The sequence below is a fragment of the Coptis chinensis genome, chromosome 2 (assembly GCF_015680905.1).
Source record: "Coptis chinensis isolate HL-2020 chromosome 2, ASM1568090v1, whole genome shotgun sequence".
Classification (NCBI taxonomy): domain Eukaryota; kingdom Viridiplantae; phylum Streptophyta; class Magnoliopsida; order Ranunculales; family Ranunculaceae; genus Coptis; species Coptis chinensis.
The window spans coordinates 113,617,749-113,756,835 of record NC_141457.1 but is presented as its reverse complement, the minus strand read 5'-3'; the positions used below and the strand labels follow the sequence as shown (position 1 = coordinate 113,756,835).

At 35.8% G+C, this 139,087-nt stretch overlaps 16 protein-coding genes, 2 long non-coding RNA genes and 1 pseudogene across 37 annotated transcripts in view; 17 read left to right on the top strand and 2 right to left on the bottom strand.

Moving 5' to 3' along the window:
• LOC147520945 (serine carboxypeptidase-like 18) overlaps window positions 1-896 on the top strand; it is a 3,643-nt gene extending 2,747 nt beyond the window's left edge. For 2 of the 3 annotated variants that reach the window (XM_086592467.1, XM_086592466.1), the window contains 3 exons: window positions 150-343; window positions 439-484; window positions 605-896. In XM_086592467.1, the coding sequence (XP_086448593.1) occupies window positions 150-343; window positions 439-484; window positions 605-688 (324 nt within the window). In that variant the 3' untranslated portion in view covers window positions 689-896. Of the gene's footprint in view, window positions 1-27; window positions 344-438; window positions 485-604 lie in introns of all 3 variants that reach the window. The other variant, XM_086592465.1, reaches the window with a different exon arrangement.
• A 4,874-nt stretch (window positions 897-5,770) lies between these two features.
• On the top strand, window positions 5,771-9,037 carry LOC147520944 (serine carboxypeptidase-like 2). The gene is made up of 14 exons (XM_086594354.1): window positions 5,771-5,955; window positions 6,085-6,230; window positions 6,436-6,512; window positions 6,593-6,715; window positions 6,815-6,917; window positions 7,240-7,283; window positions 7,387-7,488; window positions 7,608-7,694; window positions 7,772-7,921; window positions 8,097-8,168; window positions 8,248-8,369; window positions 8,455-8,568; window positions 8,644-8,689; window positions 8,806-9,037. The coding sequence occupies exons 1-14, from the start codon at window positions 5,771-5,773 to the stop codon at window positions 8,887-8,889; spliced, it is 1,455 nt and encodes a 484-aa protein (XP_086450480.1). The 3' UTR covers window positions 8,890-9,037.
• A 4,228-nt stretch (window positions 9,038-13,265) lies between these two features.
• LOC147520943 (serine carboxypeptidase-like 18) lies at window positions 13,266-17,333 on the top strand. The gene is made up of 14 exons (XM_086592451.1): window positions 13,266-13,454; window positions 13,599-13,744; window positions 14,171-14,247; window positions 14,371-14,493; window positions 15,016-15,118; window positions 15,215-15,252; window positions 15,453-15,554; window positions 15,658-15,744; window positions 15,882-16,067; window positions 16,175-16,246; window positions 16,326-16,447; window positions 16,615-16,728; window positions 16,814-16,864; window positions 16,975-17,333. The coding sequence occupies exons 1-14, from the start codon at window positions 13,324-13,326 to the stop codon at window positions 17,060-17,062; spliced, it is 1,440 nt and encodes a 479-aa protein (XP_086448577.1). The 5' UTR covers window positions 13,266-13,323; the 3' UTR covers window positions 17,063-17,333.
• Window positions 17,334-18,131: 798 nt separating this feature from the next.
• LOC147520942 (uncharacterized) lies at window positions 18,132-18,995 on the top strand. Its single transcript, XM_086594353.1, has one exon. The coding sequence runs from the start codon at window positions 18,132-18,134 to the stop codon at window positions 18,993-18,995; it is 864 nt and encodes a 287-aa protein (XP_086450479.1).
• A 9,906-nt stretch (window positions 18,996-28,901) lies between these two features.
• LOC147520941 (uncharacterized) lies at window positions 28,902-31,849 on the top strand. Of its 5 annotated transcripts, none has more exons than XM_086592453.1 (5): window positions 28,902-29,261; window positions 29,921-30,008; window positions 30,080-30,149; window positions 30,251-30,523; window positions 30,619-31,849. In XM_086592453.1, exons 1-5 carry the CDS (start codon window positions 29,164-29,166, stop codon window positions 30,756-30,758), a joined length of 669 nt encoding a protein of 222 aa, XP_086448579.1. In that variant the 5' UTR covers window positions 28,902-29,163; the 3' UTR covers window positions 30,759-31,849. The 5 variants fall into 5 exon arrangements, with proteins under 5 accessions (XP_086448579.1, XP_086448580.1, XP_086448578.1 ...); XM_086592454.1 differs by having other exon boundaries at window positions 28,905-29,261; window positions 30,239-30,508; XM_086592452.1 differs by having other exon boundaries at window positions 28,905-29,261; window positions 30,239-30,523.
• A 1,294-nt stretch (window positions 31,850-33,143) lies between these two features.
• On the top strand, window positions 33,144-84,602 carry LOC147520934 (serine carboxypeptidase-like 7). 5 transcript variants are annotated; one of them, XM_086592446.1, is made up of 18 exons: window positions 33,144-33,532; window positions 33,677-33,822; window positions 34,059-34,135; window positions 34,259-34,381; window positions 34,911-35,013; window positions 35,110-35,147; window positions 35,347-35,448; window positions 35,552-35,638; window positions 35,751-35,933; window positions 36,041-36,112; window positions 36,192-36,313; window positions 36,481-36,594; window positions 36,682-36,730; window positions 36,821-37,883; window positions 83,195-83,300; window positions 83,372-83,441; window positions 83,709-83,966; window positions 84,077-84,602. In XM_086592446.1, exons 1-14 carry the CDS (start codon window positions 33,390-33,392, stop codon window positions 36,902-36,904), a joined length of 1,443 nt encoding a protein of 480 aa, XP_086448572.1. In that variant the 5' UTR covers window positions 33,144-33,389; the 3' UTR covers window positions 36,905-37,883; window positions 83,195-83,300; window positions 83,372-83,441; window positions 83,709-83,966; window positions 84,077-84,602. The 5 variants fall into 5 exon arrangements, with proteins under 5 accessions (XP_086448572.1, XP_086448569.1, XP_086448573.1 ...); XM_086592443.1 differs by having other exon boundaries at window positions 83,697-83,966; XM_086592447.1 differs by having other exon boundaries at window positions 83,353-83,441.
• On the bottom strand, window positions 36,995-39,324 carry LOC147520940 (uncharacterized). Its single transcript, XR_015212922.1, has 2 exons — window positions 38,723-39,324; window positions 36,995-38,548 (listed from the first exon to the last, which is right to left on the bottom strand). It is a non-coding gene; the product is annotated as an uncharacterized LOC147520940 (long non-coding RNA).
• Window positions 42,513-54,435, top strand: LOC147520939 (serine carboxypeptidase-like 18). Its single transcript, XM_086594352.1, has 14 exons — window positions 42,513-42,577; window positions 45,426-45,690; window positions 45,729-45,884; window positions 46,008-46,130; window positions 52,189-52,291; window positions 52,388-52,425; window positions 52,625-52,726; window positions 52,830-52,916; window positions 53,029-53,211; window positions 53,319-53,390; window positions 53,470-53,591; window positions 53,759-53,872; window positions 53,964-54,009; window positions 54,100-54,435. The coding sequence occupies exons 1-14, from the start codon at window positions 42,513-42,515 to the stop codon at window positions 54,181-54,183; spliced, it is 1,560 nt and encodes a 519-aa protein (XP_086450478.1). The 3' UTR covers window positions 54,184-54,435.
• LOC147520938 (uncharacterized) lies at window positions 54,736-62,842 on the top strand. The gene is made up of 5 exons (XM_086592457.1): window positions 54,736-55,144; window positions 61,662-61,847; window positions 61,919-61,988; window positions 62,078-62,362; window positions 62,458-62,842. Exons 2-5 carry the CDS (start codon window positions 61,773-61,775, stop codon window positions 62,595-62,597), a joined length of 570 nt encoding a protein of 189 aa, XP_086448583.1. The 5' UTR covers window positions 54,736-55,144; window positions 61,662-61,772; the 3' UTR covers window positions 62,598-62,842.
• Window positions 63,587-67,468, top strand: LOC147520937 (serine carboxypeptidase-like 7). The gene is made up of 14 exons (XM_086592449.1): window positions 63,587-63,870; window positions 64,033-64,178; window positions 64,424-64,500; window positions 64,625-64,747; window positions 65,142-65,244; window positions 65,359-65,396; window positions 65,597-65,698; window positions 65,792-65,878; window positions 65,983-66,165; window positions 66,277-66,348; window positions 66,428-66,549; window positions 66,837-66,950; window positions 67,036-67,081; window positions 67,158-67,468. Exons 1-14 carry the CDS (start codon window positions 63,728-63,730, stop codon window positions 67,239-67,241), a joined length of 1,440 nt encoding a protein of 479 aa, XP_086448575.1. The 5' UTR covers window positions 63,587-63,727; the 3' UTR covers window positions 67,242-67,468.
• Window positions 74,562-75,533, top strand: LOC147520936 (uncharacterized). Its single transcript, XR_015214469.1, has 3 exons — window positions 74,562-74,615; window positions 74,973-75,046; window positions 75,468-75,533. It is a non-coding gene; the product is annotated as an uncharacterized LOC147520936 (long non-coding RNA).
• Window positions 83,226-83,986, top strand: LOC147520935 (uncharacterized). The gene is made up of 3 exons (XM_086594351.1): window positions 83,226-83,300; window positions 83,372-83,441; window positions 83,709-83,986. Exons 1-3 carry the CDS (start codon window positions 83,226-83,228, stop codon window positions 83,984-83,986), a joined length of 423 nt encoding a protein of 140 aa, XP_086450477.1.
• Window positions 84,603-84,706: 104 nt separating the features above from the next.
• Window positions 84,707-88,565, top strand: LOC147520933 (serine carboxypeptidase-like 7; annotated as a pseudogene). Its single transcript, XR_015212921.1, has 14 exons — window positions 84,707-84,982; window positions 85,146-85,291; window positions 85,579-85,655; window positions 85,780-85,902; window positions 86,296-86,398; window positions 86,513-86,550; window positions 86,729-86,830; window positions 86,934-87,006; window positions 87,112-87,294; window positions 87,406-87,477; window positions 87,558-87,679; window positions 87,931-88,044; window positions 88,130-88,175; window positions 88,255-88,565. The product of XR_015212921.1 is annotated as a serine carboxypeptidase-like 7 (transcript).
• A 3,102-nt stretch (window positions 88,566-91,667) lies between these two features.
• On the top strand, window positions 91,668-94,320 carry LOC147520932 (uncharacterized). Its single transcript, XM_086594350.1, has 5 exons — window positions 91,668-92,306; window positions 92,378-92,447; window positions 92,537-92,806; window positions 92,917-93,058; window positions 94,185-94,320. The coding sequence occupies exons 1-5, from the start codon at window positions 92,232-92,234 to the stop codon at window positions 94,318-94,320; spliced, it is 693 nt and encodes a 230-aa protein (XP_086450476.1). The 5' UTR covers window positions 91,668-92,231.
• A 938-nt stretch (window positions 94,321-95,258) lies between these two features.
• LOC147520931 (serine carboxypeptidase-like 7) lies at window positions 95,259-99,218 on the top strand. The gene is made up of 14 exons (XM_086592450.1): window positions 95,259-95,603; window positions 95,767-95,912; window positions 96,200-96,276; window positions 96,401-96,523; window positions 96,916-97,018; window positions 97,133-97,170; window positions 97,371-97,472; window positions 97,573-97,659; window positions 97,764-97,946; window positions 98,058-98,129; window positions 98,210-98,331; window positions 98,583-98,696; window positions 98,782-98,827; window positions 98,907-99,218. The coding sequence occupies exons 1-14, from the start codon at window positions 95,461-95,463 to the stop codon at window positions 98,988-98,990; spliced, it is 1,440 nt and encodes a 479-aa protein (XP_086448576.1). The 5' UTR covers window positions 95,259-95,460; the 3' UTR covers window positions 98,991-99,218.
• Window positions 99,219-103,904: 4,686 nt separating this feature from the next.
• LOC147520930 (uncharacterized) lies at window positions 103,905-106,780 on the top strand. 6 transcript variants are annotated; one of them, XM_086592462.1, is made up of 6 exons: window positions 103,905-104,200; window positions 104,776-104,886; window positions 105,561-105,666; window positions 105,738-105,807; window positions 105,897-106,182; window positions 106,278-106,780. In XM_086592462.1, exons 3-5 carry the CDS (start codon window positions 105,592-105,594, stop codon window positions 106,076-106,078), a joined length of 327 nt encoding a protein of 108 aa, XP_086448588.1. In that variant the 5' UTR covers window positions 103,905-104,200; window positions 104,776-104,886; window positions 105,561-105,591; the 3' UTR covers window positions 106,079-106,182; window positions 106,278-106,780. The 6 variants fall into 6 exon arrangements, 5 of the variants coding, with proteins under 5 accessions (XP_086448588.1, XP_086448586.1, XP_086448587.1 ...); XM_086592460.1 differs by lacking the exon at window positions 104,776-104,886 and having other exon boundaries at window positions 103,906-104,200; XM_086592461.1 differs by lacking the exon at window positions 103,905-104,200 and having other exon boundaries at window positions 104,207-104,886.
• A 1,875-nt stretch (window positions 106,781-108,655) lies between these two features.
• On the top strand, window positions 108,656-112,543 carry LOC147520929 (serine carboxypeptidase-like 7). 2 transcript variants are annotated; one of them, XM_086592441.1, is made up of 14 exons: window positions 108,656-108,945; window positions 109,109-109,254; window positions 109,542-109,618; window positions 109,743-109,865; window positions 110,259-110,361; window positions 110,476-110,513; window positions 110,714-110,815; window positions 110,918-111,004; window positions 111,109-111,291; window positions 111,403-111,474; window positions 111,555-111,676; window positions 111,928-112,041; window positions 112,127-112,172; window positions 112,252-112,543. In XM_086592441.1, exons 1-14 carry the CDS (start codon window positions 108,803-108,805, stop codon window positions 112,333-112,335), a joined length of 1,440 nt encoding a protein of 479 aa, XP_086448567.1. In that variant the 5' UTR covers window positions 108,656-108,802; the 3' UTR covers window positions 112,336-112,543. The 2 variants fall into 2 exon arrangements, with proteins under 2 accessions (XP_086448567.1, XP_086448568.1); XM_086592442.1 differs by lacking the exon at window positions 109,743-109,865 and having other exon boundaries at window positions 108,657-108,945.
• Window positions 112,544-114,594: 2,051 nt separating this feature from the next.
• On the bottom strand, window positions 114,595-132,904 carry ECA3 (endoplasmic reticulum-type calcium-transporting ATPase 3). Of its 3 annotated transcripts, XM_086592438.1 has the most exons (34): window positions 132,490-132,902; window positions 132,358-132,408; window positions 132,240-132,273; window positions 132,032-132,049; window positions 131,145-131,281; window positions 130,300-130,374; window positions 129,874-129,919; window positions 129,587-129,646; window positions 129,390-129,470; window positions 128,906-128,991; window positions 128,258-128,359; window positions 127,597-127,650; window positions 127,258-127,359; window positions 126,619-126,677; window positions 125,925-126,069; window positions 125,493-125,600; window positions 125,036-125,188; window positions 124,829-124,933; window positions 123,994-124,190; window positions 123,435-123,546; window positions 123,247-123,345; window positions 123,006-123,151; window positions 122,765-122,822; window positions 122,217-122,309; window positions 122,081-122,131; window positions 121,864-121,995; window positions 121,357-121,458; window positions 120,290-120,344; window positions 119,513-119,598; window positions 118,173-118,321; window positions 117,686-117,791; window positions 117,514-117,567; window positions 116,598-116,646; window positions 114,595-115,014 (listed from the first exon to the last, which is right to left on the bottom strand). In XM_086592438.1, the coding sequence occupies exons 1-34, from the start codon at window positions 132,520-132,522 to the stop codon at window positions 114,947-114,949; spliced, it is 3,006 nt and encodes a 1,001-aa protein (XP_086448564.1). In that variant the 5' UTR covers window positions 132,523-132,902; the 3' UTR covers window positions 114,595-114,946. The 3 variants fall into 3 exon arrangements, with proteins under 3 accessions (XP_086448564.1, XP_086448566.1, XP_086448565.1); XM_086592439.1 differs by lacking the exons at window positions 114,595-115,014; window positions 116,598-116,646 and adding an exon at window positions 116,653-117,242 and having other exon boundaries at window positions 132,490-132,904; XM_086592440.1 differs by lacking the exons at window positions 132,032-132,049; window positions 132,240-132,273; window positions 132,358-132,408; window positions 132,490-132,902 and having other exon boundaries at window positions 131,107-131,244.
• Window positions 132,905-136,380: 3,476 nt separating this feature from the next.
• Window positions 136,381-138,183, top strand: LOC147520927 (magnesium transporter MRS2-3-like). Its single transcript, XM_086594993.1, is given in 4 exon segments — window positions 136,381-136,998; window positions 137,000-137,117; window positions 137,646-137,771; window positions 138,147-138,183. Coding segments are annotated over 4 exon segments (711 nt in total). The 5' UTR covers window positions 136,381-136,561; the 3' UTR covers window positions 138,177-138,183.
• Window positions 138,184-139,087: the final 904 nt, after the last annotated feature.

The following is a 139,087-nucleotide window of genomic DNA, read 5'->3' as shown; positions in this document are numbered from 1 at the left end:
AAGATGAATGTCTATTGTGATGATCAGGGAAGAGTAAAAGAATGGATCCGATGCAATTATCGTGGTGTACAATACATTAAAAATGTGGAAACTAGTACGAGTTATCATTTCAATATCAGTAAAAGAGGTTATCGCTCTTTGATATACAGGTGAGCCTACTCACTCTGCTTAAACGTTGTCTTGTCCGTGCAACAATGCTGCATTTAACTCAGATTTTGTGTTTGGATAGTGGTGATCATGACATGCTTGTCCCCCACTTGAGCACACAAGCATGGATAAAATCTCTCAACTATTCCATCAGCGATGAGTGGCGACCGTGGTTTGTCAATGGCCAAGTTGGAGGGTAGGCGCATATACTATTATTGTCAACTATAATTCACAACTATTTGTAGCTTCAGGCGAGTTTTGAAGGTTTCATTCATGTTATTACTCTTGTAGGTACACAAGAACATACACAAATAACATGACATTTGCAACTGTAAAGGCAAGACTGTTCTCCCTACTTCATTTCCTTTTCAAATCATATACACAAAGTCACAGACCATCAATATTTCGTCAGACAAAAGAAAGAGAGTAGTCTGATACAATCAATTTGCCTTTGCAGGGGGGAGGCCATACAGCTCCGGAATACCAGCCGAAGGAATGTTTTGCAATGTTTAAAAGATGGGTGTCAGATGAACCTCTATAGGAATAATATTATGCCAAGTGATTTATACATTGATGTAAAAGAAATTTCAAAAGACAATGTAATACAATTTTAGCCCGGCCTGTCGTTGAAACACAGTTGGTTTTACAGAGTGGTCTACACTTTACTCAAACAATTTTAGTGTCGTGGAAACATGTTCGATCGGTGCTTTTACAAAGTAGTTTTATGTATAATTTTTAGTTTTATCGAAGAAGGTAAGGGCATCACCAATGAGGCCTGGATACGGGCCTCTATCTCCAAATTTAACGGACTTTAGCAAAAAACTGTTTCCAATGCAGCCTCTAAATGGACCTCCAATTTAACCATCCTGGATATTTGTCTTCACCAGATGTTTATAAAGTAACAAAACGATGACTTTGTAACTTCATTTTTTGATTTTTTCTTGTTTTACATGTTATTCATCTTCTCCGTTGGAACACCCCTGATATAGAGTTTTAGCTCCTCCTTATTGCCCTCCAAAACGCTGACGTGGCCCTTCAAAATGCTGACGTGGCCCTGGGTTTTAAAGGCCTGCATTGGTGATGCCCTAACAACGAGAATTTGTAATCTTTTCGCGTTCAGTACTTTTATGACGTGGTCATGCAAGAAACCAAGTAATCAACAAAAATCACTCGTATCTAGATTCTAGACTTGTGAATTTTTGTTTTGAGGAGTTTCTCTCTTATTCCCATTCTATATTTAATTAGAACATTAATCCACCCCGTGTAGCTTAAGCACCACCTTAAAATTTACTCGGGTAGGTATTGACACCGCGTAATGGTATGAGGATATTTACACCAACTCACCGAGTAGCATGGGATATAAGCGCCGCGTAAGATTTATTTTTACTCGGGTTATCGGGTAAGATATCCAAACCTGCGTAGCTTGAAAAATAAGCACCGTGTTAATCAAGTGAGCGGAGCGAACATTCTGGGCCAAGGGGGCTATGCGGACAAAAAATCATTTGGTTGATTTCTATCTGTCCTCATTTCTCGTCTCTCATCTTCGTCCATCTCCCTCTCCTGGGTCGAGGAGGGCTATGCGGACAAAAAGTCATTTGGTTGATTTCTGTCTGTCCTCATTTCTCGTCTCTCATCTTCGTCCCTCTCTCTCTCTCCACTCACGCCCCCACTGCCATATAGCAGTATACTAGTAGACTTAGCTTAGAAGAAACACAAAGTCCAAGCCCGGGGGAGGTCTATAAATAAAGTCCATAGCAAAGCCCAGTCCATTGTCTCCTCGAATCAAATCGCTTTGGTGTCTCGTGCCCCTCAGTTTTACTACTGCAGCTGTTTGGTTTGCAATCCGCGAAGGTTTGCCTCATTTCCTATTTCTAAACTCAATTACAAACCCTAACGATGTAAGCTTGTTCTGCCTTTTATTTTATTTTATTTTATACTAGGTATTACCCGTGCCTACGACACGGTTTGTTATGAGGTGTTTATTATGTTGTTTGTGATATTAATCTTGGTACACCTAAATATTTTCAAATGTGTAGGCTATGTGGGAATTTGTAGACATTTTATTTTGAAGTTGTACTATACGTTGTTGTATGTGTGGCCTATGTTCAAAACTTGCATGTTCAATATTTACACTCTAGGTATTATCGAAGGCACGAAGTGCTATTAAAGTTATTTCTGAAACAGTATTTAAATTGATCGAAAAAAATAAAAAAAATAAAATAGTGGTAAAATTAGGATAAGTCAAATCTTTTTATTCTAGCGATTGGTTCTAAGCCCATGTCTCTCAACTTCTCAAGTCGATAGCTAGCAATACTAATATGTATCTACGGAAACCCTAACAACATAATAAAAGTACACTATACATTTTTGTCCACACACAATAAGTTACCAACTATATCAATAATTAAACTAAACAATTGTCAAACATTAACATGTTTCTTCTTGATGTGGTGAGAATCAAGTATTCTGGTCTACAAAAAAAATCAAATATGTGAATTAAAATGAGAACTTCCAAGAGTGCGTGAGATGTCACCAGCAATGCGAAATTACATGGCTTTGATAAAATTAAGTATATATAATTCTTAATTATGCTCTCACTTATTATACTACTTGCTTAAGTTCATAGATTGCCTCAATTACAATGCACGTTGGGCCATCAAAAGTGAAGTTTCGCTAAAACAATGATATTATATACATGATTGCAAAACCCACACATCAAAACCTAAAAGAAAAAACACACACAACTCAGCCAGGGTTTTGAAATAAGTCAAATAGCTTTAAGGTTGTTCCGAATGGTATACTGAAATTTGGCGTGTGGCGGTTTTTTTTTTTTTTTTTTTTTTTTTTTTTATAATATATTCTCTTCGAATAAAAGAAAATGTTTTTTTTTTTTTTTTTTTTTTTTTTTTTTTTTTTTTTTTGTATTATATACTCTTGGAATAAAAAAAAATTTTTTTTTTTTTTTTTTTTTTTTTTTTTTTTTTTTTTTTTTTTTTTTTTTGTAGTATATACTCTTGGAATAAAAGAAAATGTTTGGGGTTTTTTTTTTTTTTTTTTTTATTTTTTATTTTTTTTTTAAATTTTTTGTAGTATATGTTCTTGAATGTTGTTGTTGTTATTGTTTATTGTTGTTGTTGTTGTTGTTGTTTATATATATATATATATATATTTGGTTTTATTTGGTTTTTTAATTTATTTATTTATTTGGTTTTTTTTTGTATAGTATATACTCTTCGAATAAAATAATTTTTTTTCCACAACATATAAAAGAAATATAATTTCTACATTGAAAGATAATCCTATGTGAATAACTTAACCAAATAAAGAAGACAAAATACTTAAATAAAACTTACAGTAAAATTTGTTTCCAAACTTCCAATTCAACGGGAATCGAAGGAAAGTCACCATCTCTTATTCGATCTCCGTTTAACTCAGTACTAGAAAATCAATTACTTTGGATATGATGTCCATTCCTCACACACCACAGATTGCAATATCCTCGTCCAAACATTGTCATTTGCCCTCTCAAAATCACAACAAATCTATACACGTGGCACCTTTGATAGAATTCCCTTGAGTTATAGTTACTTAGCTTCAAGAGTCTTTTTTGTTGTCTTCAGTGGTGGTGTTATAAGAAAAGCTGATGTACAACAATTTCAGAGATGTTGACATTGCCGTCTTGATTAATTATGATACTTCAAAAAGTAGGGTGATCTGAGAGAGGTTAGGCAATGATACTCGCAATTAGAAACAAACTGACACCCAATGCAAAGTTTAGCCTGATGTCTAATCCCAAGGATCCCGCCTAAGCCTAATACCCACCTGCGGCATTTGCAACGTAACATGGTAAAATTATCCGCAACTTAAATCAAACTTTTTGAAAAAACAAATATTGAGTACAAATGTTCCGATCCAACGTCTAGAAATGCTTCATTAAAACAAACGTTATGACTATGTAAATGAATCATCTGTGTTGGAAAGAATAGACTGACAAAGTAGAGACCAATTACAGATACGGGGTACAGATTATGTGCCTGTGTCGTGTCCAATACAGATACGGGATCACGTATTCGATAAAGAAAATGATAATATGATTTTATTATTGTAATTAGAATGATTACATCAATATCTTAAATGAGTTTATATAGATAGCCAATAAACCTAATAAGGAAACTAGAATAACAAGATCATTATCAAATCAACTTATGATCTCCACTATTCTAGAATGTCCTAATCTACCATTCTAGAATAAAATTATATTCTTATATCTTCCATTTATCCAATATCCGACACAATTTTTTTTTTAAGAATATGGTTTGTCCATGTAACTTAGTTTTAAACTTAGTTTTCTTACATATACATTGGGAATGTAACGATTTGTCTCATTTTACCACGTCCACTTAGTTACCCCACGAAATTCGTAGCCAAACGTTTCGAAAAATGCCTCGACGTTAGGATTTGGTAGATCAATTACTTATAGTCAGAATTTTTAGACAGCTGCTTAAGCAAAGTGGGATCATATCATGACACAACCGTCATCCATACTCGAGCTAGGCTCCTTTCTTTCATACTCTTTCTCGGGCCACGCCTATGAGTATCCCAACTCCCAAGGAATAACTTCTTTGTTGTTGCTGTTATAACAGAATCAATATAGGTTTCAATTTCTAGGACAAATTAAGGGTTATTATTATTATTATTATTATTATTATTATTATTATTGAAGAAAAGAAATCTGATAAAACCATCTGCATTTTGTAGGGGGAGGTCATACTAGCTGCTCCGGAATACCGCCCAAAGGAATGTTTGGCTACGTTTAAGAGGTGGTTGTCATATGAACCCCTCTAAAGATGCCAAGTGATCGATGTACATCTTTACATCATTTTTTTCAATAAATCACGTAATTTTATTTTTATTTCTTTCATAGAATTGGGAGGGGGGTTTGCCCTCGCGGCTCACCTCATCTTAAAAAGTTTTTTGTGCGAGTGAATTTTATATGACGGTAATAATGGATACTCAATTTTTATTTTTATCTTTCGTTTGGAAGTTCTCACATCGGCAAAGAAGTTAGAAATGAGCTAGAAGAATAGCACTCACAGGTAATTTTGTACAGGATTTTCATGTGCTCATTTTCTGAATATGAAGAGGACTCGATGGGATTTAATATAGGTAATAGGTGGCACGCCACTCCCAAGTACACCTAACAATAGCACAAAGCCACAAACTACAAAGTACTTTGATGGAACCTACAGTATTCAGCTGTTTTAAAAGCAGAGCCTGTGATATCAGTGTCTATAATTTGTCGATATCAGTTGTGCATTTGTGCTTACGAGTTATCAGCGGATTTATCTTTTTAAGAGTTTAGACTTAAGTGTACTCTTGGACTTGGCTCTAGCACCCCATGCATAGGGAGAGAGTGTTGGCTGACCTCGTGCTTCTACTCAACAAGACAACAAAGATTCTGGGCCTTACAGTACCATGGGCTATGCCCTACAACAAGTAACTTAAAAAGTTTACAAGGGCATTTTCGGAGAACTGAAAGTATGCACCAGATAAATTTCGATAATTTGGACAATTCAGAAATAAATCATTAAAAGTTACTCGTTTTAGTTGTTCGTTATCGAAAATGGCTGCAGTGGTTGAACCCCTTCCTTCGAAAAATTGGCCTCTGCTGTTTTATGTTCGGTTCGTTTTAGTACTATTGCTTTGGTCAGCAACAGTAAAATTGGCCTACGCTGTCTCATGTGATGTCTTCACCGTGAGATACCTTCCTGGATTCGAAGGTCCACTTCCTTTCCATCTCGAGACTGGGTTTGTGAAACTCTCTCTCTATTATATTCATATTTACTTTTTTTTTGTACAAATGTTTCGCTAAATAAAAAAGCATATTTTTCATGTCTAAATTAAACTAAATGTGTGTTTGTCTATGAATGTGTGTAGGTACGTAGGTGTGGGTGAGAAGGACGATTTGCAGCTTTTCTATTATTTTGTTCACTCGGAAAGGAACCCAACAGAAGACCCTCTTGTCCTCTGGCTTAGTGGAGGACCTCGGTGCTCGTCTCTCAGTGGATTAGCCTATGAAATAGGTCAATTCCATATTTTTCGTTTCCTTCTACCGTTACTTCTTAGTTTGTTTTGTACTTTTCTGCTGCATTTCTTGCATGGCAAATAAGTGCATGCACAGCATGAGCGATACCTGTCTAGTTTCTAGCTTGTCACGCCTTCATGTCTTGTTAGTGGACTATAGAGATCGTTCAGTTTTGACATGTGTTGGGTCCATGGATATTTTAGGCCCAATATACTTCAGAGCCGCGGAGGGTAACGGTAACAGACCCACTTTGGCGTTGAATCCATACTCATGGACTAAGGTTTGAGTACTAGCTTACTGGACCCATTGCCTGCTAGATGCACTGTTAATCTGTTATGACAGCAGTGATGAAATGCGCAGGCTGCCAACATAATTTTCCTGGATGCACCCGTTGGCACTGGATTTTCATATTCAAAGACTGGGAAAGGTTTAAATATGTCAGATACAAAATCAGCGGGAGATACATATCAGTTTTTGATGAAGGTAAAGAAATTAGATATCCACTTGTAAGTTGTAACGTCCCCCAAAAATGTCGTCAAACGCAGTTCATTTTCGGGACCTCATTATATTTGCTATTTCCAGTGGTTGATGGATCATCCAGAATTCCTTTCCAATCCACTCTACATATGTGGTGATTCATATTCCGGAATCATCATTCCAATTATTGTTCAAGAAGTACTCAACGGTACGGACCACTGACCATATTTATATGTTGGAATGCCATTTGCATGCAGGTGTAACTCTCCTGGAAATGGCCTAATGCAAATAGTTGATTTGTGTCATTTGGTTGCACTTTCGAGTGCATTCCTAATACACCAAAAATCAACTCTAATGGTTATTTTAATAAAAAATATCTACAGAGTAGATGAAAAAGAGCATGGTGATAGATTAATGAATTTTGAAGATTAGTGGAAATTCTTGATTTTGTTCATTCGTTCTGTCTAAGAGAAAGATGCCATTAATTTTGTTTTCGTGTCAATCATTAAACATCAATCGTGGCATGGCAGGTATTGCAGCGCCAGCTAGCAAAGAGCACCTATTCAACTTCAAGGTATCATCCCTATAAAACCAATTCTTTTAAATTTTCACACGGTTATTCTGTTTAAATCATAATAAAATTCGGTTCGTGCAGTAACACTTTGTTGTGTATGTAGGGTTATTTGATTGGCAATCCTCTCACAGATAGACATTTGGAGACTAATGCACAGGTCTCATTTGCTCATGGAATGGGGCTCATATCTGATGAACTACATGAGGTGTTGATGAGCAAAACTTACTAGCAACTGTTTCTTACAACAATATCGTATACCTTTGATGACAATGATGAAATTCGGCTAATTTTCTGCATCCATACACCTCCATTCTTTTCGTGCAGTCACTTAAACGTACTTGTAAAGGGGAGTACGTCAATGTTGATTCAACCAATATAGAGTGTTTGAAAGATTGTGGGGCATTCTCTAAGGTATATATAATGAAACTTACCAGGCTTCATTTTTCTGTGTGCATTATATATAAGCAACATAAACTCCTCATCTGCAGTGCATTTCAGGTGTGAATAAAGAGCAAATTTTGGAGCCTTTGTGTTATACTGTGACACCTAAACAAGAAATTTCCACCCACAGCAGACGATCACTTATGAGCATCAGAGGATTCTTGTCATCGGAATCTCTTCGTCCAACTACTTGTAGGGTAAGTTTTACATGCATATAATAGTATTGTGTTTCCTATCGGAGAACAAAGACCAAAGAAAGAATAATATAGAAAAATAAAAGCAATTATATCACATGCACCTATTTGGTTGTTAGCATGTGTTCTTAACAACATTAACAAATATAATTAATAATATCGTCCATTGCTTTGCCAGATTTACAATTATATGCTCTCCGAATATTGGGCGAATGATGATGAGGTTAGAAATGCTCTCAAAATCAGAAAGGTATGAAATTTATCTATAAGACAACTGTCAGAGCAAGAACGAGAAGAACTGAAATTGACAATGCTGTGATGATTATTAGGGCACTGTAGAAGAATGGATTAGGTGCAACCAATACCGCTTACCTTACGAATCTGATGTAAAAACTAGTATCGATTATCATCTAAGTATCAACACTAGAGGTTACCGGTCTCTAATATACAGGTGGTTCAATTTATATACTGATTCTCCTTTCAGTATGTTGTATTTTGAGTGATGTATTTATTTATGGATGTGTATGTTCATACAGTGGTGATCACGATATGATGGTCTCACATGTCTCAACTGAAGCATGGATACGGTTGATCAATTCGTCTATTATTGATGATTGGCACCCATGGTTCGTCCATGGCCAAATTGCAGGGTTGGTCACAATCTCGACTAATTTGTAGGCATGGTCATCCATGTTGGCACTAATCTGTAACTCATTTCTATGTAGGTACACAAGGACCTTTTCCAATGGGATGACATATGCTACTGTGAAGGCAATGATTAACCTAGCTACCTCTTTTTGTTGCTATCTTCATTTTTTTTTCACACACATATAGAAGGATGATTGGATGAAGAATGGTAACAAGTATTATAATGTGTGTTTGTGCAGGGAGGGGGGCACACAGCTCCAGAGTACAAGCCTAAGGAATGTTTTGCAATGTTTCAGAGGTGGATATCAAATATTGCTCTGTAATAGATTTTCTTATTGTTCTATTCAGTTATATAAGAAATACGTCGAAAGTGAATGCAACGAATGTGCCAGTTCAACACAACCATGTAACCAACTGATACTGAGTTACTGACTGTGTTTCGTACAGAGGCTAAGTTATAAAGATGTTTGTCGATTATTTTGGGAGCTATTATTATGTATGTATTGGTACATGGTTGCACTTCCAAATATAGTGTCAAAAGATGATGCCACCAGCCGCACAAGGATCGGAATCAGAACTGTGCTCTAATCCGAACCAGACATTTCTCATAGTGCTGCAAATTTCTTGAGGTATAGCCTATTAGATGGAATAGACAAATATAATCACCATAAAACAATTTAGTAGTGAGTGCGACAACTGACCAACCAAAGTTAGATAATACGCGACTTGAGGTGGAAAATTAGTGAGAAAATTTTATATAATAATCCCTCCGTGGATGGAAGTATAGTATCTCTGAAACTAATGGGTGAACCTTTTGTGCCGAGGTATTTGCATCCATTTTGTCATCATATATGTTTTGTTTTACTACTAGTGCTTCGTGCAGCAACGACAGCAGTTTCATCTGGTTACACCGTGAGATCACTTCCTGGAGTAGAAGGACCTCTCCCTTTCCATCTAGGGACTGGGTTTGTACACAAACCTCGCCCTATGATTTTTGTATGGAAGATGTTTCATGTACATACTATTAAATATGTTCACGTAGGTACGTTGGTGTGGATGAGAGGGACGATAAACAGAGCTAGCTAAATAGTTTAGTTCACCCAACAGCGTATTCTTTTCTCACATTTTTCTCATAATTTTTTTTTTTTTTTTTTTTGGTAAAGATAGTCTTCTCATAATTTAATAACACCTCCCTATATCCAACTTATTCACAAATACCTAAAATATGTGTGCGTGTTGGGGTTGGGTGAAACGGATGGTAACTTTTGCATAGTATATATAGTATTTATTTCCGACATCGTTGATAGGGCTGGGAATGGTACGGGATCAACCCGAATCCGACCCATATCCGAATTCATTTTTATCCGAATAGAACATATTCGAATCTAAATTAATAACCGAATATCCGAAGGCCGAACTATTTTAACAAGATTCATAATTTGATGCCTAAAAATAATTTATATCTTACATTTATATATGAAAATCATTAAAATAGTGTATTTTTTGTGTGTTTTTAGTGGATATAGATATCTGAAATCCGACCCGAATCCGGATGGATCCGGATATGGTAAAGAGTTTTGAATGAGAATCCGACCCAAACCCGCTCCATTTCCTGCCCTAATCATTGAAGATGATGTTGATAGCATTTGAGACTGCCATATTCAACCGAGAAAATAGTCCAGAGGATCAATTTCGGGCCAAACCAACTCTAGAGGACACCATTTTTTTTAGAACGAATTTGTAGAGAGACTTGTCCACAAATATCAACTTTTCATTGGTCTAATCAACTTTTGGGCAGAAAAACAAATTTTTTGGGCAGCTAAATAGTTTTTTCGAGCAGCAAAACCACCAATCAGCTCTTGATGTTTTGTGAATAGCAAACATTTGCTTGTCCACAAATTTGTTATGATTTTTTTTGAGAATTGCTAGCGTCCTGACCCTTTCTTGGGGTAGGACCATTCTACCTCTTAAGAAACAAAAAAAAGTGACCAAACAATTGTAAAACAGGTTATTTCTAATTTTTATCTTCCCCACTTGCAATTTCTCTTTTTTCTTTTTATATTTCTTCTTCTCCACCATCTATTTTCTCTCTAAACATCACCACCTACCTCCTCAATTGGAACTACCAACATTGGTAAATTGATATAAATTAAAGGAGCTAGAACTAAAAAATTTCGAATTGTTTCTTCCATCATGAACATTTTGAGTAGAATTATGTGGTAAATACCTAAAATCTTTAGCTCTTCTTAATATTCCAACATTCCATGCAAAAATTCGGGTTTTTTTTCTTGTTTGGGACATGATTTTTAGTTCACTTTTGTGTTCTATTGTTTCTCTTTTGAGGCCTTTATGAGCATTCATAATTAGGAATAAAATGTAGTGGGTTCTCTTTATAACCTCAATGGTTAATTAATGGTGATAGATGACAAGAATGGTTCAAATGTGTTTTTATAGAATACGAATGGTGGTTGGAGAGGGTGACAATGGCACAAACATCAACTTTTGATGGGTGAAGAAGAAAAGAAGAAGAAATAAATTAGAAAAGGAAAAAGTTTGTGGTGAACTAAGAAAAAGTTTTTGAGTCAACTCACTATAATTTGTATTGGTCCGATTTTTGTGAATAAAAATAGAACCACTAGAGTAGGTAAATGGGTCACTTTTTTTTTTGTTTCTTAAGAGGTAGAATGGTATATAAATATATATATATATAATTATCATTTTTTTTTAGTATATATATATATATACTAAAAAAAAAATCATAACAAATTTGTCCTTGAGGCTAACTTATTAACACGGAGGGGTAAAACATGTATTTTAAAAAAAGGTCGGGCTAACTTATTTTGTCCTTGAGGGTTACTAAAATTAAAATAGTGAGTTTGTGGGTTACTTAATATTGGACTTTGTCATTCGAAGTTAAAACAAATCATACCCCTTTGTGTTATATTTATAAAGCAGATAAATTTGGTGATTGTTCATATCTAAATAGGTGAATATACCTCATACACTATATTGATGTATGAACAATGATTGTTCATACTTCAGTAGATATTCTTACTAATCATACATTATGTTGAGGTATGAATAGTGATTGTTCATACTCCAAATAAATATAAACAATAATTGTTCATAGTTCATATGTTGAAGTAATAACAGTGATTGTTCATATCTCAAATAGGTATAAACAATAATTACTCATACAAATATTGATTATTCATATCTCATGTTAAAGTATGAACAATGATTGTTCATGCCCCAAATAGGTATAAACAATGATTGTTCATACTCCAATATGTGTTTTTACTGATCATACATTATGTTGAGATATGAACACTGATTGTTTATACTATATACACCTGGGTTATTTCGGTTGGGCTTGGCCGTTTATTATTTTGCATCAGAGGTATACTTGACTTTTCATCTACCCAAGCCGTTTTTTATTTGTGTCAAGGGTACACTTGACATTTTATCTACTCGGTTCTTGTGAGTGATTAAAAAAAAAGGTAGTGTTGAGAGTTACTTTTTCGACCTTTTTGTCCTTGAGAGTAGCATCTCTAAGATATGGCCAGAGTTTTTGGTTTTCTGTTTCTATTGTTGAGAGTTTTTTTTTTCTCTAAAAGTGTAAATTGATGGCTTTTTGAACTAAAGGTGGCGAATGATTTTTCTTCTTTTGTTACAAATTGCTTATATGTACCTGAGGCATCTAAATTTCTTAAGTAGAGAGGAAATAGTAAACTTTTTTTTTGTTTTTTCTCCATAAAAACTGAAATTTGACGTCTGTCTCAAATTTCATACTGAATTTTAAAAAACAATTTTGACCTATTTTATTTTTCCAAACTAAAAAAGCCAACTAACAAAAAAAACTACAAACTACTACATCAAGTTACAAAAATTTCAGTGGTTTAATTATAAAATAACTAAAATTCATATTCCAATTAAAAGTGAGATGAATGCACGGAGAGACCAAAACAATTTGTAAAATATTAACTTCAAATATCATAAAAAAATGTATGTTGATTACAACTAATTTATCATTGATATATTTTAACAATTTTAAATGCATCAAATGATAATTTTAAATAACATGTTTAAACTTTGTTTGATGTAATTTAAATTGTGAAAGACAAAATGACAATATATTTTCAAATATATCCAATTGTATTATTTCAAAATTGCGAGATATCTTGGGCAATATTTTGGTCTTTGGCATGGATCACTCAATTATGAACAGCGTTTTTTTGATTATTTATTTTACAGTTCTAGCTAGTAAATGAAATTGTCTCCAAAAAGGATAAATAAGAATTGGTTTTAAAAAACAGTTAATGACAATGGGTGTGTGACGTGTTGTTAAAATCTGGGTATTAGTTCAAAAAATAATATCCACTTCATTAATCCATGATAAATTTGTTACTATAAAGAAATTTCTAGATCCCAATTTCTAAATTTTTTTTCGTCCATCGTTTTTGTTACGTTGATGACGGTCCACCAAACAGTAAAACACCATATGGTGACGTGGTTTATTGTGACTTGGGAGCATTCTCAACTGTACTTTGATGATTTGATGATAGGAACACTATCTCAATCAATTTACAGACATCTCATTCATGAACCACGTGTTTGAATTAATGGAACGGGATGACAGTATCATTGTGGGACCACTGCCACTGCTATTCTCATCAAATTTGCTTTATACCAACAATAACATATATAACTAGGAAAGAAGCCCATCCTATTTTCTTACAACAGTCCTTTGAACCGCAATGCATTTTATTCTTCTACTTGTGTTGCTTCTACTGGATTGCTCTTCTTTTGGAGTGGTAGCACTCTCCCGCTCAAAAGTAAGGGCTCTACCAGGTTATCCAGGTCTCCTCCCGTTCCAACTTGAAACCGGGTGAGTTCCTAATTACTTACTATCTCATCTTTATGTCTTGTGCAAACAACATGATTACATAGCAAAAAATACTAAAGCAAGTGAAACACATGTTTAAATTATATGTGCACATTTTTAATTGGTGAGGTTATGTTCCAAATTCAGATACGTTAATGTAGATGAGTCAGATGGTGTGGAACTATTCTATTACTTTATCGAGTCAGAAAGGAACCCCAAAGAGGACCCTCTTATGCTTTGGCTCACAGGAGGCCCTGGTTGCTCTGCTTTCAGTGGACTTGTTTTGGAAATAGGTAATTAATCCATGTGTTTTAATTTGTTTTTTCAGTTATCTCATTCTATCAATTGTAGTCCTAAACAACAAAGTTGAACACTCCTTTTGTTGGACGTGATATGACTTTGCATAAAGGCTCTTATCATGGACTCAACTTGAATCTCGGAGGTGATTAGGCTCTTTGAAAAAGGACCAGAACCGAAGAGTAAAAAAGAAACAAGGCAGTGGAGATTAGACATAGAGTAATCGGGAGAAGGGGGATTTCTCTTCAACAGATTTCAATCTCACCGCCTTGTGTTTCTAATGACAATTTAACACCCTATCGATAATTTAAGTGACAAAGCAAACACCCTATTGATTTTAGAATACTTAATAAGGAGCATTGGCAGATGTGCTTGTAAAAGAGGTGGATACTACAGTTCCATAATCCTTTGGTTCCATATAGGTCCATTAAATATCAAGAATGACTACAGTGGGAGAGGCTTGCCTACATTTGTGTTAAATCCATACTCTTGGACGAAGGTATGATTGTATGAAGCATTTTAAGTCATTTCTGTTTGTGCTAATATGGTTCTTGTCAAGCCATCTTCGAGGGTGATCACTTTTAAAGGTTCTGCTATTGATGTGGTAACAATGAACTTCCAGGTTTGCAGCATTATCTTTCTAGATGCACCTGTTGGTAGTGGATTCTCGTACTCGAGTAGTTTGCTGGGATGGAACAGCAGTGACACAAAATCATCTAGACAAACTTATATCTTCTTAAGAAAGGTGGGGAAGCCCTTCAGATACACTTAGCTCATGAAAGCCACATAAATATATTCGTCGCTTTAGAGTCTGTGAAAGTGGACATAAAAAGAAAGAGATATAGAAGATATACTGAATAGTGAATTCGTTTGAAGTGGTATGTGTTGGCTCTAGCTATAGGTTGCTCTGCATTATTGACGTTGAAGTCAAAAGGAGATTCACGGATTCCTAAAATGCTAAGTGGCTCATGTCATGTTATAGTACTTGATGCCAAAAGTCCGAAAAACAAATGCAAATCACACGGTTCACATCAGCAGCAGTATGCTCACATCTCTAGATGACTAGAGCCTTATGAGCAGTTTTAAGTTTTCACAGGACATACCAAATGCCCCCTTCCTTAGTATGAGATAAATTGTTTACCGCACCTGCCTCATTGACACAATATTTTTAGTCCATCATGCAAGACATCAATGATCTATCACAACATCCTGTCCAAGTGTTTTTTATCTATGGATTTTTCAACTAATTGGAATGATCTTTGGCTAGTGGTTGATTGATCACCCAGAATTCAACAACAATCCACTTTATATTGGCGGTGATTCATATTGTGGCATTACTATTCCAATCATTACCAAGGATATAGCAGATGGTGAGTTTTTGTTACTTTGGGTCATCCTACAAATTTAATTTTTCTTTCCCAGCCTCCCAGGTTTGTTTTAACATGTGGTTAATGGTTGTGTGGCAGGTATTGAAGCTCAGCACAAACCACTCATCAATCTGAAGGTACATACTTTGAAGTGAATTCTAATGCATGTTGTTGTGTAATCTTAAGAGTTTACTCTGTGTCTTCGCGTTGTGTTGTTTATTCTTCTTTCTCTCATTCAAAGAAGTCAAGTCAATGGTCACTTTGCATAAGAAGCGGTGTATAAAACATGTTATTTTCAGTTTAAACTTGAACATATTGGTCAATGGTAATGCCCCAGGGATATCTATTAGGGAACCCAATGACAGATGTGCATTTCGATGATAATTCAAAGATTCCGTTCGCCCATAGGATGGCACTTATAACAGACGAACTCTATGAGGTAATTCTATTCATCACAATACCTTCCAATTTTTTGAATTCTGTCCTTGTATAACTTGCTCTTCTTGAGGTGCAAGCGATATTTACTTTTATCACCATTGCAGGTGACGAAAAGGAGTTGCAAAGGAGAGTATGTAAATGTGGATCCTAGGAACGTCGAATGTGTTAAGAATCTTGGAGCTGCCTTGGAGGTGGGAGTGCGAGGATTTTTCTCTCTTCCTTGGGCTTCTAAGTTTTAAGTCCTCTTGGAACTGTCAAAGACATGTAAAATCAAAATTTCTTTTTTATTTTCGTTAAACTAAATCAAAATTTCTTTTGCATTTAATAGTGGGATAAAAGGGTGAACGACGGCCATATTTTGGAGCCCAATTGCAGTCTTACGGAGCCCAACTGCATTTCAGATCCTAACAACTGCACTCTATTGTTACCTAATAAGCTAAACAGGATACAAGGAGATCGTAGATCTCTTGGAAAGAAATTTCCAGCTTTGCTTTTCCCTGAGTCTGAGTGCAGGGTAAGTTTTGTCCCGTTCACTAAGCTTGCATGTAAGTATGTTAGTGCATACTCTTCACATGCTAAGAAATTTTCAGAAATACCTAATCATTCACCTTCACCATGTAGGCTTTTACGTATGTGTCCCTCGTGTACTGGGCTAATGACGATAGTGTTCGCAATGCTCTCCACATCAAGAAGGTATGATTATTTCATAGCTATTGAAAGAGCGAGGTGAGATATAATTTACATCAGTTCGGAATTCTGTAATGACATTCAGGGATCAATAAACACATGGGTAAGGTGCAAATTTGAGAAGTTACCTTTGGAAAGAGACGTTCAAAGCAGTTTAATTTATCATCAGAATCTCAGCACTAGAGGCTATCGTGCTTTGATATACAGGTGTATATCTCTCACCTTCCCTTTATATGCTAAAGGTTTAAGGGTCAGCAAGTTTATTCTAGTTTCGTTCTGTTGAGTTGTCAACTAAAGAAAATCCATTGTCAATTGGTTACATTTCCAATCTTTTGTTGAATTGCTACAAATACTAATTTTACTTTTCCTTGCAGTGGGGACCATGACAAGGCTAAAAATCACTTGGGTACCCTAGCCTGGATAAAATCCCTCAACTATTCTATCATAGATGACTGGCGACCGTGGTTTGTCAGTGGTCAAGTCGCAGGGTAAACTTTTTTAGTTACAAGTTTCAACCACCTTAGTCTTCTGTACAAAATCTGATAACTAAGCAGGATATTCTTTTCCCAGCAGGTATACGATGACATATTCTAACCGCATGACCTGTTTTGCAACTGTTATTGGGTAAGAATGTCTAAACTATCCTAATTTTTTGGGTTTTAATTCTGTTAGTGTTTTTAAGTCTAGTAATGATATGATACATTATCAATATTCTGTATTTCACCCTTCTCCAGGATGGGGACACACGGCTCTAGAACAGAATACAAGCCAGAGGAATGCCTTGCCATGTTATCTAGGTGGTTATCTTACAATCCTCTGTAGTTGAGAGTTGAGATTGAGACATTTTAAAACAACTTGTTGCGACCGCACTATTATTGATGGCATCGTGACGTCCCCATGCTCACTTCGACTATGCGGGGAAAACTCTTTTATTTTTGTGAACTCCTTTTTATTTGGTATTTTTTTTATTGGCCTATGAATTCTTGGTTGTCTCTTATTTGAATTTGGAAACCAAATAAGCAACTTGTAGAAGCAAGATTACAAAATAATCCACAACTACTTTGGATTTTTGGTAGTAAGTGTAGTTTTCATCTGCGGTTTCTTTTCCAAGTTTGCAGTTTCTAACTTGTTGCAGCCTGATCACATCAGCATTTATGTATGATACGTTGATACGTATCTAGTTCTAGTGTAAATTCTGTATAAAGAGACGTGAACCTTTGAAGTTGTGAACCATGAGAACTTTAATTGAGCAAACGAGCTTATCCGAAAAAAGAATTGACAGGCTCGAATTGGGTACAATCTACTATCTACTATCTATATACTAAAGTAGAGACCTCTAATAGAGGATTTTCTCTCTCCTATGTGGCACTCTAATATGAGAGTTAGTTTTTTTTTCTCTCCTATGTGTCACTATAATATTAAAAATAGTCTTTTCTAATACCCTACAATCCCACGTACATGGAATCTTTTGGAGAGTTTGAGTTTATTTCTAATTTTATATTTGGAGAGTTTGAGTGTATTTCTAATTCTTATATATTTGATCAAATAAAAATTAAAAAATAGGTGATTTGTAAAAAGTAATTTCCTATTATGAATCAAACACTTTTAGTGTTCCAATTCTTTTATATTTTATCAAATAAAAAAAACTACTCAAAAAAATATGGGATTTGTAGAAATTAATTCTCTATTACAAGGTGGGTTAGGTATTGTTGACCCGAGAACATGGAACTTTGCTTCTTACTGTGGATTGATTTATAGGATTACTGCAAAGGACCAATCTATTTGGGTGGAGTGGACATGGAGGCAGCAGATTAAGGACAAATTCTTCTAGACAATGAAAGTGCCAAGTGACTGCTCTTGGGTGTGGAGGGGTATCTTGCAACACAGAAAAATGGCTAGGAAGTATATCAAGTATGTTATAGCGAATGGAGAGGATACCTGGTTCTGGCATGATCCGTGGCTAACAGAGGTACCTTTGTGGCTTCAACCTTCTGTTAGAAACCTCTTTGACTTTCCAATAGATACAAAGGTTAGTCATGTTATATCTGAGGGGAGGTGGAATGATAGAATCAGGAACATAGAGGATGAGGATTTGAGAAAGAAGATTCTACAAGTCCAAATCAATAACTTTGTTGAAAGGGATAGAGTTGTTTGGACCCCCTCAGTCACAGGAGACTATACATCCAAGTCTGCGTACATGGCTATGAGAAAGATTAGGGAGGAGGTTAAATGGTACAAGATTGTTTGGGGGAAGTTGGTGGTTCCTAAACACTCTTTTACTATGTGGCAATTATTTGTGGGTTCACTACCAACTCAGGATAGATTAATAAGGAAGAAGGTGTTGAGCCATTCGAGTTGTTGCATGTGTGACTGCTCAGCTGAATATTCGAAACACCTCTATTTTGATTGCCCGTTTTCTAAGGAGGTGTGGAGTAAGGTTAAGAAAGTAATAGGAATGGGTGGATGTGTTAAGGACTCGACCACTGAATGGTATGATATCTTCCGGAAATGCAGGATGAACACCACAAAGAGCGAAGTGTGGAGAACCTTTGTGGCAGCTACAATACATGAGATCTGGGCAGAAAGAGGAAGGCGGAGAATGAAGCAGATGAAGTATACAACTCAGGAACTTTGTAACAAGATTGTTAATGATATGCATTTGTATCTTGAGGAGGAGGTTAGTAGAGGTCAAGACTCTATTGAATTGAGAGTGCTAATGTCAAGGTTGAACATTGAAGTGAGATTCGAAGTCTAAGCATGCTACATGGATCAAATGGCTCAATCCATGAGAAGACGTGATTATGTTGAACAACGATGGAGCAAAAGAGGTGAGTACAATGGCTTTGGGGGTGTTGAGGGGATTGGCAAGGTAATGTAGAAATGGCGTTTCGGTTCATCCCGCAGTAAATCGATGATTCAAGAACTGCGAGCTATATAGTGGAAGGTTTGAAGGCGACCATTGATAGAGGGTACAAGAAAATCGTGTGTTCGACTCACTCAGGCGATCAACATTTTGAATGGGAGGGAGAGAGCACCATGGTACTGTGACAATATTGTTGCGTCCTTTGCAGTGTTTAGAAACCGATTTGAGGAGCTAGATGTAAACCATATTTGTAGGGAAGGTAATCAGGTGGTGGACTACCTTTCTAAATTGTGTAAGACTTGGGATGAAAGTATCTCTTTCTTTCTGCCACCATTAGATAGCAGAGCTACAGCTATGGTAGAGATGGATAGGGTGGGAACCTTGTACTTGAGAAGGTAATCAATACAGGTTGAGGTCTGCTAAAACCTCTAACTTCTTCAAAAAAAAAAATTCTCTATTACAAATCATACAATTTCAGTGTCTATGATAAAACACTGACTTATTTCGAATATATCCTTAACACGGCCTCAAAACATAGTTAAAAACACTTATACAAAAAATAACATCACAAAATATATAATAGAAAATGAAAAAATAAATAAAATAACGGGAAAGCAATAATGACAAATATTTTAAAAAATATATAATACTGAATGAAACTATAGTTTAAAAAAACAATTAATGGGGAACTGAAAACTAGATGCAAATATATCGAACTAACCTCAAATAATATTTAACGAGAAATCGGAAACTGGATGCAAATGCAAACATTAAACTAATCTTAAAAAGTAATTAATAGAAAATGGGAATATGGATACAATTGCATTAAACTAACCTCAAAGAATAATTAACGGAAAATCAAAACTTTGATGCAAATACATCAAACTAACATAAAAAATAATTGTCGGAAAATCGGAAAATGCAAATGCATTGAGCTAACCCTCAAAGATTAAATTAACGGGAAATCGAAAACTGGATGCAATTGCATTGAATTAACCTCAAAGAAAAATTAATTATAAATTGGAAACATGATGCAAATGCATGAAACTAATCTTAAAGAATAATTAACGGGAAATCGGAAAATGGATGCAATTGCACTGAACTAATCTAAAAAAAAAAAAAAAAAAAAAAAAAAAAATGGATGCAAATGCATTGAACTAACCTCAAAAAATAATTAACGGAAAATCGGAAACTGGATGCAAATTCATTGAACTAACCTCAAATAATAATTAACGGGAAATCGGAAACTATATGCAAATGCAACTTTATCAAATAATAAACGAGAAATCGGAAACTAGATGCAAATGCATTAAAATAATCTCACAGAATAATTAACGAAAAATCAGAAACTGGATGCAAATGCATCAAACTGACCTCAAAGAACAATTAACAAGAAATTGGAAATTGGATGCAAATGTATTGAACTAATCGAAAAGAATAATAAACAATAAATCAGAAACTTGATGCAACTGCATTGAACTGATCTCAAAAAATAAATAACCGGAATTGGAAATTGAATGCAACTGCATTGAACTAACCTCAAAATATAAATAATGGAAAATCAGAAACAGGATGCAAATGCATTGAACTAACCTTAAAATATAGTTGGGTTATATGTTGTGGGAATATCTCGATAAGTATAGTTTTGCATTTAAAATAGTGTTTATCTTATCTTTTTTCGTATGATTGGGAACTCCTTGATATTCAAGTAGCTTCAATATATATGAACTTTACCTTATTAAGCTATCTCACAAAACTTCAATCAAACTTCTATTATTAAACAACAAAATAAAGGTGAAAGGGTTTTATCAAAAGTGAGTTTTTTTTTTTTTAATGGAGAGTGGAGTTTTCACGTTATAAGAAATTTGGTTGAGTGATCAATATAATATTAATATATAATAGTTCTGCATATTTGTAAATATATTTTAGAATAATTAATATAACAACACCCGTTCGTAGATAATCTTTAAAGATTTAACATAGTGAGTAATGCATAATTTAAAGAATAATTAATGGAAAATCGGGAACTTGATAATCTTCGATGATCCCACATAGTAATCAAGCATAATTTACTTTTTATGTCATGTTTGCAATGACACTACAGATGGATCAGTAGAAGTTGGTATTACACACCACATTGGATATATAATTAAAAGGAAATCGGAAATTGGATTCAAATACATAACGAACCTCAAAGAATAATTAACGAAAAATTGGAAACTTTATGCAATTGCAATAAACTAAACTCAAAAAGTAATTAACTAGAAATCGAAAACTGGATGCAATTGCATTAAACTAACGTCAGATAATAACTAACGGGAAATTAGAAATTGGATGCAAATATTTGAAAAATATTTAACGGGAAATCGGAAACGGTATGCAAATACATTAAACAAATCTCAAATAATAATTAATAGGAAACCGAAAACTGGATGCAAATGCATTGAACTAAACTCAAAAATTAATTAACAGAAAATAAAAAAACTGAATGCAACTGCATTGAACCAACCTTATAGAATAATTTGTGGGAAATCGGGAACTAAATGCAAATGCATTGAAATAATCTCAAAGAATAATTAACGGGAAATCAGAAACCGGATATAATTGCATCGAACTAACCTTAAAGCATAAATAATCAGAAACTAAATGCAGATGTATTGAACTAACTTTAAAGAGTTATTAACGGAAAATCGGAAACTTGATCCAAATGCAATGAACTAATCTCAAAGACTAATTAACGAAACATTGAAAAATGGATGAAACTGCAATAAACTAACCTAAATGAATAATTAACGAGAAATTATAAATTTGATGTAACTGCACTGAACTAACCTCAAAAAATAATTAACGAGGAATCAAAAACTTGATGCAAATGCATTTAACTAACATCAAAGAACAATTAACATAAAATCGGAAATTGGATGCAAATTCATTGAACTAACCTCAAATAATAATTAACGGAAAACCAAAAACTGGATGCAACTGCATTAAACTAAAATCATAGATTAACTAATGGGAAATCAGAAATTAGATGCAAATGCATTGAAATAACCTAAAAAAATAGTTAGCTGGAATCGAATGCATTCAGATCGACCTCAAAGCATAAATGTCCGCTTTTTTAGCCTTCTCACATGAGTAATTATGAGTAATTAGGAACCCAAAACGAAAGTGAGTTTATTAAAACAGACTCTTACATGTATGCAAACTGTATAGAAATTGTAAACTATCGAACTAACCTAGAAAAATAATTAATGGGAAATCAGAAACTGGATGCAGATGTATTGAACTAACCTCAAAGAGTAATTAACGGGAGATTGGAATCTGGATGTAAATACAATGAACTAATTTCAAATACTAATTAATGAAACATCGAAAATTGGATGCAACTGTACTGAATTAACATTAATGAATAACTAACGGGAAATCATAAAGTGGATGCAATTGCACTGAACTAACCTCAAATAATAATTAACGGGTAATCAGAAACTTGATGCAACTGCATTGAACTAACCTCAAAGAATAATTAATTAGAATTTGGAAATTGGATGCAACGTACTACATTAAACTAACCTCAAAGAATAATTAATGAAAAATCAGAAACGTGATGCAAATGCATTGAACTAATAACCCTAAAACATATTTGTATTATATGTAGGGGGAATAAATGTCTCGACAAATATAGTTTTGCATTTTAAGTAGTGTTTATCATAATTCTTTTATTGTGATTGGGAATGTCTTGCTATTCAAGTAGTTTCAATATTATCTTCGCCACATTGGGCATTCTCACAAAACTTCAATCAAACTTATATTGTTAAACCTAACAATAAAAAGAAGTCGATGAGTTTTATCAAGGTTTGATGCTTTCTTTTTATAGAGAGTGGTGCAAGAAATTTAAATGAGTAATTAATATATTTTTTATATCTCATAGCTATGCATAGTTACTAATATTTTTTAGAATAATTTAGTATAACGACACCCGTTCGTAGGACGCGTTCATGTGATAAATCTTTTCAAGTGGGAGTAGTGTATTCTTTGAGGATATGGAAACAATCAATCTATTTTAGTGATTTGTACACATTAGTACGTAAGCTGAGCGGTGATGATTTACCGCTAAATCACCATAAATCTAATAAAACTATTATACAAGCTAGATCAAATTTAAAATAATTTCATTTGAAAATTACGGATTAATATCCTAAACCACAAAGTGAAGAGGCTATTTCAATTTGATCCCTTAGTTTCCAAGTACTTATGCACCATAATCGCTGCTCATTAACGTATTTCGGTTTATTTTCAATAAAAATATATTCTAATTAAAAAATTAAATCTAAGAAAACTATTATACAAGCTAGATCGAGTTTAAGATAATTTTATTTGAAAATTACGGATTAATATCATAAACCACAAAGTGAAGAGGCTATTTCAATTTGATCCCTTAGTTTCCAAGTACTTATGCACCATAATCGCTGCTTATTAACGTATTTCAGTTTATTTTCAATAAAAATATATTCTGATTCGAAAATTTGCCGCTAAATAACCATAAATCTAAGAAAACTATTATACAAGCTAGATCGAGTTTAAGATAATTCTATTTGAAAATTATGGATTAATATCTTAAACCACAAAGTGAAAATGCTATCTCAATTTGATCCCTTAGTTTTCAAATATTTATACACCATAATCGCTGCTTATTAACGTATTTCGGTTTATTTTCAATAAAAATATATTCTGATTCGAAAATTTGTGTGAGACATTTTGTAAAAGCCTTTCAAAGACACAAAATATTTAATAGATCTCGGGCGTATGCCCGGTCCAAAATCTAGTCTATATACTAAAGCGAGAGACCTTTAAAGGAGGATTTTTCTCTCTATGTGTGGCACTCTAATATGAGAGTTATCTTTTCTCTATCCTATGTGGCACTTTAGTATGAAAGATAATATTTTCTAATAGCCTTTATAATCCCATTACATTGAACCTCTTTAGAGCGGTTTGAGTGTATTTCTAATTCTTGTATTTAGAAAGTTTGAGTGTATTTCCAATTCTTATATATTTGATCAAATAAAAAAAATTGCTAAAAAAATAGGTGATGTGTAGAAAGTAATTTCCTATTACGAATCAAACACTTTTAGTGTTCCAATTATTATATATTTGATCAAATAAAAAAATTGTAAAAAAATAGGTGATTTATAAAAACTAATTCCCTATTACAAATCATACAATTTTAGTGTCTATGATAAAACACCTAACTTATTTCAAATATATCCTTAACATGGCTTCAAAACATAGTTAAAAACAATTATACAAAAAATAACATCACAAAATATATAATAGAAAATGAAAAAAAATAACGGCAAAACAATAATGACAAATATTTTTAAAATATATATAATATTGATTGAAACTAATGTAAAAAAACAATTAATGGGGGGAAAAAACTGGATGCAAATGCATCGAACTAACCTCAACGTAACTAATATTTAACGGGAAATCGGAAACTGGATGCAAATACAAGCATTAAACTAATCTTAAAAAGTAAATAATAGAAAATCAGAATATGGATAGAACCGCATTAAATTAACCTCAAAGAATAATTAATGGAAAATTAAAATTTGGATGCAAATATATCAAACTAATATAAAAAAATAATTGTCGGAAAATCGGAAATTGGATGCAAATGCATTGAGCTAACCCTCAAAGATTAAATTAACAGAGAATCAGAAACTAGATGCAGCTGCATTGAACTAACTTAAAAAAAAAAAAAAAAAAAAAAAAAAAAAAATTATAAATTGGAAACATAATGCAAATGCATGGAACTAATCTTAAAAAATAATTAACGGGAAATCAAAAACCGGATGCAACTGCACTGAACTAATCTAAAAAAATAAACTGGATGCAAAACCTCCAGAAATAATTAACGAAAAATCGGAAACTGAATATAAACTCATTGAACTAACCTCAAACAATAATTAACAGGAAATCGGAAACTAGATGAAAATGCAACTTTATTATATAATAAATGAGAAATCGAAAAATAGATGCAAATGCATTAAACTAATCTTACAAAATAATTAACGGGAAATCAGAAACTAGATGCAAATGCATTGAACTGACTTCAAATAATATAACAATTAACAACAAAAAATTGGAAATTGGATGTAAATGTATTGAACTAACCGAAAAGAATAATTAACGAGAAATCAGAAACTAGATGCAACTGCATTGAACTGATCTCAAAAAATAAATAACGGGAATTGGAAATTGGATGCAACTGCATTGAACTAACCTCAAAATATAAATAACAGAAAATCAGAAACTGAATGCAAATGCATTGAACTAACCTCAAAACATAGTTGGGTTATATGTTGTGGAATGTCTCGATAAGTATAGTTTTGCATTGAAAATGATATTTATCTTATCTCTTTTCGTATGATTGTGAACTCCTTGCTATTCAAGTAGCTTAAATATATATGAACTTCGCCTTATTGGGCAATCTCACAAAACTTCAATCAAACTTCTATTATTAAACAACAAAATGAAGTTGAAGGATTTTATCAAAGGTGGGGGTTTTTTTTTTAATGGAAAGTGAGGTTTTCACGTTATAAGAAATTTGGTTGAGTAATTAATATAATATTAATATATAATAGTTATGCATATTTGCAAATATTTTTCAGAATAATTAATATAACAATACCCGTTCGTAGATAATCTTTGAAGATTCCACGTAGTGAGTCATGCATAATTTAAATAATAATTAACGAGAAATCGGGAACTGCATAATCTTCGATGATCCCATGCACATAGTAAATTAAGCATAATTTACTTTTTATGTCATGTTTGCAAGGACACTACATATGAATCAGTAGAAGTTGGTATTATACACCACATTAGATAATTATAAAGGAAATCGAAACTGGATTCAAATACATAACCGAGCTCAAAGAGTAATTAATGAGAAATTAGAAACTTTATGCAAATTGCATTAAACTAACGATGAAATGAAGTAACTAACGGGAAATTGGAAATTGGATGCAAATCCTTGAAAAATATATAATGGAAAATCGGAAACGATATGCAAATACATCAAAGAAACCTCAAATAATAATTAATGGGAAACCGGAAACTGGATGTAAATGCATTTAACTTAACTCAAAAAATAATTAATAGAAAATCAAAAATCGAATGCAACTGCATTGAACTAACCTCATAGAATAATTGGTGAGAAATCGGAAACTAAATGCAAATGCATTGAAATAACTTCAAAGAATAGTTAACGGGAAATCAGAAACCGGATATAATTGTATCGAACTAACCTAAAAGTATAAATAATAAAAAACTAGATGCAGATGTATTAAACTAACCTTAAAGAGTTATTAATGGAAAATTGGAAACTGGATCCAAATGCAATAAACTAATCTCATATACTAATTAACGAAACATTAAAAAATGGATGAAACTGTATTGAACTAACCTAAATGAATAATTAACGGAAAATTATAAATTTGATGTAACTGTATTGAACTAACCTCAAAAAATAATTAACGGGAAATCGAAAACTTGATGCAAATGCATTGAACTAACCTCAAAAAACAATTAACATAAAATCGAAAATTGGATGCAACTGCATTGAACTAACCTCAAAGAATAATTAACGGAAAACTTAAAATTGGATGCAACTGCATTAAACTAAAATCAGAGATTAACTAACGGGAAATCCAAAATTGGATGCAAATGCATTGAAATAACCTCAAAAAATAGTTAACTAGAAATCGAAAGTCGGATGTAATTGCATCAAGACTTGACCTCAAAGCATAAATGTTCAATTTTTTAGCCTCCTCACATGAGTAATTATGAGTAATTAGGAACCCAAAACAAGAGTGAGTTTATAAAAACAGACTCTTACATATATGCAAACTGTATATAAATTATAAACTATCGAACAAACCTAGAAAAACAATTAACGGGAAATCAGAAACTGGATGCAGATGTATTGAACTAACCTCAAAGAGTAATTAACGGGAGATTGGAATCTGGATACAAATGCAATGAACTAATCTCAAACACTAATTAACGAAACATCGAAAACTAGATGCAACTATATTGAGTTAACATTTTAATGAATAACTAACGAGAAATCATAAAGTGGATGCAATTGCACTGAACTAATCTCAAATGATAATTAACAGAAAATCGAAAACTTGATGAAACTGTATTGAACTAACTTCAAAGAATAATTAATGAGAAATTGGAAACTGGATGCAACGTAATATATTAAACTAACATCAAATAATAATTAATGAAAAATCAGAAACTTGATGCAAATGCATTGAACTAATAACCCTAAAACATATTTGTATTATATATAGGGGGAATAAATGTTTCGACAAATATAGTTTTGCATTTCAAGTAGTGTTTATTATAATTCTTTTATTGTGATTGGGAATGCCTTGCTATTCAAGTATCTTCAATATTATCTTCGCCCATTGGGCATTCTCACAAAACTTCAATCAAACTTCTATTATTAAACCTAACAATAAAAGAAGTCGATGAGTTTTATCAAGGTTTGATGCTTCATTTTTTTAGAGAGTGGTGTAAGAAATTTAAATGAGTAATTAATATAATTTTCATATCTCATAGCTATGCATAGTTCTTAATATTTTTAGAATAATTTAATATAACAACACCCATTCGTAGAGGACACGTTCATGTGATAAATCTTTTCAAGTGGGAGTAGTGTATTCTTTGAGGATATGGAAACAATCAATATGTTTTAGTGATTTGTACACATTAGTATGTAAGTCGAACGGTGATGATTTACCGCTAAATCACCATAAATCTAATAAAACTATTATACAAAATTTAGATTGAGTTTAAGATAATTTCATTTGAAAATTACGGATTAATATTCTAAACCACAAAGTGAAGAGACTATCTCAATTTGATCCTTAGTTTCAAGTCTTATTTAATATGTCATTCGCTTTCATTAACTTATTTTGGTTTATTTTCAATAAAAATATATTCGATTCGAAAAATTTATTCGCTAAATCACCATAAATCTAATAAAACTATCATGACATGCTAGATCGAGTTGAAGATAATTTTATTTTGAAAATTACGTGGAAATTTTTTGAATCATAATATATTTTTATGAAAATAAACCGAAATAATTTTAAAACCGATTATGGTACATCTTGAAAACTAAGGATCCAATTGAGATACCTATTCACTTTTGTGAGACATTTTGTAAAAGTTCTTTTCAAAGACACAAAATATTTAATAGATCCGGTATGCCCCGTCCAAAATCTAAGTAATATCCTAAAGTTCGTTCAGAGTTTTTTAAAAATTGACGCTCAACCGTAAGTTTTGTAAGGTAGCATGTACTTAACCAAGGCCCAAAATTTCGATATCGGTTAATATATCGGTGTACCCAAAACCGAGATATATCGGATATATCGGATATCTCTGATATCCTCGGTTTTGTTGGTGACCATCCAAAGTTTCTAAAATATCGGATATCTCACCGATATACCGGATATTCACGATATATCTGGATATATCGGATATTTCGAAATTTCAATATTAAATTATTAACAATTGGTCAAAAGTCAACACGAATATATTTAATAAATATCGATTATCTCGGGCGATATAAACTTTCATATCGGAAATTCGATATATCCGAAAAAAAGGGGTTCAGCCGCGGTGGATATTTGTAAATTGACAGTACCAAACGAGATATATCGGCGAGATATCGGATATCTCGGCGATATTTTGGGCCATGTACTTAACTACCAACAAGTGCGTTGCTTGTTGACATTGCTCGGAAAAAAAAATATATATATAAGGATGAGGAAACTGGAAAGTATGAATCGTTCCTGGTACAATACTTGTCAATATTGAGGATGCATATCATCTCAATTATGAACCACAACGAAATTCATAGAGTGATAGACACTGAAGAGAGGTAAGGACTAAGGACTAAAGACCCAAATGACGAAAAAGGAATTAATGAATCATCCTTATCTTGTGTTTGGAGTGGCATTTTCTCAGATATGGCTTGGGAATGTCGGTAGAGAAAGTTACTTTCTACTTCAGCGTCATATGGACCTCCAGACCTCATGATCTGTCATCCTTGATAGCCTCTCACCCATTTGGTTTAAGGTATTATTAATGTTATATTTCATAAGGTTTTATCTAAAGAATATGTCTAGATTAAAATTTCTGGTTTACGATTGGTTTTTTTCCGTTTAGTCATATTGCTTTCTCTGTTTTTTTTTATTAATAGATTAAGAAAAAATTGAAAAGTTTTTTAACATTTAATTTTATTACTTGTATTTTTTCTCCTTTTCCAAAAGAGTTTCTTCATTTTCCATTTGCTTATTTTCGTCTTAACATTCAAAGAGTATGTGTCATGCCATCACATTTGTTTCCGTCTGTTTGTCATCGTATTTGGGCTACCGTTTCAGACGTTGTGCTTGTGGTCAGTTTGTCGAATAGTAGTCTGTAGTTGCTTGATAAATTTTTATGAGCAAATGCTTGTAGCACACTTAAAAACACAAAACTGGGGAAAAGAACCATCCCCATCCCCCCTAAAGAGTGGTAACATTGGGAGTTTACATCGGATATAGATATTTGCTACATGATTTTCTGACATACGTTGATGTTCATTTTGTCCGTGGCAGCATGGTTCTTTCTACATGATAGTTCTTTCATTTTGTATAGTTTGGTAATTGGGAAAGAGTAACTACAATTAAATTGTACATTCCCAACCCTTTCTACATCATTTGTGAGCAAATAAAAGGCCTTGCCTTCGCAAGCAGAGTAAGGACCGCAATGAAAGAAGAGAAGCAACGAAGGTTTCATGAGACCCTGCTCAACATACTCTACCCCCAGCAGTCATCGCCTCAAGTAAGCCCTAGTTATTAGAATTTTGGTTTCTCAATTTCGTTATCTATGAAAGTGAATTTCTCCTACTGCAGAGAGATTTTAGTGGAGAAGAACCAGCCGCAACTGTTCATGACATGGGTATTTACCCAGATCCCAGTTTAGGTAATCACATAACTCTATGTTTGACTATAGATTTTTCATAGTATAATCTCGATATTCACATACAATTTCCTGGTAAATTCCATAATTAGATGTTTCTGAAGATTTAGAAGAAAAGAGCTCGGATAGTAGTAGTGATTCTGGCTCTCATCAGAAGAAGCTCACAAGAGCTCAAAGGAAGAGAATTCGAAAGAAGAAACTTAAAGAAGCGGCTTCCCGTCGAAGAAAGATGATTGGGCCTCTTTTACCTTCAACCAATGGCATACAAATTGAAGAAGACAATGAGGTGGAACCCCTTAACTACCTCCATGAGAATACAAATCAACAAATGAGTTGTGGTGCTGTTCAGGAACCAAATACTGGTAATGACCATCAAGGTTAGAATTAGTATGAAAATTTTGTTTTGATTCGTTAAGAAAATGTTTATGATTTTGGTCTGATGGAGTTGTCTTTGATGCTGTTGTTCTTTCAGGAGAGTCATTTGTTCCTACTGCCCAAAACAGACGGAAACACCGAAGGATGGCAAAAAGACTTACCTGTAATAGTTCTGAAGTTGCTGCCTTTAATCACGTTCATCTTTCTTGCAGCAGCAATGGAGGAATTGCACCATAGTAGCTAGTGGACCAAAGAAAATAAGAAATGGTTCGTCCACACGGAAAACGTTGAAGGCAGCTAATAGATTAATGGAAAACGTTGTTCAACGCGACTTCTCTAGCGTTTTTTTTTTCCTCCTTTGAAAGGAATTACCCCTTGGGAGACAGTCTCTCATGTTGTTGATGATAGAGTGAAGAGAGCTGGTATCAAACTAGCGTCTAGATGCCGACTATGTAGAAGAAATGAAGAAACAGTGGAACACATGTTATGGGATTGTCCTACTGTCAGGGAAATTTGGGATTGGTTTGCAGGAGTCTTTGAAGTTAGGATCACAAATTATAGTTTCCGAGAATTGATCAAAGCAATTAACAATAGAAGCCCGATTGTCAAAACACTATAGAATGCCGGTGTGGTGCATATCACGGTGTAGGTGTGGAAAACTAGAAACAAATTTTTTTTTGAAGGGAGATCTTTCAACAAAGATCGATTCAAAAGAGATATTCTTAAGGAAGTGAAAATAGTATCGTGGCTGTCCAATGCCACTATGCATAATACTGTTCATGAACTGGCATTCCTTCACAGATTGGGAGTCACTTGCAAGCCTGCAGTAGTTCCTATAATCAAAGAAGTCAAGTGGATCCTGCCAGAAGACGAGGAGATAAAAGCCAACACCGACGGCTCCTCTATTGGCAACCCAGGTAATGGAGGTGCGGGTGTTCTCTTTAGGGATAAAGAAAATCAGAGACTAGGTGTTCTTGCACAAGGGCTTGGAGTAGTAACAAACTTTGAAGCAGAATATTGGGCAATCATCTTGGCAGCAGAACATGCCGTGCGTAGAGGATGGCTGAAGTTATGGATAGAATGTGATTCATTGGCTGTGGCTCAAAGCCTTATGGGAGAGAACACGCAACATTCTTTTATTCGTAATACTACTCTTTTGCGTGCAAAAAAAAAAAGATTGAAGCAAGGGGGTGATTACTTGGTTAGTATTGTAGAGTATCAGAAGATCTTTGTGAATGATTTCCCTTGTTGAGGCCACTGGTGGATTTATTAGCCCTAAATTCAGGAATCAGGACTACCATAGTTGTCATGCAATTTTTTTTTAAGGATACTGAAGATTCAGTAATGATGATAGTGATCTCTAAGCAGGAGTATCATAATTCTCAGTCATATAGAACTTTTGAAGACTTTAAAAATCCTGGTTCTCTAATCAGTTTCGGTTTCACAACGATTTCAAAAGAGCTTTCCAACGTGATTAAATCCTGTTAAAACGCTGCTGTCATCTGTAGGCTGTGAAGTTTAACCTTGTTTCCCTACTTTTTGGTAGGGAGCAGCAATTGACGTAGAAACCAAAAAGTAACCAGCGAGATTTGAGATACAAAGTTTATCACACGCAACAGTTTACGAAAAGACGCAACAGTTTACGAAAAGTGTTTATGGCATTATGGCAAAAGAAACAACTAGTCTACAATCACATACTATCAGGGGTCAAAATAGCAAATTGAATGAACATATCTTCATATCAGCAATGCGTAGATGTTTTGGTCTGTATAGCTGAATCAAGGGGTTTTACTGTCTATTCTGGTGAGAAAGATTAGAGAACTTTGATGAGCTGAACCGTTCATCCTGTGAGAGGATTGAGTCTGGGCAGCCATCTGACTTCAACTTCAGATTTGAACTAATAACAGAGCCCCTACTTAACAAAGCATGGCGGACCGGGAAAGAATAGAATTAATTACTCATAGGTTTATTCATAATAATTAATTAAAAGTCACATTGGGTGAGGTGCGTCAAAATCTAAACAGATTGTTCATTCAGATGAAAAGATATTAGATATTCATGACATCAATACAAAAGAAAATTTATTTTATTGGATTGAAATTGATTAACCAAAATTTCAAGACAAACTTTTTCGTATTTTCTTTTTCAATAATAATTCATGACATCAATTTTGTATGTCGATACTAAATGTGTGGTCTTCAGCCGCTTTGGACGCATTTCGGTCCTAAGCGAGGACCGAAGTTTTTCTCCTTGGCAATAGACGTACCCATAATACAAAATATCAGGATATGAGTATTTATCGATATTCAATTTCTGGATATGTATCGTGGATATATCTTCATTTTTGGAGATATTTGACATTGTTTCACATACAAATATCATAGATATATCTAAAATATCGATAAATATTGTTAATATTTTTTGATATATTATGATACATTATTTATATTTATTTAAAATATAATAGTAAATATTAAATAAGATTGTTATATATATAAAATATCACTAAATATCTTTAAATATCATCAAAATATCACCGATATTTATAATCGTATATATCTCTGAACATATCGAGATATTTATATATCTTTCTTTGAAATCTTGATAGATATGGGCGTACCCATTATTCGTATCCCATCCAGAGCCGGGTCATTTTTGATAGAAAGCAACTCGTTCAAAGAAACGCTGAATAAAACACGCAGTTTAATAATATCTCAATTATTAACCACATTTATAACATTACGGTTGGCGGGCCGCTGCTATTATTATCAAATTTGCTCTGTTTTTCTTCTTCGATAGCATAAGTGCATAACTAGTAAAGAAGCCCATCCTATTTTCCTACAACATTCCCTTGAACCGCTTCGCTTTATGTTAGTTTCAATGCATTTTATTCTTCTACTTGTGCTGCTTCTACTGGAATGCTCTTCTTTTCAAGTGGTAGCACTCTTCCGTTCAAAAGTAAGAACTCTACCAGGTTATCAAGGTCTGCTCCCGTTCCAACTTGAAACCGGGTGAGTTCCTAATTACTTACTATCTCATATTTATGTCTTGTGCAAACAACATGATTACATAGCAAAAAATGCTAAAGCAAATGAAACACATGTTTAAATTATATTTGCACATTTTTAATTGGTGAAGTTATGTTCCAAATTCAGATACGTTAATGTAGATGAGTCAGATGGCGTGGAACTATTCTATTACTTCATCGAGTCAGAAAGGAACCCCAAAGAGGACCCTCTTATGCTTTGGCTCTCAGGAGGCCCTGGTTGCTCAGCTCTCAGTGGACTTGTTTTGCAAATAGGTGATCCATGTTTTTTCATTAATCACATTATATCAAACCAGAATCGAAGGGGGTTTCTCTTCAACAGATCTTCAATCTCGTTACCTTGTGTTTCTAATGACTATTTAACCGTTGTAGCAATCAACAATTAAGTGTCAAAGCAAACACCCTATGAGTTTTAGAATACTTGAGCATTGGCAGATGTACTTGTAAAAGAGGTGGATACTACAGTCCCATAATCCTTTGGTTCCATGTAGGTCCATTAAGGATCAACAATGACTACAGTGGGAGCGGCTTGCCTTCATTTGTGTTAAATCCATACTCTTGGACAAAGGTATGATTGAATGAAGCATTTTAAGTCATTTCTGTTTGTGCTAATATGGTTCTTGTAAAGCCATTTTCGAGGGTGATCACTTTTAAAGGTTCTGCTATTGATGTGGTAGCAATGAACTTCCAGGTTTGCAGCATTATCTTTCTAGATGCACCTGTTGGTACTGGATTCTCGTACTCGAGTAGTTTGCTGGGATGGAACAGCAGTGACACAAAATCATCTAGACAAACTTATATCTTCTTAAGAAAGGTGGGGAAGCCCTTCAGATACACTTAGCTCATGAAAGCCACATAAATATATTCGTCGCTTTAGAGTCTGTGGAAGTGGACATAAAAAGAAAGAGATATAGAAGATATACTGAATAGTGAATAGTGAATTCGTTCGAATTGGTATGTGTTGGCTCTATAGGTTGCTCTGCATTATTGACGTTGAAGTCAAAAGGAGATTCACGGATTCCTAAAATGCTAAGTGGCTCATGTCATGTTATAGTACTCGATGCCAAAAGTTCGAAAAACAAATGCAAATCACACGGTTCACATCAGCAGCAGTATGCTCACATCTCTAGATGACTAGAGCCTTATATATGAGCAGTTTTAAGTTTTAACAGGACATACCAAATGCCCCCTTCCTCAGTATGAGATAAATTGTTTACTGCACCTGCCTCATTGACACGATATTTTTAGTCCATCATGCAAGACATCAATGATCTATCACAACATCCTGTCCAAGTGTTTTTTATCTATGGATTTTGCAACTAATTGGAATGATCTTTGGCTAGTGGTTGAATGATCACCCAGAATTCAACAGCAATCCACTTTATATTGGCGGTGATTCATATTGTGGCATTACTATTCCAATCATTACCAAGGATATAGCAGATGGTGAGTTTTTGTTACTTTGGGTCATCCTACAAATTTAATTTTTCTTTCCCAGCCTCCCAGGTTTGTTTTAACATGTGGTTAATGGTTGCGTGGCAGGTATTGAAGCTCAGCACAAACCACTCATCAATCTGAAGGTACATACTTTGAAGTGAATTCTAATGCATGTTGTTGTGTAATCTTAAGAGTTTACTCTGTGTCTTCGCATTGTGTTGTTTATTCTTCATTCTCTCATTCAAAGGATCCTGTCACTGGTCACTTTGCATAAGATGGCGCGTATTAAACATGTTATTTTCAGTTTAAGCTTGAATCTATCGGTCTATGGTAATGCCCCAGGGATATCTATTGGGGAACCCACTAACAGATAAGTATTTCGATGATAATTCAAAAATTCCATTTGCTCATAGGATGGCACTTATAACAGACGAACTCTATGAGGTAATTCTATTCTCCACAATACCTTCCAATTTCTTGAATTCTGTCCTTGTATAACTTGCTCTTCTTGAGGTGCAAGCGATATTTACTTTTATCACTTTTGCAGCTGACGAAAAGGAGTTGCAAAGGAGAGTATGTAAATGTGGATCCTAGGAACGTCGAATGTGTTAAGAATCTTGGAGCTGCCTTAGAGGTGGGAGTGCGACTGTGCGAGGATTTTTCTCTCTTCCTTGGGCTTCTAAGTTTTAAGTCCTCTTGGAACTGTCAAAGACATGTAAAATCAAATTTTCTTTTGCGTTTAATAGTGGGATAAAAGGGTGAACAACGACCATATTTTGGAGCCCAACTGCAATCTTACGGAGCCCAACTGCATTTCGGGTCCCAACAACTGCACTATACAGTTACTTTTGGAAAGAAGGATACAAGGAGATCGTAGATCCCTTGGAAAGAAATTTCCAGCTTTGCTTTTCCCCGAGTCTGAGTGCAGGGTAAGTTTCGTCCCGTTCACTAAGCTTGCATGTAAGTATGTTAGTGCATACTCTTCACATGCTAAGAAGTTTTCAGAAATACCTAATCATTCACCTTCACCATATAGGGTTTTACGCATCTGTCCCTCGTGTACTGGGCTAATGACGATAGTGTTCGCAATGCTCTCCACATCAAGAAGGTATGATTATTTAACAGCTATTGAAAGAGCGAGGTGGGATATAATTAACATCAATTCGGAATTCTGTGATGACATTCAGGGATCAATAAACACATGGGTAAGGTGCAAAAAAGAGGTGTTACCTTTGGAAAGAGACGTTCAAAGCAGTTTAATTTATCATCAGAATCTCAGCACTAGAGGCTATCGTGCTTTGATATACAGGTGTATATCTCTCACCTTCCCTTTATATGCTAAAGGTTTAAGGGTCAGCAAGTTTATTCTAGTTTCGTTCTGTTGAGTTGTCAACTAAAGAAAATCCATTGTCAATTGGTTACATTTCCAATCTTTTGTTGAATTGCTACAAATACTAATTTTACTTTTCCTTGCAGTGGGGACCATGACAAGGTTATAAATCACTTGGGTACCCTAGCCTGGATAAAATCCCTCAACTATTCTATCATAGATGACTGGCGACCGTGGTTCGTCAGTGGTCAAGTCGCAGGGTAAACTTTTTAGTTACAACTTACAAGTTTCAACCACCTTAGTCTTCTCTACAAAATCTGATAACTAGCAGTATATTCTTTTCCCAGCAGGTATACGATGACATATTCTAACCGCATGACGTTTGCAACTGTTAAGGTAAGAATGTACCTCTCCTTAATTCTGTTATTAAGTCTAGTAATGATATGATACATTATGCAATCCAATATTCTGTATTTGCTTCTCCAGGATGGGGGACACACGGTTCCAGAATACAAGCCAGAGGAATGCCTTGCCATGTTATCTAGGTGGTTATCTTACAATCCTCTGTAGTTGAGAGTTGAGACACAACTTGTTGCGACCGCACTATTATTGATGGCATCGTGACGTCCCCATGCTCACCTCGACTATGCGGGAAAACTCTTTTATTTTTGTGAACTCCTTTTTATTTGGTATTTTTTTATTGGCCTATGAATTCTTGGTGTTTGCACTTACTAGTTTGTCTCTTATTTGAATTTGGAAACCAAGTAAGCAACTTGTAGAAGCAAGATTACAAAATAATCCACAACTACTTTGGAGTTTTGGTAGTAAGTGTAGTTTTCATCTGCGGTTTCTTTTCCAAGTTTGCAGTTTCTAACTTGTTGCAGCCTGATCACATCAGCATTTATGTATGATACGTTGATACGTATCTAGTTCTAGTGTAAATTCTGTATAAAGAGACGTGAACGTTTGAAGATGTGAACCATGGAAACTTTAATTGAGCAAACGAACTTATCCGAAAAAAGAATTGACAGGCTCGAATTGGGTACAATAATATCCTAACGTTGCAGCCGCCAGAGTTCTGTAAATTGACAGGCTCAACGCCGTAAGTTTTGTAAGGTAGCATGTACTTAACTACCAACAAGTGCGTTGCTGTGACATTGCTCGGAAAAAAAATATATATATAAGGATGAGGAAACTGGAAAGTATGAATCGTTCCTGGTACAATACTTGTCAATATTGAGGATGCATATCATCTCAATTATGAACCACAACGAAATTCATAGAGTGATAGACACTGAAGAGAGGTAAGGACCAAGGACTAAAGACCCAAATGACGAAAAAGGAATTAATGATCCATTAATGAATCATCCTTATCGTTAGCATCTATAGTGATGAGCCAAAATTTTCTGTCCTTGTGTTTGGAGTGGCATTTTCTCAGATATGGCTTGGGAATGTCACTAGAGAAGGTTACTTTCTACTTCAGCGTCATATGGACCTCCAGACCTCATGATCTGTCATCCTTGATAGCCTCTCACCCATTTGGGTTAAGGTATTATTAATTTTATATTTCATAAGGTTTTATCTAAAGAATATGTCTGGATTAAAATTTCTGGTTTACGATTGGTTTTTTTCGTTTTGTCATATTGCTTTCTCTGTTTTTTTTTTACTAATAGATTAAGAAAAAATTGAAAAGTTTTTTAACATTTAATTTTATTACTTGTATTGTTTTCTCCTTTTCCAGAAGAGTTTCTTCATTTTCCATTTGCTTATTTTCGTCTTAACATTCAAAGAGTATGTGTCATGCCATCACATTTGTTTCCGTCTGTTTGTCATCGTATTTACCCAGATCCCAGTTTAGGTAATCACATAACTCTATGTTTGACTATAGATTTGTCATAGTATAATCTCGATATTCACATACAATTTCCTGATAAATTCCATAATTAGATGTTTTTGAAGATTTAGAAGAAAAGAGCTCGGATAGTAGTAGTGATTCTGGCTCTCATCAGAAGAAGCTCACAAGAGCTTAAAGGAAGAGAATTCGAAAGAAGAAACTTAAAGAAGCGGCTTCGTGTCGAAGAAAGATGATTGGGCCTCTTTTACCTTCAACCGATGGCATACAAATTGAAGAAGACAATGAGGTGGAACCCCTTAACTACCTCCATGAGAATATAAATCAACAAATGAGTTGTGGTGCTGTTCAGGAACCAAATGCTGGAAATGACCAAGGTTAGAATTAGTATGAAAATTTTGTTTTGATTCGTTAAGAAAATGTTTATGATTTTGGTCGGATGGAGTTGTCTTTGATGCTGTTGTTCTTTCAGGAGAGTCATTTGTTCCTACTGCCCAAAACAGACGGAAACACCAAAGGATGGCAAAAAGACTTACCTGTAATAGTTCTGAAGTTGCTGCCTTTAATCACGTTCATCTTTCTTGCAGCAGCAATGGAGGAATTGCACCATAGTAGCTAGTGGACCAAAGAAAATAAGAAATGGTTCGTCCACACGGAAAACGTTGAAGGCAGCTAATAGATTAATGGAAAACGTTGTTCAACGCGACTTCTCTAGCGTTTTTTTTTCCTCCTTTGAAAGGAATTACCCCTTGGGAGACAGTCTCTCATGTTGTTGATGATAGAGTGAAGAGAGCTGGTATCAAACTAGCGTCTAGATGTCGACTATGTAGAAGAAATGAAGAAACAGTGGAACACATGTTATGGGATTGTCCTACTGTCAGAGAAATTTGGGATTGGTTTGCAGGAGTCTTTGAAGTTAGGATCACAAATTATAGCTTCCGAGAATTGATCAAAGCAATTAACAATAGAAGCCCGATTGTCAAAACACTATAGAATGCCGGTGTGGTGCATATCACGGTGCAGGTGTGGAAAACTAGAAACAAATTTTTTTTTGAAGGGAGATCTTTCAACAAAGATCGATTCAAAAGAGATATTCTTAAGGAAGTGAAAATAGCATCGTGGCTGTCCAATGCCACTATGCATATCTGCATGAACCTGGCATTCCTTCACAGATTGGGAGTCACTTGCAAGCCTGCAGTAGTTCCTATAATCAAAGAAGTCAAGTGGATCCCGCCGTAAGATCGAGGAGATAAAAGCCAACACCGACGGCTCCTCTATTGGCAACCCAGGTAATGGAGGTGCGGGTGTTCTCTTTAGGGATAAAGAAAATCAGATACTAGGTGTTCTTGCACAAGGGCTTGGAGTAGTAACAAACTTTGAAGCAGAATATTGGGCAATCATCTTGGCAGCAGAACATGCCGTGCGTAGAGGATGGCTGAAGTTATGGATAGAATGTGATTCATTGGCTGTGGCTCAAAGCCTTATGGGAGAGAACACGCAACATTCTTTTATTCGTAATACTACTCCTTACTTGCGTGCAAAAAAAAAAGATTGAAGCAAGGGGGTGATTACTTGGTTAGTATTGTAGAGTATCAGAAGATCTTTGTGAATGATTTCCCTTGTTGAGGCCACTGGTGGATTTATTAGCCCTAAATTCAGGAATCAGGACTACCATAGTTGTCATGCAATTTTTTTTTAAGGATACTGAAGATTCAGTAATGATGATAGTGATCTCTAAGCAGGAGTATCATAATTCTCAGTCATATAGAACTTTTGAAGACTTTAAAAATCCTGGTTCTCTAATCAGTTTCGGTTTCACAACGATTTCAAAAGAGCTTTCCAACGTGATTAAATCCTGTTAAAACGCTGCTGTCATCTGTAGGCTGTGAAGTTTAACCTTGTTTCCCTACTTTTTGGTAGGGAGCAGCAATTGACGTAGAAACCAAAAAGTAACCAGCGAGATTTGAGATACAAAGTTTATCACACGCAACAGTTTACGAAAAGTGTTTATGGCATTATGGCAAAAGAAACAACTAGTCTACAATCACATACTATCAGGGGTCAAAATAGCAAATTGAATGAACATATCTTCATATCAGCAATGCGTAGATGTTTTGGTCTGTATAGCTGAATCAAGGGGTTTTACTGTCTATTCTGGTGAGAAAGATTAGAGAACTTTGATGAGCTGAACCGTTCATCCTGTGAGAGGATTGAGTCTGGGCAGCCATCTGACTTCAACTTCAGATTTGAACTAATAACAGAGCCCCTACTTAACAAAGCATGGCGGGCCGGGAAAGAATAGAATTAATTACTCATAGGTTTATTCATAATAATTAATTAAAAGTCACATTGGGTGAGGTGCGTCAAAATCTAAACAGATTGTTCATTCAGATGAAAAGATATTAGATATTCATGACATCAATACAAAAGAAAATTTATTTTATTGGATTGAAATTGATTAACCAAAATTTCAAGACAAACTTTTTCGTATTTTCTTTTTCAATAATAATTCATGACAAATGTGTGGTCTTCAGCCGCTTTGGACGCATTTCGGTCCTAAGCGAGGACCCAAGTTTTTCTCCTTGGCAATAGACGTACCCATAATACAAAATATCAGGATATGAGTATTTATCGATATTCAATTTCTAGATATGTATCGTGGATATATCTTCTTTTTTGGAGATATTTGACATTGTTTCACATACAAATATCATAGATATATCTAAAATATCGATAAATATTGTTAATATTTTTTGATATATTATGATACATTATTTATATTTATTTAAAATATAATAGTAAATATTAAATAAAATTGTTATATACATAAAATATCGCTAAATATCTCCAAATATCATCAAAATATCACCGATATTTATAGTCGTATATATCTCTGAACATATTATGATATTTATATATCTTTCTTTGAAATCTGGATAGATATGGGCGTACCCATTATTCGTATCCCATCCAGAGCCGGGTCATTCATAAAACACGCGGTTTAATAATATCTCAATTATTAACCACATTTATAACATTACGGTTGGCGGGCCGCTGCTATTATTATCAAATTTGCTCTGTTTTTCTTCTTCGATAGCATAAGTGCATAACTAGTAAAGAAGCCTATCCTATTTTCCTACAACATTCCCTTGAACCGCTTCGCTTTATGTTAGATTCAATGCATTTTATTCTTCTACTTGTGCTGCTTCTACTGGAATGCTCTTCTTTTGAAGTGGTAGCACTCTTCCGCTCAAAAGTAAGAACTCTACCAGTTATCAAAGGTCCGCTCCGTTCCAACTTGAAACCGGGTGAGTTCCTAATTACTTACTATCTCATATTTATGTCTTGTGCAAACAACATGATTACATAGCAAAAATGCTAAAGCAAATGAAACACATGTTTAAATTATATGTGCACATTTTTAATTGGTGAAGTTATGTTCTCAGAGAAAATTTCGTTTTCTCACGATCGATCCAGGCCAGAATGAAGCGCGACTTCGCTATTTCATGACTCCGATTTGATTTAGCGCGACCAGCTCAAAGAAAGGCTTAACCAGCTCATGGCTTTAACACATGCGGCGCCAGAGGGGAGTGGCGCCAGGCCGCTTTTTTTCTCCGCGTGGAGGCTTACAAGAATCAGTGAAATTTTGGTTTTGGTATAAAAACAAAATCGATCTTTGGAAAACCTAACTTTTCCAAAACAAGAAAGAGAGTGATTACAAGAGAACAATTCTTTGTGAGTTGAAGTGTTCATTCTTTGTGAGTGAATCGAGACTTATGTCTGTTACTCGGGACTTGTAGTAAAGCTTGGATCTCGCCCGGTGTGGGCGTAGCAAATTCGTCGAACCACGATATATCCTTGTCTTGTGGTTGGTTCTCTTTTGCATTAATTGTTTTACTTTATATGCTTGTTATTTGATATTGAGAAGTGTTGGGATATTGCTTGGAGGTGTTGAAGTCTTGTCTAGTGTGAAGGATTGATCGTTGTGTAGGATTGATCCGTTTGTTGTGGGGTAACGTTGTTTCCGCAGTTAATTATTCACAACAATTGGTATCGGGCGAGGTATACGACCTAGGATTTTGAGTTTTGGTAAAGAACCATAGTGCTCGAAATTTATGTAGACAAGGTGTTCGATAAAATTCCTGAGTGAGATAATTTTTTGGGTTATTGTGTGTGACTTGAAAAAGGGGCTCCCAAGATGTCAAATGCTAGATTTAAAGTAGAGAAGTTTGATAAAGAAGCAAAAGAAAAGATGGCGAGGGTGATGTCGAGATGAGATGACTTCCACAAGCAAGTGGAAGGGTAGTTCGAAGAAGCCTTTAAAACATGTCTGATTGCTTCAATTGCAAAGAAAAGGGCATTATCTATGTGATTGCTCTAGCCGAAAAAGAGTAACAAGATGAGTGGTAAGTTTGAGAATGAGGATGTTAGTGAAGCAAGTCTTAAAACCCGATAAGGGATGATGTAAGATTTTCGGTGTCTACACAAGACGACCACATGACCGATACATGGATTCTTGATTCGGTGTTCCTACCACATGTGTCCAAATAGGAAGTGGTTTGCTACCTATGAGAACTTGAGTGGAGGTTCCGCTTTGACGGGCAATGACGCGTTGCTTGTAAGGCGGTTGGGATTGGAACTATACGGGTCAAGATGCATGATGGTGTAGTGAGGACTTTAACCGATGTGAGACATGTTCCCGAGTTAAAGAAGAACCTTATTTCTCTTGGTACCTTGATTCCAAAGGCCACAATTTTGTGGGAAATGGTGGAGTCCTAAAGATTCTTAGTGGCTCTCTAGTCATTATGAAGCGGTCAAAGACATGGAAACTTGTATACTTTGTTGGGTAGTACGTTGATAGGTGATGTAGCAAATGGGTACATGTAGTGATGATTCCGAGTGCACAAAATTGTGGCATATCGCCTTGGGCATATGAGCAAAAGGGATTGTCCGAGTCAGGCAAAGTTTGGGACTCTTGAAAGACTTGGAGAAACCAAGTATGGAATTCTCATGAGCATCGTGGTCTATGGCAAGCAAAGCAGAGTCAAGTTCGGTACAAGCAAGCACAAAGGCGAGAGGCATCTGGATTATGTGCATACGGATGTTTGGGGACCTTCTAGAGTGGCTTCTAAGGGAGGAAAACGGTATTATGTCTCTTTTATCGATGATTATACACGCTATGTGTGGGTATATATCTTGAAGTCCAAGGATGAAGTTTTGAGACATTTAAGAAGTGGAAGGCAAAGGTTGAGAATCGCACAAATAGGAAGGTGAAGACTTTTCTGAGTCGACAATGGTAATCGAGTATACATATAGGCCTTTCCAAGAGTTTTGTGCGAACAAGGAATTGCCGCATTAATCGATGAAACCGAGGGCACGGCGCGCCAGAATGGGTTAGCAGAGAGAATGAATCGACGACGTTGTTTTGAGAAAGCTAGGTGTTTGCTTTCCAATGCCAATCTTGGCAAAAGAGTTCCGGGCGATCAAATGGCCATGGCGTGTTACTTGTATAATAGATCACCGGTTCCGTGATAGATCGCAAAACACCTTATGAGGTGTGGACAGGGAAACCGGTGATTATGGTACTTTTGCGAGTGTTTGGATCTAGTGCTTACTACCACATGAATGATAGTAAACTTGATTCTAAAGCTAGGAAAGCAATATTCTTGGGCTATGCAAAGGGAGGAAAGGGATACGGATTGCGGGTGTCTAGAGAACCACAAGTTCCCGGGTCGCCATGAGGTTACCTTTGATGAAACCCGGTGCTATTTTTTAGCAGTAGGAGAAGGCCGGAAATAGGGTGATTCTATACAATCTCAAGTGATTGAGATAGAAGCGTCGAGGATGCTAAAGAGAGTGAGGTTCTTAGTGAAAGAACTATTCAACAAGAAGTAGAGTTACAACAACCTGAAAGAAACAAACTTTGGCTAGATCAAAGCCAAAGAGAAGTGTGAAACAAGTTATGAAGTCACGGGCATGATAAGCCCGATTGAAGCATTATGGTGTGGGACTCGGTTGCCTACGCGATTGAATATTGCAGATGATGAATCAGATAGCTTCAAGGAAGCTGTTAGAGATGCTCATTACAGAGATTGGTCGGTGGATATGCAGAAAATGGTGGAGGCTCGTGACAAGTTTTGTACTTGGCAATTTGTTTCATTGCCTAAGCGGCAAATGTGGTTTTGGGTTGTAGAAGGTTCTCTATGGAGTTGAGTTCCAACATTGGTTGGAGGTACTCCACAAATGGTGGAGGCTCATGCATTGTTGATTGATGCCTTTCGTAGGCATGGCCCTTTGTGGGCGTGATTGCTCTTTGTGAGCATGACTCTCTGTGGAGATGGCTCTTTGTGAGCCTGACACTCTTTGTGGGTGGCTCTTTGTGAGCAAGACACTCTTTGTGGGTGGCCCTTTGTGGGCATGACTCTTTGTGGGTGGCTCTTTGTGAGCATGACACTCTTTGTGGGTGGCTCTTTGTGAGCAAGACACTCTTTTGTGGGTGGCCCTTTGTGGGCATGGCCTTCGGGCGGTTGACCGCGAAGTTACGGATGGATGTGTTCTTCTTTGGATGTGTTCGGCTTGGTTTTATGTGTTAAAACCTCACCGAGGTGGAGAATGTAGAGAAAATTTCGTTTCTCACGATCGAGGGGCGCCTTCGGAGTGGGCGCGACTTCGCGCTCATGACTCAGTGATTTTAGCGACGACCAGCCAAAGAAGAAGGCGACCAGCGCCATGGCTTTAACACATACCGCGGCGCAGAGGAGGGTAGCGCGCCCGCCGGAGCTTTTTTCTCGTGGGCTTCATTTGATAAGAATCATGAAATTTTGGTTTTGGTATAAAACAAAATCGATCTTTTGGAAAACCTAACTTTTCCAAAAAAACAAGAAAAGAGAGTGATTACAAGAGAACAATTCTTTGTGAGTTGAGTGTTCATTCTTTGTGAGTGAATTGAGAGACTTGTGTCATTACTCGGACTTGTAGTAAAGCTTGGATCTCGCTAGTGTGGGCGTGAGGCAAATTCGTCAACCACCGATATATCCTTGTCTTGTGGTTGGTTCTCTTTTGCATTAATTGTTTTACTTTATATGCTTGTTATTTGATATTGAGAAGTGTTGGGATATTGCTTGGAGGGTGTTGAAGTCTTGTCTAGTGTGAAGGATTGATCGTTGTGTAGGATTGATCCGTTTGTTGTGGGTAACGTTGTTTCCGCAGTTAATTATTCACAACATGTTCCAAATTCAGATACGTTAATGTAGATGAGTCAGATGGCGTGGAACTATTCTATTACTTCATCGAGTCAGAAAGGAACCCCAAAGAGGACCCTCTTATGCTTTGGCTCTCAGGAGGCCCTGGTTGCTCAGCTCTCAGTGGACTTGTTTTGCAAATAGGTGATCCATGTTTTTTCATTAATCACATTATATCAAACCAGAATCGAAGGGGGTTTCTCTTCAACAGATCTTCAATCTCGTTACCTTGTGTTTCTAATGACTATTTAACCGTTGTAGCAGTCAACAATTAAGTGTCAAAGCAAACACCCTATGAGTTTTAGAATACTTGAGCATTGGCAGATGTACTTGTAAAAGAGGTGGATACTACAGTCCCATAATCCTTTGGTTCCATGTAGGTCCATTAAGGATCAACAATGACTACAGTGGGAGCGGCTTGCCTTCATTTGTGTTAAATCCATACTCTTGGACAAAGGTATGATTGAATGAAGCATTTTAAGTCATTTCTGTTTGTGCTAATATGGTTCTTGTAAAGCCATCTTCGAGGGTGATCACTTTTAAAGGTTTTGCTATTGATGTGGTAGCAATGAACTTCCAGGTTTGCAGCATTATCTTTCTAGATGCACCTGTTGGTACTGGATTCTCGTACTCGAGTAGTTTGCTGGGATGGAACAGCAGTGACACAAAATCATCTCGACAAACTTATATCTTCTTAAGAAAGGTGGGGAAGCCCTTCAGATACACTTAGCTCATGAAAGCCACATAAATATATTCGTCGCTTTAGAGTCTGTGGAAGTGGACATAAAAAGAAAGAGATATAGAAGATATACTGAATGGTGAATTCGTTCGAATTGGTATGTGTTGGCTCTATAGGTTGCTCTGCATTATTGACGTTGAAGTCAAAAGGAGATTCACGGATTCCTAAAATGCTAAGTGGCTCATGTCATGTTATAGTACTCGATGCCAAAAGTTCGAAAAACAAATGCAAATCACACGGTTCACATCAGCAGCAGTATGCTCACATCTCTAGATGACTAGAGCCTTATATATGAGCAGTTTTAAGTTTTAACAGGACATACCAAGTGCCCCTTCCTCAGTATGAGATAAATTGTTTACTGCACCTGCCTCATTGACACGATATTTTTAGTCCATCATGCAAGACATCAATGTGTTGGGGATTATATCAATACCAATCGATTCCCCCACTACACAGATAACTTGTATTTGAACACAATTCAACTCCGGACAAAATCTAAATATCAACTACAACCTATACTAACATGCCCAACTCGCTAAACAACTATCAACAACAAATAATAATGTAAAGCAGTAAAAGCAAACCACAACACAAAGATTTACCGTGGTTCGGCCAATGATGCCTACTTCCACAAGAGCCAGTTCTTAATAAAGTGGGAAGGAAGATTACAATCTCTCCTTACAGTCTCTCACCTTACTAGATCACTCTTTATCTCTTTACGAGGGTTGTATCTCTGCGTAAAGGTTCACTCTCTTTGTTTTAGTCCGGATTCCAATCCTTTTCCTCGACTTGTTAGGTTAGGTTTTCCAAAACCTTGATTTTGGTTTTATCTCCAAAACCAAATTCGAATCTTGTAAGCAAAGGCCCACGAAATTAGAGCGAAGCTGGAGCTTCTTTTGGCGTAGCGCTTCAATGTAATCGAGTTCGGCTGGTCGCCCTCTATGATAGCTGGTTAGCCTCTATTCTATCGGAACTCGAGCCGAAGTCGCGCTTCTATATCCGAAAGCGCTTCGCCTCGAAATCCGGCGAATTAAGCTCCGTTTCTCTCCATTTCGGTTTTTTCTCCTCATGTGAGGGATAACTCGACAATCTCCCCCCGAGCGGTGGGGGTTACCTCCATGCAATTGCCAAATCAGCAGAGGAGGTGTCGCCATTCCCAAGAATAGCACAACAAACATCAAACTTACCTTTCGGTAAGACTTTTGGTCATCATATCCGACCCGTTCTTGTCGGTATGGATCTTCTCGATACACAAATGCTTGTCTTCAAGTACTTCTCTAATCCAATGATAACGACGTGTATGTGCTTGGATCTAGAATGAAAACTTCGGATTCTTGCTCGAGTGGATGGCGCCTCGACCGCCACATAGAACTACATTTTGTTTTCGCTTTTAAATTCTAGTTCGTCAAGAACCTCTTCATCCATAGCAACTCTTTGCAACACTCGTTGGTCGCAATATACTCACTTCAGAAGTGGAGAGGCAACACACTTTTGCAACTTAGATTGCCAAGAAACCGCTCCCCGCAAAACCGGATAACCGGAGGTGGACTTCATCGAGTCAACATCACATGCCCATGCATCGGTGATTAGCGCTTCAAGTAAGGGCTTACTTCCACCAAAGCACAAACATGATTTGGAAGTGCCTTTGAGATATCTCAATATCCACTTAACACCTTCCCAATGCTCTTTACCCGATTTGACAGAATCGCACAACCCCAACGGCGAAAAGCAATATCCGGTCTAGTACACACCATGGCATACATCAACCGCCTAATCGCTGGATGCATAAGGAATCTTTTTCCATCCGACTCTGCTCATGCTCACCCTTAGGACACATCTCTTTGGTCATGCTGAACCGCCACCCAAGCGATTAACCGACCGGGTAGGCTTGATCCATGTTGAATCTCTTCAACACCTTTCAATGTAGCTTTCTTGAGAAAGCCACAACTTCCCACTCTTTTCATCACGAGTGATCCGCGATCCCAAGTATCCGCTTTGTTTTGACCCAAATCCTTCATCTCAAAGGACTTACTCAAGTCTTTCTTGACTTGGATATCTTGTTGATGTTTGGGCCAACTATCAACATATCATCCACATACAAGAATAGCCACAATGAAATCCCCATCGGAAATCTCGAACAAACACACAATGATGGAAGCGGACTTCTTGTATCCTTGCTTCGCCATAAAGGAATCAAACTTTATGTACCAATCGTCTCGGTGCTTGCTTTAACCCATACAAGCTCTTTATCACTTGCATACTAGGTGCTCCTTTGCCTTTGACCTCAAACCCCCTTGGTCCGGTCCATGTAGACATCTTCTTCAAGGTCTCCATGAAGAAAAGTCATCTTAACATCTAGTCTGCTCAACCTCTAGGTTCATACTTGCGGCCATACCCAATACCACCCTGGGATAGAAGTCATCTTTACTACAGAGAGAAAATCTCATCAAAGTCAATCCCTTTTCTTTGACCGAATCCCCTTCACAACAAGGCGAGCTTTATGCCTTGGGTGAGGATTGTTCTCCTCATGCTTGACTTTGTATATCCACTTATTCTTGAGAACTTTTCTTCCCGTGGGTTTCTCAACTAACTCGTAAGTGTGATTCTTATGCAAAGAATCCATCTCGTCATGCATGGCCTTCAACCACTTTTTTTATGCGTACGCTTCAAGTGCCTCTTGATAGTACATAGGTTCTCCACCATCCGATAGTAGATGCACGCATTATGTGGTGGATACAGTTGAAGCTATTCTCCTCTGTCGGACCTCCTTGCCCCATCCGGCCGGGTGTGCCCGGGAGGTTGCACTTCTGCTGTTCGGTGGTGGTTCATGCATCTCATCCAGATCTTCTATACCAATAGGTTCTATCCCATCATGAGCAATAGGATTCTCATCATGAGCTTCAAACTCATGGTTCTCGCAGATTCTCAATGCCTTTCGCGACGTTCCACGGTAGGGAACTTCGGTTCTCGAATCAACAAGATCATTGGTGAAAGCCTCAGAACTTCTCACCTCCTCAAAGTCCGCTATGGTTTGGTCTTCTAAGAACACAACATCTCGACTTCGGATTACCTTCTTGTTAATCGGATCATAGAGTTTGTAACCAAACTTTTCATCTCCATAACCGGAAAAATGCAACCGCGGCTTTGTCATCAAGCTTGGATCTCTCATCCCTCGAATATGCACAAATGCCCCGCGACCCAAATACCTCAAGTATCCATAATCAACATCTCTGCGACCATACTCTCTCGGATAGTCACTATTGAGGCTTTCTTCGGGTGACGGGTTGATCACATGCACGGTCAGACGCATGGCTTCGCTACCCAAGTAGCTTATAGGTAGCTTAGAGTGAGATAGCATGCATCTCATCCCTCTGACAATGCGGTTCATTCTCTCTGCTATTCCATCTGTTCCCGCGGTGTCTTGGGAACGGTGCGCTTCATGGCTTAATCCCATGACTCGGCAATACTCTTCAAATGGCCCAATGTACTCACCCCCATTATCCGGCGAATACACTTCAACAACTTCCCAGTCTCTCTTTCCACCATCTTTGTGGAATTTCTCAAACACGCGCCAAGTACTTCATCTTGGTCTTGGTGACTATAGGCCCATATCTTTCTTGACGCATCATCAATGAATGTCAAAATCACGGCTCCCCACTGGTGGGACTTCACTCATAGGACCACATAAGTCCGTGGTGCACTAGCTCAAGGACGATATCCTTTTGTGAGGCGGGAATCTTTGGAAAGACACCCCGCGTGTTGCTTTCCTACCAAACGATGAGTACATGTATTTAAATGTGTACCTTTAATGTCCGGCAAGGCCTTTGCTTAGCAAGAACTTCCATCCCTTTTATGCCCGTGTGACCACGGTCTCTTGTGCTACGATTCGGATGAAGCTTCTTCTTACGCGATTCGCTTCGCTTTACACAAACTAGCGTGTTTTGTAAAGAGAGCAAGTTTTCTTTCCTCCGGCCGCTACAATGGAACATCCGCTTTCGGTTTCCATACCCGTTACCAAAGCGAGTTTACAAAGCCATCGTCATCTAATTTCCGGCCGAAATTAGGCTTAACCGTATGTCGGGGACATGTCTTACATCCTTGAGTGTCAAGGTGTAGCCGACATTGGTTTCTACATGAACATCTCCAATGCCTATAATCTTGAGACTCCATCGTTACCCATCCTTACTTCACCATATTCACCACATGTTTGTAGGTAGTGAAGAATCCCTCGCGGCGCGTGTGGCGGATAGGATGCTCTGTATCTATCACCCACTCAGATCGACGACATGAGGTACTAAGACAAAGACACCACAATCGACACAATTCCCACCTGGAGTCGCCGACTAGTGCGGTAGTATCTCTGCTGTGTTTCCGTTCCTCGCACCATGTCTTCATGTACCGCGGTTATTCTTCTCATCCCTCTTCGGTCTCGCGACTCATATCCGAAGTGGCCTTTTGTGGCACAATAGTAACATTGCCTCTACGCTTTAGGAGTTCTAGCTTCACCCCTAGATTTATACTTAATCATCACCTCTAGAACGAGATGGTTTTCGGCTCGACCTCTCCCCGTTTCTGCGTGAAAAGGATCTGCGAGTGAGAAGAGTCGCTTCTTGCACTCCTTCTAGTCTCCTCATTCAACAAAGGCGTGGTAGCCATCTCCATGGTAACAATTCCATCCTTGGTCGCTCCATGTAGAGAAACCGCTAATGTCTCCCAACTTTGGGTAGAGCCTAGTAGAAACAAAGCCTCAACCGTCTCCCAAATTGATCTTCATCAAATGCATCGATTGATGATATTACGCATACTTCATTAAGATGCTCGGACATTGAAGAACCTTCTTGGTGCCCGTTAATCCGCAAACTTCTTAACGACTAGCACTTTGTTTCCACGTCAGGCTTCCTCCTCATAAAGGTCTTCGAGTTTATTCCATAGATCAAGGTCGTAGTTTCTTGGGCCACATGGTGAAAGACAATCGTCGTCAATCCATTGTCGAATGTATCCAATCGCTTTTTCGTCAAGCTTTTTTCCCTCGGCCTCATCGCCTTTTCTTTTTACGGTTTTACTCCCCTCATTCTCATGGGAAGTGCCAAGTCCTTTCGGTATAGCAAGTCTTCCATCTTGGCTTTCGGATGGTGTAGTTCTTCCTATTCGGACTCATCATAACGAAGTGTTCACGGAATGGTCCATCTCTACAAGTTATTTAACCTCAAATCTTCTCTCGGGAATTTTTCAAAACACCCGCCCGATTAAGATTCGGATAACACCCTAGGCTATTCTAACCAAGGCTCTGATACCACTTGTTGGGGATTATATCAATACCAATCGATTCCCCCACTACACAGATAACTTGTATTTGAACACAATTCAACTCCGGACAAAATCTAAATATCAACTACAACCTATACTAACATGCCCAACTCGCTAAACAACTATTAACAACAGATAATAATGTAAAGCAGTAAAAGCAAACCACAACACAAAGATTTACCGTGGTTCGCTAATGATGCCTACTTCCACAAGAGCCAGTTCTTAATAAAGTGGGAAGGAAGATTACAATCTCTCCTATAGTCTCTCACCTTACTAGATCACTCTTATCTCTTTCTGTGGTTGTATCTCTCAGAAAGGTTCTCTCTTTGTTTTAGTCCGGATTCCAATCCTTCCCGACTTGTTAGGTTAGGTTTTCCAAAACCTTGATTTTGGTTTTTATCTCCAAAACCAAATTCGCGGAATCAGAAAGAAAGGACCACGAAATTAGACTGGCGGCTTCAATGTCTTGGAGTTCGAGGAATTGGTCGCCTCTATGAGCGCTGGTCGCCTCTATTCTATGGAACCGGCGAAGCGCTGAAGTCATTCTATCTGGCCTGGCCTCGACAAATCGAAGCCGAATTCGCTCCGTTTCTCTCCAGCTCAGTTTTCTCTCCTCATGTGAGGGATAACTCCAACACAATGATCTATCACAACATCCTGTCCAAGTGTTTTTTATCTATGGATTTTTCAACTAATTGGAATGATCTTTGGCTAGTGGTTGATTGATCACCCAGAATTCAACAACAATCCACTTTATATTGGCGGTGATTCATATTGTGGCATTACTATTCCAATCATTACCAAGGATATAGCAGATGGTGAGTTTTTGTTACTTTGGGTCATCCTACAAATTTAATTTTTCTTTCCCAGCCTCCCAGGTTTGTTTTAACATGTGGTTAATGGTTGCGTGGCAGGTATTGAAACTCAGCACAAACCACTCATCAATCTGAAGGTACATACTTTGAAGTGAATTCTAATGCATGTTGTTGTGTAATCTTAAGAGTTTACTCTGTGTCTTCGCATTGTGTTGTTTATTCTTCATTCTCTCATTCAAAGGATCCTGTCACTGGTCACTTTGCATAAGATGGCGCGTATTAAACATGTTATTTTCAGTTTAAGCTTGAATCTATCGGTCTATGGTAATGCCCCAGGGATATCTATTGGGGAACCCACTAACAGATAAGTATTTCGATGATAATTCAAAAATTCCATTTGCTCATAGGATGGCACTTATAACAGACGAACTCTATGAGGTAATTCTATTCTCCACAATACCTTCCAATTTTTTGAATTCTGTCCTTGTATAACTTGCTCTTCTTGAGGTGCAAGCGATATTTACTTTTATCACTTTTGCAGCTGACGAAAAGGAGTTGCAAAGGAGAGTATGTAAATGTGGATCCTAGGAACGTCGAATGTGTTAAGAATCTTGGAGCTGCCTTAGAGGTGGGAGTGCGACTGTGCGAGGATTTTTCTCTCTTCCTTGGGCTTCTAAGTTTTAAGTCCTCTTGGAACTGTCAAAGACATGTAAAATCAAATTTTCTTTTGCGTTTAATAGTGGGATAAAAGGGTGAACAACGACCATATTTTGGAGCCCAACTGCAATCTTACGGAGCCCAACTGCATTTCGGATCCCAACAACTGCACTATAGAGTTACCTTTGGAAAGAAGGATACAAGGAGATCGTAGATCCCTTGGAAAGAAATTTCCAGCTTTGCTTTTCCCCGAGTCTGAGTGCAGGGTAAGTTTCGTCCCGTTCACTAAGCTTGCATGTAAGTATGTTAGTGCATACTCTTCACATGCTAAGAAGTTTTCAGAAATACCTAATCATTCACCTTCACCATATAGGGTTTTACGCATCTGTCCCTCATGTACTGGGCTAATGACGATAGTGTTCGCAATGCTCTCCACATCAAGAAGGTATGATTATTTAACAGCTATTGAAAGAGCGAGGTGGGATATAATTAACATCAATTCGGAATTCTGTGATGACATTCAGGGATCAATAAACACATGGGTAAGGTGCAAAAAAGAGGTGTTACCTTTGGAAAGAGACGTTCAAAGCAGTTTAATTTATCATCAGAATCTCAGCACTAGAGGCTATCGTGCTTTGATATACAGGTGTATATCTCTCACCTTCCCTTTATATGCTAAAGGTTTAAGGGTCAGCAAGTTTATTCTAGTTTCGTTCTGTTGAGTTGTCAACTAAAGAAAATCCATTGTCAATTGGTTACATTTCCAATCTTTTGTTGAATTGCTACAAATACTAATTTTACTTTTCCTTGCAGTGGGGACCATGACAAGGTTATAAATCACTTGGGTACCCTAGCCTGGATAAAATCCCTCAACTATTCTATCATAGATGACTGGCGACCGTGGTTCGTCAGTGGTCAAGTCGCAGGGTAAACTTTTTTAGTTACAACTTACAAGTTTCAACCACCTTAGTCTTCTCTACAAAATCTGATAACTAGCAGTATATTCTTTTCCCAGCAGGTATACGATGACATATTCTAACCGCATGACGTTTGCAACTGTTAAGGTAAGAATGTACCTCTCCTTAATTCTGTTATTAAGTCTAGTAATGATATGATACATTATGCAATCCAATATTCTGTATTTGCTTCTCCAGGATGGGGGACACACGGCTCCAGAATACAAGCCAGAGGAATGCCTTGCCATGTTATCTAGGTGGTTATCTTACAATCCTCTGTAGTTGAGAGTTGAGACACAACTTGTTGCGACCGCACTATTATTGATGGCATCCTGACGTCCCCATGCTCACCTCGACTATGCGGGGAAAACTCTTTTATTTTTGTGAACTCCTTTTTATTTGGTATTTTTTTTATGGGCCTATGAATTCTTGGTGTTTGCACTTACTAGTTTGTCTCTTATTTGAATTTGGAAACCAAGTAAGCAACTTGTAGAAGCAAGATTACAAAATAATCCACAACTACTTTGGATTTTTGGTAGTAAGTGTAGTTTTCATCTGCAGTTTCTTTTCCAAGTTTGCAGTTTCTAACTTGTTGCAGCCTGATCACATCAGCATTTATGTATGATACGTTGATACGTATCTAGTTCTAGTGTAAATTCTGTATAAAGAGACGTGAACCTTTGAAGATGTGAACCATGGAAACTTTAATTGAGCAAACGAGCTTATCCGAAAAAAGAATTGACAGGCTCGAATTGGGTACAATAATATCCTAAAGTTGCAGCCGCCAGAGTTTTGTAAATTGACAGGCTCAACGCCGTAAGTTTTGTAAGGTAGCATGTACTTAACTACCAACAAGTGCGTTGCTGTGACATTGCTCGGAAAAAATATATATATATAAGGATGAGGAAACTGGAAAGTATGAATCGTTCCTGTACAATACTTGTCAATATTGAGGATGCATATCATCTCAATTATGAACCACAACGAAATTCATAGAGTGATAGACACTGAAGAGAGGCAAGGACTAAGGACTCCAAATGACGAAAAAGGAATTAATGAATCGTCCTTATCGTTAGCACCTATAGTGATGAGCCAAAATTTTCTGTCCTTGTGTTTGGAGTGGCATTTTCTCAGATATGGCTTGGGAATGTCAGTAGAGAAGATTACTTTCTACTTCAGTGTCATATGGACCTCCAGACCTCATGATCTTTCATCCTTGATAGCCTCTCACCCATGGTTTAAGGTATTATTAATTTTATATTTCATAAGGTTTTATCTAAAGAATATGTCTAGATTAAAATTTCTGGTTTTCGATTGGTTTTTTTCCGTTTTGTCATATTGCTTTCTCTGTTTTTTTTAGTAATTTGATACTCTAGACTCAGAGAGAGGAGAGAGAATGGGAGTGCTACGCAACACTGTGCATACCCAGGGTTAACCTAGGTATTTCACACCTTTTTCTTACCAATTCTAGACTTTTTCTAAGGATAAGCTCTCCATCTTCATGCCTTAGATAAAAGCTTCCTTTTTGGCATAGTTTGACGGGCTTTGACCTGTCAAGTTAGTACCTTTTCTATTCCCCGCAACTATATGGGTATGGCAAACGAACCAGCATGCCCTTGGGCTTTCTTAGAAGGTCTGGAAACACAAAACGAGTTAAATGTTGCAGATGGAGGGAACGCTAACATCCCAATAGCAACGATTAATCGAAAGGAACCTGAGGAAAACACTAGAAGGGTCTCTTTTGCAGACAAGGTAAGGGGAGAACAACCATGTCATCTGGATCTCTCAGATCTCCCTACACCTGAGATGAAAGGTAACATGCCGTCAATCAAACTACCCAAAAGAGCACTCGAAAGAGGAATGCAATACTGCAGATTCAGCCTGGTGGGTAGACTGGATTTCCAAAGGCTTAAAGTGGAAGAAGTTAGAAGAATGGCCACAGAGAAGTGGAAACCCAAGGGGACTGGAAAATTATACCACTTGGAAAAGGATTCTTCATGATACGACTGGTTTGGCGAAGAGGATTTTAGATCAATATGGTGCGGGGGCCGTGGAAGTTTGGGGAACATATTCTCAGGCTCACAAAATGGACTCTGACTTTGATCCAGATGCACAGAGTGCTTCTAATGCACTGGTATGGACAAAATTTCCCAAACTCAGCCAACAATATTGGGACTATGAGATCCTCATGGCTATGGGGAAGACTCTTGGGGCTCCAGTAGGAGTTGATAAGCACACGCTGGGAGCTGATTTTGGCTTCTTTGCGAAAGTGTGTTAGTGGAAATTGACCTCTCGAAACCGATACCTGGCAAAATATGGGTCGAGGAGGAAGGCGGGAAATCTTTTCTTCAAGAGATTGAGGTGGTCAAAATACCCAAATACTGCCCACATTGTAAAACCGTCGGACATACCATGGCTGACTGTAGAATCCTCAAGAAGGTGAGAATTGATGAGGAAACTAAGAAGAAACAAATGGAGGAGACTACCGTAGCAACAAATAAAGAAGGACTGACTAAAAAGAAAAGAAAGAGGAGCAAGAAGAATAAGAACAAAGGTGGTGAAGCTGGTACTAGCGGAGCCAAAGACATGACCGGAAACATAGTTGAGACACCAACTGTTGGTGAGGGCGACAAGGGGGGAGAGCCAGCTATAGTTGATACTGCTCAGGAAGCGGAGACACTGGTTGAGGAAACTCAGAACGTTGTAGAGGCTAATATAGCAGTTGAGGTCCAATCGACGCCACCAACTGATGAGCACCTAAATGCAGTTGCACTTATGCCCTTAAGTCCTGCTTTAGCAGATAATTCTCTTGCTGCAACCCCAAATGATAGGGAATTTGGCGAATTAAGTATTTCTCCAAATTTAAATGCTCCCGAAAACGCAGTAGCTCCTCAAACTCTATTGTGTGGAAATATTGCAATGAATGATGCTAGTAACGGATCTGATTCCCCATCTCAGAGGGACGTGGTTGAAGACTCCCCTATTACTCCTCAATCATCTAGCGGAAATCTGGCAAGCCATGAAGCACAAAGGTTGCTGGAATCACCTAGTTGGGCGGACCAAACTGAAGGAGAATGGCAGACACAAAAGAAGAAAGGTAGCAAGTCCAGGCCGGGGAAGGAGCCCACTCCTCCCCCCACTAGGACAAGAACTCTCCCAGCAAGGTATAGATGAATTGCATTTACTGGAATGTAAGAGGGTTTAGACGTTCTCGTCCTACAACCTACCTTGTGGAACTGGTAAATGAGTATAAGCCGGACATTATATGTCTAGCGGAGCCTATGATAAAACCCCCCACCCACACACCTAATTTTATTAGGAGGCTGGGTTATTGCAGGAACTTCGTTCACAATGATATTCCTTCAAAGACGGGTAACCTTTGGGTTTTTTGGAAAGAAGAAATAAATGTTACTGTTGTGGTTTCTTTGACTTGTCAACATATAACAATTCAGTTTGATAAGTTTACAGTTTTTACAGTTCATGCTAGCACTTCTTATGTTATTAGAAGAGCTCTTTGGCATGACCTGACGGGGATTGGGAGCAATGTGGATATTTGGATGGTAATAGGTGACTTCAATTGCATCACTCAAGCATCAGAAAGAAAGGGAGGAGGCCTACCTTGCCAAAGGGCGGTTAATGAGTTTGTTGACTTTATGAACGCTTAACGCTGTTGGATTCCACTACCCTCGGTCACAAATACTCTTGGTCCAATAGAAGACTTGGGCATAAGAGAATGGTACAGAAAATAGATCGAGCCTTGGTTAACCAGCACTGGATAGATGCAGCAGCAGATTGGAAGTGCAAGATAGCCATGAGGAAGTATTCCGATCACTCCCCCATAATAGGTTGGAATGCTAACATACCGAAGCCTTGCAATATACCATTCAGGTTTAAGAAAATTTGGCTACAACATGAAGGTATCAAGCAAATCATTTCTAACAGCTGGAATCAAACATTGGATGATGTCCCAATTAGAAAGGTGATGAAAAAATTGAAGAGACTGAAAGAAGTTTTGAAATACTGGAGCTGGGAAGTCTTTGGTAGCATAAGGAAGAATCTAAAGAAAATGGATGATGAACTGGACCTTATTCAGCAACAGCTTGAACACGACCCACTAAACACCTATTTACAACAAAAAGTATGACAAAGAGCTCGATCTTGAAGAGCTTAAAGGCACCGAAACTCAAGATTTTTAAAGCAAAAAGCCGTGACAAGCCGGGCTTTTGATGGAGAAAGAAACTCTTCATATTTTCATGCGTGAAATAAGTCGAGAATGAATAAATCTCGATAGCGTAAATCGAAGATGCATGGTCAAGTGATCGTGGGAACGAGAGGGACATAAAGAAATTTATTGTTTCATCGTATGAGTTGAAATACGAGCGCCAACATGTCACAGTGAACCCATACATCATGAACTTGATTCCACACTTGGTTACTAAAGAAATGAACGACTTCTTGACTGCAATCCCCAATGCATTGGAGGTGAAGGAAGTTGTCTTCGCATGGACCCAAATAGCTCCCCCGGGCGGATGGATTCCAAGGTCGCTTTTACCAAAGCTTCTGGGACATTGTTGGACATGATGTAAGTAGTGCGATTATCTCTTTTTTTAGAGACAACAAGCTACCACAAGCCATGAATACTAGTTTTCTGGTACTGATACCTAAGACTCAAAATGCCAGAGCCCTTAACAAGTTCAGGCCTCTCTGCCTTAGTAATTTCTTTTTTAAAATTATTACTAAAATCTTGTCTTTAAGGCTTAAAGTGTATACTGACAAGTTGATTAGTAAGCAGCAGCTAGCATTTGTAAAAGGAAGAACAGGTATCACAGGAGTTGCTCTGGCTTCAGAAATGATTAATGAACTCGATACCAAAAGAAGAGGAGGCAATGTGGGGCTGAAACTGGATGTGACTCAAGCTTTTGACACACTCAGTTGGGATTTCCTCATGGAAGTACTCAACAAGATGGGATTCAATAGTAAATGGTGCAGCTGGATAAAAACTATTCTCAGTAGTGCTAAACTCTCAGTCATGATAAATGGTGGGCCTTGTGGTTTTTTCGCGGCTGCGAGGGGATTGAGGCAGGGGGATCCACTATCACCTATCCTCTTTGACCTAGCAGAGGATGTTCTCAGCAGGGCCCTTCACTGGATGTATACAAATGGGCATGTGGACTATATGGCTTTCTCTTCTGGGCCATCCCATTTGCTCTTTGCGGATGACATTTTTATCTTTGCAAATGGAGGCATAAAAGGTCTTAGGAGACTATGGAGATTACTACAAGACTACCAAGTCTCTACTGGGCAATTCTTTAATGTAACTAAGAGCTCTTTGTTCTTAGGTGGCATGGACGATCGAAAGAAAAGCAGGGTAGAAGACCTTTTTGGAATAAAAGAAGGAAAGCTTCCTTAAAAGTACTTGGGGTTCCATTGTTTAGGGAAGGGTTACCTCGAGACATATTCAACCACTTGTGGACAAGATCAAGCTAAGAGCATCGGGTCAGGCGGGAAGAATGCTTTCTTCCGAGGCGAGTGGTGCTAGCTCAATCCATCTTGAATAGTATTCCAGTTTACAATATGTCAGTGTGCAAATGGCCTTCGAGATGCATTAAAGAGGGAGAAGCAGCCATTAGGAATTTTATTTGGTCTGGGGACCCTACAAAGAGGAAGGGGATCACTTTGAAATGGGAGAACGTGTGCAAACCAAGAGACGAGGGTGGGCTAGGCTTGAGAAAGCTTAGGGACATAAACTTGTCTCTCCTGATGAAGTTGGGGTGGCAACTGCTTACACTTGACACTGACTGGAGCTGTTTCATGCACACGAAGTATAAAATGTTGAATGGGAACTGGCTCACTTACCATAAAACATCTACTGTTTGGCCTGGGATCAGGTGGGCCTTAACGGAGCTCAATGCACACACTGGATGGGTGGTGGGCCAAGGAAAGGACATAGATATGTGGAGGGACTCATGGGCGGGAAAAGCTATAACTGATTGTCTTCCCCAAGTAAACTGGAAAGGGTTCAAAGCTAGGGTGGAGGACCTAATAACGGACAACAAATGGGACATACCGGCTCAAGTCACATCGGTGCTTACTTCACTTCACCGGTATAAACGCCACGAAATTTCAGCAACCCTCTTTTGGAGAACAAGACCAAAGAATATGGAAGCGATGATCATGGCAACTTCTCCGTTAAGTCCGCATTACGAAACGATTCGGGAAAAACGGAACAAGGTGAGCTGGTGGAAATGGATTTGGGCAACACATATTCATCCAAGAGTACCGGTGGCACCGCTTGGAAACTTATCCGGAAAAAGGTTTCCTACGATGATGAGTGAAGAGAGCGGTATCAAACTAGCGTCGGATGATGCCGACTATGTAGAAACAATGAAGAAACAAATGGAACACATGCTATGGGATTGTCCCATCGCCGAGAAATTTGGGATTGGTTTGCGAGGAGTCTTTGAAGTTAGGCTCACCAATTATAGCTTAGAGAATTGATCAAAGCAATTAACAATAGAAGCCCGATTGTCAAAACACTATGGAATGCCGGTGTGGTGCATATCACGGTGCAAGTGTGGAAAACTAGAAACAAAATTTTTTTGAAGGGAGATTTTTCAATAAAGATCGATTCAAAAGAGATATTCTTAAGGAAGTGAAAATAGCATCGCGGGTCAGCCCAAAGCCACTATGCATAATCTTACCGCATGAACGGCATTCCTTCACAGATTGGGGTCACTTGCAAGCAAAGTAGTTCCTATAATCAAAGAAGTCAAGTGGATCCCTAAGAAGGAGAGGAGATAAAAGCCAACACCGACGGCTCCTCTATTGGCAACCCGGTAATGGAGGTGCGGGTGTTCTCTTTAGGGATAAAGAAAATCGGATACTAGGTGTTCTTGCACAAGGGCTTGGAGTAGTAACAAACTTTGAAGCGTAATATTGGGCAATCATCTTGGCGCAGAAACATGCCGTGCGTGAGGATGGTGAAGTTATGGATAGAATGTGATTCATTGGCCGTGGCTCAAAGCCTTATGGGAGAGAACACGCCATGGAAGATCGAGCAAGATGGAAAATAGCCACTTCAAACTTAGCTCCTGGAGAATAACCCATACCTTTCGCTGGCTAACTTTGAGCTGACGCTGCAAAGCAAGGCATGCTTCAACTCTTGATAATAGACAAGCTGTTTGGAGTGACATTCGACCAGGTTTTGTCCCAAGAGTGGAGTGTCCCTTTCGATCCTATTTTAGATTCTGTTAAGTCAGATGAAATGTAATCTTACTATCTCTCTGTAACACATTCTTTTATTCGTAATACTACTCCTTACTTGCGTGCAAAAAAAAAAAATTGAAAAGTTTTTTAACATTTAATTTTATTACTTGTATTGTTTTCTCCTTTTCCAGAAGAGTTTCTTCATTTTCCATTTGCTCATTTTCGTCTTAACATTCAAAGAGTATGTGTCATGCCATCACATTTGTTTCCGTCTGTTTGTCATTGTATTTGGGCTACCGTTTCAGACGTTGTGCTTGTGGTCAGTTTGTCGAATAGTAGTCTGTAGTTGCTTGATAAATTTTTATGAGCAAATGCTTGTAGCACACTTAAAAACACAAAACTGGGGAAAAGAACCCCCCCTCCCGAAAGGGTGGTAACATTGGGAGTTTACATCGGATATAGATATTTGCTACATTATTTTGACATACGTTGATGTTCATTTTGTCCATGGCAGCATGGTTCTTTCTACATGATGGTTCTTTCATTTTGTATAGTTTGGCAATTGGTAAAGAATAACTACAATTAAGTTGTATATTCCCAACACTTTCTACATCATTTGTGAGCAAATAAAAAGCCTTGCCTTCGCAAGCAGAGTGAGGACCGCAATGAAAGAAGAGAAGCAACGAAGGTTTCATGAGACCCTGCTCAACATACTCTACCCCCAGCAGTCATCACCTCAAGTAAGCCCTAGTTATTAGAATTTTGGTTTCTCAATTTCATTATCTATGAAAGTGAATTTCTCCTACTGCAGAGAGATTTTAGTGGAGAAGAACCAGCCGCAACTGTTCATGACATGGGTATTTACCCAGATCCCAGTTTAGGTAATCACATAACTCTATGTTTGACTACAGATTTTTCATAGTATAATCTCGATATTCACATGCAATTTCCTGATAAATTCCATAATTAGATGTTTTTGAAGATTTAGAAGAAAAGAGCTCGGATAGTAGTAGTGATTCTGGCTCTCATCAGAAGAAGCTCACAAGAGCTCAAAGGAAGAGAATTCGAAAGAAGAAACTTAAAGAAGCGGCTTCCCGTCGAAGAAAGATGATTGGGCCTCTTTTACCTTCAACCGATGGCATACAAATTGAAGAAGACACTGAGGTGGAACCCCTTAACTACCTCCATGAGAATACAAATCAACAAATAAGTTGTGGTGCTGTTCAGGAACCAAATGCTGGTAATAACCATCAAGGTTAGAATTAGTATGAAAATTTTGTTTTGATTCGTTAAGAAAATGTTTATGATTTTGGTCGGATGGAGTTGTCTTTGATGCTGTTGTTCTTTCAGGAGAGTCATTTGTTCCTACTGCCCAAAACAGACGGAAACACCAAAGGATGGCAAAAAGACTTACCTGTAATAGTTCTGAAGTTGCTGCCTTTAATCACGCTCGTCTTTCTTGCAGCAGCAATGGAGGAATTGCTCCATAGTAGCTAGTGGACCAAAGAAAATAAGAAATGGTTCGTCCACACAGAAAACGTTGAAGGCAGCTAATAGATTAATGGAAAACGTTGTTCAACGTGACTTCTCTAGCGTTTTTTTTCCTCCTTTGAAAGGAATACCCCTTGGGAGACAGTCTCTCATGTTGTTGATGATTGAAGCAAGGGGGTGATTACTTGGTTAGTATTGTAGAGTATCAGAAGATCTTTGTGAATGATTTCTCTTGTTGAGGCCACTTGGACTTATAAAGCGTCTCATATGAGTACTCTACCAAAATGTTGTTCAGATTTTCAGTATACCCCTTTAATTCTATAATATATGTATGTGGTTTACAGCGAAAAAAAAATATCAGCAATGCGTGGATGTTTTGGTCTGTATAGGTGAATCAAGGGGTTTTACTGTCTATTCTGGTGAAAAAGATTAGAGAACTTTGATTAGCTGAACCGTTCATCCTGTGAGAGAATTGAGTCTGGGCAGCCATCTGACTTCAACTTCAGATTTGAACTAATAACAGATCCCCTATTTAACAAAGCAGGGCGGACCGGGAAAGAATAGAATTAATTACTTATAGGTTTATTCATAATAAGTAATTAAAAGTCACATTGGGTGGGGTGCGTCAAACTCTAAACAGATTGTTCATTCAGATGAAAAGATATTAGATATTCATGACATCAATAAAAAGAAAATTTATTTTATTGGATTGAAATGGATTAACCAAAATTTCAAGACAAACTTTTTAGTATTTTCTTTTTCAATCCTTTCTATAATAATTCATGATATCAATTTTGTATGGGGATACCAAATGTGTGGTCTTCAGCCGCTTTGGACGCATTTTGGTCATAAACGCTGAGGACGGAAGCTTTTTCTTGGCAATAGGCGTACCCATTATTCATATCACATCCAGAGCTGGGTCATTTTTGATAGAAAGCAACTCGTTCAAAGAAACGCTGAATAAAACACGTAATTCAATTGTTAACCACGTTCATAACATTATGGTTGGGGGGACCGCTGCTATTCTTATCAAATTTGCTCTGTTTTTCTTCTTCGATGGCACAAGTACATAACTAGTAAAGAAGCCCATCCTATTTTCCTACAACAGTCCCTTGAACCGCTTCGCTTTATGTTAGTTTCAATGCATTTTATTCTTGTACTTGTGCTGCTTCTACTGGAATGCTCTTTTTTTGAAGTGGTAGCACTCTCCCGCTCAAAAGTAAGAACTCTACCAGGTTATCAAGGTCTGCTCCCGTTCCAGCTTGAAACGGGGTGAGTTCTAATTAGTGTCACTGCTACAAATTACTTACTATCTCATCTTTATGTCTTGTGCAAACAACATGATTACATAGCAAAAAATGCTAAAGCAAATGAAACACATGTTTAAATTATATGTGCACATTTTTAATTGGTGAAGTTATGTTCCAAATTCAGATACGTTAATGTAGATGAGTCAAAGGGTGTGGAACTATTCTATTACTTCGTAGAGTCAGAAAGGAACCCCAAAGAGGACCCTCTTATGCTTTGGCTCACTGGAGGCCCTGGTTGCTCTGCTTTCAGTGGACTTGTTTTGGAAATAGGTGATTCATGTTTTTTCATTAATCACATTTTATCAAACCAGAATCGCCAGAATCGAAGGTGGTTTCTCTTCAACAGATCTTCAATCTCGTTGCCTTGTGTTTCTAATGACTATTTAACCGTTGTAGCAATCAACAATTAAGTGTCAAAGCAAACACCCTATGACTTTTAGAATACTTGAGCATTGGCAGATGTACTTGTAAAAGAGGTGGATACTACAGTCCCATAATCCTTTGGTTCCATGTAGGTCCATTAAGGATCAACGATGACTACAGTGGGAGCGGCTTGCCTTCATTTGTGTTAAATCCATACTCGTGGACAAAGGTATGATTGAATGAAGCATTTTAAGTCATTTCTCTTTGCCGCTAATATGGTTCTTGTAAAGCCATCTGTGAGGGTGATCACTTTTGAAGGCTCGGCTATTTATATGGTGACAATGAACTTCCAGGTTTCCAGCATTATCTTTCTAGATGCACCTGTTGGTAGTGGATTCTCGTACTCGAGTAGTTTGCTGGGATGGAACAGCAGTGACACAAAATCATCTAGACAAACTTATATCTTCTTAAGAAAGGTGGGGAAGCCCTTCAGATACGGTTAGCTCATGAAAGCCACATAAATATATTCGTCGCTTTAGAGTCTGTGAGAATGGACCGGAAAAGAAAAAGATATAGAAGTCCAAAAACAGAACTGTAAAAATTGCAAACCACACAGTTCACATCGGCAGCAGTATGCTCACATCACTGGTCAATAGATTACTAAAGCCTTCTGAGCAGTTTTAGGTTTTAACAGGACATACCAAATGCCCCCTTCCCCAGTATGAGATAAGTTTTTAACTGCACCTGCCTCATTGGCACAATATTTTCAGTTCATCATGCAAGACATCCATGATCTATCATAATTCATAACATCCTGTCCAAGTGTTTCATCTATGTAGATTTCAACTAATTGGAATGGTCTTTGGCTAGTGGTTGGCTGATCACCCAGAGTTCAACAATAATCCATTTTACCTTGGCGGTGATTCTTATTGTGGCATTCCTCTTCCAATCATTGCCAAGGAAATAGCAGACGGTGAGTTTTTGTTTATTTGGATCATCCAGCTTTAAATTTCAATTTTCTTTTCTAGCTCAATTTAATGAAATTCACGTCACTCAATTTAATGTGTTGTTCATGGTGGTGTGGCAGGCATTTCAGCTCAGCACAAACCACTCATCAATCTAAAGGTACATATTCTGAAGTGAGATCTGAAGCAAGCTGTTGTGTAATTTTAAGAGTTCACTTGGCGTCTTCACATTGTGTTGTTTATTCTTCTTTCTCTCATTCAAAGAAATCAAGTCAATGGTCACTTTGCATAAGAAGCGGTTTATAAAACATGTTATTTTCAGTTTAAACTTGAACATATTGGTCAATGGTAATGCCCCAGGGATATCTATTAGGGAACCCAATGACAGATGTGCATTTCGATGATAATTCAAAGATTCCGTTCTCCCATAGGATGGCACTTATAACAGATGAACTCTATGAGGTAATTCTATTCACTACAATATACATTCCAATTTTTTGAATTTCTTCTTTGTATAGCTTGCTCTTCTTGAGGCGCATGTGTTTGTTTTTGCAGTTGACGAAAAGGACTTGCAAAGGAGAGTATGTAAATGTAGATCCTAGGAACGTCGAATGTGTCAAGAATCTGGAAGTTGCTTTAGAGGTGGGAGTGTGAGGATTTTTCTGTCTTCCTTTGGCTTCTAAGTTTTAAGTCCTCTTGGAACTGTCAAAGACATGTAAAATCAAAATTTCTTTTGCGTTTAACAGTTGATTCATAGGGTGAACAGAGACCAAATTTTGGAGCCAAAGTGCTATACTACGGAGCCAAACTGCATTTCAGATCCCAACAACTGCACTATAGAGTTACCTTTGGAAAGAAGGATACAAGGAGATCGAAGATTTCTTGGAAAGAAACTTCCAGCTTTGCTTGTCCCTGCGTCTGAGTGCAGGGTAAGTTCTATCTCTTTCTCTAAACGTGCGTGTAAGTATGATAGTTCATACTCTTCCCATGCTAAGAAGTTTTCAACAATACCTAATTAATCATTGAACTTCACTATGTAGAATTTTAATTATGTGTCCCTGGTCTACTGGGCAAATGATGATAGTGTTCGCAATGCTCTCCACATCAGAAAGGTATGATTGTTTCATATCTATTCAAAGAGCGAGATGGGATATAATTAACATCAGTTTGGTATTCTGTGATGACATTCAGGGATCAATAAACACATGGGTAAGGTGCAAATTTGATAAGTTACCTTTGGAAAGAGACGTTCAAAGTAGTATAATTTATCATCAGAATCTCAGTGCTAGAGGTTATCGTGCTTTGATATACAGGTTGATATATCTCACCTTCCCTTTATATACTAAAGGTTTAAGGGTCAACAAGTTCATTATAGTTTTTGTTCTGTTGTGTCGTCAACTAAGGAAAATCCATGTCCATTGGTTACATTTCCAATCTTTTATTGACTCGGCAAAAATTGTGGTAATAATTTTTACATTCTTGTACATTTGTATTGGTAAGTTGGTGGGTTACATGGAATCGTGTTGTATTAGAGTGAATGGCTACATGGTTCCATTTTCCATTAAAGTGCTTCAATTACTAATATTACTTTTCCTTGCAGTGGGGACCATGACAATGCTAAAAATTACTTGGGTACCCTAGCCTGGATTAAATCCCTCAACTACTCTATTATAGACGACTGGCGACCGTGGTTAGTCAGTGGTCAAATTGCAGGGTAAGCTTTTTGACTAACAAGTTTCAACCACCCTAGTCTTCTCTTCAAAATCTGATAGCTAAGCGATATATTCTTATGCTAGCAGGTATACGAGGACATACTCTAACCGCATGACATTTGCAACTGTTATGGTAAGAATGTACCTCCTTAAGTCTCGTAATGATATGATATATTATGCAATCCGATATTCTGTATTTACTTCTCCAGGCAGGAGGACACACAGCTCCAGAATACAAGCCTGAGGAATGCTTTGCCATGGTAGCTAGGTGGTTATCTCACAATCCTCTGTAGTTGAGACAGAACTTGTTGTGAGTGCACTATTAACGAAATCATCGTGACTGTTGCCCGTGCTCACCAAGACCATGCAGGAAAACTCTTGTTTTTATGAACTCGTTTTTATTTGGTATTTCTTATTGGCCTATGAATTCTTGGTGTTTGCCACTTGTTTGTTTCTTATTTGAATTTGGAAACCAAATAAGCAACTTTTAGAAGCAATATTACAAAATCATCTTTAGCTATTTTCTGGTTACAGTTTCTTATGCAAACAATGTAGTTCCCAGCATAGTACAAAATATCGAGATATATCGAGATATTTGGGGATATATATCCAGATTTCAGAGAAAGATATATAAATATTACAATATGTTCATAGATATATACGACTGTAAATATCGGTGATATTTCAACGATATTTGTGATATTTATTATATTTTGAAATATTTTGCGATATTTGGCGATATTTTGTGTATATAATAATTTTATTTAATATTTACCGTTATATTTCAAATAAATATAAATAATGCATCATGATATATCAAAAAATATCCACGATATTTGTCAATATTTTAGATATATCTACGATATTTGCATGTGAAACAATGTCAAATATCTCCAAAGAGGGGAATATATCCACAATATATATCCAAAAATTGAATATCGATAAATGCCCATACCTTGATATTTTGTACTATGGTTCCCACACTTCAAAATTCAAATAACATCAAGAACACGACAAAAGGCGTACACACGCAGACTTGCACAAATTTTAAATTATAATAATACATATGCCACCAAATTTAATTGGTTAAATTATGTTCCATATTCAGATGCATGGGTGTGGATGAGTCCGGTGATATACAACTATTTCACTACTTCACTGAGTCAGAACGGAACCCAGATAAACCCTCTTATAATTCAATTATTTGGCATTTTTCGGCGTGTCAACAACTTTTAAACTTTTCCCAACATTTACAACTAGGTCATAGAATTTTATCACATGCAGACATACACATACTACTGTTAATTTCACAACTGTAAAAGGGGCAAAATTGAAGCTATAGTTGTTGTGTATGTAGGTTTATCTAGGGGTGCCAATGGTTAACCGATTATCTGAAACCAAAACCGAATGTTTCGGTTATGGGTCTTAAAAAGTTAGATCCATTTAAAACGGGTTATTAAAAATTGAACCAAAACCGTTGAACTGAATAGTAAAAAACTCATGGGTACCCGAACCGAAACCGAAACCAATTATTATTATTTCAATATATAAAATTTAATATTATATTACATTTAAGATAATCAAACTCATATATCATAATATAAAATATATTTTTTACGTGTAAAAGTCTATTAAATATATATAGCATAATAGTGAATGTGTGTTGTTAAATGTATATTTTATAATTATACGTTAAACAAGTGTATCATAGATTGTTAATAATAATATCAACGTGTATATTATGAATTAACTAATACATTTTATATTTATTAACTTATTCACGTGTATATTTAAATAGAATACACATGCTTGATATATTGTATTATACACATTTATTATAAACCAATATATAGTGTTCATGTTAAAAATTAGTGATGAGATGTAATTGTAAGATGCATATACTCGCATGTTCGATTTAAAATGCGAGTTAATACACGTGTACAAATTATATGTGTATGCACGTAAAATATATTAATGTAACAAATATATGTGATTGCACGTGTACACGATCGAGTTAATACAAGGAAACAAATATATGTGTATATACGTAAAAAAAAATCAAAATTATAAGGTTAGATATTTGATTATTTTAATTTCTATATCAAAGATTTAAATTATCATATGAATAGTAAATGTTTTAACGTGTATGATTGATATATATTCATAAATTGATGTAAATACGATTGTTGATACATCACTAATTATATATAAAATATTATTGTGTAAGAAAATAAAAAAATAAAAATAAAAGCAATGCAAGTTTTAGTATTTAATTGATTGAAATTGTTTAATAATCATAATAAATAATAAAGACCCAAATTATAACCGAAACCGATAAAAACCTATGGTTTTTATGGTTTTGGATTGGGTTCTATAATTCTCATACTAAAACCGTTGAGAATCGAAACCGATAAAACCACAAATAGTAAAATCGAAACCAAACCCGCTAAGACCCGACCCGTTGGCACCCCTAGATTTATCTGATTGGCAAATGGCAATCCTAATGCACAGGTCTCATTTGCTCATGGACCGGGCTTGGTACTTCATCTTATAAGCCCAGTGGGTTTTTGCTTTTGTTTTACGCTAGTTAGCTAGTAGCAAAATATCACGCGGTTTATTCCGAAGCAAGTAACAAGTGAAAAACATAACAAGGGGGCGCGCCAAATCGCTGGAAAAGAAAGAACGCGGTAATTAATGACTAACCGATTGTCTAGGATTTATTACTCAAAATTTTCATATGATTGTTCTATGAGTCTTTATATATATATAATAGCAGTCTCTTTTCCTGCTCTCTGAGGGTGTCCACGTAGGCTAATTTTAAGTACCCTTTTTACTCACGAGAAATCAGGATGGATTAAGAAAAAAGTGGAGAAAAAACTGACCGAACCACTTAAAAAGTCTGGCCTCCTCAAATTCTAACCAGAGCTTACATACAGTACCAACAAATCTCGAAACACTCCAAACGTCCAAAGACCTACGCATAAAAAATATATATATATTGCTATATTTCCATTGAGAAGAAAGGTTTAAAGCTCACTTCTTTATCCTTTTTTTTCATTTCATTTTACTTTTTCGATGATTAAATAGATGATTCCACGTGTTCTTTGCTACTCCGGAAGATTCTTCATCGTTGTCCATTGTGAGGAAATGAGTATCGATCAAGGTACAACGATTCCTTTTTTTGTATTTTTTTCTTTGCTGATTGGATACTTAATTTAGACAATATAGAGTTCAACAATGATTTACACTCTTTCTCAATATCTTTAAATTATGGATTGTATAAACTCTATTAGTGGTGTTTATTGTATACATGGTGTTTGATGAATTTGTATGAACTTGAATAATGCTGTGAATTATATTTGATTTGTTAATTATTGCATACCCCTATGAAACAACAACTTAATAAGTCAATAAGAGTGCTCACTAAACAAGCCTAGCTTTTTGTTGCAATCATCGATCAATCAAATCAATTTGGCTTAGTATGACCAACAAAGCCATAATTCAGCAAATCATATTCATCATTAGTGGTACTGTAATGGCCTGGGAAGAATGTATCAAACTAAGGTGAGACCCTCCCACATACCCACAGACTAGGGATATGGGTGACAATCTTTAGTCACTTATCTTATGTTCTTGAGCAAGCTTTTTTAGTTAAACTAGAGAAAGTTCAAGGAGAAGTAGAACTCTAAGGGGCAAAGCTCGAGGCCCTACATTGGAATGAAGCCCCAGTTACCACCAGCCAATCACTTACGACTACCAACAAGGATTTGCATACCTTCAATATGGGTGAGTAGTTTTCTCCAGGATCTCACACTATTCACGATTCATCAATTAAGTAGCACCTCAGGATAAAAAAGTAAATTGTCACCCATATTGGCTGATGTATGTTCAGATATATGTTTCACAGAGAATTTCATGTTTGTTATTGTTGTGCAGGTACACATCATATGGACCTGATTATGTCCACCCACAGGTTGGGATCTGAACTTTTGAGATAAAATTGAAAAGGAAGTGAATGATTATGGTTCCTACAAAGCTGACTTGCTGACTTTCTCTGGATTTAACTTAGGTTCAGCAAGGTGTTATCAATCCGTATTTGGGTCAGCAATACCTTCAAATATATGGCGTACCAAGTAGTCTCAACGCTGCTATCTATCCATATGGGCAATCGTGATCAACCTCTTCCCCAAAGAACGGGGCTATACGCATCGCAATTCATGGTTATGCAATGTCGGGGCACCACCTAGTGCAATTTAGTGGGGCCAATGTCAATGCATTAACAAGCACATATTCCTACAAATCAAGCACCATATCCGCGGTAATTCTGAAGTTCATACTATTTATTTCTACATGAGGAGCAGTAATTGCATCAAGTGTGATTGGTTACTTCTAAAAAATTGTCATATACTACTACATTGACCTGTTGTGAAAAGCATAGCTGCATCTGTGTACATAATTACATCGGTGTGATATCCTTGGTAAGCTTAGTAGTATCTTAGAATCAATCCCCCACCTCAGCAAAGTTTAAGTACCCCACTTTTTACTCACGGGGAAATTAGAACTATAAAAATCGGGGGAGAGAAAAAGGAAGATTATGAGGAAAAAGCCGAAAAAAAGAGAAACAAGCTATAAGAAAAAAAAAACTAAATAGGAAGTAAGATAGAGTTTGTTTGTTTGTTGTCATTCACATTGATATGGAAGTTTTGGTTTTTTGCAAGTTCCCAATTGAAAAATGAGGTTTGGGTTTAAGTTTAATTACCTTTTTCATGTGACATAATGTTGATATCACTTTTCTTCACCCGCATCTCATCACCCTATGAGTCACCAAGATTGTTTTGTCAGCATAGTATGAGCTGTTATCCAAATCTTTTATAACATTTAAAGAGGTAAAATTTATATTTGTATTTTTTAATCTAATATATTCACTTATTAAAATTGACTTCATCTACCAGTAATCCACATATTGGATACTCTTTTTTGTAGGAGCAACGAGCAAGCAACAGATAATGTTGAATTTGCTGGTGAAGTTCAATTCAAATCAAGTCCCTCAACAGAAGTGGAGGTAAATTTTCCCCTGTTTATCTCATTTATTTATTTTGTCTTGACCTAAGAGAATCTAAGATTTTATTTTTTCTCTCTTGCCCTTCAATGAATGTTAGACACCAATAGTATCCTCAAGTCGTCGGCAATATTGAATCTCTATCTGAAAAAAATTGATATGACGGATGTCTTGCAAACGGAATACGGTATGTTATTTACCACATTGGTTTTGTTTTCTCATTCATTCATTCTTTTTTATTACTGTTAGCAATGATTAGTATCACATCCTTTTTCTGTTTTTGGCAATAATCCTGATTCTAACGTATTGATCTATAGGTCTTTAACAGTCGCGATGAACTCCTTAAATGGACTCAAAAACTTGGGAAATCAGTTGGGACAATCATTGTGATAAAGAAGTCAGATTTGGGTTCTGTTGCATGTAGGACACCTAGAATTGTTTTTGGTTGCGAGAGGTTTGGGAAATATAAGGCTGAAAAAGGAAGTAAGCAGCAGTTACCTACTGAACAGACAAAATCAAAGAAGTGTGAGTGTCCTTTCGTATTGAAAGGTATAAAGATGACAAAAGATGATCAGTGGGTAGTTAAATTGGATTGTGGTCTTCACAACCATCCACTCGGATTACGTCCAGAAGGTCACTCTTATGCTGGGAAACTCACAGCTGAAGAGGAAGCAATTGTGTGGGAAATGTCATTGAGTGATTTGAAGCCAAAGGAGGTCCTAAATGTATTGAAGGAGAGACACACACAATGCAACTATAAGGAGTTTAAGGACTACTATATATAATATCCGGCAGAAGTCGAAGTTTACCCAAAAGTTTAGAAAATCTCAATGCAACAGTTAACATATATACCTATTTAAGTTGTCAAATACAGTAATGTCTTTAGGTTGAAATAGCCAACATCATCTTTGTAAATCTTTTGCATAACCGAAATGTAAACTCTTAGCATTGGCTTATGTCAGTATATATTGAACACTTCTAAACGAAATGACTGATTGCCACTGATGATTACAATTTACAAAAACAACTCCACCGCATCTGTAAGTACATCTTGCTTATTTCTTTGGAGTATGAGTAGTAAACAAGTATAATACAAACACTGGCAAAGTTTTTAGCCACAATTGGAACACAAAAAATCGCCTTAACAAAAGTCGGTAAGAACACCTTAGACAAGTTTTAAAGTACTTTAGGAGCCAAAATCCTAACGCATATGTATACGCCAACTTCAGCTAAAGGTTAGTTTAGCAAACTAAAAGCAGTTGACTCTCCTAGATAAAAGAAATAAACAAGTTTGGAATGTGCTGCCTTGACTATTGTACAACTGTAAGGAAGGTGGGGAGAGGGGTCTTAAGAAGTCGGTCATACTTCCAAAATGTGGTTTGCATATTTTGGAAACAAAAAACCAGCAATTGCAACACTACCTAATCTACCATATCGTCTCAACACTCATCTTCTCTGTCGATAAGCAAACTATCGACACAAATATTAGGGACAATCAATCACACAAATATTTAAAAGTTTTTTGGTTTTTTGCAAGTTCTCAATTGAAAAACGAGGTATGGGTTTAAGAAGTTAGGGAATGACACTGTAAGTTATTCTGGGATTTATCAATCTTGGCAATGAAGCTATTTTTCGCTAACGGACGTATTCAGTGAGTGTTATAGGTTTGGAAACCTCAGGTAAGTTTTTTTTTTTTTTTTTTTTTTTTGGGGTTATTATCTATTGAAATTATTTGATTAGTTTACGAATTGAGCGATGGCTTGAAGGTACGATTTTTTATTTTCAGCTATTATATAATGTCCAGTGGTCATTATATTTTTTACTTTTTGTGCGAGTCAATATGTTTTTCTATACTCTCTACATGGGTGCTACGTTATATTTATACAGTTTCGGAAGCTTAAAGGATTGAAACTATAGTTTAATAGATTAGAGCTAGACAAATGAAAGGTGGTTACTGTGTTTTCTATTAGTATAATGTGAAGCTTGAGTACATCTATTCCTGCGATATTGTACAATAATCAAAAGACATGGATACATTTATAAGAATTGGTGGTGCATATATAGGTTATTGATACAGTTTCTCAAGCTCTAGAACTTGATAGGTTGAGCTAGGGTATGGTAATATTAGGAACATGCTAAGCTACTAAGTTGTTTGTATAGGTTATGAAATAAATAAAGTTTGACTAATGCACTAGATTACATTGAATCTCTCACTATGCACATTAAGATGTATGATGAACTTGAATTGATTCCACGGCTTCTTTCCCGAATGATTGTCAAAGTCTAATATAAATAGTATCCCTAGAAGCTTTTGCTATTATTTTCTATCTTGGGAGATTTTGGTTAGTTGCTCGAGAAAGCCTTTTGATTTTCTAGAAGTACATCCTAGCTAGAAGCTTTTGATTTTCTTTTTTCTATCTTATGAGAGCGTATATCAATTATTTGAATGAGTTCAAAACTTCTCTTAGTACTGGTAGCTTATTGTATTGTGATTAGGCCTTAGATATTTACATAACCAATCTATATTATATTATTTTACCTTTGAACCTCTCTTTTGCAACTGATACGGTTTTAAGATGCAATTCCAAACTTCTTTTGTTAACGGTAGGTTATTGATTTATTGTGTTGTAGCCTTTCACTTTTGTTTGAAACCAAGATTATCTCTTTATCCAAATAGATGAATTTTAGATGTGAATATTATCTGTCATTGTCACTAAAACAATGGTGATGCGGTTTTTCTAATATTTACCTGCTTCAGTCCTAATACACCTCAGTATGTAGTTCATTTTTTTTTTCAGTAGTGCACATTCATATAATTGTTTGAGTCATTCATTGAATGAGTTAGTAAAAAGTAATGATATATTCATAATCTTATAATCCTATTTTTTTATTTTTTTTTATGAGTGGAATAAATTTTATATTTTTTTTTCTCATGATTTTCTGTCATAATGTGGTTTTCAGGTAGTCAATACTAAGTCGTTCTTGATCGATCAATTGGTACACTTCAAAGCAATGGAAAGGAACCTAGCTTTCCTTAAGGTGATCCTTTAAGTCTTAAGTTACATATTAACTTGGTAATTTATAATTACACATTTATCTTATTGTTATGTTAGAGTTTTTTGTTTCTTTAAGCTAAGAAAACATTGTTAAATTGTTACAAAATAGGTAAGATATATAGAGTTCGCTTATTTCTTGATAATCTATCGAGACAATCCACTTTTTGGTCATTTTATTGATGAACACTACAAATTATAGTAATTTAAAAACCATAGCCTTGACTGAATATATTTGCTAAAACAATATGTTGATTTTGCTAGAGGAATCATTAACGAATACCAAAATCAGTATTTATTTTACACGCCTGTGACCTAAGACATCATAGTACAAGTATAGTTGTTTGTAAGCTACCATTGGAAGGCAGTGTTCTTCATGCTTAGATTTTTGTGTGCATATCTTGCAGTCAAGAGACCTACTATCTACAATTAATCTGAGAGGACATAATGGGAGCTTATTTTTACTTGCGAAGGTGTTCCCTATCACCAGATCACTAATTTATGCTCTCTTAGTACATTAGGCTACCAAGAGTTAACATTAAAATCTCAAGTGGAGATCTATCATTGTCCGAAATTTGGCCATGTTTATTCTCTTTTAAACAGATAAAAATGCATTTTTTTTCTTCTCTTTTTACTATTCTTATTCCAAAGATGAATGATAAATAGATCGATCTGTATTGCAGATATTAGGAAAGGAGAATGATAAATCTCACTTTTAAGCAACATCTGTAAGTAGAAATAAGCTCCAATAATCTGCAAGGGTGTTGCAGATATCAGTGAAGGAGAATATTTCTTCTATTCAGCGGATGAGGATCTCAAAGGTATATATATTGTTATTGGACTGATCTTAATATATATCCTCAAAAGTTGTGGATAAGATATCAAGTGATGCAATACTTGATAAAAAAATTGTCACGTACAAGTAATTCTAAGATATTATTAGAAAATCCGAACTTTTGTTTATCAGGATTTAAGAAAACAATGATTATATTTGACGTGTGTGCGAACATACAATTTATAATGCCTTCAGGCTTACCTTTGATGTTATATGTTGATCACGAAGATAAAAGATAATGATTTTGTGAAACAATCAGGTGCTACATTCTTGATAAGATTTTGAGTCTAAAAGCATTGTTTAAATTTAGGTAACCTTTTGGTGTAGTTGTTCTCTCTTTAAACTTTTCAGAGTAGTCACTTCGTTGTTTATCCTATTAATAAGGAAGAAGAGGAACCTGGAACAGAGCCTTTGTTCCTTTGGACAAAAAGATGATTTGTTCAATAAAAGATAACCATACAATCATTATTAGTCTATAAAGTATAGTTATGTTAATTTATTGATTTCTTAATTCAATTTCCATAGGATTTGACCTATTGGGTTAAGTATGATTTTAGTGGTAAACACTTTAGAAGATATTTTGGCACTTTGATTTAGACTCAACTTGACATTTGATAGTTGTTGCTTTAATAAGAATAGATACTTAATTACACAGTTGAGACGTTAGGTAAAGCTGTAAATACGTATTCTGTCCAACTATTTAATTGATTTTCTTGCATAAATAATTAAGTAATTAACCTTATTAAGCAATGTAGATCATTCCCTGAACAAACTTTTTTCGTTTTTGTTATTTGGAGAATGTAAAGTTTGGCTTTATATTAGAACGGAAAGACATAGCTTTAGAAGCTATGACGACATATTCTAAGTAATTAATATTTAATTATACACAAGAAAAAGCACTCACATATATCCAAAGGAGCCAAATTACATGGGGTTTACCCACTTAGAGTGATACATCACTAATTCAAGTACATATCTATGTACGTCTGATTTCCATCTATCAGTATAACTCTCTTAGATAGCATAATAAATTAAGCCTTAATAGAAAGAAACAAGTAAAGGTCTATAAATGATTGCTCTTGGAATGGATTTCCAATTTGTTTGCTATGTAGCTTTTCGAAACTGGCCAAGACATTAACGGATCCATGTAAGGAAAAAAAAAACTATTCTAGACCAAGGTCGTATCTGGACAAAGATATCAACTTCCTAATAGCTTAACTTATCTACTGTCATTTTGATGTTATCTGATGTTTATTGATCTCTTTGACCATTTTAGCATATACACAGGAGCAACCATTTTGAAGATTTTGCAACCAATTCAATAAAGTCTCTGTCTGTTCAAACTTTCTTAGGAAAATTTAAATTCTCAAAAGTTCAAGAGGTTAAACATAGTGATCCTTTGATATCTCCATTATAATTCTAGGGCATTTTTCTTAGTCTTTATATCTCATTGTACCTTCTCGCAGGTTAAAAGCCAACTCGACCCTTGCTTCTGGAGATCGAGTTATCTACTTTTATTTCATTGCTGGCACATCAATATAGTTTCCATTTCAAGCATCTTGGTATGTTATCGTGGAACTTATATGCTACATTTAATTAAACTTAGTCAATCGTATAGTATCAAACTGAAATACATGAATAAGCTTAAACATGCATGAACATAGTAGCTAGAGCCACTCATCATCATATTTTTCTTATTCTTAATTATTTATAGCTTATTGATCAAATTTGTAGCTTGGTAGGAGTAGCTAGATTTTGGCCGAATATTGTGTCTTCTCTAATTTTATTGGGTCGACTGCTAAGTTCCATTGAAATTCTCAGAATACTAAATGTGATTCACAGTTACTCTTTATATCAAGTCCGTCCATATTACAGTGTTGTGTCTATGTGTGGTCTTTTGACCAAGGTTGTGCCACATATCATCTATTGTTGTTTTCGGTATTCTTTTTCTTTCTCAACGATTTAGTCAAACAACTTTTTCAAAATAATTTATGGAAATATCTCCGGAATCTCACAATAATGATGGTATTTCAATCCAGTCTAGATTCTAGAAAAGTCGTGCTTAGGTATTACATTAAGTGTGTAGGTTAAATTCAAAAAATTTCTTTTATGCTTATTAATCTTTCTAATTGAAGCCCTGTACTGATGCATGTTCATTACTCTTTCCAATTACTCAAAGTGTGACACCAGCTCTAATCTCCATGAACTCCACTCACTTGAGCATAAAATCAATTTCACTTGCAAGTGGAAGAGCTGAGGATTCATATGAAATCTGAAACTGAGAAAAATCGCAAGTGGAAATACAATTGCAGTTGGAAGTATACAGATGCAGGTGGAAATGTTCAAAATGGATACCCGTGCTATTGTTATTTTCTTAAGAAATTATTGATGGAATAAAAAAGCAAATGTATTCTCTTAATTCCATTTTCTAGCAAATATTGAGTATAGTTTTCCTAGCCTATAGATTTTCAATCGCAGTAACAAGGATTAGTATTAGCTAGCTGTCTGCATGACATTGTACTTAACAATTATAATTTTAATCCCATTTTTTTCTTAGAAACTGATGAAACTTATTGACAATAAGGTCATTAATTGGAGCTCATTTTCTACAATATATAGCAAGGTTAAGTAGGATAGCTCTGACTTCAAATCCCCAAGAGATTGTGAGGGACATAGATTCCAAGCTGCTCCAACTGATGTAGGAAATTTTGTGAAGGTTAGTTGTTGCTGTTAGAAGTAAAAGATTTCATATATGCTAGCTGTTTTCGACAATGCAATAGAGGATGCAGTTGACTTCATAGCAGTATCGTTGTGTTCTATGAAGGACCCATATATAGCAATAGGTTTTTGCCATGTAATGAGTGGGATTTCCATACTTTTCATTTGTGATAGGAAGTCCGAGATGCCTGTCAATCATATATTTTCATTCAAATAAACATCTTCCCTTTAATATATTTCAGCAATTGAATAATTTTTTCTAAGTTATCCTTCACAACATAGTGGTTGCATAATTGCATCATTGATTAGCACAACACCCTAGCCAACATAGACAATAGAAGAACTGCATGTTCTTTAATATGAGTGAAGATATTACCAAAATAATTAACAGAAAATTGGAAACTGGATGCAAATGCATTGATCTAATTAACCTCAAAGAGTAATTAACGGAAAATCAGAAACTAGAAAAAGAATAATTAACGGGAAATCGAAAATTAAGCTCAAAGAACAATTAACGGGGAATAAAAAACTGGGTACAAAGGCATTGAACAAAACTCAAAGAATAATTAACGGGAAATCAGAAACTTGATAATTTTTTGATGATCCCATCCACGAGCCATGTATATATATATATATATATGTCAGGTTTGATAATGTCAGGTTTGCAAGGACACTACAAAAGGATAAAGAGAAATTGGTATTACACACCACCTCGGATAATTAATGAGAAATCGGAAACTAGATACAAATGCATTAAATAACGTCAAATAATATATACTTAACGGGAAATTGAAAACTGGATCCAACTGCAAAGAACTAACCTCAACTAATAACAAATATTGGAAAATCATAAACTAGATGCATCGAACTGGCCTCAAAGAATTATTAATGGGAAATCGACAACTGGATGCAATTGCATTGAACCGACCTTAAAAGATAATTAACGAGAAATCGGAAACTAGATGCAATTGTATTAAACTAACCCCAAAGAATAATTAACGGGAGTCGGAAACGTGATGCAAATGAATGGAACTAACCTCAAAGAATAATCAAGAGAAAATTGAAAATTAATTGGATGCAAATGCATTGAACTAACCTCAGAGAATAATTAACGGAAATTGGAAAACTTGATGCAAATGCATTGACTAACCTCAAAGAATAATAAAGGGGAAATAGAAAAACGGGGTGCAATGAATAGAACTAACATCAAAGAATAATCAACGGGAAATCGAAAACTTGATGCAAATGCATTGAGCTAATCTCAGAGAATAATTAACGGAACTCGGAAAATGGATGCAAAATGAATTGAACTAACCTCAAATAATATTAACAGGAAATAGGAAACTGGGTACAAATGCATGAAACTAACCTAAAAAAATATTAAATGCAAATACATCGAACTAACTTTAAAGAATATTTAACAGGAAATTGGTGGATGCAAATACATCGAACTAACTTTAAAGAATATTTAACATGAAATTGGTGGATGCAAATACATCGAAGTAACTTTAAAGAATATTTAATAGGAAATTGGTGGATGCAAATACATTGAAATAACCTTAAAGAATAATTAATAAGAAATTTAATCAAAAAATAATTAATAGAAAATTGTAAATTAGATGCAACTGCAAAGAACTAACCTCAAAGAATAATTAACGGGAAATCGAAAACTGGATAATCTATGATGATCCCACATAGTGAATCATGTATATTTTTTTATGTCATGTTTGCAAGGACGCTACAGAAGGATCAATAGAAGTTGGTATTACACACCACCTTGGATAATTTTCGAAAAATTGGAAATAACTGAATGCAAATACATTGAACTAACCTAAAAGAATAATTAACACGAAATCAGAAACGGATGCAAATGCATCGAACTACCATCAAATAATTATTAACGGAAAATCGGAAACTGAATGCAAATGCATCATACTAACCTCAAAACATAGTTGTATGCTATGTAGTGAGAAAGTCTCGACAAATATAATTTTGCATTTAAAATAGTATTTATCATATATTTTTTTGTACAATTGGAATTGTCTTGCTATTCAAGTGGCTTCATTATGATCTTCGCCTCATTCGACATTCTCACAAAACTTTAATCAAATTTCTATTATTAAACAACAAAAAGAAGTCGAAGGGTTTTATCAGGGTGGGGTCCCCATTCTATTATTAAAAAAAATCAATTATATGAAAACGGTCACCGTTTTGTGAAGGTTGCCGATTTATATAATTTAAGTAAATAATTTAAAAATATAAATAATCCTGTTTTCACAAAATGTAAACTGAACATGTTCCGCCTATGAATTAGAGTATTCACCGTTTTGTGAAGGTTGCCGATTTATATAATTTAAGTAAATAATTTAAAAATATAAATAATCCTGTTTTCACAAAATGTAAACTGAACATGTTCCGCCTATGAATTAGAGTATAAATTAGGGGGGGAACTGATTGGTTGTCAAAATATAATCAATTAAAAAGTGTCAACAATTAAATTTTGAGTTCAATGACTTTTTCAATTTGAATTTGTGTCATGAAAGAAAATAAAAGAAAGATAAATTCTACTTTTAAATTTTAGGATTTGTCAGTGGTTTGTTCATAAAACAAATTAATTATGTTTGTTGAACAATTTTTTTCTTTTATTAATACTATATTATTATGCCTCAATGCCCTTTCTACGAATCATTACAGTATCCTATAGTTAAAACTTTTTGATACATAATAATTCAAAAAATATTAAAAAAAATCAAATCAATTTTATGAAAACGGCCCCCGTTTGTTGAACGGGCTCAAAAACTAGTATTTAATAATCATCGAAGCCACTCTTTTAAGTAGTGATTTTCGTTACTGATGAGGCTTCAATCAGATTAACTAGCACTGTAATTAGTTCACATATGTTGAACTAAATATATATTATTATTGCGGGTAAACTTGTTCTTTATAGTCAATGTCAAAGGAAAATTCAATTGTCTAATCTACCATAGTTTTTAACGTAAAGTATTCTTAATTGTATTGTACTTCCTCATTATTTTTTGTGCTTAATATCTTCATGACTCATATTTTGGAATATTTTTAGTGGGTGTTTGGTTCTCATTTTTTCAAAAAATCATTTTTTCTTAAAAAATATTTTTATGAAAAAATATTTATTCTAAAAACAGTTTTTCAATAAACATGTTTGGTTGTGATTTTTCTTAAAAGCTATTTTATGAAAACAGATTTCGCACTATGTTTCTCGATATATTTTGGCAAATCGTGACATAAATCACTAAAGTCTAAAACATCCGGGAGTTCATTTGCCTTTAGCACCCGAAGTGTTTCCTTCAAAGAAAAATAGTTTTTTAAATTGAAAAACAAGTTTTACCTAATTATCATAAAACAACTTTTTGAGATCAAAAAGTGTTTTTTGGATTTATTTTTTTTTAAATAGAAACCAAACACATTTATTTTTTCAAAAAATATTTTTTCACTAATAAACACTTTTTGGCAATAAATAAATAGGATCCAAACACCCCCTTATGTTTTTTCATTGTTGTCTTTATTTAATTTTGCTATCCCATATATGGTGATAATTGTCCTGTTGGGATTGGTGAATATGGTGGGGGGTTGACTATGAACACGTATCCAAGATGGGATAGAGTGATTAGTGATAGACACTGAATAGAGGTAAGGACTAATAAGGACTAAAGACCCAAATGACGAAAAAGGAATTAATGAATCATCCTTATCGTTAGCTCCTATAGTGATGAGCCAAAATTTTCTGTCCTTGTGTTTGGAGTGGCATTTTCTCAGATATGGCTTGGGAATGTCACTAGAGAAGGTTACTTTCTACTTCAGCGTCATATGGACCTCCAGACCTCATGATCTGTCGTCCTTGATAGCCTCTCACCCATTTGGTTTAAGATATTATTAATTTTATATTTCATAAGGTTTTATCTAAAGAATATGTCTGGATTAAAATTTCTGGTTTACGATTGGTTTTTTTCCGTTTTGTCATATTGCTTTCTCTGTTTTTTTTTACTAATAGATTAAGAAAAAATTGAAAAGTTTTTTAACATTTAATTTTATTACTTGTATTGTTTTCTCCTTTTCCAAAAGAGTTTCTTCATTTTCCATTGCTTATTTTCGTCTTAACATTCAAAGAGTATGTGTCATGCCATCACATTTGTTTCCGTCTGTTTGTCAGTGTCCTTGTGAAAGGACATCGTATTTGGGCTACCGTTTCAGACGTTGTGCTTGTGGTCAGTTTGTCGGATCTTACACTTATGGGCTGACGCCTAGGAAAGTAGGTTTACTCATCGAATAGTAGTCTGTAGTTGTGCTTGATAAATTTTTATGAGCAAATGCTTGTAGCACACTTGTTCATTTCTGAGAAGTATGTCAACTGTGAATGACTTAAAAACACAAAACTGGGGAAAAGAAACATCCCCATCCCCATCCCCCCCACAAAAAAAAAGGGTGGTAACATTGGCAGTTTACATCGGATATACATATTTGCTACCTGATTTTCTGATATACGTTGATGTTCATTTTGTCCATGGTGGCATGGTTCTTTCTACATGATGTGTGAGCAAATAAAAGGCCTTGCTTCGCAAGCAGAGTGAGGACTGCAATGAAAGAAGAGAAGCAACGAAGGTTTCATGAGACCCTGCTCAACATACTCTACCCCCAGCCGTCATCACCTCAAGTAAGCCCTTGTTATTAGAATTTTGGTTTCTCAATTTCATTATTTATGAAAGTGAATTTCTCCTACTGCAGAGAGATTTTAGTGGAGAAAAACCAGCCGCAACTGTTCATGACATGGGTATTTACCCAGATCCCAGTTTAGGTAATCACATAACTCTACTATAGATTTTTCCTAGGTTACATGGACACGCCATATTTTGAAAAAAAATCCGTGTCGGATACGTATCCACGTGTCCATGTCGGACACATATTGCATGTAATTTATCTCGAATTTTGGTATTTTGCCGTGTCCGACAATTCTTATCCATGTCCAATACGGAGTGTCAATATAACCTAGGATTTTTCATAGTATAATCTCGATATTGACATACAATTTCCTGATAAATTCCATAATTAGATGTTTTTGAAGATTTAGAAGAAAAGAGCTCGGATAGTAGTAGTGATTCTGGCTCTCATCAGAAGAAGCTCACAAGAGCTCAAAGGAAGAGAATTCGAAAGAAGAAACTTAAAGAAGCGGCTTCGCGTCGAAGAAAGATGATTGGGCCTCTTTTACCTTCAACCGATGGCATACAAATTGAAGAAGACAATGAGGTGGAACCCCTTAACTACCTCCATGAGAATACAAATCAACAAATGAGTTGTGGTGCTGTTCAGGAACCAAATGCTGGTAATAACCATCAAGATTAGAATTAGTATGAAAAATTTGTTTTGATTCGTTAAGAAAATGTTTATGATTTTGGTTGGATGGAGTTGTCTATAATGCTGTTGTTCTTTCAGGAGTCATTTGTTCCTACTGCCCAAAACAGACGGAAACACCGAAGGATGGCAAAAAGACTTACCTGTAATAGTTCTGAAGTTGCTGCCTTTAATCACATTCATCTTTCTTGCAGCAGCAATGGAGGAATTGCACCATAGTAGCTAGTGGACCAAAGAAAATAAGAAATGGTTCGTCCACACGGAAAACGTTGAAGGCAGCTAATAGATTAATGGAAAACGTTGTTCAACGTGACTTCTCTAGCGTTTTTTATCCTCTTTTGAAAGGAATACCCCTTGGGAGACAGTCTCTCACGTTGTTGATGATTGAAGCAAGGGGGTGATTACTTGGTTAGTATTGTCGAGTATCAGAAGATCTTTGTGAATGATTTCTCTTGTTGAGACCACCATAGTTCAAAGCTAGACTATTATAATAATGATAAGAACCTCGTGTAGTATTCTTGTTTTGGATGTACTTCAAAGTTCAAACGGTCTTGTAGTTAAGAAGATCATTTTCAATAAAGATTGTGACACAAAATCATTTTCATTAGAGATTTTGTAGTAACGGGTGACACGGCTTCAAAGACTTTAATAGAACCGGACCGGTGCCGTAGCACAAGTGTGTACCATACTCTCACGCAATTTACAGATAACCACGTTATAACATTACGGTTGGCGGACTTTTGCTATTCTTATCAAATTTGCTCTCTTCTTCTTCTTCGATAGCATAACTAGTAAAGAAGCCCATCCTATTTTCCTACAACAGTCCCTTGAACCGCTTTGCTTTATGTTAGTTTCAATGCATTTTATTCTTCTACTTGTGCTGCTTCTACTGGAATGCTCTTCTTTTGAAGTGGTAGCACTCTCCCGCTCAAAAGTAAGAACTCTACCAGGTTATCAAGGTCTGCTCCCGTTCCAACTTGAAACCGGGTGAGTTCCTAATTAGTGTCACTGCTACAAATTACTTACTATCTCATCTTTATGTCTTGTGCAAACAAGATGATTACATAGCAAAAAATGCTAAAGCAAATGAAACACATGTTTAAATTATATGTGCACATTTTAAATTGGTGAAGTTATGTTCCAAATTCAGATACGTTAATGTAGATGAGTCAAAAGGTGTGGAACTATTCTATTACTTCGTCGAGTCAGAAAGGAACCCCAAAGAGGACCCTCTTATGCTTTGGCTCACTGGAGGCCCTGGTTGCTCTGCTTTCAGTGGACTTGTTTTGGAAACTGGTGATCCATGTTTTTTCATTTGTTTTTTCATTAATCACATTCTATCAAACCAGAATCGAAGAGTAGAAAAGAAACCAGGTGACAATGTAATCTGGGGAAGAGGGTTTCTCTTCAACAGATCTTCAATCTCATTGCCCTGTGTTTCGAATGACTCTTTAACCGTTGTAGCAATCAACAATTAAGTGTCATAGCAAACACCCTATGAGTTTTTGGATACTTGAGTATTGGCAGATGTACTTGTAAAAGAGGTGGATACTACAGTCCCATAATCGTTTGGTTCCATGTAGGTCCATTAAGGATCAACGATGACTACAGTGGGAGCGGCTTGCCTTCATTTGTGTTAAATCCATACTCGTGGACAAAGGTATGATTGAATGAAGCATTTTAAGTCATTTATCTTTGTCGCTAATATGGTTCTTGTAAAGCCATCTGTGAGGGTGATCACTTTTGAAGGCACTGCTATTTATATGGTGACAATGAACTTCCAGGTTTCCAGCATTATCTTTCTAGATGCACCTGTTGGTAGTGGATTCTCGTACTCGAGTAGTTTGCTGGGATGGAACAGCAGTGACACAAAATCATCTAGACAAACTTATATCTTCTTAAGAAAGGTGGGGAAGCCCTTCCGATACACTTAGCTCATGAAAACCACACAAATATATTCATCGCTTTAGAGTCTGTGAGAATGGACCGGAAAAGAAAAAGATAGAAGTCCAAAAAAAGAACTGTAAAAATTGCAAACCACACAGTTCACATCGGCAGCACTATGCTCACATCACAGGTCAATAGATTACTAGAGCCTTCTGAGCAGTTTTAAGTTTTTAACAGGACATACCAAATGCTCCCTTCCTCAGTATGAGATAAGTTTTTTACCACACCTGCCTCATTGACACAATATTTTCAGTTCATCATGCAAGACATCCATGATCTATCATAATTCATAACATCCTGTCCAAGTGTTTCATCTATGTAGATTTCAACTAATTGGAATGATCTTTGGCTAGTGGTTGGCTGATCACCCAGAGTTCAACAATAATCCATTTTACCTTGCCGGTGATTCTTATTGTGGCATTACTATTCCAATCATTGCCAAGGAAATAGCAGATGGTGAGTTTTTGTTTATTTGGATCATCCAGCTTTAACTTTCACTTTTCTTTTCCAGCTCAATTTAATAAAATTCACATCACTCAATTTAATGTGTTGTTCATGGTGGTGTGGCAGGTATTTCAGCTCAGCACAAACCACTCATCAATCTGAAGGTACATACTCTGAAGTGTAATTTTAAGAGTTCACTTTACATCTTCACATTGTGTTGTTTATTCTTCTTTCTCTCATTCAAAGAAATCAAGTCAATGGTCACTTTGCATAAGAAGCAGTGTATAAAACATGATATTTTCAGTTTAAACTTGAACATATTGGTCAATGGTAATGCCCCAGGGATACCTATTAGGGAACCCAGTGACAGATCTGCATTTCGATGATAATTCAAAGATTCCGTTCTCCCATAGGATGTCACTTATAACAGACGAACTCTATGAGGTAATTCTATTCACCACAATACATTCCAATTTTTTGAAATTCTTCCTTGTATAGCTTGCTCTTCTCGAGGCACATGTGATATTTATTTTTATTGTTTTTGCAGTTGACGAAAAGGATATGTAAATGTAGATCCTAGGAACGTCGACTGTGTCAAGAATCTGGGAGCTGCTTTAGAGGTGGGAGTGTGACAATTTTGTCTATCTTCCTAGGGCTTCTAAGTTTTAAGTCCTCTTGGAACTGTCAAAGACATGTAAAGTCAAAATTTCTTTTGCGTTTAACAGTTGATTAAAAGGGTGAGCAACAACCAAATTTTGGAGCCAAAGTGCTATACTACGGAGCCAAACTGCATTTCAGATCCCAACAACTGCACTATAGAGTTACCTTTGGAAAGAAGGATACAAGGAGATCGAAGATTTCTTGGAAAGAAACTTCCAACTTTGCTTTTCCCCGAGTCTGAGTGCAGGGTAAGTTCCATCTCTTTCTCTAAACGTGCGTGTAAGTATGTTAGTTCATACTCTTCCCATGCTAAGAAGTTTTCAGCAATACCTAATTAATCATTGAACTTCACTATGTAGGAATTTAATTATGTGTCCCTGGTCTACTGGGCAAATCACGATAGTGTTCGCAATGCTCTCCACATCAGAAAGGTATGATTGTTTCACAGCTATTCAAAGAGCGAGATGGGATATAAGTTAACATCAGTTCGGTATTCTGTGATGACATTCAGGGATCAATAAACACATGGGTAAGGTGCAAAAAAGATATATTACCTTTGGAAAGAGACGTTCAAAGCAGTTTAATTTATCATCAGAATCTCAGTGCTAGAGGTTATCGTTCTTTGATATACAGGTTGATATATCTCACCTTCCCTTTATATGCTAAAGGTTTAAGGGTCAGCAAGTTCATTCTAGTTTTTGTTCTGTTGTGTTGTCAACTAAGGAAAATCCATGTCCATTGGTTACATTTCCAATCTTTTATTGACTCGGCAAAAATTGTGGTAATTGCTACATTCTTGTACATTTGTATTGGACTATTGGTACGTTGGTGGGTTCCACTTTCCATTAAAGTGCTTCAATTACTAATTTTACTTTTCCTTGTAGTGGGGACCATGACAAATATGTAAGTCACTTGGGTACGCTAGCCTGGATTAAATCCCTCAACTACTCTATTATAGACGACTGGCGGCAGTGGTTAGTCAGTGGTCAAGTTGCAGGGTAAGTTTTTTTACTAACAAGTTTCAACTACCTTAGTCTTCTCTGCAAAATCTGATAGCTTAGCGATATATTTGTATGCTAGCAGGTATACGAGGACATACTCTAACCGCATGACATTTGCAACTGTTAAGGTAAGAATGTACCTCCTTCTTAAGTCTAGTAATGATATGATATATTATGCCATCCGATATTCTGTATTTACTTCTCCAGGCAGGAGGACACACAGCTCCAGAATACAAGCCTGAGGAATGCCTTGCCATGGTAGCTAGGTGGTTATCTCACAATCCTCTGTAGTTGAGACAGAACTTGTTGTGAGTGCACTATTAACGAAATCATCGTGACTGTTGCCCGTGCTCACCACGACCATGCAGGAAAACTCTTGTTTTTATGAACTCGTTTTTATTTGGTATTTCTTATTGGCCTATGAATTCTTGGTGTTTGCCACTTGTTTGTTTTTTATTTGAATTTGGAAACCAAATAAGCAACTTTTAGAAGCAATATTACAAAATCGTCTTTAGCTATTTTTTGGTTACAGTTTCTTATGCAAACAAGGTAACACACTTTTTTAGGGGTTAGGGGATGACACCTTAGTATTATTGATTTTTTCCCCATTTTGCTAATGTAGTTTCCAGCATAGTACAAAATATCTTGATATATCGTGATATTTGGGGATATCTATCTAGATTTCAGAGAAAGATATATAAATATTACAATATGTTCATGGATATATACGACTGTAAATATCGGTGATATTTCAACGATATTTGTTATATTTTGAAATATTTTGCGATATTTAGCGATATTTGGTGATATTTTGTATATATAATAATTTTATTTAATATTTACCATTATATTTTAAATAAATATAAATAATGTATCATGATATATCAAGAAATATCCACGATATTTTTCGATATTTTAGATATATCCACGATATTTGCATGTGAAACAATGTTAAATATCTCCAAAAAGGGGAATATATCCACAATACATATCCAGAAATTGAATATCGATAAATGCCCATACCCTGATATTTTGTACTATGGTTCCCACACTTCAAAATTCAAATAACATCAAGAACACGACAAAAGGCGTACACACGCAGACTTGTACAAATTTTAAATTATAATAATACATATGCCACCAAATTTAATTGGTTAAATTATGTTCCATATTCAGATGCATGGGTGTGGATGAGTCCGGTGATATACAACTATTTCACTACATCATTGAGTCAGAACGGAACCCAGATAAACCCTCTTATAATTCAATTATTTGGCATTTTTCGGCGTGTCAACAACTTTTAAACTTTTCCCAACATTTACAACTAGGTCATAGAATTTTATCACATGCAGACATACACATACTACTGTTAATTTCACAACTGTAAAAAGGGCAAAATTGAAGCTATGGTTGTTGTGTATGTAGGTTTATCTAGGGGTGCCAATGGTTAACCGATTAACCGAAACCGAAACCGAATGTTTCGGTTATGGGTCTTAAAAAGTTAGATCCATTTAAAATAGGTTATTAAAAATTGAACCGAAACTGTTGAACTAAATAGTAAAAAACTCGTGGGTACTCGAACCGAAACTGAAACCGATTATTATTATTTCAATATATAAAATTTAATATTATATTACATTTAAGATAATCAAACTCATATATCATAATATAAAATATATTTTTTACGTGTAAAAATCTATTAAATATATATAGCATAATAGTGAATGTGTGTTGTTAAATGTATATTTTATAATTATACATTAAACAAGTGTATCATAGATTGTTAATAATAATATCAACGTGTATATTATGAATTAACTAATACATTTTATATTTATTAACTTATGCACGTATATATTTAAATAGAATACGCATGCTTGATATATTGTAGTATACACATTTATTATAAACCAATATATAGTGTTCATGTTAAAAATTAGTGATGAGATGTAATTGTAAGATGCATATACTCGCATGTTCGATTTAAAATGCGAGTTAATACACGTGTACAAATTATATGTGTATGCACGTAAAATATATTAATGTAACAAATATATGTGATTGCACGTGTACACGATCGAGTTAATACAAGGAAACAAATATATGTGTATGTATGTAAAAAAAAATCAAAATTACAAGGTTAGATATTTGATTATTTTAATTTCTATATCAAAGATTTAAATTATCATATGAATAGTAAATGTTTTAACGTGTATGATTGATATATATTCATAAATTGATGTAAATATGATTGTTGATACATCACTAATTATATATAAAATATTATTGTGTAAGAAAATAAAAAAAATAAAAATAAAAGCAATGAAAGTTTTAGTATTTAATTGATTAAAATTGTTTAATAATCATAATAAATAATAAAGACCCAAATTAAAACCGAAACCGATAAAAACCTATGGTTTTTATGGTTTTGGGTTGGATTCTATAATTCTAATACTAAAACCGTTGAGAATCAAAACCAATAAAACCGCAAATAGTAAAACCCAAACCAAAACCGTTAAGACCCGACCCAAAACCGACCCGTTAGCACCCCTAGATTTATCTGATTGGCAAATGGCAATCCTAATGCACAGGTCTCATTTGCTCATGGACCGGGCTTGGTACTTCATCTTATAAGCCCAGTGGGTTTTGCTTTTGTTTTACACTAGTTAGCTAGTAGCAAAATATCACGCGGTTTATTCCGAAGCAAGTAACAAGTGAAAAACATAACAAGGGGCGCGCCAAATCGCTGGAAAAGAAAGAACGAGGCCCAAGGTAATTAATGTCTAGGATTTATTACTCAAAATTTTCATATGATTGTTCTATGAGTATTTAATAATCATCGAAGCCACTCTTTTAAGTAGTGATTTTCGTTGCTGATGAGGCTTCAATCAGATTAACTAGCACTGTAATTAGTTCACATATGTTGAACTAAATATATATTATTATTGCGGGTATACTTGTTCTTTATAGTCAATGTCAAAGGAAAATTCAATTGTCTAATCTACCATAGTTTTTAACGTAAAGTATTCTTAATTGTATTGTACTTCCTCATTATTTTTTGTGCTTAATATCTTCATGATTCATATTTTGGAATACTTTTATGTTTTTTCATTGTTGTCTTTTTTTGCTATCCCATATATGGTGATAATTGTCCTGTTGGGATTGGTGAATATGGTGGGGGGTTGACTATGAACACGTATCCAAGATGGGATAGAGTGATAGACACTGAAGAGAGGTAAGGACTAATAAGGACTAAAGACCCAAATGACGAAAAAGGAATTAATGAATCATCCTTATCGTTAGCTCCTATAGTGATGAGCCAAAATTTTCTGTCCTTGTGTTTGGAGTGGCATTTTCTCAGATATGGCTTGGGAATGTCGGTAGAGAAGGTTACTTTCTAATTCAGCGTCATATGGACCTCCAGACCTCATGATCTGTCGTCCTTGATAGCCTCTCACCCATTTGGTTTAAGATATTATTAATTTTATATTTCATAAGGTTTTATCTAAAGAATATGTCTGGATTAAAATTTCTGGTTTACGATTGGTTTTTTTCCGTTTTGTCATATTGCTTTCTCTGTTTTTTTTTTACTAATAGATTAAGAAAAATTGAAAAGTTTTTAACATTTAATTTTATTACTTGTATTGTTTTCTCCTTTTCCAGAAGAGTTTCTTCATTTTCCATTTGCTTATTTTCGTCTTAACATTCAAAGAGTATGTGTCATGCCATCACATTTGTTTCCGTCTGTTTGTCAGTGTCCTTGTGAAAGGACATCATATTTGGGCTACCGTTTCAGACGTTGTGCTTGTGGTCAGTTTGTCGGATCTTACACTTATGGCCTGACGCCTAGGAAAGTAGGTTTACTCATCGAATAGTAGTCTGTAGTTGCTTGATAAATTTTTATGAGCAAATGCTTGTAGCACACTTGTTCATTTCTGAGAAGTATGTCAACTGTGAATGACTTAAAAACACAAAACTGGGGAAAAGAAACATCCCCATCCCCCCCCCCCCACCCCAACAAAAAAAAAGGGTGGTAACATTGGGAGTTTACATCGGATATAGATATTTGCTACCTGATTTTCTGACATACGTTGATGTTCATTTTGTCCATGGTGGCATGGTTCTTTCTACATGATGTGTGAGCAAATAAAAGGCCTTGCTTCGCAAGCAGAGTGAGGACTGCAATGAAAGAAGAGAAGCAACGAAGGTTTCATGAGACCCTGCTCAACATACTCTACCCCCAGCCGTCATCACCTCAAGTAAGCCCTAGTTATTAGAATTTTGGTTTCTCAATTTCATTATCTATGAAACTGAATTTCTCCTACTGCAGAGAGATTTTAGTGGAGAAGAACCAGCTGCAACTGTTCGTGACATGGGTATTTACCCATATCCCAGTTTAGGTAATCACATAACTCTGTGTTTGACTATAGATTTTTCATAGTATAATCTCGATATTCACATACAATTTCCTGATAAATTCCATAATTAGATGCTTTTGAAGATTTAGAAGAAAAGAGCTCGGATAGTAGTAGTGATTCTGGCTCTCATCAGAAGAAGCTCACAAGAGCTCAAAGGAAGAGAATTCGAAAGAAGAAACTTAAAGAAGCGGCTTCGCGTCGAAGAAAGATGATTGGGCCTCTTTTACCTTCAACCGATGGCATACAAATTGAAGAAGACAATGAGGTGGAACCCCTTAACTACCTCCATGAGAATACAAATCAACAAATAAGTTGTGGTGCTGTTCAGGAACCAAATGCTGGTAATAACCATCAAGGTTAGAATTAGTATGAAAATTTTGTTTTGATTCGTTAAGAAAATGTTTATGATTTTGGTCAGATGGAGTTGTCTTTGATGCTGTTGTTCTTTCAGGAGACTCATTTGTTCCTACTGCCCAAAACAGACGGAAACACCGAAGGATGGCAAAAAGACTTACCTGTAATAGTTCTGAAGTTGCTGCCTTTAATCATGGACCAAAATATCGCCGATATATCCGATATATCGATATATATCGGTATTTTGGTACACATCGCACATATATCCACCGAATATGGATATAGGAATTTCCGATATGAAACTTTATACCGATATAATCGATATTTCTATATAATCGATATATATCGGTTGACTTTTTGACCATTTTAAAATATAAATCTGATATTTCCAATATATTTCCGATATATATATCCGATATTTCCGATATTATATTTCCGATATATCCGATATTTCCGATATTTTAAATAGTTTGAACTGGTTACTAAAAAAATGGATATATCCGAAATATCCGATATATCCGATATATATCGGTTTTTGGGTACACCGATATATTGATCGATATCGATATTTTGGGCCTTGCCTTTAATCACGTTCATCTTTCTTGCAGCAGCAATGGAGGAATTGCACCATAGTAGCTAGTGGACCAAAGAAAATAAGAAATGGTTCATCCACACGGAAAACGTTGAAGGCAGCTAATAGATTAATGGAAAACGTTGTTCAATGTGACTTCTCCATCGTTTTTTTTCCTCCTTTGAAAGGAATACCCCTTGGGAGACAGTCTCTCATGTTGTTGATGATTGAAGCAAGGGGGTGATTACTTGGTTAGTATTGTCGAGTATCAGAAGATCTTTGTGAATGATTTCTCTTGTTGAGGCCACCATAGTTGTCATGCTAAATTTTTTTAAGGATAGTGAAGATTCAGTAATGATGATAGTGATCTCTAAGCAGGAGTATCATAACTCCTAGTCATATAGAACTTTTGAAGACTTTAAAAATCCTGGTTCTCTAATCAGTTTCGGTTTCACAACGATTTCAAAAAAGCTTTCCGACGTGATTAAATCCTGTTAAAACGCTGCTGTCATCTTCTAGGCTGTGAAATTTAACCTTGTTTCCCTACTTTTTGGTAGGGAGCCACAATTGATGTAGAAACCAAAAAGTAACCAGTGAGATTTGAGATACAGAGTTTATCACACGCAACGGTTTACGAATTGCATTATGGCAAAAGAAACAACTAGTCTACAATCACATACTATCAGGGGTCAAAATAGCAAATTGAATGAACGTATCTTCATATCAGCAATGCGTGGATGTTTTGGTCTGTATAGCTGAATCAAGGGGTTTTACTGTCTATTCTGGTGAAAAAGATTAGAGAACTTTGATGAGCTGAACCGTTCATCCTGTGAGAAGATTGAGTATGGGCAGCCATCTGAGTTCAACTTCAGATTTGAACTAATAACAGAGCCCCTACTTAACAAAGTATGGCGGACCGGGAAAGAATAGAATTAATTACTTATAGGTTTATTCATATTAATTAATTAAAAGTCACCTTGGGTGGGGTGCGTCAAAATCTAAACAGATTGTTCATTCAGATGAAAAGATATTAGATATTTATGACATCAATAGAAAATAAAATTTATTTTATTGGATTGAAATGGATTGACCAAAATTTCAAGGCAAACTTTTTCGTATTCTCTTTTTCAATTTTGTAAGTGTCCAACGTGAAGTATCCCATCTTTGTCACAAATTGTTTTGGCCCTTGGCAATAGTCGTACCCATTATTCATATCAAGAAATAAGCCAAAAGGTTCAATTTCGAATTTTAATCATAATCTAGGACAGTTGGGTTTTGAAACTATTGATAAGAATATTTTTTGGTTTATAACTACTAGAAAAAACCAGATTTCACGTTTTAATTATTAATAAGGACAGACGTGACTTTTTTAATTTTTGCTCTTTCCAATTTTACCCTTCTATATTTGGTATGCACTGACGTCTGTGCATACTTTGCATACCAAGAAGTAATATGCACCGACACTTGTGCATACAATTTTTTTTGTGATGTTTGATTTCAGATCGACGTTTTGATACTTTGCATACCAAGACGTAAGATGTAATCGACACACTCATGCATACTATTTTCTTTGTGATGTTTGTGACCGACGTTTCATAAGATACCTCGTGATATAAGAAGTAGTATCCCGACATTCAGACATAACATTTTCTTTTCAGAATGTTTGGTATGCATTGATGTCTCAAGATTATCTAAGGTAGAAGATACTAAAGTAGTATGCACCAACCAGAATACTATTGTCTTTTTCGGACAAAAGTCAACTATTGTTTTTGAGAGTGTTTTTGAAAAGCGGGTGTGTTTTTTGGTTCATTATTTCCGAATTTTTCATTTTTTGTTTTGCCCGAAAGCAAATCGTTTTCAGAGTTTAGCAACTCGTTCAAAGAAACGCTGAATAAAACACGCAATTTAAAAATATCTCAATTATTAACCACGTTTATAATATTACGGTTGGCGGACCGCTGCTATTCTTATCAAATTTGCTCTGTTTTTCTTCTTCGATAGCATAAGTGCATAACTAGTAAAGAAGCCCATCCTATTTTCCTACAACAGTCCCTTGAACCGCTTCGCTTTATGTTAGTTTCAATGCATTTTATTCTTCTACTTGTGCTGCTTCTACTGGAATGCTCTTTTTTTGAAGTGGTAGCACTCTCCCGCTCAAAAGTAAGGACTCTACCAGGTTATCAAGGTCTGCTCCCGTTCCAGCTTGAAACCGGGTGAGTTCCTAATTAGTGTCACTGCTACAAATTACTTACTATCTCATCTTTATGTCTTGTGCAAACAACATGATTACATAGCAAAAAATGCTAAAGCAAATGAAACACATGTTTAAATTATATGTCCACATTTTTAATGGGTGAAGTTATGTCCCAAATTCAGATACGTTAATGTAGATGAGTCAGATGGTGTGGAACTATTCTATTACTTCGTCGAGTCAGAAAGGAACCCCAAAGAGGACCCTCTTATGCTTTGGCTCACTGGAGGCCCTGGTTGCTCTGCTTTCAGTGGACTTGTTTTGGAAACAGGTGATCCATGTTTTTTCATTTGTTTTTTCATTAATCACTTTCTATCAAACCAGAATCGAAGAGTAGAAAAGAAACCAGGTGACAATGTAATCTGGGGAAGAGGGTTTCTCTTCAACAGATCTTCAATCTCGTTGCCCTGTGTTTCGAATGACTCTTTAACCGTTGTAGCAATCAACAATTAAGTGTCATAGCAAACACCCTATGAGTTTTTGGATACTTGAGTATTGGCAGATGTACTTGTAAAAGAGGTGGATACTACAGTCCCATAATCCTTTGGTTCCATGTAGGTCCATTAAGGATCAACGATGACTACAGTGGGAGCGGCTTGCCTTCATTTGTGTTAAATCCATACTCGTGGACAAAGGTATGATTGAATGAAGCATTTTAAGTCATTTCTCTTTGTCGCTAATATGGTTCTTGTAAAGCCATCTGTGAGGGTGATCACTTTTGAAGGCACTGCTATTTATATGGTGACAATGAACTTCCAGGTTTCCAGCATTATCTTTCTAGATGCACCTGTTGGTAGTGGATTCTCGTACTCGAGTAGTTTGCTGGGATGGAACAGCAGTGACACAAAATCATCTAGACAAACTTATATCTTCTTAAGAAAGGTGGGGTAGCCCTTCCGATACACTTAGCTCATGAAAACCACATAAATATATTCATCGCTTTAGAGTCTGTGAGAATGGACCGGAAAAGAAAAAGATAGAAGTCCAAAAAAAGAACTGTAAAAATTGCAAACCACACAGTTCACATCGGCAGCACTATGCTCACATCACAGGTCAATAGATTACTAGAGCCTTCTGAGCAGTTTTAAGTTTTTAACAGGACATACCAAATGCTCCCTTCCTCAGTATGAGATAAGTTTTTACCACACCTGCCTCATTGACACAATATTTTCAGTTCATCATGCAAGACATCCATGATCTATCATAATTCATAACATCCTGTCCAAGTGTTTCATCTATGTAGATTTCAACTAATTGGAATGATCTTTGGCTAGTGGTTGGCTGATCACCCAGAGTTCAACAATAATCCATTTTACCTTGGCGGTGATTCTTATTGTGGCATTACTATTCCAATCATTGCCAAGGAAATAGCAGATGGTGAGTTTTTGTTTATTTGGATCATCCAGCTTTAATTTTCACTTTTCTTTTCCAGCTCAATTTAATAAAATTCACATCACTCAATTTAATGTGTTGTTCATGGTGGTGTGGCAGGTATTTCAGCTCAGCACAAACCACTCATCAATCTGAAGGTACATACTCTGAAGTGATATCTGAAGCAAGCTGTTGTGTAATTTTAAGAGTTCACTTTACATCTTCACATTGTGTTGTTTATTCCTCTTTCTCTCATTGAAAGAAATCAAGTCAATGGTCACTTTGCATAAGAAGCAGTGTATAAAACATGATATTTTCAGTTTAAACTTGAACATATTGGTCAATGGTAATGCCCCAGGGATATCTATTAGGCAACCCAGTGACAGATGTGCATTCCAATGATAATTCAAAGATTCTGTTCTCCCATAGGATGGCACTTATAACAGACGAACTCTATGAGGTAATTCTATTCACCACAATACATTCCAATTTTTGAATTTCTTCCTTGTATAGCTTGCTCTTCTTGAGGCGCATGCGATATTTATTTTATTGTTTTGCAGTTGACGAAAAGGACTTGCAAAGGAGAGTATGTAAATGTAGATCCTAAGAATGTCGAATGTGTCAAGAATCTAGGAGCTGCTTTAGAGGTGGGAGTGTGAGGATTTTTCTGTCTTCCTTTGGCTTCTAAGTTTTAAGTCCTCTTGGAACTGTCAAAGACGTGTAAAATCAAAATTTCTTTTGTGTTTAACAGTTAATTGAAAGGGTGAACGACAACCAAATTTTGGAGCCAAAATGCGATACTACGGAGCCAAACTGCATTTCAGATCCCAACAACTGCACTATAGAGTTACCTTTGGAAAGAAGGATACAAGGAGATCGAAGATTTCTTGGAAAGAAACTTCCAGCTTTGCTTTTTCCAGAGTCTGAGTGCAGGGTAAGTTCCATCTCTTTCTCTAAACTTGCGTGTAAGTATGTTAGTGCATACTCTTCACATGCTAAGAAGTTTTCAGCAATACCTAATTAATCATTGAACTTCACTATGTAGGAATTTAATTATGTGTCCCTGGTCTACTGGGCAAATGACGGTAGTGTTCGCAATGCTCTCCACATCAGAAAGGTATGATTGTTTCACAGCTATTCAAAGAGCGAGATGGGATATAAGTTAACATCAGTTCGGTATTCTGTGATGACATTCAGGGATCAATAAACACATGGGTAAGGTGCAAAAAAGATATATTACCTTTGGAAAGAGACGTTCAAAGCAGTTTAATTTATCATCAGAATCTCAGTGCTAGAGGTTATCGTGCTTTGATATACAGGTTGATATATCTCACCTTCCCTTTATATGCTAAAGGTTTAAGGGTCGGCAAGTTCATTCTAGTTTTTGTTCTGTTGTGTTGTCAACTAAGGAAAATCCATGTCCATTGGTTACATTTCCAATCTTTTATTGACTCGGCAAAAATTGTGGTAATTGCTACATTCTTGTACATTTGTATTGGACTATTGGTAAGTTGGTGGGTTCCACTTTCCATTAAATTGCTTCAATTACTAATTTTACTTTTCCTTGTAGTGGGGACCATGACAAATATGTAAGTCACTTGGGTACGCTAGCCTGGATTAAATCCCTCAACTACTCTATTATAGACGACTGGCGGCAGTGGTTAGTCAGTGGTCAAGTTGCAGGGTAAGTTTTTTTACTAACAAGTTTCAACCACCTTAGTCTTCTCTGCAAAATCAGATAGCTTAGCGATATATTTGTATGCTAGCAGGTATACGAGGACATACTCTAACCGCATGACATTTGCAACTGTTAAGGTAAGAATGTACCTCCTTCTTAAGTCTAGTAATGATATGATATATTATGCAATCCGATATTATGTATTTGCTTCTCCAGGGAGGAGGACACACAGCTCCAGAATACAAGCCTGAGGAATGCCTTGCCATGATAGCTAGGTGGTTATCTCACAATCCTCTCTAGTTGAGACAGAACTTGTTGTGAGTGCACTATTAACGAAATCATCGTGACTGTTGCCCGTGCTCACCAAGACCATGCAGGAAAACTCTTGTTTTTATGAACTCGTTTTTATTTGGTATTTCTTATTGGCCTATGAATTCTTGGTGTTTGCCAACTTGTTTGTTTCTTATTTGAATTTGGAAACCAAATAAGCAACTTTTAGAAGCAATATTACAAAATCATCTTTAGCTATTTTTTGGTTACAGTTTCTTATGCAAACAACGTAACACACTTTTTTAGGGGTTAGGGGATGACACCTTAGTATTATTGATTTTTTCCCCCTTTTGCTAATGTAGTTCCCACCATAGTACAAAATATCTTGATATATCGTGATATTTGGAGATATCTATTCAGATTTCAGAGAAAGATATATAAATATTACAATATGTTCATAGATATATACGACTGTAAATATCGGTGATATTTCGACGATATTTGTGATATTTGTTATATTTTGAAATATTTTGCGATATTTGGAGATATTTGGCGATATTTTGTGTATATAATAATTTTATTTAATATTTACCATTATATTTCAAATAAATATAAATAATGTATTATTATATATCAAGAAATATCTACGATATTTGTCGATATTTTAGATATATCCACGATATTTGCATATGAAACAATGTCAAATATCTCCAAAGGGAAATATATCCACAATACATATCCAAAAATTGAATATTGATAAATGCCCATACCCTGATATTTTGTACTATGGTTCCCACACTTCAAAATTCAAATAACATCAAGAACACGACAAAAGACGTACACACGCAGACTTGCACAAATTTTAAATTATAATAATACATATGCCACCAAATTTAATTGGTTAAATTATGTTCCATATTCAGATGCATGGGTGTGGATGAGTCCGGTGATAGACAACTATTTCACTACTTCATTGAGTCAGAACGGAACCCAGATAAACCCTCTTATAATTCAATTATTTGTCATTTTTCGGCGTGTCAACAACTTTTAAACTTTTCCCAACATTTACAACTAGGTCATAGAATTTTATCACATGCAGACATACACATACTACTGTTAATTTCACAACTGTAAAAGGGGCAAAATTGAAGCTATAGTTGTTGTGTATGTAGGTTTATCTAGGGGTGCCAATGTGCCAATGGGTAACCGATTATCCGAAACCGAATGTTTCGGTTCTGGGTTTTAAAAAATTAGACCCATTTAAAATGGGTTATTAAAAACTGAACCGAATAGTAAAAAACTCGTGGGTACCCAAACCGAAATCGAAACCGACTATTATGATTTCAATATATAAAATTTAATATTATATTACATTTAAGATAATCAAACTCATACATCATAATATAAAATATATTTTTTACTTGTAAAAGTCTATTAAATATATATAGCATAATAGTGAATGTGTGTTGTTAAATGTATATTTTATAATTATACGTTAAACAAGTGTATCATAGATTGTTAATAATAATATCAACGTGTATATTATGAATTAACTAATACATTTTATATTTATTAACTTATGCCCGTGTATATTTAAATAGAATACACATGTTTTATATATTGTGGTATACACATTTATTATAAACCAATATATAGTGTTCATGTTAAAAATTAGTGATGAGATGTAATTGTAAGATGCATGTACTCGCATGTTCGATTTAAAATGCGAGTTAATACACGTGTACAAATTATATGTGTATGCACGTAAAATATATTAATGTAACAAATATATGTGATTGCACGTGTACACGATCGAGTTAATACAAGAAAACAAATATATGTGTATGTACGTAAAAAAAAATCAAAATTATAAGGTTAGATATTTGATTATTTTAATTTCTATATCAAATGTTTAAATTATCGTATGAATAGTAAATGTTTTAACGTGTATGATTGATATATATTCATAAATTGATGTAAATATGATTGTTGATACATCACTAATTATATATAAAATATTATTGTGTAAGAAAATAAAAAAATAAAAATAAAAGCAATGCAAGTTTTAGTATTTAATTGATTGAAATTGTTTAATAATCATAATAAATAATAAAGACCCAAATTATAACCGAAATCGATAAAAACCCATGGTTTTTATGGTTTTGGGTTGGGTTCTATAATTTCATCTTAAAAGCTGTGACCAATTTCTAAACAATTAAAAAATGAATAATTGAAATATAAATATCTCAACCATCACTTGGTTCAATTGTCTAAAACCCGTGCTATGACGGGGATACAACACATGTCAAAACCTAAAACCCACATCACAACAAGGATCAACTTAACAACAAAAATCTCCAAATTCCTCAACTATCACTTTATTAAAAACTTTCTTCCATCCCAATACAAACATAAACAAACTTTAAGAATATGTGGTCTTCAACATCGATTCTACGCCATATAAAAATGTAACCCACGTTATTACATCCGTCCAATAAAAATAAACTCCTGACTGCTCCAGGGCAAGAATCCAAATCACACCGGCGGTTCGGTTCGCGCTTTCCACCTATGTTCCAAGAACATACCCACGCTTAACCAAAACAAAGAAATATGAGTCGAAGAATTCAATTTTCTTTGGTATGAATAGACTAACCACATTAAACCATTATCATACTTTTCTTATCCAACTAACACTTTAACTCTATCATAACCTAATCATTCACAAAATTTGGAAGGCGAATTAGTTCGTCATTTCACCAAGCATAAAACTTCTTCCCAAACAAAACTTCCATTATATAACTCATTATAATAACTCGTTTTAATATCTAAACCATTGAATTTAAAACTTACCGATATCCATTTTAGATAAGGGTAGGACCGTCCCCTCAAAAAAAATATTATTAAGTCCTACCCTCCCAAGAAAAGAAAGTTAGCAATTTTATATAAGATGTGTAGATATCCTATGGGTATTCCAATGCAAGCCCAAATACACTCGCATAATCAAATTAATTTATCTTATTAATTAATCAATTACTTTTCTTATACACATATTTCACAACCTATGCATCTTTAGGTCATTCCCGCCCACATTTAAGGAATACCCAACCTTACATTCCCCGTCACACTCGAGGAATACAACTAACCCGCAAGGCTAATACCTTGGATTCCTCTACAGGGTAGTCCAAACAATCTGGCCATTTCAAGACATTCAATGAATACCCATAGATAACGCTTAATCGGGCCATTTGTAAAGACATTCAATAAATCACCTAACATATGACATCAACATCGTATAAAACTTAATTTTAAAATTGAGGCGTGGAGAGTTAAAAGAGTCGCGGTAAATTTATTTACGATTATTGAACTTTATTTTATATATTATTTCGAGAAGCGAATGAGTAGCTTTTAATAAATGTATTTTGGTTTACGCGTTATTAGTTTCATGGATGTCTAAGTGTCAACGTTGTATATCATAAAATCTTCTTGACAATCACATATTAGTTAATAATACCGTAACACATTATAAATAGAAAGGTCTTAGCCTAAAGCCAAGCACGTTAATAGTCCTAGACTTATCCTATTAGACCGAATCATAATTTTAGGAAAAAGTCAAATTTTCGGGTCAACTGGTCAAAGTCAACCCTAGTCAAAGTCAAAGTCAACTCTGGTCAAAGTCAGAGTCCACTCTGGTCAACAGTCAAAGTCAGAGTCCACAAACTCTTCTAACCCAAAGGCCCAAAGTCTAAAGCCCATAGTCTAACTTAAGCCCAAAAACTAAAATCCAAAAGTAAAAAGATAAAAGCCCATCCCGATTTGGCCCAAGCCCAAATCAGAAGGCACTGTTCATCTCCTTCCTCACCACAACTTCCACCAGCCGACCACCACAACCCACCAATCCATCTCCAATTTAAATCCCACGGTTGGATTCATCACAAAAAACCCAATCCACCGATACCCTCAAATCTCAATTCCATTATACTGCGAAAATCGCGTTCTACGCCATTAATGGCTTCTCTTGAGCTTCAACAGCCCCCAACCCCCTATGAAATCAATTCTCATTTCACCAACACAGTTCTATACTAAAACCACAGTATAACCCATCAAAACACACAACAAAATTAAATAGTATCGATTCCAGATCGCGCCTCCATTAACGCCATTAACCACCGTCCGACTGCTTCACAGTACTCCAAACAAACCACCAACCTCTACCCATCACTCGATATCAAGTGACCACCCCCTTCAACCAACCAAAAAGGGTTGGTTCTCACAACCAAAACAACCGGCAGTATAAAACATGTGGAAAACTCACTCACTATAATCTAACAATTTTCGACAGTATGTAATCATGTGATTAGAGTTAATACTTCGAATTATTATAAACACACTTTGTTCAATCAGTGCGCAAACAAATTGATTGCAGACAATTTTTCTGTTGTTAAAATCACTGCATAAACATATAGCAGACAAGTTTTTCTGTTGTTCAATCACTGCGTAGACATATCGCGCAGACAAGTTTACAGAGCATGCATAGAACGGCACAGAACCAGCAGATGACGGAAGTTTATAAAATTTAGAAAGACAATAGTAACGAAGAAAATCCATGAGTTAAACAAAAATATCTACTCACCCGTGATTAGCTCCCGCTGTCAGCTAGCTATCCGTAGATTTCTATAAAAACTTCCTTTTCCTCTCTCAGTAAAATTCTCCCTTTTTCTGTTTAAAACTCTCTGTGTTTTCCTAACTCTCCGTGCAAACTCCTTTTTGTTTTAAACCCCCGCGAAAAACAAGGAAGGAAGGTTTATCTCCTAACCTACGGGGTTTCCTATCCTTAACAGAGTTTATCCTATTTTTTGTTTTAATTATTATTATTATTATTATTATTTTATACTAGGAAAACAAAAGAAAAAGCCGGGGTGTTATAAAAACCGTTGAGAATCGAAACCGATAAAACCGCAAATAGTAAAACCCAAACCAAAACCGCTAAGACCCGACCCAAAACCGACCCGTTGGCACCCCTAGATTTATCTGATTGGCAAATGGCAATCCTAATGCACAGGTCTCATTTGCTCATGGACCGGGCTTGGTACTTCATCTTATAAGCCCAGTGGGTTTTGCTTTTGTTTTACGCTAGTTAGCTAGTAGCAAAATATCACGCGGTTTATTCCGAAGCAAGTAGCAAGTGAATAACATAACAAGGGGCGCGCCAAATCGCTGGAAAAGAAAGAACGAGGCCCAAGGTAATTAATGTCTAGGATTTATTACTCAAAATTTTCATATGATTGTTCTATGAGTATTTAATAATCATCGAAGCCACTCTTTTAAGTAGTGATTTTCGTTGCTGATGAGGCTTCAATCAGATTAACTAGCACTGTAATTAGTTCACATATGTTGAACTAAATATATATTATTATTGCGGGTATACTTGTTCTTTATAGTCAATGTCAAAGGAAAATTCAATTGTCTAATCTACCATAGTTTTTAACGTAAAGTATTCTTAATTGTATTGTACTTCCTCATTATTTTTTGTGCTTAATATCTTCATGATTCATATTTTGGAATACTTTTATGTTTTTTCATTGTTGTCTTTTTTTGCTATCCCATATATGGTGATAATTGTCCTGTTGGGATTGGTGAATATGGTGGGGGGTTGACTATGATGGGATAGAGTGATAGACACTGAAGAGAGGTAAGGACTAATAAGGACTAAAGACCCAAATGACGAAAAAGGAATTAATGAATCATCCTTATCGTTAGCTCCTATAGTGATGAGCCAAAATTTTCTGTCCTTGTGTTTGGAGTGGCATTTTCTCAGATATGGCTTGGGAATGTCGGTAGAGAAGGTTACTTTCTAATTCAGCGTCATATGGACCTCCAGACCTCATGATCTGTCGTCCTTGATAGCCTCTCACCCATTTGGTTTAAGATATTATTAATTTTATATTTCATAAGGTTTTATCTAAAGAATATGTCTGGATTAAAATTTCTGGTTTACGATTGGTTTTTTTCCGTTTTGTCATATTGCTTTCTCTGTTTTTTTTTACTAATAGATTAAGAAAAAATTGAAAAGTTTTTTAACATTTAATTTTATTACTTGTATTGTTTTCTCCTTTTCCAGAAGAGTTTCTTCATTTTCCATTTGCTTATTTTCGTCTTAACATTCAAAGAGTATGTGTCATGCCATCACATTTGTTTCCGTCTGTTTGTCAGTGTCCTTGTGAAAGGACATCATATTTGGGCTACCGTTTCAGACGTTGTGCTTGTGGTCAGTTTGTCGGATCTTACACTTATGGCCTGACGCCTAGGAAAGTAGGTTTACTCATCGAATAGTAGTCTGTAGTTGCTTGATAAATTTTTATGAGCAAATGCTTGTAGCACACTTGTTCATTTCTGAGAAGTATGTCAACTGTGAATGACTTAAAAACACAAAACTGGGGAAAAGAAACATCCCCATCCCCCACCCCAACAAAAAAAAGGGTGGTAACATTGGGAGTTTACATCGGATATAGATATTTGCTACCTGATTTTCTGACATACGTTGATGTTCATTTTGTCCATGGTGGCATGGTTCTTTCTACATGATGTGTGAGCAAATAAAAGGCCTTGCTTCGCAAGCAGAGTGAGGACTGCAATGAAAGAAGAGAAGCAACGAAGGTTTCATGAGACCCTGCTCAACATACTCTACCCCCAGCCGTCATCACCTCAAGTAAGCCCTAGTTATTAGAATTTTGGTTTCTCAATTTCATTATCTATGAAAGTGAATTTCTCCTACTGCAGAGAGATTTTAGTGGAGAAGAACCAGCTGCAACTGTTCGTGACATGGGTATTTACCCATATCCCAGTTTAGGTAGTCACATAACTCTGTGTTTGACTATAGATTTTTCATAGTATAATCTCGATATTCACATACAATTTCCTGATAAATTCCATAATTAGATGCTTTTGAAGATTTAGAAGAAAAGAGCTCGGATAGTAGTAGTGATTCTGGCTCTCATCAGAAGAAGCTCACAAGAGCTCAAAGGAAGAGAATTCGAAAGAAGAAACTTAAAGAAGCGGCTTCAAGGTCGAAGAAAGATGATTGGGCCTCTTTTACCTTCAACCGATGGCATACAAATTGAAGAAGACAATGAGGTGGAACCCCTTAACTACCTCCATGAGAATACAAATCAACAAATAAGTTGTGGTGCTGTTCAGGAACCAAATGCTGGTAATAACCATCAAGGTTAGAATTAGTATGAAAATTTTGTTTTGATTCGTTAAGAAAATGTTTATGATTTTGGTCAGATGGAGTTGTCTTTGATGCTGTTGTTCTTTCAGGAGACTCATTTGTTCCTACTGCCCAAAACAGACGGAAACACCGAAGGATGGCAAAAAGACTTACCTGTAATAGTTCTGAAGTTGCTGCCTTTAATCACGTTCATCTTTCTTGCAGCAGCAATGGAGGAATTGCACCATAGTAGCTAGTGGACCAAAGAAAATAAGAAATGGTTCATCCACACGGAAAACGTTGAAGGCAGCTAATAGATTAATGGAAAACGTTGTTCAATGTGACTTCTCCATCGTTTTTTTTCCTCCTTTGAAAGGAATACCCCTTGGGAGACAGTCTCTCATGTTGTTGATGATTGAAGCAAGGGGGTGATTACTTGGTTAGTATTGTCGAGTATCAGAAGATCTTTGTGAATGATTTCTCTTGTTGAGGCCACCATAGTTGTCATGCTAAATTTTTTTAAGGATAGTGAAGATTCAGTAATGATGATAGTGATCTCTAAGCAGGAGTATCATAACTCCTAGTCATATAGAACTTTTGAAGACTTTAAAAATCCTGGTTCTCTAATCAGTTTCGGTTTCACAACGATTTCAAAAAAGCTTTCCGACGTGATTAAATCCTGTTAAAACGCTGCTGTCATCTTCTAGGCTGTGAAATTTAACCTTGTTTCCCTACTTTTTGGTAGGGAGCCACAATTGATGTAGAAACCAAAAGTAACCAGTGAGATTTGAGATACAGAGTTTATCACACGCAACGGTTTACGAATTGCATTATGGCAAAAGAAACAACTAGTCTACAATCACATACTATCAGGGGTCAAAATAGCAAATTGAATGAACGTATCTTCATATCAGCAATGCGTGGATGTTTTGGTCTGTATAGCTGAATCAAGGGGTTTTACTGTCTATTCTGGTGAAAAAGATTAGAGAACTTTGATGAGCTGAACCGTTCATCCTGTGAGAAGATTGAGTATGGGCAGCCATCTGAGTTCAACTTCAGATTTGAACTAATAACAGAGCCCCTACTTAACAAAGTATGGCGGACCGGGAAAGAATAGAATTAATTACTTATAGGTTTATTCATAATAATTAATTAAAAGTCACATTGGGTGGGGTGCGTCAAAATCTAAACAGATTGTTCATTCAGAAGAAAAGATATTAGATATTTATGACATCAATAGAAAATAAAATTTATTTTATTGGATTGAAATGGATTGACCAAAATTTCAAGACAAATTTTTTCGTATTCTCTTTTTCAATTTTGTAAGTGTCCGACGTGAAGTATCCCATCTTTGTCACAAATTGTTTTGGCCCTTGGCAATAGTCGTACCCATTATTCATATCAAGAAATAAGCCAAAAGGTCCAATTTCGAATTTTAATCATAGTCTAGGACAGTTAGGTTTTGAAACCATTAATAAGAATATTTTTTGGCTTATAACTACTAGAAAAACCAGATTTCACGTTTTAATTATTAATAAGGATAGACCTGACTTTTTTATTTTTTACTCTTTCTAATTTTACCCTTCTATGTTTGGTCTGTATTGACGTGTGTGCATACTTCGCTTACCAAGAAATAGTATGCACCAGAGTACAAAATATCCCGATATATCACGATATTTGGGGATATTTATCTATATTTCAGAAAAAGATATTTAAATATCACGATATGTTTAGAGATATATACGACTGCAAATATCAGTTATATTTCGATAATATTTGCGATATTTATGATATTTTGTATATATAACAATTTTATTTAATATTTACCATTATATTTCAAATAAATATAAATAATGTATCATGATATATCAAAAAATATCCACAATATCCACGATATTTGTCGATATTTTGGATATATCCACGATATTCGTGTGGAACAATGTCAAATATCCCCAAAAGGGATATATCCGCGATACATATGAGAAATTGAATATCGATAAATACCCATATCCTAATATTTTGTACTATGGTATCACCGACACTTCTCATAAGATACAATTTTTTGTGATGTTTGGTTTGATCGACGCGCCATAAGATACCTCATGACAGGCAGTACGAAGATGATTGACATCTCAGGCTTTAGATGATGTTTTATCTTATGGCGTTTGTGCATCGACATGACCGAGATAGTATGCATTAGATACCTTGTGTATAACATTTTCTTTGAGATGTTTGGTATGCATTGATGTCTGTGCACACTAAGATAGCATACTAAAGTAGTATGTACCGACACTTGGCCATACCAGAATACTATTGTCTTTTTCCGACAAAAGTCAATTATTGTTTTTGAAAAGCAGGTGTGTTTTTTGGTTCATTATTTCGTACTTTCGTCATTTTTAGTTTTGTCCGAAAGCAAATCGTTTTCAGAGTTTAGCAACTCGTTCAAAGAAACGCTGAATAAAACATGCAATTTAAAATATCTCAATTATTAACCACGTTAATAACATTACGGTTGGCGGACCGCTGCTGTTCTTATCAAATTTGCTCTGTTTTTCTTCTTCGATTGCATAAGTGCATAACTAGTAAAGAAGCCCATCCTATTTTCCTACAACAGTCCCTTGAACCGCTTTGCTTTATGTTAGTTTCAATGCATTTTATTCTTCTACTTGTGCTGCTTCTACTGGAATGCTCTTCTTTTGAAGTGGTAGCACTCTCCCGCTCAAAAGTAAGGACTCTACCAGGTTATCAAGGTCTGCTCCCGTTCCAGCTTGAAACCGGGTGAGTTCCTAATTAGTGTCACTGCTACAAATTACTTACTATCTCATCTTTATGTCTTGTGCAAACAACATGATTACATAGCAAAAAATGCTAAAGCAAATGAAACACATGTTTAAATTATATGTGCACATTTTTAATGGGTGAAGCTATGTTCCAAATTCAGATACGTTAATGTAGATGAGTCAGATGGTGTGGAACTATTCTATTACTTCGTCGAGTCAGAAAGGAACCCCAAAGAGGACCCTCTTATGCTTTGGCTCACTGGAGGCCCTGGTTGCTCTGCTTTCAGTGGACTTGTTTTGGAAACAGGTGATCCATGTTTTTTCATTTGTTTTTTCATTAATCACTTTCTATCAAACCAGAATCGAAGAGTAGAAAAGAAACCAGGTGACAATGTAATCTGGGGAAGGTGGTTTCTCTTCAACAGATCTTCAATCTCATTGCCCTGTGTTTCGAATGACTCTTTAACCGTTGTAGCAATCAACAATTAAGTGTCATAGCAAACACCCTATGAGTTTTTGGATACTTGAGCATTGGCAGATGTACTTGTAAAAGAGGTGGATACTACAGTCCCATAATCCTTTGGTTCCATGTAGGTCCATTAAGGATCAACGATGACTACAGTGGGAGCGGCTTGCCTTCATTTGTGTTAAATCCATACTCGTGGACAAAGGTATGATTGAATGAAGCATTTTAAGTCATTTCTCTTTGTCGCTAATATGGTTCTTGTAAAGCCATCTGTGAGGGTGATCACTTTTGAAGGCACTGCTATTTATATGGTGACAATGAACTTCCAGGTTTCCAGCATTATCTTTCTAGATGCACCTGTTGGTAGTGGATTCTCGTACTCAAGTAGTTTGCTGGGATGGAACAGCAGTGACACAAAATCATCTAGACAAACTTATATCTTCTTAAGAAAGGTGGGGAAGCCCTTCCGATACACTTAGCTCATGAAAACCACATAAATATATTCATCGCTTTAGAGTCTGTGAGAATGGACCGGAAAAGAAAAAGATAGAAGTCCAAAAAAAGAACTGTAAAAATTGCAAACCACACAGCTCACATCGACAGCACTATGCTCACATCACAGGTCAATAGATTACTAGAGCCTTCTGAGCAGTTTTAAGTTTTTAACAGGACATACCAAATGCTCCCTTCCTCAGTATGAGATAAGTTTTTTACCACACCTGCCTCATTGACACAATATTTTCAGTTCATCATGCAAGACATCCATGATCTATCATAATTCATAACATCCTGTCCAAGTGTTTCATCTATGTAGATTTCAACTAATTGGAATGATCTTTGGCTAGTGGTTGGCTGATCACCCAGAGTTCAACAATAATCCATTTTACCTTGGCGGTGATTCTTATTGTGGCATTACTATTCCAATCATTGCCAAGGAAATAGCAGATGGTGAGTTTTTGTTTATTTGGATCATCCAGCTTTAATTTTCACTTTTCTTTTCCAGCTCAATTTAATAAAATTCACATCACTCAATTTAATGTGTTGTTCATGGTGGTGTGGCAGGTATTTCAGCTCAGCACAAACCACTCATCAATCTGAAGGTACATACTCTGAAGTGATATCTGAAGCAAGCTGTTGTGTAATTTTAAGAGTTCACTTTACATCTTCACATTGTGTTGTTTATTCTTCTTTCTCTCATTCAAAGAAATCAAGTCAATGGTCACTTTGCATAAGAAGCAGTGTATAAAACATGATATTTTCAGTTTAAACTTGAACATATTGGTCAATGGTAATGCCCCAGGGATATCTATTAGGCAACCCAGTGACAGATGTGCATTCCAATGATAATTCAAAGATTCTGTTCTCCCATAGGATGGCACTTATAACAGACGAACTCTATGAGGTAATTCTATTCACCACAATACATTCCAATTTTTGAATTTCTTCCTTGTATAGCTTGCTCTTCTTGAGGCGCATGCGATATTTATTTTTATTGTTTTTGCAGTTGACGAAAAGGACTTGCAAAGGAGAGTATGTAAATGTAGATCCTAAGAATGTCGAATGTGTCAAGAATCTAGGAGCTGCTTTAGAGGTGGGAGTGTGAGGATTTTTCTGTCTTCCTTTGGCTTCTAAGTTTTAAGTCCTCTTGGAACTGTCAAAGACGTGTAAAATCAAAATTTCTTTTGTGTTTAACAGTTAATTGAAAGGGTGAACGACAACCAAATTTTGGAGCCAAAATGCGATACTACAGAGCCAAACTGCATTTCAGATCCCAACAACTGCACTATAGAGTTACCTTTGGAAAGAAGGATACAAGGAGATCGAAGATTTCTTGGAAAGAAACTTCCAGCTTTGCTTTTTCCAGAGTCTGAGTGCAGGGTAAGTTCCATCTCTTTCTCTAAACTTGCGTGTAAGTATGTTAGTGCATACTCTTCACATGCTAAGAAGTTTTCAGCAATACCTAATTAATCATTGAACTTCACTATGTAGGAATTTAATTATGTGTCCCTGGTCTACTGGGCAAATGACGGTAGTGTTCGCAATGCTCTCCACATCAGAAAGGTATGATTGTTTCACAGCTATTCAAAGAGCGAGATGGGATATAAGTTAACATCAGTTTGGTATTCTGTGATGACATTCAGGGATCAATAAACACATGGGTAAGGTGCAAAAAAGATATATTACCTTTGGAAAGAGACGTTCAAAGCAGTTTAATTTATCATCAGAATCTCAGTGCTAGAGGTTATCGTGCTTTGATATACAGGTTGATATATCTCACCTTCCCTTTATATGCTAAAGGTTTAAGGGTCAGCAAGTTCATTCTAGTTTTTGTTCTGTTGTGTTGTCAACTAAGGAAAATCCATGTCCATTGGTAACATTTCCAATCTTTTATTGACTCGGCAAAAATTGTGGTAATTGCTACATTCTTGTACATTTGTATTGGACTATTGGTAAGTTGGTGGGTTCCACTTTCCATTAAATTGCTTCAATTACTAATTTTACTTTTCCTTGTAGTGGGGACCATGACAAATATGTAAGTTACTTGGGTACGCTAGCCTGGATTAAATCCCTCAACTACTCTATTATAGACGACTGGCGGCAGTGGTTAGTCAGTGGTCAAGTTGCAGGGTAAGTTTTTTTACTAACAAGTTTCAACCACCTTAGTCTTCTCTGCAAAATCAGATAGCTTAGCGATATATTTGTATGCTAGCAGGTATACGAGGACATACTCTAACCGCATGACATTTGCAACTGTTAAGGTAAGAATGTACCTCCTTCTTAAGTCTAGTAATGATATGATATATTATGCAATCCGATATTATGTATTTGCTTCTCCAGGGAGGAGGACACACAGCTCCAGAATACAAGCCTGAGGAATGCCTTGCCATGATAGCTAGGTGGTTATCTCACAATCCTCTGTAGTTGAGACAGAACTTGTTGTGAGTGCACTATTAACAAAATCATCGAGACTGTTGCCCGTGCTCATCACCATAGTACAAAATATCAGGATATAGCAAAATATCGATCGTTGATTTATGGATATGTATCGTGAATATATCTCCTTCTTTTGGTATATTTGATATTGTTTCACATGTAAATATTATAAATATATCTAAAATATCGACAAATATCATAGATATTGTGGATATTTTTTGATATATCATGATATATAATTTATATATATTTGAAATATAATGATAAATATTAAATAAAATTGTTAACTACACAAAATATCTCCAAATATCGCTAAATATTCTCAAATATCATAAATAGTGTCGATATTTACTGTTGAATATGAGCATATTGTGATATTTATATATTTTTGAAAAAAATGCATAAATGGGTAACGAACTATACCCTTAATCAAACATTGGGGTTCAAACTCTTTTTTGAGCAAATTTGGGTATCAATGTCTACCACGTTTTGCAACGTTTGGTTCTGTTTCATTTCCGTCTATTTTTTTTACATGTGGCATGCTATTTTTTATTTTCACTAATTATTTTCCTATATGACTGTAAAACTTGCCACATCGTTGCCACACGGCAGGGAGTGTTCATTCGGGTCGGGTCGGGCACTCTGTCGGTTTCAGTTTTGGGTAACCCGATTAAAACCCGGTTCTTCAAGACCCAAAAAAAACACAGATCTAAAAAGAAGGTGGCAACTTAAATAGTTATTCAAGATCTAAACCCCAAACATTTACCAATAAAAACATATCCAAATCCCAAACACTTAAAAGTTATTTCTTTCTTGATTCCTCTTTTCAAACTTATAGTTTGGACTTTGGACTCGGAAAATGAAAATTGAAAACCCAAATCTCTAATCGGAATCGGAAAAGTTTTGAGTTGATGATTTATTGTGGGTAGTGATAGCTTTATCTAAACTAATCAACTTTTGTTATCGCTATGTTTTTTTTTTTTTTTTTGATAGTGTATCGCATATTTTTTCGGAAAGTAATAAATTGAAAACCAAATATGGTGGGGCAATTCAAACAATGAAGTCACCACCTTAAACCGCCGTCAGTTCTCTTTCTGCCATTAGAGAAGCTTGAAGGATCAAAATAATGTTTTTTCCTCCCGAAATATTCACTAGGTTGCTATGGCGATATCTGCCGAATAATCGATATATGTTGATTTTGGAGGATTCTATATTATGTCAACATACCACTAGGCAACTTTTACATAGCCACATAGGAAAATAATTTGATAAAAAAAAAAGGTGTGCCACATGTGAAAAAAAAGGACAGAAGTGAAACAGAACCAAACGTTACAAAACGTTGTAGACATGGATACCCAAACTTACTCAAAAAAAAATTTTGAACCCCAATATTTAATTAAGGGTATAGTTCGTTACCCATCTATGCATTTTTTTCTATATCTTTTTCTAATATCTCGATATATATCTCAATATATCACGATATTTTATACTATGCTCACCACGACCATGCAGGAAAACTCTTGTTTTTATGAACTCGTTTTTATTTGGTATTTTTTATTGGCCTATAAATTCATGGTGTTTGCCACTTGTTTGTTTCTTATTTAAATTTGGAAACCAAATAACTAACTATTAGAAGCAAAATTACAAAATCATCTTTAGCTATTTTTTGGTTACACTTTCTTATACAAACAACGTAACACACTTTTTTAGGGGTTAGTAGGGGATGACACCTTAGTATTATTGATTTTTCCCCCGTTTTGCTAATGTAGTTCCCACACTTCAAATAACATCAAGAACACGGCAAAAGGCGTACACACGCAGACTTGCACAAGTTTTAAATTATAATAATGCATATGCCACCAAATTTAATTGGTGAAGTTATGTTCCATATTCAGATGCATGTGTGTGGATGAGTGCGGTGATATACAACTATTTCACTACTTCATTGAGTCAGAACGGAACCCAGATAAACCCTCTTATAATTCAATTATTTGGTATTTTTCGGCGTGTCAACAACTTTTAAACTTTTCCCAACGTTTACAACTAGGTCATAGAATTTTATCACATGCAGACATACTACTGTTAAATTCACAACTGAAAAGGGGCAAAATTGAAGCTATAGTTGTTGTGTATGTAGGTTTATCTGATTGGCAAATGGCAATCCTATCACAGATAGACATTTGGAGACTAATGCACAGGTCTCATTTGCTCATGGCCGGGAAAGAATAGATACACCAACAGTCGATCCAATCCAGAAACCGGAAGAGCTTGTGTCTCATGAAATGTTTGTGTTCAATTGTATACTGTGTTTAAGAAAAAAAAAACGTGGACAACCAAGATCATGGGGAGTACTCTCTGCTCTCAAATCCAAATTTTACAACAGAATGTCCCCTGACATTTTACCACCAACTATATAAGATTGGGACTAACAGTACAGTACCTTTGCAGGACCTGCACACTTTTTTTGACACATGAACAGGTAGCAAAGCGGCTTCGGCCTTTTCAATAGGGTATATTCTATTCTCAGCTTGACAAGCAGCGTCTTGTGTTGGTACTTGGTAGTAAAACAAATTTGTTGCTTCAAAACAAATTGGAACCATTACTTATCACGAGATTCTCTTTTCGGAAGTAAATCAGTTCTCCGGAATCTGAAATTGAACCTTGTAGCTACATCCACACAGAAAAATAAACAATTATATCAAGAAAAATCCCAGTATTCAAATCTGTTCAGCGAAGACCTAGCATACTAACATACTGCAATATCATTTCTACCTCTGGTTTGCAGGAGGTATGGACATTTAACGTAACTGGGTAATTATTTTTGAAGAATATAAGTTGCAGATTACAGTTTCTGGACACTAGTAGTATCCAAAGCATAGTACAAAATATCAGGATATGAGTATTTATCGATACTCAATTTCTGGATATGTATCGTGGATATATCCTTCTCTTTAGGGATATTTGACATTGTTTCACATGTAAATATCGTAGATATATCTAAAATATCGACAAATATCGTGGATATTGTAGATATTTCTTGATATATCATGATACATTATTTATATTTATTTAAAATATAATGGTAAATATTAAATAAAATTGTTATATACACAAAATATCGCAAATATTACAAATATCGTCAAAATATCACCGATATTTGCAGTCGTATATATCTCTTAACATATCGTGATATTTCTATATATTTTTCTAAAATCTAGATAGATATCCCCAAATATCGCGATATATCCGGATATTTTGTACTATGGTCCAAGGCACCATTTGCAAGCGATCTTACACCCTTTGTAAACAATACAAACAATCTCCCACATAGACAAAAGTACGTCACACAAAAACATAGAAGAAACTTATTAAAGTTAGCAGACTAGAACTTTAACTCCTAACCTCCTCGCTAATTATAAGACTGACTTAGAATAATATATTGAGCAACACTTGTGACATAGCTTTTGAAGGTAAAAAAAATCCTTTCAAATGCATCCGAAGGCTTCAAAATCCATGCTCCAGATTAGAACTCCAAACAAGGGTACATAATATATAGGAAGACTAAGTAGGGACTCTTACTGAGAGCATTCCACCTTCCCAGTGTGGTTCTAAACCTTCAAAATTACCGTTATCATTTTTTATTAATTGTTTTGATCAAATTGATCTTGAACAATATCGGGCCTACCAAAGATGGACAGAACCCACTAAAAACACCTAGACTCGAGCCACAAAGGCACAGCTCTAGAGCATTACTTTGCTTTTGTTGTGTACAAAAGAGGCCTGATACAGCACTATGAACAACGAGATTCTAAAACTGTGTTTGGTTCAACGAGCATCAGCAAGTTTTTAACAGGGTAAGAGACAGGTAGAGATCGATCATCACAATAGTTCTATTGGACAATTTTTTTTTGCTAGTTCTACGGGAGAAATGCTTTCCTCTAGAACTCTTACAACCATGCCGATCTATACCATTTTCTCCCTCACTTCTTTTTTACCAGAATCAAAACTCCATGCGCCAAACACAGCCTAATATAAGTTTCCCACGTATTGTATGTAAAGAAATGGAGCCACAAATTGACATTCTTGGATTCCAATCTAATTTTGAAGAAAAACTTACTAGAAAAACATTAAGCTCTAACAAGGATATGTTTGTTATGGTTACAACCAGCAAGAAATTTCAACATGAGGTCAATAGCAGGAAAACAAATAGTTATGACACAATGCTTATAAGCATTAAGCAGAAAGATTACCTCTAGCGTTTCTTGAAAAAAACTTTAGAATTTCATCAATTATTATCACCTGTGAAGATGGACATGTTAAAGGCACTAAGTTAAAACTTTAAAGGAGTATTAAAAGAAATATATAAATATTGATTAAGATGGAATTCCATAAAATGTGACTGAAGCATGTGAAGACTCGACATGCAAACTCCCAAAACCCCTAAAATCTTCTAGGGTGATATTATTAGCCATTTTATTGGATAATCAACAGATTAAAGAAGGCTGCTCTCAGAGAATCTCCAATACTTGGAGATAAGGACCGCCCTGCATTAAGTTACCATTACATCCAGAACACTACACGGTTTTCATGAAAATCATGGCAGATGTGATATCAGTTACTGAACCTTGCTCCTATCCTTCCCTAGATGCTTTCACTTTCCCGTTCACATGTCATTTCTTTCATCTATCTTAACATCCTCGTGAACTTGCTCAACAAAAGACATAGGGATATACAGTATACTCTCCTTCTATGCTTACTCGAAGCCCTATTTTTGCAAGTAATAAATCGACAGCTACTGAAAAAGGAACAGAAACAACAGCCTTATCTGAAACATTTCGGGTTGGTTAAAGATCATTAAGTGCTCCATTTGGTTCTATTTAAAACCATGTATACACCTAAAAAAATCATGTACGCATTAGAAGGAAAAGACGATGTTCAAAATAAGACAAGTTTTTTGAAAACCTTGACAGAATCTAGTCATAACACTAGGCGGGGTCCACGTAGTGCCTAAAGTCTTGTGCAAATTACATTTTCATATCAGATGATCCCAGCTTTAGGTAGCTCAGCATATTTATATCAGAAAGTACAAATATATATATATATATAACATATTGAAATATAACAAAAAAAATCTTAAGAAAGTATATTGGTATGTATGATACTAACAGGAAAAGAGAGATATAGGACAACAGTCCATTCCGCCCACGATAATGGAGTCACCTGCAACACAAAAGCACATATGGAATGAATTTCTCAAGAACGTTGATTAACTAAATCTTCACCAGCGTCCATTAGAAAATCAAAAGATAAACAGTACAAAAAAGTAAACACAGCTTACCGAGAAAAGGACGGATAGAGGCTGTACATACAAAATTAGTATGTGAAGGAGCATAGTCAGGATAATTGATGCAACAAGCCATAAGTTACTCCACGGAGCGATAACACTAAAGATAGAGAATGAAAAAAGTCAGTGTTAGATGAACAGGAAAATGAGAGCAAAGTTCTTTTAGTATTAGTACATGTAGATTTCAAAGAACTCTGTTTCTTCCACAGAAAATTATAATAATAAAACAAGAACTAGTAAAATTAAACTTATCATTAATGTACTTACCATTATTATAATAAATTTGACAGCCGTACATGAATTTTACATACACAATTAGCTACTCTAACAAGATTAAATAACATAGGTACATATTAGCCGCATAAAATCCATGATTCCATGAACAATCACTTATCAAGAAACTAAGACAAATGACAAAAAGAAATATCAAGAAGAACACAGTAAATAAGTAAAAAACAATAAAATTGATAAAAGAGCTCACAGAAGTGATTGATTTTCACTAAGGTTATTCAGAGCATTGAACATCTCAACAACAACGAGCACCGTCATTGATACAGTCGACGGACGCCGATCATCAAATATACTACATGGATAGGTTGTCTCTCTCGCTGAACAAGTGTCAAAGTTGATCTGAAATTATCAAAGTCCATAATAAGTACTTAAACAAAAAGGTAATATGGAAAAATACAGTCGTCTGCACTACAAGTATTGTCTATTTTCCTTAAGCAACTACTTAGAAATCATAGATGCAACCAAAAACAACAAACAATAAATAAATACAATGTTTTCTAATCAAGGTCAGCCATAGCATCTCACAACGGCATGGTGCCATTATAAAACATTTTCAAGCATAAAGGGAAACTGATATAATATACAATGATATCAAAGTTTTTACAGTTACTCCCCATCTCTTTGTCCTCACTAACTTTTTTAAGATCTGGTTTTAGGCCCTTAACATTGGTCAAACTGTTCTTAACTGTAGAAGTCGTGTGCAATGCATTTGACAAACAGTTTTCTTTACAAACTTTGACGGTTGCAATTACTTCCTATTTTTCAAAATTACTTATGGTTGAGGCTTTCTGTGTTTGGTATATTTATGGTTGACCCTTGATAGGGTAACTAAACAGCATTATCACATATGCCTAATCTAACAGAGCATTACATTCTCCTAAAGATTACTTCCACCAGTCTGATTACTCATGCACGCTCGAGGTTAATTAAGAAAAATATAATCTAACCTCTAGTTTCACTTCAATTTTAAGATTGTAAGATATCGCACTAATGTAATGAATGAAACACAGATTAAAAAGGTTTGGAGGATGGGGACCAGATGTTGACGGCAAATATGGGCTGGAGATTGTCTGCAAAGAGATTTGTTCTAGGAGTTGAACAAGACCACATGCTCCCTCATCTTAACGAAAGTTCAACATAATTCAAAAATTCTTCTTGTAATCTCATTTTTGCAAAATATCATCTAGCATGGATAATGTGAGGCAATGAACAAATACAAAAAATCGTCAGAGATGGGGATGATGCATTAATTTTGACAAGGATCAGGACTAACTACATAAGAAGACAAGTACAATGCACAAGTTCTTGCATGTGAAACTCGAATAGCTCAGTATGTGAAACACAGATGTCTATAAAAAAATATAAATAAAATAAGTTGATGGATGAAATAAGGCATCCAGTAATTGCTCAGTTTGCTCAGTTTGATGGACAAAACACTGGCTTTATCATCAAAAAACCTGACCGCCAATTCTCATCCTTAATTATTCTTGAGAGAAATAGAGGCCAATTACAAATTATGTTCCAACTCACCAGTTCATGATATGCTAATTTGGGACCACTGTCAGAGTAAACAAACCACCATATGAACCCAGCAACAGTTGCAAGACCAACATAAGCTGTAAGAGCCAACAGCAATAAACACACCTTAGTTACTGGTCCTCAAGTTCAACAAGAAAATAGACTACATGTTCAAAGTAAACGCCAATGATGAGATGGTAAATTTACTTATGTGTTATATAGTACCCTATGGGGTACGGATTTCTTTTTATTTTCCTAGGTCTTCTAAATACAAACTACAGAAACAAATGGACCGTGGATTCATGATTTTTTTTTTCCTTAAAGAGAATATGCTACATCGTGGATGTGTGCATCATATACATAAAGGAGTCCGACAAGCCGCTTAGCCTAGACCAATACTGAATGGACTTAATCAAAAATACTGAATACGTATCTAACACAGATTATTTTTGAAGTATGGTGTGTCCATGTAACATAGTAGTATCCAAATGAGATAAGACAAAACTATGTGTCACTTGTCATCTCAATTGGTGTGTTTTGGTCAGAGATTTCAGACTTTGGTACTTACACGGCAATAGTACAAGTGCATGTGTTTGATAACTATTACACAGAAGAAATTGCAGGAGACTTTTGCGCATGTGTGTGCCCTAACAAAAGATTGTGACTGAAGCAAAAGAGAGGTCCAATCCCAAGCGAAGAAATCAAACAACGAAACTAATTGAGAAAACAATGAAGTACATATGGATCCAAGTATATGTCTAATAATATGGAATAGCATCTAAATTGTACCTCCAATTACCAAATAACGAAAAAATAGCCACCCGCTAACAACAGCTTCATTAACCTGCACATATGAGCAAAGTAAGAGAATGAAAGTTTGAGATGTGCCAGCAGTATAGGCATGCAGACACATTCACATAGCGGGAAACGGACTTCCAGGTAAAATATTGTTGTGCTTTATAGGCAAACTGTAATATATACACCAAAATAGGATGTGCATTCCAATATGCCCTGTATCTGTATTTTATAGTAAAGTAATTGAGATATAGACCGAAAAAAATAGTACTCATCGATGAAGGCCACGACAGACTGACATCCCATACTATCCAGCACCATGCTATACTGATAATGTGCCTATAAAGTATAAACCCTACATGGCCCTTATTTGGTTCAATAAAGAATGATTATCTCACGCGTGTCTCAATGAGGATCAATATTCTTCCACATTATGGATTTTCTTCCATAGTAGCGCCAAGGTTTAGCTCAAAATTCATTGGAACTTAGAAGCCGTAGTTGTAGATTCTGGATTATATACTAATTATCTATTTTCATACAAACTTGGAAGTTTTTCCAGATCACTTAGCCCCAAATCTTGTAAGAACTCTAGAATTAAGCATGCTCTGGCGGTAAGGAGTAAGGACAGTGTTGAGGTCAAACGAGATTGGGTCTTCCGACTTTTGTATTTTCACTATGTTTCATTATACAGAAATTTTCAGATTTCAGGATCAGCGGTGCTGATGAGTTAACTCTGATGGAGCATATGTTCAATGGGGTATTAAAGGACGTAAATGTTGAAGAAATGGTGTCTCTCCTCCTGTTTAGTGTGGCAGGAGAAGCTTCACGATGCTGAGAATTGAGAAATCCATGGATGAACTTGATTTGCTTTTTACTCAGCTACGCAGGGTTGCATAAGAGTAGCTTGAGAGCAATGTAATCACTGAGCAACTTTGTACTTGTCCCTTGTTGTAGTGCTTAACAGAATTTCTTAGCTTATTTTCGTTGGAAATCTGAGTTTGTATCTTATCATGTGACATACCCCTCCTATGCAACAACGATAATATTTTGTTCAAAGATACCTTACGAGGTTTTGCCTTCATTACATCTGAGTCCTGCTTATTGAAACCGATAGCAGTTGCAGGCAGCCCATCTGTCACCAAATTAACCCAAAGTAATTGCACCTAAAAAGCAAAAACCAAGTTGTTATCCTTATAGCAACCCAAATTAATAACAATTTAATGTTGGCAAACATTGGGGTGCTGATACTTGCAAAAACCAGGGTAAGGTGTCAAAGTTAATGGATAATAAGGAGAAGAGAAAGAATGTCTATGGACAGAGGGAAACAAGGAGTGTGATGATATAGACAACAAGGAAGATGATGCATGCTGGATCCGGACTACTCAGATGAGAATTTCAAGGTGGATGAGGGTGGGACTGAATATGATTGATGAAATTTCCAAGGTTGTATGACTTGTATCAAATTCATTCTTTTTAAGAAAAATGTCTAAATCATCTCTAGTTTGTATCAGAATAAATTTACAAATTTGCAAGTAAAATATTTTGATCCAAAAACAAATTGGACTCACTGGGACAAGGGTTTCAGGTATGCCAAGTACAGCTGCCACAAAAATGCAAACTACTTCACCAATATTTGAAGAGATCATGTATCTGATGAATTGCTTTGTGTTATTGTATATTGCCCTACCCTCTGCAACAGCCTGTTCAAACCAGATGGTAAGCACAAAGCACACAAAAGATTTAAGTTTAAGAAGCACATGGTAAAGTGGTTGCACAAGTACATACCGCAACAATTGAAGCAAAATTGTCATCAGCTAATACCATATCTGATGCACTCTGAAAATTGGAAATAGTATTTATATCTGAAACACTCAGTACAAAATGTTCAATTGAACAGATAATATTCAATAGATAAAATTACCTTTGCAACTGCTGTTCCTGACCCCATTGCAATTCCTATATCTGCTTTTTTAAGTGCAGGTGCGTCATTGACACCATCACCAGTCATTGCAACCTAAAGCAGACATCAAAGAGCAGTTACTGCCCAAAAAACTAGCAGTGTACTATGAAATATGAGTCGTTGTAAGAAAATAAAAGGCATTAAAAAGGAAAAGAACAGTATAAGCTGTAGTTCCTGGCCAAAAGAAACAATTCATAAGAAAAAAAAAAAGAATCGGGTATGGGAATATAAAGCACAAGCAAAATAAGTGCTGTTGAAAAAAGAATAATAACAACAAAGACAATTGCAGCAATACAATCTTAGCTCATAATGTGTAATCACAAAAAGTAGCTTCCTATAACAACCAATAGATACGTAAGACATAAGCATCACACACACACACACAAAAAAAAACATAAAAATAAAAAAACCATTGATAGTGTTTGGCCAGAAAAACATTTTCACAGTCCACCGTGTGTGAGATATTATAATTGCAGAAAACCATTAATGATTAAAAGGAAGAAATGTACCACTTCATTTTGGTGCTGTAGGGCTTCAACCAGCATCCTTTTATGAGATGGTTCAACCCTAAGATTAAGTAAAATGGAACGGGTTAACTCAGTTATAGAAAAAACTTGCGAGAAGACAACTATGCAAAGCACCAACAACAAACTTAAAAAAATTAAAGAGATGAGACAAATACAATTCTATTTTCCAGAGAAGTGAATGTCTGGGAAAGAAAATGCTAACAGCTAAAGGCATCTAGGATACCTTGTGAAGAGTACCATGTGATGTAATGCCAAACTCTTCTGCAAAGCTGGAAGTTCCTCGAATTCAGAAGCAGTATAAGAACGCCCACTAAAATCTTCCAGGTGATCAAAAGCACCTATTTGCCGGCACAGAGATTCTGCTGTAGACTGAAATCATGTATCAAATTACATAGCAGAAAGAAACATCTACTTCAATGTAAAGAAAAAGGAAGGGAAAAAAAGGAAATCTGGATGTATATTACTTTGTTATCCCCGGTGACAACTATGACACGTATACCAGCAGTCATACAAGAAAGCATGGCGCTTCTGACTGCATCCCTCGGCGGATCAAGCATTCCAACCTTAGATTGAAAAGGAAATGTTTTAGTTGAAACTCTTAACATATGTAAGGTATCATGTTCTCCCTCGTCCTATTTTGAGGAATACATACCAATCCAATGAATGTAAGGTCCTTCTCATCATTAAAGGTAAGAGTTTGTTGACCAGTGGGCATTACTTTCAATGCCAGAGCCAAACATCTTAGGGTTTCTTTTCCTGCAAGACTACCCAGGAAAGAAAACAACTAAGTTAGTGTAAAATAAAAGATTGAAAAGATGACTGAAATAGAGAAAAGTTCTATCCTCAAAAATAGTTGGAGACACGGAGCGCACTAAGCAGACATACTGCCTACGTGCAGTGCACCTAATTTTGAGTATGTACAGGAAGAACATATGTATAATTGCAAAAATATATACATGCGTTTCACATATATTCTCCACAAAATGTTATACACTACGCAAACAAAATTTAAATAGCAATATATATAAGAATAACACTTACAGAATTGCATCAAGTTAAAGAATCACAAACATCATTTCAAAATGAGAACCAGAAACATTATGCAGTATGCACCTAATTGGATTGATATCCACATACATTGGATACAAAGTAGAATCCAAACATTACAATGGTATAGATTAGAAGCAGGTTCTGGACAATTAAAAACTAACCTGTGGAATCTGGTCATTAACTCAGCCCGAACATCAGTCATAAGAGGAACAGTAGAACCATCATCATTGCAAAGGATATTTGTGCATCTAGAAATTATGCTCTCAGGGGCCCCTTTTGAAAACATAATCACTTGTTGCTTTCGGCTACAAAGGACACTCATCATTTTGCGGTCGCGAGAAAATTCCAGAAGAGAAACCTTTAAAGCATGACATAGACTGATAAGACGTTCAAGAAAAGGAGGAACACAAGGCGAATCCATCCCCATTTAAACTTAGGGCTGGCCTTGGAAACATAAGCGCATCCAGTCCACTGCATCTTATAATTTCATGAATGTTGAATCGTAATATTTACAACAAAAATAAAAGTAAATAAATTATTAGGCCAAAAAAAAATGAACGATGCCACCATAACCTAAGTTTTGCACATCATGAAGATCAGTATCCAAAAGATGATTCTGATGTGAAAAACCTAGCCTTCTAAAATACTAATATATCTTCTCAGAGTAACAATAAATCCATCGATTACAAATTTCAGTTTCTGGACAAATTTTCAGAAGGTCAAGAGTTCTAAATCAGATAGATTGTTTCTGAAAATGTTATTTGCAATGTGAAAAACCTTTTGTGTATGGGATCCTCGAGCGCCATTTTTGTGGAATTACAAGAGAGATTAGTAGTACATTTAGGCTGACTAAAATCAGTCATGTGAAACCCATATCCAAGAGTAATAATCTTCAAAGTGATAGTTAGTTTTTTTTATCAGCAAAACAATATTTTATATTATGCTAAAGATAATTCTGACATATATATATGAGAGAGAGAGAGAGAGAGAGAAAACCTTCTTATATTGGTTCTCCCAATAACGGTTACAGTAAGATGCGCGCTCATGCTTGCTCAGCATATTTAGAGATGAGGGCATAGAGTCATACCCAGGCAGACCAACCTGATGCACAATAAAATAAGAAAATAATGATTTCCTTCTAATTGACTTTTTGATACAGAAAATTGCTATTTACGTTCTTTAAAAACTACAGTTTTAACTTACCTTTTCTGTTAGAACTCGGAGAGCCACTTCAGTTGACTCGCCAATTTTCTCATAGTTTCCTTTGTCTGGATTGTATTGTAGCATTGACTCGTTGCAAAGGGCAGAACACATAGCAATATGAAGGAGACAGGTAAATTCTGCAGGAAACTCAAGCTGCAGAAGGTCAACAAAAATTAAGTGGGTTATCCAAGCTCTTTGATTGCTCATGTCAACACAGACTATCATGTATGGAAACAGACATTAAGAATATGTTTATTATTTTATGGGTAAAGTATGATATTATTTTATACAATTGAAAAGGAAATAGGATGAGATACCCTTTGATTTCACGGTTTTGGCAAAGAAAATTTTTGAGTTTGATTCTAACTTTTAAAAAAAATTATAAAATGGAAGGAAGGAATTCAGAAATCAAAAAATCATATCAAGCAATATTTTTATTATAGAAGGAAACATTTACCTTCACACCTGCACTGTCAAGAATAATGCCTTCTGGTGCATATGTTGTTCCGCTAACACGGAACTCAGCCGTAACAGCACCATGGTGCACAGAGTTAACAACACATATCTGGAAAGAAGTATCAACGAAATAGTAAGCTAGGAATCGAAACGATTGCTTAAACTACACAGCAATAGGAAAATCGTTTCCAGGTGTATTCTTCCTACTTAATCAATAAAAACTAAAACAATGATTATATTACTTTCACACTAATAAGTAATGACAGAGAGACTGAACAAATGAATTTGCAATACAGAATGAATGTACTGGGAATAACAAAGAACTCCCAGAGTTTCTGAAGTTTACTACCAACCTACTTCTGGGGAATAGCTTAAATAATTAAAATAGGTGAAGCGATATTAAATTTGTATAGGGACGTCATCTGATAATCACCTTTGATACAGACATCATGTTAGTTGTAAGAGTACCAGTCTTGTCACTGCAGATTACTGTTGTGCACCCTAACGTCTCTACTGAAGGCAAAGACCTTACAATAGCATTTAACCGTGCCATTCTTTTTGTCCCAAGAGCTAAGCACCTAATTCAGAAGAAGAAAGAAGCTAAGCACATATTAAAAGAAACAAAATAATATTATGCAATAGATTTGTGATACTGATAACTGATGTGAGCATCGAACTATGGCATCTATAAAACAAAACAGAAAATTAGAACTCGAAATTGCTACTGAGGATTCATTAGATTATTAAATTACAGATCTATATAGAAATCATCAATTGAAATCTCAGAAGTGAAGGGATATCTAATTATTCTATCATGCAATGGGTTCCAACATATTGATAATATGCTAGGTTACATGGACACGCCATATTTTGAAAAAAATCCGTGTCGGATACGTATCCACATGTCCGTGTCGGACACATATTGCATGTAATTTACCTCGAATTTTGATATTTTGCCATGTCCGACAATTCGCATCTGTGTCCGATACGGCGTGTCATTGTAACCTAGATAATATGACATGAACCTCTTTAACAGGATATAAATTTGTGATTTATTAGAAAACACGCCAACATGCTATCAATACACAACTAAAAGTTGAGAAGATCATATCTTAAGTGAAACTCACGTTGTAACAACAGCTGGAAGCCCTTCGGGAATCGCAGCAACTGCAAGTGCAACTGCAATCTAACAGACACAAAGATGAGGTCACAGCTATAACTGACACCGCGAATAACAATTTTTCAAGCGAAAATTTCTTTGTGCAAGAAGATAATTCTGGATAGAAAATTTAATATATCTAAAACTATAAAAAAAAATATGAATAACTAAAGAGGAAATCAGCTTTTGACAGAACATCAACCAAAACTAAATAAATATTATATCCAGATCTGAAATTTGGATATTTGCACAAATCCACTACTGATTTCAAATGAACCACTCGCATTTTTCTGTTCAAACAAGTACAAATGACAACAACTGAACAACACTACGACCCCGTCGATTAACAAACACAAAGGGTTTTGTAGCTTTAGAGGGATCGGCTCTGTATAGTGTATACAAAGGGTACAAGGGCTAATTTGGATATTAATTAGTGGCTTTTCTTAGAGAACTCGTGGAATCATATATCCTTCAATAAAACAACATGCTATGCACACCTTTATTATTCCAATGTCATGCAAATCTAGCACGCCAACAGTTCAAGCATTGCCCTGTACTGAAGGAGCGTGATAACTGACAAGAACAAACTTAATCCATGAAAAATTACCTTGAAATAATGGATTGCTCCTCGCAAGAATCCTCCATGAGAAGGATCACGAAAGTGCCCAATGTTTACAATCCACACCAAGATACATATTCCGGCAATGACCTAAGAAATAACTATGTATAAGGAACATAAATAAATATGGTGCAGTTACAGCAAGCTATTGAGTTTCCATATGTGGACTGCAAATGAAGTTAGGAAATGAGTTGTTGAAAGGGATCAGATTATATTGCATTAGGGACTGTGCAATCAAGATTGACTCTTAATTTCAACAAGAGGCAAATTCAAAACACAGTTGAGACATAGCTACCCAACAAAAGAATGAAACAAGAAGATGCTAACCTTGGCCAAAAAAGTACCAAATTCATCAAGTTTTTTTTTCAATGGTGTCACTTCCTGTGACAAAAGGTTGTAAAAATCAGATAAGATCAACAGAAATAAGAGACCCACAACAAACAGTTATAACGAGAGAGAGAGAGATGTATTCTAGGGTTTTAAACCCTTGGTTTAGTCCCATATTGGTTCACATATTATTAAGGGGTTTTAGAAGCATGTTTGATTGCTATTTTGGTGTTTTTAGCATAGGTTATTTGTAGGTTTATTTATAATTACGAAAATTAGTTGTTTTAGTTTCTATAACTGAATTAGAAGGCTAGCTTCTAAATTCATAGTTCCTTTAGTCTATATATTGAGTTGTACGCCTTTGGCCATACTTGGTTGTTGATTAATACACTTTGTGTTTGTGTGAGAAAGGTTTTCTCTTTGTGTGTTCTTGTTATTGATTATTTGCAGGGTGATTACAAGCGATGACTTGTCATCTCCCTTCTCAAATTTGTGGGTTTCAAGTCCAGTTGTCGCACACAACAACAGTAGTGGTTCTTCGGCGTCACGTTCATATCTATTTGCACACTAGTGCATCAGAGAGAGAGAATCAACACTTACCAGTAACAGAGTAGAATACATTTAACATTTTGCCAAAATACAGAAATCATAAAGAACTTACATCTGTTGTTCTTAACATGGCATCACGTATGCCGCCCATTGCAGTGTTGGAACCTACTCCAACAACAACAGCTCTTGCTCTCCCAGCCACTACTATTGTACCCTGAGAACCAGCACAAGTTGGAGCTCATCATTTGATCGTAATAGAACTAACGAGTATTTACACTACAATTAATACCTATCTACTTATAATCTAAACACAACCAAACATAAATTTTCTAAGGTACCTATGTACAAGCTTGTAAACAAATGGCAAGTTAATCGTGTTTCATTATTTCTTCTTTTCTTTCTTTATGCTCATTTAAAATAAAAATTCATTAGTAGTTCATTATTTTCCAGTAAGAAAGTAAAAGAACTTTCCCCTAGTCCCCTATTTTATAAGTCAAATAACAAAATGCCAATGCCAATGCAATGCTTTCCTTGATATGGATATAAAGTAAAAAGACCGTGCATTTATCGGCTGTTAAGAAATAATAAAGGTACATACTTCCAAGAAACGTGATGCTACAAAAAATGTCAAAAAGACAAATGCAGTTCAAGGAATACACGAATGATGAACGGACATAAAAACAGCAATAAGTAAAAGAAAAAATTGAAATATCAGTGGATCCCAGTTCAACTTTGGATCAAAATCTTAAAAGAAAATTACCGAAAAAAGAATATTTGTCTTATCCTGAAACACAGCATTGGTTGCAGAGGTAGACTCCATCTCTTTTGCAACAGAACAGCTCTCACCTACCATCATCAAACAATACATTCTAGTAGAACTTAGACATGGCCTTGTTTAGAAAGCTTTGCTGCCTAAAGGAAGAAATAAGACTGCACTTGCTCTAGTCATAACATGTAGACCATGGACAAGCAACTTTTAAGAACAGTGAGTAAAATCTTGCCCTGCCAAATTAATCATTGTGCCCGATTTATTCTACTTAGACTCTAGTGCATACCCTAGTGAGGGGATGCAAAGACTCGGTCGTTGACTAGTTTTGATGGCGGTGATATGACTGATACGGGCTAAAGCTGAATAAACTTGTTCTGGTAAAAAATGAAGAAATGGTGGATCCTCTGACAAATGAAATCGGGAAAACGGATGAATGATCACAAATGAGTTTGGAAAGGAAAATTGCAACGCATACCAGTAAGGATTGCCTGATCAACACGAAGTTGATTACTTAGCATCTCAACTGTCCTCATATCTGCAGGAACCTTGCATCCCACTGAAAGCACCACAGATATCCAATATAAGTGAGTAGCAATCATAGTTTATCTAATGATTAAACAGGAACATTAACTGACAGCATGTGTTCCTAGTCTAGTCACCACAAAAAAATACCTCCAACTTCGACAACGTCGCCAGGTACAAGGTCTGTTGCAGGTAGTATTGAGAAGCAACCTGCACAGAGTTGTTTAGCGGGTGTTAGTTATAAAATTTTAAATAACATATTCCAGACCCAATGCCACTAGCTACTACGCGATGTCCAGGTAACATACATGAGAAATTCACAGAATGTCTTCCATAAACCAAACTTCACTAATCATGTGTATCACCCAGGTATGCAACAACATCAAGAATTTTGAAATCTACAAACCATACTGCTGTGTACTGGAATGTTTTCTCACCATTTCTTAGCACTGTAGCAACATCGGCTTGGTAAGCTCGTAACTCCTACATTGGGAACATTGGGGAAAAAAAATAAGGCACAAACGGAAAGCACAAAAAAGTTGTAACATAAATAACAACAGAGAAGACATTATTTTAAGAAACACTGGAATTCATTTCTTTTCCCCCGTCGCCTATACAATAGAAGCAGGAGACAACCAGTAGTACTATATTTCCGCAGGCAAGCAGTAAAACTCACTGGGTAAATGAAAGTTCCTAGCCGGGTCAGATATTTCCAACCTCAAAACTTCACCAACATAAAAGTTCATTTTCATTATCTTTGGAAAGAGAAGTATAAAGACTGTCCCAAGTTACACATTCATAAAGAAAATGAACTGCCTGAGCCAGAACATATACAAGTGTTTAGTAATATAAGAAAACAATACCTCGAGAGCCTTTTCAGCGTTTGTCTCCGTAATTACTCCAACAGCAGCATTTGCAGCCAAGATCATCAAGATGACCTGTTTGGCAAAGAATATCAAATTATGTTTAAGCAATAACTATGGCTAAACTAATATAAACCAGCCTATGCAAAACGGTCGTGTTTCTATGAATGTCAAGCTAAATGGTCTGCTTCCCTTGTGCAACACAAGGTCTGAAGAAGTAAATTGAGGCTCCAGTTAGAGGCTAAAAGTTGAAGGGCAGTTTATCTATTTTATTTATTAGGACTGTATATATTGTATTGTACAACGCAACATCAGAGCCAACATGGTACCAGAATGTGCATATCATCTCTGTGAGTCATTTTCAACACAATCATTTCCATGCATCTAATCTCATCACTTTCACGTATGCAACTTCAAAAGTGTCACTCGTGATGTAATCTAATCATTCATTGGTAAAAGTCATGGCCTGAATCTCTTTTGCACTTGACGTGCTTTATATATTCTCCATAATACTTCAAGCTCCTCTCTTTGTTTTAAGAAGAGATACATGCCTAAGACCACCTTGAAGCTACTTTCTTTAAAAAAAATGTTGGACACTAGCACTCAATTCCATGTTTTATTGTTTGATTACATAGAAACCAACAAAAGTCTATACAAAAAGAAGCTGAAAATCATTGTTTCTCTACAAGTTAAATAATTTTAAGATAGTTAAATAAATATTGTTGGAAATATTTGATAGTGTGGGAAAGGTTGCGCAATGTGATAGGCTAAAATAAGAATACGACTGGAAAAAAGAATAGCCCTCACTAAAATCTCAAGATTTGCATTCAAGAATGTATTCTCACAGAAGGTTCTAAAAAAGCCGTTAAGCCTGTCTCTCCATCAACCAAAGCCAGAACGAATGAAACAACAGCAGCAGCAATCAGTATCTTAACAAGTAAATCATCAAACTGCTTCAGAACAAGTTTCCAAAATGGAGTACCTGAAGCAGAAATAAAACTTTCAATTTACAGGAGTAGCTCAAGCCTCAATGTACCACGAAACTAAATTTTTAGGTATAAAAGAGCTCGGTCCAGATTGCAGAAATGTGCTGATAAGAGTAATCAGCATATTAAGTATACCAGGACACCATAGATAATTTAAAACAAAATATTAAGGAAATAAAGGGTGGGTTAAAATATGACAATTACAAAGAGCAATCTGATTGAACTGTCACAAATATATCTCACTCCATATCTTGCACTTAATTCTAGCACCTCATGAAGAGAAAAATGGGCCTTTCATATAACGTAATTAGGTTGGTCCTTTTTCTAATGTGACACTTCAATCCTACTTTTGTTAATTTCGTTCCTTTTGTGAGTACCTCAAAGTGCATCCAACCATAATCTCAGTCTAAAAACAAACAAAATGTGACAAAAGGAACAATATTTGATTTCCTATTAAAAATGGTCAAACCCCTAATTCCGCATTGTAAAGTAGAATAAAATCTAAAAATACCACAAAAAGAATAAAACTGGATGCAAGATCATCTAGCTGAATCTTCAGGACGAATCAGGAACTATTCAATCACAAAAACCAAATTAGATAATGATGATAATTACATGACTATCTGTATTTAATAATATAACATCATCGGCTGAAATGATGATCTAAGTCAAACCGCACAAGCAAAAGCAAAACAGAAGAAAAACTTGATGATTATGTATAATAAAAAGGTTCACAAGTTACTTACTTTCCTCTTGAGGCAGAACTGCATATTCCAAGAAAATTATGCACGGCAAAAGAAAAGAGGATCAGGCATTTAAATTGAACACAGACACTTCCACAAAAGATGATTATGTTCGTTGCAAATCAAATATGGAACACTACAGTAATAGTTATAGTCATATGATGCTTTTGTTGTTTCAATTAATTCTAAAATAAAAGTCCAACAAGCATACCATTTCTTCCATATATTCTAGCATTTTCCGCAACCTGAAAATAAAAAAGTGAAAATCAAGCTACATTGACCAACCAATTAACATTTTGATTGAAAGCTATAAAAAAAAGAGTTCGCACCTGAGAATCATCGAGTCCTCTAGTCGGGTCCACTCTAAAGAAATCCAAAACCTAATAAAAAAAACAATCAAACTTTAGGAACTGATATCTAATTACCAAGATCGTCAATAATTTGAAAAAATGAGCACGTACTTCTGTAACGGATCGAGCATAAGCGTCTTCCATAGAATTTAGTTACACAGATAGAGAGAGAGAGTGAATCTTGTTGACTGTTTAATAATAATAAATACAAACTTTGTTTTTACCAACTTTAACGGCGCGCACTTTGCGGTACCTTCACGTTTCGACGAATATATGAACTGATTCGGGGATATATGTGTAAATTGCGTGAGTAGCTGGGCAGTGGGCACGAGTTTGGTGCGCAAAATTTCAGCTTGCGAGAAAGCCCTGAGAGTTTGATGAGTGAGTACGCAATGGAGTACGTTCGCTGAAGGTGTGATTCATTTCGTGAAAAAAAAAAGTTCTATTTTAATGTGTAACATTCAGATTGGATCGAACTCGAAATTTTGCAGGAACTTTACACTCTGAATTTGTGGATTTATGTTTCATGTTTTATTACAGTGTTTGTAGTTTGTACAATCCAGTGTTTGCATGTATAGGGGTGATGTTTCAAAATATCCAAAAAAAAAAAACAAAATACGGCGGCTATCAAAATTGTGGATATTTATTTTTTGGCATCACTTGATAATTACTAATTCAAAGAGACAAAGACAATCCCATTGTATGTTTCTAAAATATATGCGTTGTTATAACTTATATGCAAACTTTGAGAGGCGTTCGGTATCACCGTAATTTTATTTGATTATTTTTGTGAAATGTGCATCATTAGTCTTATTCACTGAGGGCTGTCAATGGGTTTCGATAATCCGATAACCAATCCGAACCAAATCGATAAAAAACAGTTTGGGTTTTGATAATTTAGTTTGCCTTCTACCTATCCGAAACCGAACTGATATTGGTTTGGTTTGGATTTGCCATCCATCGAACCGATTAGATAGCATTTTAATAATATTTATAATTAATTTTGTATATGTTTATCAATTGTGTAGTTAAAATTAATTAATTTAATTTAAAATTTAATTGGTTTTATAATTTTTGGTTTGGATTTAGTTTGTAATATATCTTATTGGTTCGATTCGGTTTCGGATTAAATATAATATTATCGGTTCGGTTTGGTTTCGGGTTTCTAATTTTCTTACCAGTTTGTGTTCGAATTTTCCAAAATCCGACCCAAACCGATCTATTGACGGCCCTAATAAAGAGTACGATCAACCAGAAAATTGAGTGAGGGTGAGCCAACCCCCACAACCAAACATAAAAAATAAAATAAAAAAAAATAAATAAAATTCTTTTTTTTTTAAAATAAAAATTAACTAGTTAGTTTCCAAAAAATTCATTTAGGCAAAAATACACTAATTACAATTTTTATCAGTTTCTCTTCTACCATCTAATGGGTCATTTACCATGGATTCTAAGATAAATTTTACAAATAATAGAGCACGCAAATGCACCTAGTACCTACCTATATCTTTATCGGAAAACGTGAGAGATATTCAGTGAAAATAATGGCTCCATCGTTATCCTTATTGTGTTCATTTATCTCCTTTTGAGTCCTATAAAATAATTGGTCAATTGCTAGTTGTACATTCCAACCTTCTAATTCCTTCAAACTAATTGATCCAACTTCAGGTAATTGATATACATATAACTATCTAAGTATCTAACACAGGAAAAAAAAATTGCAAACTCCCTTTTATATTAAATTTTCTTTCTTCACTAAGGTATGCCTTAGGGTCCTCAAATTCACCATTAAATTGAAATATGCTGAATTGGTAAGTGGAGAAGGTTTTGAATATTAATTCTTCATATCAACTCTATTTTCAATAGTTTTGCGACTAACGGGTTAAATGGGGCATGGACGTTACCAATGCGACGATGTATGCTAAGGTTACGGAACGGTTTTTTCGGTTTCGACTTTCGAGCACATCATTATTTTTTTCTCTAGAAGTGAGGTGCGCGAGGGTGTACAGGTCTAGAGTGTCAATTGATGCGACGTACGTTTCACTTCTCTCTCTCTTTTTCTCCAACTTCTTATCTCTTCACCAAAATAAAACTTTCCTCACATAACTCCTATTTTCCGATTATCTCTCACGTTCTCCTCATATAACTCCTCTCTCAACACACTTTTTTGCTCCGCTCACGCCACCACTACTATGAGGTTTTTATAGTCTAAATTCCAACGTATTGATAGAATCTGCTAATATCTAAAACCATTATTGTACAGTGGGCGAAAATGCTCATCTGCGATTTCAGGAGGCCACGTCATCACAATTTTTAAGTGGGTACACAAAGTTAATTAAAAATTATGCCAATATTTTGATTATTTGCGAGTCGGTCCCTACTACAATATATATGGGACGTTGGATTTGATGGAGATTGGACAGATGTTCTCGAGATACATATAATAAGAACAAAACAATTACACGCCCCATCTTTAAACCAATTCGCGATCACTGCGAATCATTCAAACACAAAATTTGAATCTAAAAAAAAAAGTTCAACTTCAATTACAATTAGGAATCCTAAAAACCCAAAACACCTTCAACTTCAACTGCTATTAAGCAAACAAAATAAAACACCCAAATATCAAAAGCCACGAGTTGGGTTTTATTTCACGGTTCTATAAGGATATTGGTTCTTATATTTCGATGCATCGATAAAGCTTAATTAGAACATTTGATATCAGAATCCTCTTTTCTTCTATGGTTCTAATGTAACATCTGATATTGCAATTTGCAGTGCAAGAAATCAAACGAAGAAAGCGTCACAGAAGGAAACGAATTGAAAACCAAGAACCTTGCATCATGAGAGGTGTGTATGCTTGAATTTGTTTATTGAATATAAAATCTGAATTGGATTTCCTATCAATGTGCTCAAATTATGAGTATAATATTTCAAAAAGAAAAAAAAGTGGTCTTTGTGGTGCATCAAATAAACGACCTTCACGCCCCGAGGTAGACTAGCTTCCTCAAATGGTAGGCTAAGATGGCGGCATTAGTCATCCTCCTCGGATCAGATTGAAACTATCAATGACGATTGAACATTGTGTACAACTACCTATACTTAATTACCTGTGCATATATTTTTATGATGCATTTCCCCTCACAAGCATCTATTTAAGGTATTCTTGACGATTCATCTCTTTGTCACCCACAATCTTTACACCCAATCGATTTCTTTTCCTTTTGTTTGTTTTTGGTTTTCTTAAAAATATAATGATATCTTTGTCAGCCCACAATTTTATGATGTTTTTTCGTTTTCTTACACCCACTGACTTATCACCCGTTGTTAACTCGGTATTCCTTTCTTTTTGTACCGCGGTCCGTGGTTTCCAGATTATGTGAGTTGACAAACAAACACGCTTAGATACATTTCTTTCTATATCCATCTTGATTTGATGAGTCTAATTTATAGACTTAAAGGCCGTAATGCTAATATGCTATACAAAGGCAAATCAAAATGAGATTCCAAAGCGTCCCATAGGATAGAGTCCTTTGATCACTATGCTATCCTATTCCACGATACCGAAGGATCAAAAGGTACCGAGATTGTTGAGTGTGTCATGCCCGGCATAACCACTACTTGCTCAAAACACTTGCTAATTGTAGTGATTTATTGCAAGCAATTTATGAGAGCTCATTTCTTTTATTTCCCCTTCCTTATGTGTTTGCGTGTGTTTGATACTTACTTGTGTGACCTCGTTTTCTGCAGATAACATGAAACCGGCGGCGTTGGACCGACAGAGAGGACATGCCATATTGTTAGGTCTACATGAAACCGTGTATGGCCCATCCAGTATGACGTATTTCCATCCTTTTTTATAACGGGTTTTATAGTCTAAATTCCAACGTATTGATAGAATCACCGATATGCTATGGTTGTTTTCGACTTTTCGGTAAGTTGGGCAACGACGTGACCGCATGTACCACCCAAATATCACTCTCCCCGGTACCGGTTCAGCCTTCCCAAGTCCCGATTCTCAACTCAACTATTTAAATGCAAGTATGCACCAATTCTTCCCCACTAAGTGACAAAAAAAGTCATCCACTCTCAGCAATATATCTATTTTGTAGTCAACCACGGGTGATTTCTCACAATCTCACCTGCAAATTCATTCCATAACTGGTTATACTAGCAGCGAACAATGAGAGCACCTCGTCCATCACCAAAACTAGGGGTGACTAGTCCAGTCGAAGAAGAATCAGACCCGGTTCGAACCACGCCTAGTGGCATTAGGAAAAAAGGGGCAGGTGTCAGAGCATGGCTTCTCTTAGATTCAGCAGGTCAAGCACAAGTAGTAGAAGTAGGAAAACACTCAATCATGCGCCGTACAGGTCTCCCAAGACGTGACTTACGTATCCTGGATCCTATTCTATCTTACCCATCAACAGTTCTGGGTAGAGAGAAAGTAATAGTTATCAATCTGGAACATATAAAAGCAATCATAACCGCTCACGAAGTTCTTCTTCTTAATTCTAAAGATCCTTCTGTTACTCCTTTCGGTGATGAACTTCAACACCGCCTTTTGCATTTCCATCACGCTACTACCACTAACCAGGAAAGTAGACGAAGTAGTGGTGATGATGTTGACTCGACTAATTTGTACAACTCGGAAGAAAGACCCGCCTAAGGTTCTCCCTTTTGAATTCGTCGCGCTTGAAGCGTGTCTTGAGGCAGCTTGTAGCTGCTTGGAGAGTGAAGTAAGGGTGTGTTTGTTACGATGGAAACACTATGAAAAGGAAAGGAAAATAAGAGTGGTCCACCTTTTCCATAGTTTTTAAGGTGTTTGTTTACCCATGGAAAAGAAATTGGTTTTTCCATATGAAAACAAAATTATGGAAATGGAAAAGGTTTTGTGTCCTTAGCTAACCCCTGAAAATTTTGTGGAAAGGAAATGAAAGGAAATAAATAGATAGGGACTTACTACTAATACACCCATGACCCAACAATACAATTATTCATTTCCATAGCTTTTGCAAACAAACATGATTATTCATTTTTTCAGTTTTGACTTTCCTTTCTCCAGTTTACCAAATATATACTATTTAAAATTATTTCATTTCCATTCCATTCCATAGTGGACCACCCATTTTATTTTCTTTCCTTTCCATGAGTTAAAATTTAACAAACACACCCTAAGTGTGTATAATCTGATTTGATTACGTTTGAATATCTTTTTCCTATAGCAAATTAGCAACTATTAAATTGTGTTTTTTTTATAAAAATAGGCAAGAACATTGGAGCAAGAAGCGCATCCGGCGTTAGATAAGCTGACTTCAAAGATTAGTACACTCAATTTGGAACGCGTGCGTCAGATTAAAAGTCGATTGGTTGCAATAACTGGTCGTGTTCAGCAAGGCCCAAAATATCGATATCGATCAATATATCGGTGTACCAAAAAACCGATATATATCGGATATTTCGGATATATCCATTTTTTTTGGTAACCAGTCCAAACTATTTAAAATATCGGAAATATCGGATATATATCGGAAATATATTGGAAATATCGGATTTATATTTTAAAATGGTCAAAAAGTCAACCGATATATATCGATTATATCGGCGATATAAAGTTTCATATCGGAAATTCCGATATATATCGGGAAAAAAAGGGTTCTATATTCGGTGGATATATGTCGGAAATATCGATGTCGGTGTACCAAAATACCGATATATATCGGTGATATATCGGATATATCGGCAATATTTTGGTCCATGGTGTTCAGAAGGTCGGTAATGTTGTCTGTAATCCATAGGCTGGAGTGTTAGAAAAATGATTTGCTAAAATCCATTTAAATATGAATGAGTAGTTTGTCTCCCAAGTTACCCCCACTTAAGATGAAATGGGTTTTTCTTGAAACAAGACGTAATGTGAGAAAAACCTTTTCAAAATGATGCATTTGTTTGAAACACAGATTATTATGCGGAAAAGGTGCGACCTTTCGAAATGTGCACCGGTTTGAAAAAACAGATTGTATCATGCCGAAAAGGTGCAACCTTTCGAAATAGGCACCGGTTCAAACTTGATCTGCTATATGCCGAAATGGTGTGTCCTTTCAAACATGTGACTTTTCAAATAGTTGCTTACTTTTTTCCCAAGAGTCCTTGTGTTGTTTTTCGAAAAGGCACCACTCACCTATAAATAGTGGATGAATTTGGAGAGAAAGATACACCGCATCACACAGAGTTCGATCTTTCTCTTCTCCCCTCGTTCTTAGTCAAATACTATGTCAGGTTGTGCCGAGTTTATAGAATGAAGTGCTAGCTTTCTATGAAGGAAATCCGTTCTATCTTGGGAGATAGTTTCCCATCAACCTTCAAGCACCGTGTGAGGGGAAAATCGTCTTAAGGACATAGTGTATCTACACTAAGTTCGGATTTAATTAAGAAGTACAAGACACTTCTACAAGACAAAAGGTTTGTATAGTTTGGTAATTGGTAAAGAGTAAGTACAATTAAGTTGTATATTCCTAACAACTTAAAGGCAGTTTTTCTTGATCTTCTTCTTCTTTTACCCAACGTAATTTGTTTTTTTTTTTTTTTTTTTGGTTTAAAGGAATAACAAAGTGTAGTTGTATTTGAGAATATGGCAACACCACCCGTTAGTCCTATTCATTCTTATTCCCCATTCCATTTCCTCATGGGGAGAAGCACGAAAAGTTCAATG

Bases quoted from the DNA above. Each gene is read 5' to 3' on its own strand.
- LOC147520944 (XM_086594354.1), top strand. From the start codon at position 5,771: ATGGCTGCAGTGGTTGAACCCCTTCCTTCGAAAAATTGGCCTCTGCTG. The intron at 7,922-8,096 runs GTAAGTTTTACA...TTGCTTTGCCAG, and splicing joins TTCGTCCAACTACTTGTAGG to ATTTACAATTATATGCTCTC. The intron at 8,690-8,805 runs GCAATGATTAAC...GTGTTTGTGCAG, and splicing joins TGACATATGCTACTGTGAAG to GGAGGGGGGCACACAGCTCC.
- LOC147520943 (XM_086592451.1), top strand. From the start codon at position 13,324: ATGCATTTTATTCTTCTACTTGTGTTGCTTCTACTGGATTGCTCTTCT. The intron at 13,745-14,170 runs GTAATTAATCCA...GGTTCCATATAG, and splicing joins TGGACTTGTTTTGGAAATAG to GTCCATTAAATATCAAGAAT. The intron at 16,729-16,813 runs GTAAACTTTTTT...TTTTCCCAGCAG, and splicing joins GTCAGTGGTCAAGTCGCAGG to GTATACGATGACATATTCTA.
- LOC147520942 (XM_086594353.1), top strand. From the start codon at position 18,132: ATGGCTAGGAAGTATATCAAGTATGTTATAGCGAATGGAGAGGATACC.
- LOC147520941 (XM_086592452.1), top strand. From the start codon at position 29,164: ATGTCGGTAGAGAAAGTTACTTTCTACTTCAGCGTCATATGGACCTCC. The intron at 30,150-30,238 runs GTAATCACATAA...TTCCATAATTAG, and splicing joins TTACCCAGATCCCAGTTTAG to ATGTTTCTGAAGATTTAGAA. The intron at 30,524-30,618 runs GTTAGAATTAGT...TTGTTCTTTCAG, and splicing joins TACTGGTAATGACCATCAAG to GAGAGTCATTTGTTCCTACT.
- LOC147520934 (XM_086592446.1), top strand. From the start codon at position 33,390: ATGTTAGTTTCAATGCATTTTATTCTTCTACTTGTGCTGCTTCTACTG. The intron at 33,533-33,676 runs GTGAGTTCCTAA...TTCCAAATTCAG, and splicing joins CCGTTCCAACTTGAAACCGG to ATACGTTAATGTAGATGAGT. The intron at 36,314-36,480 runs GTGTATATCTCT...TTTTCCTTGCAG, and splicing joins TATCGTGCTTTGATATACAG to TGGGGACCATGACAAGGTTA.
- LOC147520939 (XM_086594352.1), top strand. From the start codon at position 42,513: ATGTCTGATTGCTTCAATTGCAAAGAAAAGGGCATTATCTATGTGATT. The intron at 53,212-53,318 runs GTAAGTTTCGTC...TTCACCATATAG, and splicing joins TCCCCGAGTCTGAGTGCAGG to GGTTTTACGCATCTGTCCCT. The intron at 53,592-53,758 runs GTGTATATCTCT...TTTTCCTTGCAG, and splicing joins TATCGTGCTTTGATATACAG to TGGGGACCATGACAAGGTTA.
- LOC147520938 (XM_086592457.1), top strand. From the start codon at position 61,773: ATGAAAGAAGAGAAGCAACGAAGGTTTCATGAGACCCTGCTCAACATA. The intron at 61,989-62,077 runs GTAATCACATAA...TTCCATAATTAG, and splicing joins TTACCCAGATCCCAGTTTAG to ATGTTTTTGAAGATTTAGAA. The intron at 62,363-62,457 runs GTTAGAATTAGT...TTGTTCTTTCAG, and splicing joins TGCTGGTAATAACCATCAAG to GAGAGTCATTTGTTCCTACT.
- LOC147520937 (XM_086592449.1), top strand. From the start codon at position 63,728: ATGTTAGTTTCAATGCATTTTATTCTTGTACTTGTGCTGCTTCTACTG. The intron at 65,397-65,596 runs GTACATATTCTG...GTAATGCCCCAG, and splicing joins AACCACTCATCAATCTAAAG to GGATATCTATTAGGGAACCC. The intron at 65,699-65,791 runs GTAATTCTATTC...TTGTTTTTGCAG, and splicing joins TAACAGATGAACTCTATGAG to TTGACGAAAAGGACTTGCAA.
- LOC147520935 (XM_086594351.1), top strand. From the start codon at position 83,226: ATGAAAGAAGAGAAGCAACGAAGGTTTCATGAGACCCTGCTCAACATA. The intron at 83,301-83,371 runs GTAAGCCCTTGT...CTCCTACTGCAG, and splicing joins CCCAGCCGTCATCACCTCAA to AGAGATTTTAGTGGAGAAAA. The intron at 83,442-83,708 runs GTAATCACATAA...ATGTTTTTGAAG, and splicing joins TTACCCAGATCCCAGTTTAG to ATTTAGAAGAAAAGAGCTCG.
- LOC147520932 (XM_086594350.1), top strand. From the start codon at position 92,232: ATGAAAGAAGAGAAGCAACGAAGGTTTCATGAGACCCTGCTCAACATA. The intron at 92,307-92,377 runs GTAAGCCCTAGT...CTCCTACTGCAG, and splicing joins CCCAGCCGTCATCACCTCAA to AGAGATTTTAGTGGAGAAGA. The intron at 92,448-92,536 runs GTAATCACATAA...TTCCATAATTAG, and splicing joins TTACCCATATCCCAGTTTAG to ATGCTTTTGAAGATTTAGAA.
- LOC147520931 (XM_086592450.1), top strand. From the start codon at position 95,461: ATGTTAGTTTCAATGCATTTTATTCTTCTACTTGTGCTGCTTCTACTG. The intron at 97,171-97,370 runs GTACATACTCTG...GTAATGCCCCAG, and splicing joins AACCACTCATCAATCTGAAG to GGATATCTATTAGGCAACCC. The intron at 97,473-97,572 runs GTAATTCTATTC...ATTGTTTTGCAG, and splicing joins TAACAGACGAACTCTATGAG to TTGACGAAAAGGACTTGCAA.
- LOC147520930 (XM_086592462.1), top strand. From the start codon at position 105,592: ATGAAAGAAGAGAAGCAACGAAGGTTTCATGAGACCCTGCTCAACATA. The intron at 105,667-105,737 runs GTAAGCCCTAGT...CTCCTACTGCAG, and splicing joins CCCAGCCGTCATCACCTCAA to AGAGATTTTAGTGGAGAAGA. The intron at 105,808-105,896 runs GTAGTCACATAA...TTCCATAATTAG, and splicing joins TTACCCATATCCCAGTTTAG to ATGCTTTTGAAGATTTAGAA.
- LOC147520929 (XM_086592441.1), top strand. From the start codon at position 108,803: ATGTTAGTTTCAATGCATTTTATTCTTCTACTTGTGCTGCTTCTACTG. The intron at 109,866-110,258 runs GTGGGGAAGCCC...ATCTTTGGCTAG, and splicing joins CTTATATCTTCTTAAGAAAG to TGGTTGGCTGATCACCCAGA. The intron at 110,816-110,917 runs GTAATTCTATTC...TTGTTTTTGCAG, and splicing joins TAACAGACGAACTCTATGAG to TTGACGAAAAGGACTTGCAA.
- ECA3 (XM_086592438.1), bottom strand. From the start codon at position 132,522: ATGGAAGACGCTTATGCTCGATCCGTTACAGAA. The intron at 127,360-127,596 runs GTTAGCATCTTC...GTTATTTCTTAG, and splicing joins TTGGTACTTTTTTGGCCAAG to GTCATTGCCGGAATATGTAT. The intron at 123,346-123,434 runs GTATGTATTCCT...TTTCAATCTAAG, and splicing joins ACCTTACATTCATTGGATTG to GTTGGAATGCTTGATCCGCC.